Genomic DNA, 119,735 nt, shown 5'->3' on the forward strand with positions numbered 1-119,735 from the left:
AGACATGTTTTGCATTGCCTTTTTGTTGTTAAGTCCTTCAATTGTGGTGCTGCATAGATGGAGTTCTTTGCTGAAGTGGATTATGTTTGGCTTGGAGTTTGACCATTTCTTCTTGCAAATGTGGTATTTTCCCAGGATGAGTGGAAGTTGGTTGACGAAGATCAAGTATTTATCCACGTCCTTATCATCAAAGTATAGAATAATGTATTTTTCTGTGAGTTGAATCGTTCGTCCAGTTTTCAGTCTTATAAGTTGTTGTACATGTGACCAAAATGTTATTGAGTACATTGATAGAATAAATGAGAAATTGTCTCTAGTTCACATCATGTACAAGAACAGTCTATGTCAAGTTTAATATTTTCAGTGTTTTTTTAGCAGGATATATATGAAAAATGTTATATGTAACTTCTTTAATTTTATTTATTATGCAAAATGTATGGACTATCTTATCTTTATCTCTCATAATCCAAACTTGTTTCAAATTAATTTTACCCAAATATAGAAGACCATAAATTTAAATAATCCTCTGTAGACATGTTCTCATGAGTTTGTTTGAACATGTCTTTTTAGTGACCTCCACTTGACCTAGCATTATGGGCCTTCTAATTTGGACTCTAATTGAAATATTATGTTTTGTTCCTCTAAAGAGCTGCCTCATAGTGTTCGGTATGGCATCAAAAACTATAGCAAATTATTTAGGCATTGCAGGTGTGTTATATCTATTTAAAGAAATTCTGTATATGTAATGCAGTATCGATTACCATGTAAGAGTTGTCAGACAAGAACAATTCCATTATCCATAAAGTGACTTATTCTTATACAGAATATTCCCATTGTTCCAAATGTAATACGTAGTTGGAGACAAGTTGTGCTTGTAAGCAAGTTTCCAAGCCAGGAAAGGTTGTTGGTGAAATCTGCATAATTTAACAGGTAACCTTTCTATGTTATAATCACATTTTAATTTAATTAAAAGAATTGGAGTCCACCCATCTGATTAAAAATATCGTTGGGGAAAGTATTCCAAACAGAATAATTTCCTTTTAATAAGTTCATTAACCATTCAATTTTTGACAATTACTTATCATTTCAAAACTTAAGACACCAAATGTTTTGTTATTACAGAGAATATCTCCTTTTAAGTAATGACATTTATTATGTTTCCATATAAAGTCAAATAGAATTAAATCATATTCAATTTTTTGCAAACCTTTGGCATTTCTAACGATAAGGAAGTATATACAGCCCTGGAGATTCCCTCAGCTTTTGACAGTAATATCCTTCCGTTTAATGACAGCTCTCTCATCAGCCACATGTCACATTTTGTTGTTATTTGTTCTATAATGGGGTCAAAGTTTGAAATGCTACCTACATTTTGTTTTTGTTTTTCTCAGTAACCACCCCTAAGTATGTCATTTTCTCTTTTAACAGGAATACCATTAACCTCAGTCAGTGTGGAATTTTTTAGTAGGAACAGAACAGATTTATTAAGATTCATTTTTAAACCTGACACAGAAGAAAATTCTTGGATACAATCAATTGCATTACTCACCTCACGTACATTAGAAATAAATATTGCAGACAGGATCAACAGCTAACTGTGATTGAAGTGTCTATCTAAAGTTAGGACACCCTGAAATACAGACATAATCTGTGTAAACAGAAGAAATAAGAATGGACTCAAGGGGCAACCTTGACTAACTCCACAATATGTATACATATATATATATATATATATATATATATATATATATATATATATATATATATATATATATATATATATATATATATATACACATACAAACACACACACAATGTGCATTCATACTGTCAACTACAGTGATGATAGGCTTTATTATGTAGTGCTCCATCAATCTTCCCGAGGTAATTTGACATGTCTGCAATTATAAATAAAAATACAACTGAATATCTGAGTACATTTGAGAGCTGTGCAACCACACATGTAACTTAGATTAAGAAAAACGTGTTGTGACGATTTAAAGGGATGATGAGATGGGAGAATAAAACCAAAGCAACAAAGAGGAGACAAAGGGGACACCGTAAACGCTATTTGAGTATTGATGTGCTGATCAGCAACTCTGAGCAACTCAGTGATTAACTGCAAATAAGTTTACATAAAGGCTTTTAATGAGGCAATGTTTTCTAGCTACATTCCTTTTTAATGTGCTGGACCTGAAAGACTGCAATGCTTACAAAGTTTCCCACACAAAAGCACTCTGAATGACCCGGACCATCTCTGCAAAGATTATGCTCAATTACTCAGATGTTGCTCATTTGTGTTTTTGAGCACATTTGCCGAAGCAGAAACTCAACAGTAATGTACTTCTCTGTGGAATTTGGGCTTTTTGACAGTTTAAAATCTCGAGGAGATTGTAATCCTGTATGGACGTGGTTTCATAGTAAGACCAAACTCAGTGCTGAGGTCCAGTTCCTGCCCTGGAACATTGTCAAGCTGCAGCCCGTGGAGCAGAGTGGTGAGAAAGACGAACATCTCCAAACGTGCAAATCCATCACCAAGACAGCGCCTCTTTCCCATGCCGAAGATGAGAACCTTCTCTGTCAGTTCCTTGTTCAGTACTCCGGATGTACTCAAGAAGCGATCGGGGCGAAAGTTTTCAGGATCACCCCAAAGATCCCTACACACAAAGATTGATGCAAACATGAAATAAAGAAAACCATCTTCATGAACTGCACATTCAATGTTTGACACACCAGTACTCCAGTTCTAATTCCAAATGCATTATCATTGATTATCATTACTCACTTATCATGATTAACTTGATATTGGTTAATGAAGATGCAAGTATCTTTGGGAATCAAATATCCATTCAGGGTGGTGTTGCTCGTAGTGCTGAAGAGGACAAAACAAGTGGAATGTTTTAAAAACATTATATATAATATACAGCACAAATGTACTGGGGAGGGGGGGCAGACTTCTGTCTTACCAGTGAGGTATGGTGAAAGGGACGTAAGAAGCGTGGCGGAACACCTCAAATATAAACGCCTCGGTGAAAGGCATCTCAGGCTTATCAGAAAACCTGGGCAGTCTGGCTGAGCCAATGTGCTCATCTTTAACATAAAAAAGTGCTTCCTTTGAGATTACTGTATGGCAATTGACAATCTTTCTAAACAGAAGGAACTTTTTCTTTTTCAAAACCCAATATTTTTTCTTTGATTGGACATTTAATGCTGTTGTCTGTTCTATTTCCAATCAAATTCTTTTAATGTATTGTTTTAATTAGTATTCAAACCAGGTAAAGTGTCCTCAGAATAATTCCAATGTAAAATAGTGCTCATTCTAATGCATTTGAACCTGGCTTAACTAGTTTGCTAAGAATGTTAAACTGCTTTCAGTGGTTTGCGTGTGACTGCTTTTGTGTAAAATCTCAGCCCCTCTCCTGTTCTGATTCATCCCATCTCCATTTACTCCTCCGCACCTCCCACTGTGAAAATGTGACGTGAGAACAGACAGCACCAGTTCAGTCACCCTGCTTCAAAACTAACTGTGGTGTCAGCAGATTGGACCGATCTTTTGTGAGTGTTTCTGGCGGCCGACAGGATTCTGGCCCTCAGTTTGGTCATTGATGGGTGTATTTAAATTGAATCTGCCTGAAATTTGATTCCGCCTAATATATTTGAATCGTTCTTGATGCATATTTAAATAAAAAACCTTAGTTTTGCTCTTTGTATCTTTTTCATATCTTTAATGTTAACATGTATTGTTTGTGAAGCAACAGCTATATTATGTTTCGACTATTCATTCAAATTTGGGACTATGAATCCTTTGTGGGACTGGTTTCTGGACATGCTCTCGCTTTTTAACATTGTATGAATCCCTTTTCCTTTGAATTATTGATGCAATAATTTATTACAACTAGTTAGTTCGCCAGAGTTAGTTAGCCAGAAGTTCCTTCTGGCTAACTTTCATCCAAAGATTTCATACAGTTCAAAGGAGAAAAAAGAAAAGAACAGAGCAGACTATTTACAACATCCGAGATTAAGACATAATATAATATATAATATATATATAATATAATATAATACCTATCTCGTGGTGTATTCTGTCCTGGATGTCAGGGAACTTAATGAGGTACAAGAGACTCCACTGTAGACCAGCAATGATGGTGTCAAATCCTTCAGAGAAGAAAAAAAAGAGAACTGCAGTGAAAAGGTGGTTCCCATCTCAGCGGAATGATCTGTTCATGTCATTCGCAGCACCACGTATTTCCAGTTTGTTCAACCTGCACCAAAGATGTCTATGACGGTGTGGATGATCTGTCCGTTGGAGAGCAAAGATGTTTCCTGATCTTCCTCTCGGTCTTCACAGAGAGCAATCAGAGCATCTGTGATGTCCCGGATGCAATTCTATAATCATAGACGTGCAACACGATCAGAACTTTTAACATCTATAGATTTTCTTACATAATTGTCATTATTGCTGCTGACAAATTAAGCCTTCTTTATCAACTTCAGGATGATTCTGACGGCGCAGAAAAATACGTTGGAAAGTTAGAAGCATTCATTGTGGAGGAAACTCAGCAATCAGTAATAGCACAACACGTGTCTTCCACTAGGTTGCTAATTCTTAATTAGAGTCTGTGCGAACGCTTTAGCCACTCTGCACGAGAACAAAGGTCCCTCCCGGGGGACTTGTTCGTGTTTTTTTTCCCTTTTGTGGTTAGAGTCACATTCACAGCTGCTACTATATGGGTGCATTGTCAGATTAAATGAAGGGAAATACAATGAGCATTAGTGAGATGGATTTAAAAACAAGGACACCACTAATTATACATCCATTTTGTAGATAAAGCTAAAGACAATTTTAATGACATTGCTCTGTTAATTAATTATTTACTTTCGTGGTTTACTCTTTGTATGACTGTAAAGTTTCTATTTCTGCTGAATATATTGTTTTATACTGAAACTCCTCTAGGCAGGAGTTATGCCTTTACTTGTCTTGTCAGCTGTCAATCACATGTACAACATCAAATTGCAAACTTCTCTAATGTCAGATCAAACAGCTAACGGAGAACAAAACAAACAAGTCAACTTTTCAACATTCTTTCTGTTTCAACTTGTCTATTGTTTTAAAGTGCGTATGCATGGCGTTTTACCTTATCAAAGGTGCTGATGTGCTCCTCAATCCTCCGCTCCATGAATCCATTCATTCTATGAATATACTGGACCATCACTCTCAGAGACGGGCTCGGAAAGTAGCGAAACACGGGAAAAAAATCTGCCAAGTTCCCTGCCGCAAAGAGTTTCAGGACCTCATTGTTGATGTTGACAATAGTGAGAAACTCCTTGTCCTTGTGGTCATACCTTTTCCCAAAACAGAGGGCGCACACAACATTTGCCACAGAGGTTACCAGTGGTGTCACTGGATCTATACCCGTCACATCATGGTTCCTTTCGGTTTCGGTGGCTTCTTCTCGCATCACTGCCACCATCTCAGTGGCCTCGGCACACACTTGCTCCTCCAGGAGGCAGGTGGCCCCAGATTCCCTGGGCTCGGCCTGGGATAAAGTCCTGAGGGCGTTCTTACACAGCTTTTTATGCAGCAGCCATGCAGGCCCATACTTCTCACTGAAGGTCATACTGTTCCCATCAGCTATGGCAGAAAAGGTGAAAAGCTCAGGTCGCCCCGCAAAAGCCTCTCCCTGACGAACCAACGCCTGCCTGACAGTGTTGTACCCACTAAGAATGACAACTGTTAAAGATCCCAGGCGTATCTGCAGAAAAAGAAACAAATGACTGCATATAGAAAACAAATTCATGCTGTTTTCTGTTTAAATCCTTGATACTAACACAAACCTTGAAAACATCCCCGTACTGGAGCCTCATGCCAGTTAAAGAAAGATGCATCTGGTCCCCCATCTGGAGGAGATTACCCACAAACGGCCAAGGAGTTGGGCCAGGAGGAGAGGGGTATTCTGTGTGGTCCAGCTGGAAGTGGAAGGAGGATCTGCGACTCTTCTGGACTCTGATGGCCATCAGGGCGAGGGTGATGAGACACAGAGCAACTGTGACACCAGTCAGGGAAGCACAAGAGCTCTCCTGGATGTGCAGAGTCCCAGACAGAATCAGACCCATGCTGCAAGAGCTGAGACTGAGACAAAACAACACCGGCAAAAATAGCAGAATGTGAAAGTGAAAATATGTCTAAAAAGGAGAGCACCACTACATTTTTTCAAAAGCCCCAACTGTAATAGGTAGCAGACCCAGACCACAGCTAATGTCGCACTTTTGAACAACGGATCAAATTCACAACGAGATTTGAAGTGCATTTGTTTACCCGTGCTCCATATATAGTTTAAATTTACGAAATCCCCCATTATGGTTTTTGCGCAAACAAACACTAAGTAAAAGCACAGAAAACAAAGCCATGGATGAAATACAATAAAGCAAGCAATCAAACAACAGTAACTCACCATGAAGTGTCCTCTTTAGCTTTGGTGTGATGATAATTGACAGCAGGACAGCTGGAGACAACAGACCAAAACTGTCAGCAGGCAGAAAGTTGACGTAAAGACCCTGACAACTTATCCTGAGGTTTTTGCTCGCAGTGAGTGGGCGTCCTGCAAGCTGCAGCTGCGCCCCCTTATATTAGGTCATATTAGGGAAATGCAAGAGACGCTTTAAATCTCATTCTGCAATTTTAATAATGCGCCGCTGGGGGGCAGTATCCATCTGGACTATGTGGTCCATCTTGTGTTTTTCAGACTCCTTTCGTTTCTCAGTCTTGGATCAAACAGAAAACAGTCTTTATTATTAGAATTACTGTATATCTCGGTCAAAAATATAAAAGGTAGGCCTATATTGAACATGCAACAACGTTCCTGGAAACTTTTGTCTTTTCTTAGGCTTTTTCCATTGGTAGGGGTCACCACAGCAAATCATCATGGTGTGGACATTGATTAGTCACATGATTTTTTATTTATATCAGATACACTTGCCAATTAACTACACTACCATATTTGCGATGTACTTTTTCAGGCTGCATAGGTAAATATGTACACTCATTTTTGACATTTGAGACAAACAAATAATTTGAAGCACAGGCATAACAACTGTATTTTTAAATATTAAGAAGATCATCTAATGTAAACTGTATATGTGGGTGGAAATGCGTACAGTTTGTGAGTATCAGTGTGTAGTTGGATGTGAATGTCTATCTGAACGTTAATTAACAACGACAAAATTTAGCATTAACATTTTGCATTATTTTATATGTAGATACAGTATGTTTGTTTGTTTTTTGTTTTTTTTATTTTATTTTTTTAATTCGTAAAAGACTCTGAAAAACAGATGGATATCAGTGTAATTATGGATTATTGGAGAAGGGGTAAAAGTTTTACTTCTTCCTACACCTTTTCAGACATGTTAAACAAGATTTGTGTGTCATGTGTATTGTTATAGGTGTTGATGTATATAATAATAATAATAATAATTTTTCCTTTATTAATCCCAAAGTGGGGAAATTCGTTCTCATTCGTTCGCATTTAACCGATCTCTAGTCAGGCTTGGAGCTGGGCTGCCATTTGCACAGCGCACACATCATGCATGGTACATGTGGGAGCAGTAAGGGTTAAGGGCCTTGCTCAGGGGCTCAAAGTGATTATCCTCGGTTGCAATCCAGGGGCTTGAACCAGACCCCATACCCCCTCTATAATCACTAGGTTACCACTCACCCAAAATTTACGTGCGCCGTCCCGGATCGAACCCGGTTCACAAGAATGGGAATCTTGCATGATACCATACACCAGCGGTGCCTTAGGGAATGGCATGTACACTATATATAAATAGGTGTCTGTACATTGGCTATAGTTATTTTTATAGTTTTACTTCTTTTGTGTACGTCAGATTAATTTATTTAAATACATTTATTTACAAGGGATTCTGTATGCATGTGTGTATATGTATATCTGTATATAGATGCATAGATTCATACTAGAGTTAACGTTGTTATCATGGGCGCAATTTCCACTGGGGACAGAGGGGACATGTCCCCCCCACTTTTCAAAATCATGTTTTTGTCCCCCCCCCCCCCCCCCCCCCCCACTTTTTACAGTTTCAAAACTAACGGTAGGCTCAGCCTGTAATTGCAAATCATCAAGACACCCTGTGCGAAGACGATGCGAAAACGGCCCGGCAGCCCCGCTCCCCCTCCTCCCTCCGCCACTCCCCTGTCCCCTCAGTGCTGCTCAAGGCTGATTTATGGTTCCGCGTTAAATCGACGCAGAGCATACGGCGTAGGTTACGCGGCGACGCGCACCATACAGTGCGCGTCGCCGCGTAACCTACGACGTAACCCTACGGCGTAGGTTCTGCATCGATTTAACCAAAGATCCTCTATACAGAAGATAGCGCATTACCGTTACTGCCAATGGTATGAAATAGTATACACTTCCTGTCTCCTAAGTGGGCGTGGCTGCCCCTCTCCCCACAAGGTTTTGGAACATACAACACTAGATACAGTACAACTTTCTTCCAAAAAGACTTAAAGGAGCATGAGGCAGGATTGAGGCAGGATTTATGAAAAAAATTTGTATACGTTTTAAGTTTTCTAGTAATAATGTCAGATGAAGCGTTCCAAACCAAAAAGAATGGCCCTCTAGTGTATCTCTCCTTTGCCTTGAACAGGCTGTGTGCTGCAAAATGTGCTGCAATTCGGGGCCCGAATTTCCCGCGCTGTCCTGCGGATGTGACGTCACATGACGCTGCATGCACGTTCTCCCCGTTCTCCCGTGCCGGCTTCGCTGTTGGCTGCAGTACCCCCGACGGCCGTCGTGGTGAAGGGTGGCGCTAGAGAGTCTCATTTCTTAAAAGGAGCCTGCTCCTTTAAATAATAAAAATAACAGTATTATTAAGCAAAGAAGCAAGTTTTATTTTAGTTTTAAACTTCATTTTATCCGATGGGAAAACGATGAGAGCCAAATCTGGCAAGAGTGTGTTGCTCAGACAGAGACAGGTCTCAAACAAAGTTAATTTTCTCCTAATCTGTTTTGGTGTCAGAATGTTCAGAAAGTTTGTAGCTTTTGAAAAATGGGTCCCATATTTACTTAGGTTACTATGGGGCGAAGGAATTGGTAATAATCTGTGCTCACGTTCACTTTTCCCATAGGACTCAATAGACTCAGGACCTACTCCTAAAGGGGCGTGGCAGTCACGTGACACAGATACAGGAAACCGAACCGTAGTGGGCTGTCTCATTTATTGAACGTCTCTGATTTAACGCAGAACCATAATTCCTCCTAAGACCCGGCAATTAACTTTTGTCCTCTGTGGGGGACATGGCACTGAGGCCTCTATTTTAAATACCATGCATGTAGCCTATTTGAGTCCTCATGTACTGTGAAGAGTACATCCTGGGCTTTCCAGTGATGTCACACAAAAGGGGGTGTGGCCAACAGATCCCATTGTCATTCTTTGAAAAATGGCAGGAATCACAGCAAACACCTTCTATGGTCCTAAGGGAGGTAAGTGATCAAATTTATACAAATATCACATTTGTATTGTTGAAAATGATTTTGTTTTTTATGTATGAAAGCCTTAACTATATTATTACTAAGATTTCAGAGGTGTATGTCAACTTTACAGTAAGCCTTTTAAAATATACTTTTTAGTCCATGTCCTTTGTAGGGGACAGTGGGACTTGCTTACACTAATTTTCAGCCATTTTGCATTTTTAAGGAAATAGAGCACTGAGTGAGGCAGAAAGGATTCTGATGAGAATTGTTGAGGGAGAGTCAGATATTGAGCTGTCAGAAGATGAGGAAGAAAGTGGCCAGGCAGTAGAGCAGGAAAATGAAAGCTCAGAGGAGGACTCATCAGCTGACGAGGAAGAAGAAAGGGATGTCATCCAACGGCCATTTTGGATCAGAAGTGACAAGTAAGCTAGGGCTCTGATGTTTAGTTAGTTTATTAATACAGGGTCAAGGGAGGGAAAACAGGCTATTTATCTTGTACACACATTCACACACACAGACAGACACGCGCACACATGGACACGCACAAACACAGACACACTCACGTAAACATGCACGTGCACACACACGCGCACACAGACACACGCACAGACACGCGGACACACCCACAACACACACGCACACAGACACGCGGACACACGCACACACACGCACACAGACACGTGGATACATGCACACACACACACACGCACACACCCACAACACACACGCACACAGACACGGGGACACACGGACACACGCACACACACGCACACAGACATGCGGATACATGCACACACACACACACACACAGACACGCGGACACACGCACACAGACACGCGGACACACACACACACACACACACACAGACACGCGGAAACACGCACACTCACACACACGCACACAGACATGCGGACACACACACACACAGACACACATATAATATTACATTTGTTATAGTTAAATTTAATTATACCTCTCCTTTCTCTTCAAATTAAGTTTCAACCCTGTCCTTGATGAGAGGAGGATGGACATCAACACCCTGAACCACGAAGTCTTGAGGCCCTCTGGGTACTTCAAACAGTACATAGATGACCAGGTTTTTGAGGAAGTCTCTAGTTGTACCAACCAGCGGGAAGTGCTGGTCTCTGGGAACACCCTTAAAACCACTCCAGAGGAGGTGAAAACCTTCTTTGGAATGGCAATGTACATGTCATGTCTCAAATACCCGAGGATCCGCATGTATTGGGCAGCAAAGACAAGGGTCCCTATCATCACCAACTCAATGACCAGGGACAGATTCTTCAAAATCCGCCAGTCCATCAAAGTGACAGATGACTTTGCCATCTCAGATGACCACAAAAAAGAGGATGCACTCTGGAAGGTCAGGCCTCTGTTAAACAGAGTGCAACAAGGCTGCCTCAATCAGCCAAGACCATTGAAGGCCTGCATAGATGAACAGATGATTCCTTTCACAGGCCGGTGCCCTGTGCGCCAGTTTGTGCCAGGCAAGCCAAATCCTACTGGTCTGAAGGTTTTTGTGCTTGCCAGTCCCAGTGGCATGGTGCTTGATTTTGAAGTGTACAAGGGGAAAAACACATTCAGAGATAAGCAGGTGGGCATTGGGGGGAATGCTGTCATTCGCATGGCAGAATCACTGCCAAGGGGTTCCCACCTGTACTTTGACAGGTATTTCACATCGGTCAAAGTCCTGGATCGACTGAAGGCAAATGGTCTCCTGGCAACGGGGACCATTATGAAGAATCGAATCCCTGCCATCTGTAAGGCCAAGATGTCCAATGACACCATGCGTCGGCAACAAGAGAGAGGTGCCTCCGAAATGGTTGTAAGGAAACCAGGAACAGAGATTGCTGTGACTAAGTGGTTCGACAACAAAGAAGTCCTCATGGCATCTACTATCCATGGGATAGAGCCCCAGGATAGCTGCACAAGGTGGTCAAAAAAAGAGAAGCGCCATGTCACTGTGCCTAGACCTGCTGTTGTGGCGGAGTATAACAACAACATGGGTGGGGTTGATCTGTGTGACCGCATGATCAGCTATTATCCCATGTCAAGCCGCACAAAGAAGTGGACCGTCCGCACCATGCTGCATTTCTTTGATCTGGCTGCCACAAACAGCTGGATCCAGTACAGGTCAGACCACCAGGCCTCTGGGAGACCAGCAAAAGAGAGGATGCAGTACTTTGATTTCAAGCTGCTACTGGCGGAGGAAATGCTGTCCCAGGCACAGGGTGGTGCAGACAGTCAAGATGAAGAGGTGTCCAGTGGTGAGGAAGATGAGGTGAGCACCTGGGGGGATGAAGAGAACATTCCCAAAAAGAAAAGGAGGTCTGTTAAGCCACAGCCCAACAAAGAAGTGAAGAAGTATGGAGCACTACATTTGCCAAAAATGGTGGAGACAGCGAATTCTTCAAGGTGCAGGAGAGAAGGATGCAAAGGGAAGACATTTGTGAAGTGTGTGAAGTGCAACATGTTTCTTTGTGTCTCAAAGGCCAAGAATTGCTTCCTGATGTACCATGCATGATGTGTTCATGATATTGTATGTGTATTGACACATCCCCGGTTCAGTTTTTAAAGTTTTTAAAAGGTAGTATTTTTTTGTAGTAAAAAAATGTTTCTTAAAGTTACAATATGAATGTTCAGTGATGAAATGTGTTTTATATTGGTTTTATATTGTTTTTTATGAGAAAAAATGTAAAATCAAATGATATCTCGCAAATACCAAACTGATGGTTTTCAATGTATTTTTACTTCAAAGTAGACCCGATGTCCCCTACAAGGGACATGTGATAAAAAGTAAATAAATAATATTTTTGAGAAAAAAAAAATTTGTGACATGTTTCTTATGTCTCAGTTACTTGAATTATGTAAAAGAAATCAAAATATAAAAACCTTTTTTCTTCTGGGTCTCAGGAGGATAAATCAGCCTTCACAGACAGAGAGCCAGTACGCGGCAGCAGCAAAAATGAAGAGGAGCCGGCAGCTCAATTTAAAATCAATTTTTGCAGCGGGACAAAAAAGCAGCAGCACTGCTGTGTTGCAGGTAGGCTGTGCAGAGATGAGTAGCAAAATATTACTCAACTGTGGGAGTTTGTTTGGGAACAAAAGAGCTGAAAAATGCTTTTTGTGGAAGAAGGAAAAACCTGAGTTGTTTACAACTGCCCGTAACCAATGGTAACAGAACACTAACTGAAAACTCATCGTCATCAGTAATAAAGGCTAGATTCTTGTGAATTCTAACCTACTGAAACCAAACAGTGTCCTGCTAGTGAGTGGCCACTACTCAACGTTACTTTATACGCTATTGTCGCTAGCTAGCTAAGATGGTAAATATAAAAATAGTGAGTGAGTGAGAGAGAGACAGCCAGGAAAAGGCTATTAGTATTGTTACTTTAGAACAGGGGTGCACACACTTTTTCAACCTGAGAACAGTACTGGAGTTGAGGGGGTATGAGGGGGGATGGCATCCCCCCCTGAAATAAAAACGGTCCAAATCATCCCCCCCTTGAAATAAGTAGAAAAATCTGCCAGTGGGACAAGATTTATCTTCTATTACAAGCAAAAAAATCTTGTTGCACTGGCAGATTTTTCTACTTATTTCAAGTGAAAATCTACTTGAAACAGGTGAAAACTGTTGTTTTTTCCAGGGATGAGTCTTTTTTTAAGTGTAATGAGATTTTTTTACTAAAATGAGACATTTTAACTAGAAATAAGACAAATATTCTTGTTAAGATTTTGAGTTTTTGCAGTAATCCATTTTACTTGTCCTGTGAAGGACAGAGGTATATTGATAAGTTCAGAAAACTGTTTTTTATTTTTGTGTTTTGATGTATTTGATGTAAGCCCAGTGGATATTTAAAGCTTACAGAAGGCTGCATTTAACTGCTGCTATGTCATTCCTGCTGTATTTCTGCAGGTGTTTTGGTCAGTGCTATTATTTGTAATATATTATATTATTTGTAATCAGCACCAATTATCTGTCCCCATATGATAAAATCCACCATCCCCCCTGATTTTTTTTTTACAACTCGAGTACTGCCTGAGAGCTACTTATGACATGACCGAGTCAAAATGATCTATGATGAGCACATTTTCCCTCTGCTGTTAGTTCAATAACTGTAATGTCGAACTTACACCACAGGCTCAAACTCAGAGAGAGGCAGGTGAAAGCAGCAGCAGCAGCAGCAGCAGCAGCAGCAGCAGCAGCAGCAGCAGCAGCAGTAGTAGTAGTAGTGGCAGTAGCAGTAGCACTGTAGTGCAGATAGGTTAATATGTTGTAAATGGTTAGGTGATTTTGGTTTGTTTATAAGGAAAGGAAGGAATGAACATGATCTATTTTCATATTTCATAGGAGAAACATGTGGAGACAGGCGCAAGTGGAGAAGTGCAGGCAGGCAGGCAGGAACCCAACCATGTTAGCCCAAAAGTGATCATAGAACAGCATCTCAGTAACAAAACCTTACGTTTTCAAGAAAAGTGGTACTGTGAATTTCCTTGGCTCCATTATAAACAAGGAGTCAATGGAATCCTATGTTTTTTCTGTGCCCAAGCTTTTAATAATGAAAAATCAAGCCTGGCCAAGAATGCAGATCCAGCATTTTCCCAAAATGGTTTCCAAAACTGGAAAAAGGCAACCCAAAAATTTACTGAACACGCCCAAAGCAATGCACACAGAGTTGCTGTCACTACCCACTGCCACCAAACGAAACCAGTAGATGTGCAGTTATCTTCGGTCAAAGCTGCCCAGCAGCAGGAAGCAAGACGGTGTCTTGTGAAAATTGTGGACTCTACAGTTCTTAGCTCGCCAGGGAGCTGCTCTTAGGGGCCATGAAGCTGATGAGGGAAAATGGGTTATATTTTGGCCTAGCAAAATGGCTATCAACAAGAAAACATGACTTCACGTCATCCGAAATCCAGAATGAAATTTTACATCTATTGGCAAATGTGACGCACACAAAATGTATGGTCACATTTTTTGTTGTTTATTTTCATTTTATTGTGAAAGATTATATTTTCTGTAAAAAGAGTTAAATTTCTGCTTGAAGCAACATGCACAATTATTACTTTCAAGCTCTCTCAAAAACACTGAACAGTGGGACAATCCTAGTGTGCCACCACTAGGGGGCAGTAAGACGATTCACAGCTCTCTCAAGAGACCACCTGCTGGACGGACTGAGTACTTCCTCATTCTACTAAGGAAGGCTGACTGGAAGAAACACGTGTGATCGTCTCTGTCTTTTACTCCTGTTTTAACAGGTTTGTACATAACCAAAGTGTCTTAAACTGCCTACAGTTGTTGCTAAAGTTATTGTTTCCCTGTGAGATCGATTTTTGTGAAGCTAATGTGTTGATTTGAGTGACTGTGTGACCAGGTCCAGTCCGTTTATTTTCTGTTTAGTTTGCTGCTGCCTAAAATGGTGGTTCCCCACCTCTGTCTGTGCAAGGGCAGACCTTGTTTTTGGGTTCCAGAACATTCTTTGAATTAATTGAAGAAGTGTTAAAAACGATTTTTGATGACAGTATTTTGAATGTAAAATGTGTTTCTTTATTTTAATGCACTTTAAGCAGTTCAGATAAAAACGTTTTTCCAGAGCCATACATTGAACTTAGTCATGCACAAACATACTAGCCAAGTATGTTTGTATGTTACAGGCCTATGATAAGATATTTATAGCATTATGCGAGTTTGACACTTACACAATGTGTGCACTACTGTCTATATGACAGACACTTAAAGGGACACTCCCAGTATTTTTTATGTTTTGGTGAACAGATGCCAATTGAATTTAACAGTTAACTAAGATGTGAATGTGACTGAAAGGTGGTTATGATGACAAAATGTGAATTGTGAGATGATGTAATGAAAAGAAAAGAAGAATTGTGACTATGTTATTTTTGATTTATTGAAAAAAAAGAAAAGAACAAGCAAGAGATAAAAAGACAATAATAATTCAGGCTGAAATAAATATGCCTCATTCTACTAAGGAAGGCTGACTGGATAAACACGTGTGATCGTCTCTGTCTTTTACTCCTGTTTTAATAGGCCTTTCCGGTAGCATTACCTTATCTGTCTATGGGTCTTCGACCTGGACCTGTAACACAAACAGCATAATTAGGGATATCGTTGGCAAAATTCATAAGCTGCCTCTCCTCCAGTACTCCATTATGATCGATGGAACACAGGACATAGAAGGCACTGAACAGGAAGCCATATGTGTTCGATATGTACAGTAGATCATGATTTGGTCCCTCATGAGGTCTTTTTGGGGTTTTATGAAGTCACAAATACAACAGGAGAAAACCTGGTCAAGGTCGCCACAGATGTGTTGCTGCGCTTGGGTCTGCCGCTGTCTGGTCTGCGTGGACAGACATATGATGAGGCAGCAAATATGTCCGGCAACAGCAAAGGAGCACAGGCCAGGATAAAAGAGATGCAGCCACTGGCATTGTATGTACACTGTGGCCCCCACTGTGTAAATCTAGTAGCCCAAGCTGCTTGTACAGCCTCATCATTGGCAACTAATGCTCTGGAATGGCTCCACAAACTGGGCTGTCTTTACAAATTATCGGGCAAGTACAAAACTAAATTTGTGAACATTGCATCTACTGCATCAGGTGCAGTTAGCAACCTCCAGGCTCTGTGCCAAACAAGATGGGCGACCAGGACTCGAGCAATCCGATCTGTGCTACATCAGTACGAATCTGTGCTACTCAGCTTAGAGGACATGGCCCAAACAGACTTATCTGGTGTTTTGGAGACTCTGGCGTGAAGCACGTATTGTTCTGCAGTTACTGTCCTCAACGTGAGCCCCTCCCCCGTCCCAAAGCACTTACAGGCGATCAGTCTCACGTTACCCCTTTTACACCAAGCTGGTTCCAGGGCTGGTTCTGGGCTAGAGCCAGACTGGGCCAGCTCAAAGAACCAGTTACGTCGGGGGCTGGGCGCAGGGCTGGGGACGGTGTTACTGAACAACCAAAGCAGAATAAACACGGAAGCGCGCCATTTTTAAACAACGGAGCGTTGGAGACGGTGGTTAAGTTAGCAGACTCTTTTATTATTACATCCATTTATTTAATAATGGATGTAAAACAGAAGCAGCAGTGGTCTACGGTACAATCCATCAACAGTAACGTCTGCGGGCTCCGTGCCCGCCGATGCAGCGGCGCAGCCTCGCGTCCGAGCCCGCGGGGGAGCGTTCCAGCCCCGGGACGCTTGGACGGGAGGCTGCCGCTGCATCGCCGGGCTCCGTGCCCGCCGATGGAGCACAGCTCCATCCATTTATTTAATAAAAATTCCCAGCCCGCGGTTTCTGGTTCCGCGTTACACCAACGCAGAGCCTATGGCGTATGTTACGGAGGAGAGGAGAGGAAAGGAGAGGAGCTGCTGTCCCCGGGGGCTGCTGGCTCTCGAGTCAAATTTCTTAACCCTAGGCGTTATTTGGATAAACTGAGCCCAGGTTGGAGATCTTAAAGGGTTACTTTACCTGAAAAAAATATTAAAACTTAATAAAGTGCCATATTAACAGCGCTACAGCAGGAATTAAAACAGCTTTTAACTCTCGGCTTCCTCATATGGTGTGACGATCGACGCAGAGCCTACGGCGTAGGTTACGCGGCGACAGGCGCCGTACGCCGTACCCTACGCCGTAGGCTCTGCGTCGATTTAACGCGGAACCATAAATCAGCTCCGGAGCCGGCAGGCAGGCAGAAATCCCGAAATTTTCAGAGCAAATTTCTTAACAGGCGTTATTTGGATACACTGAGCCCAGGTTGGGGATCTGAAAGGTTACTTTACCTTTTTAAAATATTAAAACTTAATAAAGTGGCATATTAACAGCGCTACAGCTGAAATTAAAGCAGCTTTTGGCTCTCAGCTTCCTGGTCAGGGTGGGGATGAAAATGAGGGGGAGTGGTGACGTGATGACGTGGCTCTCTGGCCAGCTGCAGGCTAGCACCAGCTGTGTAAAAGCAAACGGTTCTTACTTAGAACCAACCGCGAACCGGCTCTAGCACCAGCACTAGCACCAGCCCTGGAACCAGCTTGGTGTAAAAGGGGTAACAGTAGCCTCGCGCAGCAGTCCCAGCTGCAGGCAGAGCAGAGAGGAGACCCTCACCACTCCGCGTTCAGACTGCAAATGAAATGCGCTTGCGCAAAGCCGCCGCTGGCTTGCAGAGCGGGATGTAAATGTAAACGTTTCTTCGCTGTCACACAAATAAATCACTGCATTTGACTCACACAACTTCAGTCACTTATTCACCTCGTCCACTGTGTGTGTAGCCTACCTCTCTGTGACATAAGATCTTGCTAGCTAGCTCAGCATGGCTCAGTTTAAACTCTTCAGTCAGAAGTACAGAAATCGAGGCCGGTTCTAGGGGGGGGCAGGGGTGGGCTGTGCCCACCCAAACCTGCATCCTGCCCACCCAATCAAAGTTATGGGGATCCTTTTATTTTTTTTATAATTAAATTTTTTTACAAATATAAAAAAATATCACAGAATATCTGTACTGTTTCTGATTGGGTGGGCACTGCGCATCATTTTTAGACATAACAATGAATGCATACCGCAAAAGTTGTGTCTCGGCGGAGGGACCCGGCGTCAGCACTCAGAGCACACACTGAAGGCTGATTTATGGTTCCGCGTTACACCAACGCAGAATGGTACGCCTCGCCGCGTACACTACGCCGTACCCTACGGCGTAGCCGTGGCTCCAGAGCCTGCGCACAGCACCGCAGCACCACCACCCGCACCGGCGCTCTCCGCCCTCGCCGGGAGTCTCCATCCTGGCGGCGGCGAGGGCGGAGAGCGCCAGTGCGGGTGGTGGTGCTGCGGTGCTGCGTGCAGGCTCTGGAGCCACCAGCCTGCCGCGGGACCTTTTAAATCAACGCAGAGCCTACGCCGTAGACTATGATTGATTGATAAAAAAAAAAAAAAGCAAAAAACATAAAATAAATGCACAAAAGCCAGTGTCCTATTTGTGCCGGTGTTCTGCCATTTTTTGCTGCTTTGCCAAAAATGCTACCTAATGGTTTTCTACCTTTTGCAATTTTTGTGTTTTGTTTTTTTCTGTTTTACTCCCTAGCCCACTTCCTTTTCCCCCAAGTGGTCCTAGTCTCTTGACAGGCTGTTGTTGTAAATAAGATCTTGTTCTTAATTACCTGCCTGGTTAAATAAAGGCCAATGACTGAATGAATATCAAATAAAGATAGAATTGTTTTTTTTTCTCTTTATCGTATAATGTTTACAATGTCTAATACAATTCATGTCATGGGTAGTGTATTTTGATGGATCAAGTACTCAACATCCCATATTATCCATTTTACATCGGGCAAGAAATGATGTGCAACCAAACTTTGAAAATCGACTGTGCGCATGCGCAGAACCACAAAGTAGCATTTCTCGGCAGGGAGCAAGGATTGGCAGAACACCGGTCCCAAGCCCGGGTAAATGCAGAGGGTAGTGTCAGGAAGGGCAATTGGGTTAGCATACTGTGGAGAAGATAGATGAACTGATATGATGATAGCATATCATTTTCTATGCATTTCGGGGGTTTGACCCCCCAAAAAATTTTTCGCCCGTGCCACGTTGCAGCACGGGCATCATTGCCCACCCTACATTTCAGTCTGCCCACCTTAGTGGGCCTCGCTAAATCCGGCCCTGACAGAAATGAGTGGGAATCAAACCTGAATTTAAAGGCTGGTTGAAGCCGTTTATTGGTGGCAATACACGGGCATACTGCATGTACTATAAGGTGGATTTCTATGCCAAACTTTGCGATATTAAAAAACACATGGCAACACAAAAACACACTCAAAAGGCAAAGCCTTATAACAGCTCCACCCAGAGCAAGCTGCCATTAAAGGAGCTTGAGGCTCCTTTTAAGAAATGAGACTCTCTAGCGCCACCCTTCACCACGACGGCCGTTGGGGGTACTGCAGCCAACAGTGAAGCCGGCACGGGAGAACGGGGAGAACGCACATGCAGCGTCATGTGACGTCACATCCGCAGGACAGCGCGGGAAATTCGGGACCGAATTGCAGCACATTTTGCAGCACACAGCCTGTTCAAGGCAACAGAGAGATACACTAGAGGGCTCATTCTTTTGGGTTTGGAGCGCTTGTTCTGACATTATTACTAGAAAACTTAAAATGTATACGGATTTTTTTCATAAATCTTGCCACAATCCGGCCTCAAGCTCCTTTAATTAGTAAAAAACCAGACTATGCAAAAAAGGCTGAAGCCACCATGGCATTAGCTATTGCTGAACTCTGTTCCATGCTGGCATGTGACCATATTGGGGAAGCATGTAAAACTGCTTTTTTAGACTCCACTGCTGCGACTCACTTCAAAATGCACAGGACAAAGTACTTCAAAGATCTTTTTTCCTCAAACAAAACTTTGCAGTGACAAATTGGATTGGATGTATGTTAGGGTTAGTACCTCTGACCAAGGCACTGGCAAAGAACTGGAGTTTGTCCACTGCTCCTAGTGTGTGTAGGATGGGTCAAATGCAGGGGATCAATTTCCTCATGGGAGAAATTCTTCATAATTCTTCTTCACTGCAGGCGATAGGATACTTCCTGGCCAAAGGTACTCTCTCTTCAGAAAAGACAGCAGAAATACTGTCAGAGGCTGTGAGGCGCCTAGGCCAGATTGGTTTCACAGTAAGTCTGAATAAAATCCAATTAGAGGAGCACAACATAATGGAGGTTGTGTTAACATGTGCACGATGTGTCTCTTACAACAGGTAATTTCTGTGGTCTGTGACCAATCGTCTTCTAACATAAAGACACTAAAGCTGTTGGGAGCCAGCCTGGACATTGCAGACGGCACAGATGTGGCACACTGTATATCAGTGGATGGGAAGAAAATTCCACTGATATTCGATGTGCCTCATCTTGAAAAATCTGTGCGTAACAACTTTAAAAAACATGGTCTGAAGGTTAGTTTCATTATTATTATCAGTGTTCCATGGGTCTGACGGGCCAGACTACATCTGGTCCAATCTTGTAAACCACACGAATAGCATCAAGCCATATGTATCACATCAGCTTCTTTTCTCTTGTGTTACAGATAGGAGCGAAATAAGCCCAGTGGAAACACTTTGAAATGTTTTATGATATTGACAGACAGACCTCTATCCGCATGGCTCCAAAAATAACTAGGAAGCATGTATCACTGCCGCCTTTCACGAACATGCGAGTTCGACTTGCAACTCAAGTCTTCAGTCACACTGTGGCAGCCGGTAGGCAACTCATTTTTATTTTACTATAGCGAGCCTGATGGAACTTTTAAAATGTACGGAAATTTACTGAATCAACATGAACAACATTTTTATGATGCATCTGTGTTACATTAATACAGCAATCAGAATTCAATCTGATTTTTGTTGGATCAAATCGTTATGCCTGTGTATTCTTACATTTTAAATGATATCTCTTCACCCTTATTACAATATCTGATGTAATAATCGTACAATCATATAGGGATGAAGACCATGATTGACCTAAAAAGGGTACCAAGTGAGGCACATGCTACAGCGGAGTTCTTCGAGGATATGAACAGGCTGTTTGATATACTGAATTCAAGGTATTAATTATGACTATTTGAAATGCCTACTGATCATCACAGATTAATTTTCCAATTTTTGGCAATGATTATTAGAGTCAATGTAGATGAAACTTCCTTCACAGAAGCTACTCCGATGCAAATCCATGGCGCCGACCTCTTGGACCAAGAAGTGATCAACAGATGAGCCTCCTCATGGACAGCCTTCACTGGATCTCATCTTGGACCTTCAGGTTTGCTACAAAACATTACATATGGTGTGGTCAGAAAAAGGCAAAGGACAAATGACATTTTCCAAATTCTTGTCTTCAACAAACTGAGCAAACTGTACCTGTTGTTCCATACAGGTGTGTTGTAAAATTATGACTATAAATCAATTTCCAATAGAGAAGGACTTGCTGATGGAAAGCAGAGAGTTTAAAAGGTGATTAGCTACAATCAAAGTCAGCGTGTAGAAGAAAGTCTATTCCACCCATTTTTTGGAAAATCATATTAGGAACAATAAACCAGATGGAATGTCTATTTGTCAGGAAAGATTTTAACCATTTCAGTTTCAAGACACCATTCATAATATTGAAATCGATCACATTCAACATCATCATAGTTTTTTACCATGTCTTTCATTCACATAAGATTCATTGTGTGCTATGAGTGAGTGAAAAGTTGCAGGTCAGAATGTTTCCATGCAGCAGTCCTCAGTAGAGTGCTGAAAACTCTTTAATATGTTAATACAGACCTGGATTCACTCCCCCTTGCCAGCGCGGCTTCATCCTCACAATCTGCAGTGTCATCTTGATTGTCCAGTAGCTGGGGAAAGAATTGGGAGAACTGAAATTCCTCTGTACAGCCAAGCTGAATCAGGACTGCCTTGAGGTAATTAATTAATTAAATAATTGAATAGTAGAAATAGTGGGCACCACAGAAGTAATATTATGTCCTCTAATAAGCCATCTTATATGTTATCTCCCCTCCCCCAAAGAATCTGTTCTCTGTGATCCGTGGCAAGGGTGGACATAGGTTCAACCCAACAAGCAGGGAGTTTGCCTCAGCCCTCAAAAGTGCCTCCATTGCAAAACTTACAAACAACATGGGGAGCAACTGCCTGTCTGATAATGGCACCCTTTTGCTCAGCACTGTACAGAGCGATACAACATTTCCTGACCTCAGACTTCACTTGAATCCCCTGACATCGTCTACCTCACAGGTATGTATCAACAAAAGTCACTTGTGTATGGCTGCCTGTCACCTGCCCATTGACAATAAATGTGCACATTTGCTCACCCCTTTACAAAACTGTACTTTCTCAATTTCATTTAGACTAGGAACCTTTATATTTGGTCAAACTTTCAATTATACATACTATAAATTCCTTATTGACACTTGCACCATGTATATGCATGTACATTCTAATAATTAGGGCCCGAGCACTTACAGTGCGAAGGCCCTATTGTATCTGTAGGAATTTTTTATTTATTTTTTTTATTTTTCTTCTGACGAAAGGAGGGCCTTTTTGCCCCCCTAAACGTGCCCAAAAAGTCACCAAATTTTGCACGCAAGCCAGGCCTGGCGAAAAATTTTAAGGGTTTGCATTAATGGGTGTGGCAAAATGGCTCAACAGCGCCCCCCGGAAAACTTTGTGCATCAAGCCCCACAATACGGTTTGACGTACATGAACGAAAATCGGTATACACCTGTATCATGTCGCAACTTAAAGAAAAGTCTCTTGGCGCCATGGCCAAAACCGAACAGGAAGTCGGCCATTTTGAACATTCTGAATTAATCGCGTAATTTTGGAGCAATTTGTGCCATTCCTTTGACAGTTAATACGGCCCGAACCGTAACGTGCACCCAGGTGTGTTATACATCAAAATATGCGTCTCCATCCTGTGACTACTCACATTACTTTTTCTCTTTCAAAATTGTTACCGTGGCGACGCTAGACGCCAAAACACGCGCCCCCCCTTCATCTGATTGGTCCATATTTGATTGTTCCCCAAAAGTCACCAAATTTTGCACACAAGCCAGGCTTGGCGATAAATTTGATATTTAATGGTTTGCATTAATGGGCGTGGCAAAATGGCTCAACAGCGCCCCCCTGAAAACGTTGTGCCTCAAGCCCCACAATACGGTTTGAAGTACATGCGCGAAAATCAGTACACACCTGTATCATGTCGCAACTTAAAGAAAAGTCTCTTGGCGCCATGGCCGAAACCGAACAGGAAGTCAGCCATTTTGAATTAATTGTGTAATTTTGGCGCAATTTATGCCATTCCTTCGGCAATTAATACGGCCCGAACCGTAACGTGCACCCAGGTGTGTTATACCTCAAAATGTGCGTCTCCAAGCCGATACTATTTCTGTAACCATTCTGGCGAGGTTCTTTGCGGGCTGAGCCGGGAATATTTCCGACGTCACCACCCTCCACGCCTCTGATTGGTCGGGGGGCGGGGCCGTCAAATGTTTGAATCAGGAAGCGGGAGTCAGCGCAAGGCGACTCGCGGCGATTTTATTATACAGCACAAACGTCTGTTTGGTGATCCAACTCTGAGGTGCAGATGTTCATAAACCTGGTGGCTGTCGAGAAAATTAAAAAAGGGATGTAGACGGGCTGTTTTTTTCTCAGCCGCTCCCGGCTCCAGCTGATTTCTCATCTGCGCCGACACAAACAAAGGTGCTGCGCAATCGAGTACGTCACAGTAGCTTCAGCCCAACCCCCCCACTTCTCCCCTGGCTGTGGAAAAACACAGGGGTGGAGCCGCGTCGAGCCGGGCTGAAGCAAGACTAGTGGAAAAGTGCCATATGGAGATCACGGCTTTCTCCACTACGTACGGTTTGTACCAATTTCGCACACTTCCGTTCGGCTTGTTCGGGGCACCTGCCACCTTTCAGTGTCTCATGGACAGAGTGTTGCACCTGCATGCTGCGTATGCGGCCGCTTACTTGGATGACGTCATCATCTACAGTGACAGCTGGGCGGAGCATGTGCGGCCGGTGGGTGCGGTGCTCAGTTCACTGAGACAGGCAGGGCTCACGGCCAACCCGAAGAAGTGTATGGTTGGAGGGAGGTACAGTATCTGGCATACCACTTGGGGGGCGGGCAGGTGCGTCCCCAGGTAGATAAGACAGCTGCGATTGCGACCTGCCCAAGACGCAACAATAAAAAGGAGGTCAGGCAGTTTTTGGGGCTGGCGGGGTATTATCGGCGGTTCATTCCTGATTTTGCCGGCCTGACCAGCCCCCTGACTGACCTGACCCGAAAGGGTGCCTCAGAACCGGTCCAGTGGACGGAGCAGTGCCAGCAGGTGTTTGAGAGGGTGAAACAGGCCCTCTGTGGGGAGCCGCTCCTTTACACTACTCACTTCTCTCTCCCTTTTGTTCTGCAGACTGATGCCTCGAACAGAGGGCTGGGGGCCGTTTTGTCCCAGCAGGTGGAGGGGACGGACCGCCCCGTGCTATACATCAGCCGCAAGTTGTCGGAGAGGGAGGGACGGTATAGCACGGTGAAGGAGTGCCTCGCCATTCGGTGGGCGGTCGGGTCCCTGCGCTACTACCTGCTGGGGCGCCCATTCACCCTCTGGTCGGATCATGCTCCCCTCCAGTGGCTCCATCGCATGAAAGATACTGTAAATGACCTTTAATATGATTATTTCTGTAAATGTGTTTTTGTGTTTGTTTTGCTTATTGGCGTTGTTTGGAGCCAAGCTTTTATTTTTGTTATATATTAAGACGAATATTTAGTGCTTTTATTTTGAAGGCGTCTCGCTGAGAACTTCAGCGCTCCGGTATTTAACGGTAAAGTTTAACGGCTTTCTAAACATTTTCTGCAAGACTGGTATTAGTGTCGGTAGTGCTAAAGTGTGCCTAACCGACACAAAAAGCACCTGGCTGATAAGGGGCACAAGGTTTGTTTTCTTTGTAAATTTTATACAGTATTTATGTATATATTAAGTTTGGTTGTCTGTCATTTATTGTGATTAACGGTTTTGCCGACCCAGCGAGCTGCTGTGTCGGCCTGTATTTGAGTTGGATGAAACTTGTATGTATATAGTGAGAGTAACTTTGTTTTATTTTATTCCTTCATAGCTCTTACGGTGTGTTTGCAGTGCTTTTAGATTGAAGGAATAAAAACATCTGTGAACCATCAGTTAAATTGTCAACCGTCATCAGTCGGGGATGCTACAGATACCAATGGACGGATCACACGTTGGTATCTGGCCTAACAGCCCTTTAATTTCAGAGTGGTTCACAGGCCGGGGGCTCATATGGCGGTCCCTGACTTCCTCTCCCGCTCGGGGGGGGGGGGGGGGTTGGCTAGGCCGGATGGTCCCCGGCCTGAGTCGGGCGATGGGGGTATGTGGCAGGATGCAGGATTGGGGCGTGGTCTGACAGGAGAGCTGCTGAAGGTGCTGAGTGCCGATCTGTGCCTGGCTGAAATAAAATTTTAGTATTTCTGCACTAAACCCTGTGTCTGCTGTCCTGTCTGGTGAAGCAAGATTGCTACAAGGAATATAACAAGGCTAAAACTGCAGAGCTGGATGAAATTAAATCAGAAAAGAGTTCTTTGAAAGACCAGCTGAAGGTGATGAAGACACTCTGGATGAAACGATGAAAAGATGAAAGACTACTGACTACAAACTACTATAGCTTGAAAAGGAGCAAATCCAACTAAAGGAAAATTTGTCAGAGAGAGTCAGAAAAAAACTGCTCAACAATGAGCTACAGCACTGTAGAGAGCTTGTAGTGCAACATGAAAAACATGTGAAGCTCCTTGAAAGTGAAAAAAGCATGCTGGATGGGAAGATAAGAGAAGAAGGACAGGAAAAAGATGATCTCAAACAGCTGGTTGAGAAATATCATAAAAAGGCAGCTATGGAACAATGCCAAAAAGAAACCAAATCAATCCAGGTAAATATTACAGAGCTACAGTTTGATGAAAAAGAAGACTTAAACTCTCCTAAAAAAAAAAAAGGAATATAACCATCTAAGCTGTTGGAAGCGTTTGGCAGAAATACAAAGCGAGCAGATTAAGGAACAAGAAAAATAAATCCAGAAACTGAAGCTTAAGCATCAATTTGAGATGCAAACTAAAGATTGCCAAAATTTTAAGTTTAAGTTGGATAATCAGAAGATAAATCAACAACTCAAGTGTAAGACATTTACCATTTACCATTCCCCCGCTTTCCAAAAACGTCAAATCTGACTCTGGCAGTGGCAGCTGGCCAATGGAGGCCATCCCACCACTTCAAATATGGAAATATAATTTTTTTTAGATGATGATAAATAGTTTATAGTTAGTGAATAAAGCTTTTTATCCTTATCTTTGTTGTCGTTACTGATCGGTCACGTTTTTCCTCCCCTGGGCCTAACCCTGCGTTCACACTGAAAGCGTCAAAAATCTCCGGACGCCAGCATCTTGCCGCTTGGGGCGTTCACACTGAAAGCGTCAGTGCCCTGCGGGGCAGGGGTGGGCGGGTTGTGGGCGGGGTTTCAAGCTGCGCTGCAGAATTGGAGGGAAACAGGTGCATAGAGCTTATATATGTATTGTTCACCTCTTCGGTTTCCTCTTTCACCATTGATCACACTGTAGGAAGGCTTCTTTATATTTCAGCAGGCCCTTCACTGAGTAAACGCAGGGCCCGGCGCCGTCGGTCCTTCTTGGTCCACAAAGTGCTGCAAACCCGTGAACTCCACAGAGAATTTCATTGTCTGATTTCGGAGCTACGTTTTGACAATGCTTGGTTTCAGCGTTATTTCTGACTAAACAAGAGTGAGTTTGATGCTCTCCTTAACAAGGTTGGTCCGCGGACCAACCGGATGGACACCACTTATCGGCGAGCCATCGGTCCCGCTGAACGGCTGGCAGTCTGCCTGCGGTGAGCACAGCTGACGCACACACCACACACTGGGTAGTAGCCAATTTGGTCATATTATTTAAACTGTGTTTTCTGATTAATAAGCACGGTGTTTCAAATGAACAGGTAAAAATGGCAGTGAAATCTGCAAAAATGTCCCGTTTGCTGGATATTCATTCCTGAAAAAAAAACTTTAGTGCACAGCTACAGTATGCTCGTGTATGCATGTGAATGAGTTTGTTGACATTAGTATAATTAATGCATGGATGATGAATCTAATCTGTAGATTACAGACCAGACAGTATGTATGGGATTGAAAATAAAAGATAATAATAGTAATAATAAAAATAAAGTAATAATAAAATAAAAATATTAATAAATAATATAATAATAAAAGTCTGCCTGAGTATGGCATGTTACATAATCAATATATTCTCATTCAACAGATACCTTGCAACTGGGGATTCGTTTCACACAATAGCATGCAGCTACCATGTGGGGCTTTCCACAGTGTGCAGTATTGTGGCAGAAGTATTCAGGGCAATATGGGATTGCCTGGTGGAAGACTACATGCCTGTTCCATCCACCGAAGATTGGAGGGCCATTTCAGCTGACTTCTTCCAACGCTGGAACTTTCCAAACTGTCTGGGGTCGATAGACGGAAAGCATGTAGTGATCCAGGCTCCAAATAACCCTGGATCACTCTTCTACAACTACAAGGGGACATTCTCTATTGTCCTCTTGGCAGTTGTGGATGCAAAATACTGCTTCCGTGTGATCGATGTCAGTGGTTATGGGAGGATCAGCGATGGAGGGACCCTGGCAAACTCCACCTTTGGTCAGGCACTGATAGATAGAAGGCTTCAAATCCCTGAAGACGCCCTGCTTCCAGGAGCTGAGCACTTGGGACCACAACCCCATGTTTTTGTTGCAGATGAAGCCTTTCCCCTCCGCAGGGACCTGATGATTATCCAGTCATTACCAAAGGATGATGCGAGGCCCCACATCCTACTTTTGGATGGGCATGGCAGCCATGTGTACAACCTGGACTTCATTAATTTGATGAAGAGAAACAACGTCCACATCCTGTGTTACCCTCCCCACACCACTCACGCCCTTCACCAGCAGACAAGTCCCTGTTCCAAAGTCTAAAGCACCACTGGGATCAAGAAGGAAGAAAGTGGACCAGGCTGATGGCAGGGCAGAAGCTGCCAAAGTCTGAGTTTTTTTCTGTATTCAGTCAGGCATGGAAGAAGGCTGCCACTGTGGCAAATGCACAGGCAGGGTTTAGAGGAACAGGGATGTTCCCCATGAACAAACAAAGTATCCCAGACAGTGCTTTTGCACCTAGCAAAACAACTGACAGACCCCTGCCACCCACTTTCCCATCCCCTCCCAGAGGACCCGAGACATCATCAGCCCAACCCAACCCCCAGATCCCAGACCCCATCAGCTCCTGCCAAAAAGACCACAGACATCATCAGCCCAACCCATCCCTCTGCCATGATACCTGAGGCACCTCCTCTCCTCCTTTTACAGGATGATGAGGTTGTCTATGAAGAACTTGTGGGCAACACTGACTCAGTTCTAGAGGAAGAGGAGGGCCTCTTTAACTTCACACCACAGAAAGAACAGCCTTCAACCTACAGTTCTGTCACATTCAGTGATCTGTGTCCCCGGCCAAAACGGGAGAGGACCATGAGGAAAAGGTCAAAGCCACCATCATTTGTTCTTACAAGTCAGGAACACCTGGAATACATTTCCACAAAAGGGAAAGCTAAAAAGAAAGAAAAGGCATACAAAGCAAGAAGAAATGTTCTAAGAAAGAAGGAGGAAAATGTACCCTGCAGAGCATGTCAGGCTCTCTATGGTGACCCCACTGACGCAAAGGCCACTGAGGAGTGGGTCAGCAGCGTGACCTGCAGGGCCTGGTTCCACGACAGCTGTGGAGAAGACAATGGCATCTGCGCTGATGATGGCTTCATCTGTAAGGACTGCCTGTAAAAAAACTTAGTAATATGGCCTGTAGTGTTTTTGTTTGTTTGGTTCCTCAGCTCTTAAGGAGAGGCTCATGTTTTTAAAGTTTTTACACACACCGAAATCACCAAAATAAATGTGTTCACCAACATAAAACGTATTAAATAGACATTAACTTTGTAATACAATAAAAGCAAACAGTCAACTTAATGGCTGTTGGACTTCCTGTAAATTATATTCCTTAAATGAAAGAGTTTCACCGTATTTTTTTAGGTTGGTGCTTTTATTTCGATGGACTCTCTCTCGCCCTGGATCTGTTTCCTACCAAAACAGCGAGTCAACGGCCTCAGACTATTCAGCAGTCACTTCACATGCGGTTGTGTTTGTGTGTTTGGCAGCGTGGAGGCATGGAGTGCAATTTTATGAAGCCAGGGGAAGACACCAAAGTTGTCGAGAAAGATATTAAAAACAAATGGCGTTGGTCTTGGATTGAGGAGGTAGGCAGAGACGGAAAGCCCTTTGGGAGCTGGTGCCAGAAACTTCACCAACCAGGAGCATGTTTCTGCACTTTGTGCGCAAAGAAAATATTATATGGAACTAGTGGGAAAAAAGTGCTGCCACGGCACGAGTTAGACGCTAGTCACCAAGCAGCTTCACGAGCAATTAAACACACCTCACGTTTGCCGGGGGCATCAGCCACAGCAGATATCCAACCCTCAATGACAGATCGCATTGCTGATTTAAACATTCGGCTGTGCTCCTTTATTGCCGAGAATGATCTGTCGTTTACGATCACTCGTCCACTCGTCACGCTGTGCAAGAAATTAGCGGAGGATAAACTCGCCCTTACACATCTGTCTGTCTCGAGGCAGCATGCAGGTAATAAGCATCTTATTACACACGGCATCTCACCAGAATTTAAAAGAAACCTGTCTGACAAGCTTAAATATAACATGTTTTCACTCAACATTGATGAGGCCACGGACAAAAACATGGATAAAATTCTAAATGTACTTGTCCGATTTTATGACGAGGATGCAGGCAGAAAACCATAGAAAACAGAATGAGACAATCGAACAACATAGGCAAAGTTATGGGTCTGCTTTAAGCAGCCTGTACATAACTTGGCCTATGTTGTCCCAAATTGTCTCATTATTTTTTGTGTGTGGGCTGCATGTGGTGAGCTTATACAACAGAACCATACTACACCAGACTTACACTTTAAGAGGACAATAAATAGTGGGTATGGGTCAATTTATACTGAATTTACAGTTTAATAGCAACTTATTTTGAATGAACAAATGTTGAGTGTTGTGTAAGGTTTTGTGTAGTAAACAGTATTTGCTTATTTTTTATTTTTTCATTTTATTTTATTTATTTCTCATTGTTCTCATTGCACTTTAAATGCTTGTGACTTATTGTTCTCTTAATTTCACTTGTTTGTTGCACTGTAGCTGTTTCAAAAAATATTTAGAATAAATGGTGCATATTTTTCAGAAAATTGAATGTCTCCTTGCTCATGCCCTTTTGTCAATGGTTTGGCTCCTAATCAATACTGTAAACAAATCCAATATTCATTGATTCATTCAATTTCTAGTTTACTTTTGAGTATTATAATTGTCACCCATTGACCTTTTTTAGTATGGGTGTAGTATCCGTAGCATCAGTGTGCTATACAAGCAATATGCAAGCAGGTAAGTGACTAGTTAAAAGCAGGGATGGATTACTGAACAGGCCTACCAGGCCCAGGGTCCCAAGAGCTCTGATGCTCTCCACAATTAAGATGCTACTGTAATATAGGCTTGTATTGGGTTTGTTCATCTCATGTCTGGAAAATCTACAAAAGTCATCAGAATATTCAATTTAATGAACTATTTATCAAAATGTTGTCCCAGGGAATCACACCCCTGGCCTATGTTGTTCAATTGTCTCATTCTGTTTTCTATGGGCTGTATGTGGTGAGCTTGAACAACAGGACCATGGGTCAATTTACACCAGACTTACACTTTAAGAGGACAAAAAATGACAATTGTGTTGATCGGGGCATATATCGAGGGCTTGGAGCCAGAGGGGCGTAAGTGGCATTTTGGGCGAATATGAGTTCTATATATCAAATTAAAGGTCTCGATGAGCTCTATCCAATGGTGCCAAAAAGACCTATCTGAGGTCAAACTGTATTGAATAAAGCAACAAAACAATAAAGACCTAACACAAAAGTGTGAATAATGTTTGGAGCTCGAAGGGCGTAAGTCCACTTACGCCCTTCTGGCTCTGAAAATTACATGTAGGACCATGTAGGACCACATGTTTGTTCAGAGCCAGAAGGGCGTAAGTGTAGTTGGTGCCCTTAAACAGCATTCAGGAGTCTGGTCACAGCCAGATGGAGTGTGACAGTGTGCATGCTGCAGTGGAAACTGCGAGAAGAAAGGTTCCAATCTACTCCCCTGATGGCTACTACACCCTTGTGAGAGTGGCAAGAAAGAACAAGCCATACACCGTACATGAACTTGGTCACAAGGAATTCCTGGACTTCAAATCTTTCTCCAATCACATACTCAAAAACAAAACCAAAGATGAGGAAGGACAAGCAGTGCATTGGCAGAAGATTAAATGGTTTCGCTACACAAAAGAAGAACCCAGAACAATCTTCTTCAAGAATGATTTCACCGACCCAACCTTCCGTGAACTGAAGGTGGCAAAGCAGGCAACCAGGGGCACCAGGAGCACCCATTCCGTGTCCAAACCAAGCTCAATGTATGAAAGTCCTCCTGGGATCAGTACATTGAAGAAGAAATATCTACTCACCCTGTGCAGCAATGGGAGTATTCCTCACACATACACAGAGTTCTACAATGCTCTGACAGTGAACAGTGAGTAGAACTAAACAGACTAGTGAACAGAAAAGCAAATACGATGCGACATGATTCTTTGGATGTGGTCAGTGAATAGACTCACAGAGTACCGGTAATTGAAATGGTTGAACAAAAAAGAAAGGTGAAATGAGTAAAAAGAACATGAGAACTGTCTATTGTATACAGTATTTGAAAAAAATACTGAATGAAATGAAAAAATGAATGAATGCCATGAAATAAATTGTCTATTGTAAACAGTATTTGAAAAAAATACTGAATGAAATGAAAAAATGAATGAATGCAATGAAATAAATTGAATAACTCATGAATTGCCAATCAGAAGTGTGTTTAGCAAGTTCTTTTACTTTTATTACTGTCTGTACTGTTCAGCAGATGCCCAGAATGGGTTTAATGTTAATTATTCAATCAATTCCCCTTTTGTTGCCCAATTTATTCCCCAATTATTGTCTGCATTGTTCAGCAGATACGCCCAATATGTCCATAGGAGACTTAGAATGTTTGGTGCCAAAAAGGCGTATCTGATGTTTTTGCCATATTTTTTTGATTTTAAAATGTTTTAGAACATGTTCATTATGTTAATATGTCATAGGTTTATTACTTAAATACTCATTCATATATGTATGTCTGTGGTTGCAATGTTGTGGTTTAAGATTAATAAATACAGTTGATTGAAGTGTGGTCAAAATTTTGTTTTGTCTCTCCTGTAAAGTTTGTCAAAAGCCACTTACGCCCCTCTGGCTCCAAGCCCTCGATATCTTGGCTTAGGGGCTCGCTTACCTCCCAGGGAAAAAAAGTTCAGGCTCAGGATTTTTTTTTACTATCACCCCTGCATGACTTTTATTTATGGTAAAAGATTTCAAACAAAGCCTACTTTTAGTAAATTAGTTTTTAAATTGGCTTTTTTTTATTTGAATTTGCTTGATTTTTTTATATTGGCTTTTTCATGTTAAGATCGGAGTATTGGATCGGTTTCGGTATCAGCATCGGATCGGTACTAGGGCTGTGGTATCGGTATCGGGTCGCAAGTGAAAAAGTTGGATCGCAGCATCCCTACTTATACCATATAATGTTTTTTGTGTTTATTTTATACATATTTGTCACAGGTGCTGGTTGCAAAGGTCTGTGCTCAGACTCCTTCCTTCACTGTTATTCTGTATTCCGGGCAACAGGCTGGCACGTAGGGAATAACAGCTACTTTGAGACCAATTTTGCTGTTTAGTTATTATTTCCTGATAAGTCAGGGGGTGCCCCATTTTAATTGATTCATTTTGATAAGTCATCGTCTTTATTAGTTATTAATAACTATCGTAAGACAATTATTAATAACTTTCTAATAACTGAACCAGCACTGACACCAGCCCCGGTCCTTGGTGTCCACATGCAGTACAGTAGCTCTCAAGGACCAGTGAAGTGAGATGGCTCTCAAGAGGACTGGTCCTCAAGCATTTGTTTGAACTGAGGAATGAGGTCTTCTCATTTCTCACTGAGAAAAAAATCTCCTCTTGCACATCACTATGCCAACAAAGTTCACAGCAAAACTTGTGTACCTCTGTGACATTCTTTCACTATTGAACCAGCTGAACATCTCACTTCAAGGAAGAACCAGCAACATATTTGTTGTTGCAGACAAAGTTCAAGCTTTCAAGAGGAAACTTGCTTTGTGGACCAAGAGGGCCCAGGAAAAAAGAGAATGATTCATCTTTCCACTTTTGTCTGACATTTTGGAAAACTCCCCCCAGGTGAATATCAGTGACTCAGTCTCTCAGGCCACGTTTCCACATAGGGTATTTACAAAAACTGATATTTCCCCCTCTACGTTTTGAAAAATACCATCATTTACACGAACCCGCATAAATACGCTGTTAAGGTGCTATGAGCAGCCAAACCTACAGGGGGCAGTGTAACGAGAAGCATAAAGTCATGCTAGCCAATCAGAATCCTGGAAAAAAACGTCAACAAATGACACGAGTAACTTCCAGTTACTTCCAAGATGGAACAAGTCTTTCGTTTGGAGTGACAGAGAAGTGGAGTTACTTTTAAAGGAGCTTGAGGCAGAATTTATGAAAAAAAATTGTATACGTAAGTTTTCTAGTAATAATGTCAGATGAAGCGTTCCAAACCAAAAAGAATGAGCCCTCTAGTGTATCTCTCCGTTGCCTTGAACAGGCTGTGTGCTGCAAAATGTGCTGCAATTCCGGGCCGGAATTTCCCGCGCTGTCCTGCGGATGTGACGTCACATGACGCTGCATGCACGTTCTCCCCGTTCTCCCGTGCCGGCTTCGCTGTTGGCTGCAGTACCCCCAACGGCCGTCGTGGTGAAGGGTGGCGCTAGAGTCTCATTTCTTAAAAGGAGCCTCATGCTCCTTTAAATGTGAATTTAGAATATAAAACTGGTAAAATACAAGAAAATATTGACGGTCGCCAAACAAATTGTATACACAGATCGCACTCATGACGCTGGTAACGTTTCTGTCGCATAATGTGACGTTCTGAAGCCTAAATGTCCGCTTCCCTCTGTTTACAAGCAAATGTGAAGACGGAGTTTTTGCAAATCTCCACTTTGGCCAGAGTTTTCAGAAATGATCGTTTTTGGTGACTTTGAGCTTCGTTTTCGTGGAAACGAACGGCCAAAACGCATGAAAACACCACTGTTTTTGCTGCGTGTAAACGGGGCCTTATCCTTGCTGGAAGCTTGCTATTAAGCAAAATTTAACCACATATACTGTTTACATTTCTTGTAATATGGATTAAGTAAACATCTGTTGAGTATTTTAACATAAAAGTATTTGATTGTGAGGCATTAAAAACCACAACATGCAATGGGTCCACCAGACCCACAAACACTGACTGAGTAACAACAATATGAACACCACAAAAGGGTTACATAATAAATGTTCAAATTAAATCACCAATGAATAAAATATAAATATAACAAAAAGTGCTTTCCAAAAAGAAGGAAAGAAATAGTCTATTTGAGGTTTAGAAAAAAATCTAATTATTTTCATAAAAAAATAAAAGGAATTTTAAACTAATTTTAATGAAAAATAAATAAAAATATTTTTTTATGAAATAAAATAAACAAAAAAGTCTTTTAAAATAGAAAACAACTAAGGAAAGTGTGCCAATGAAAAGGTTTGGACCGTCTCTGGGTCTTCCTCAGGCTTGAAACAGTAAAACTGTGAACAAGTTGCTGGGGAGAGAGATGTTGTCGCTCCGAATGCCAGAAGCAGAATGAACCGCCTGGTGGCTCCGCCTTTTATACCCTGTTTTTAACCCATCTTTACCGGCTGTTTTACCAGGAACTTTACACATAAATGATTTAGTGTCTTAACCCCTTCAATGCTGAATGAAATATAATAGTTATTTTATTATTTTAAGCTTTCTAACCTTGTTTTTAGGCAAGGTAAGTTTATTTATATAGCACAATTCAACACAAGTTAATTCAAAGTGCTTTACATCAACATTAAAAGCGGCAAGACACAATTAAACAGTAACAAATAAAATGAAATAAAATTATGAGAAAAGAAGGTAAAATAATAAAAAGCACAAGTTGCTGAAAACTAAAGTATGTGAGACTAGATTTTATTGCTTTTTCAAAGTGGGAGGATGACACTCTTATCTCGTGCCTGGTACAGAAATGCTCCTTTCATCGAGAAGCTCAGCACATACACACATTCAATTAATCAGCACATGCAGTTTACATATTCAGTGTGGTTATGAATTATTTTATTCAACAGTTCACATCTCATTCGCGGTTTTCAGAAAGTATTTAATTATTATATACATTATTAAATAAATGAAATAAAATGATAAGAAAAGAGGTAAAATAATAAAAAGCACAAGTTGTTAAAAATAAGGGCAGTAGAGTACAGCAGACTATAAAACTAACTCTTGTTTTTAGGCCTGATTTAAAGGAGCTAACAATTGGAGTAGACCTTAAATTTATGTAATGTTTATTTTAATTATTTCGAAATAAAGAACTTTGAACCTTGTTTTTTTTTTTAAAGACTAATTTAAAAAAAATAATGCCATGCCTATTTTAAGATTAAAATCTTTTTAACCCTGTTTTTAAATTAAATAAATCTAAGACTTGAATTTTAAACGAATGGGATTAAGGTTAGGGTTAGGAAAAGGAACCCGTCCCCCATAGACAGGAGGTGTACGGTCTGTCCGGGTAGCTCCGAATGATGGTTGTTCAGTCATTCATCACCATTAGGATTTTTTTATATAATGAAAAAATAATTAGGAAAATTAAAAAAGTGATTAATAATCAATAAAACAAATGTGTGCCAACTCAAATAAATGTGTGCCTCGATGCAACGTTTCAACTCTTTAAGAGTCTTCTTCAGGCAAAGGAACAAAGAAACACTGGCTCAGAGCTGTGAAGCACATCTGCACTGTCCGAGGAGCAAGAGCAGAATGAATATAATATATATTAATATAATAATATATTAACGTAAGCTCCTCCTGCTCTATTTATACCCTCCTGCTGCTCCGTCACCAGATCTTGGGTTACTGAAAATTGGTTTTAAATATTAAAGTCAAGTAAAATAAAATAAAAAATTAAATTTGAAGGTTTTCTAAAAGGTGATTTTGTAATGTCTAGGAATTTAAAAGAAAAAAAATACTGAGTTTCAATGTAAATTTTTTTTTTATTAAATGAAATAAAACGACATTAGATTTTACAAAAAACAATGAACAACAAAGCTATCAGGCTTGAGCAGCTTTTGACATCCTTCACCGTCTCTGACTTGAGCACAAATGAAGGAGAGAGGGTCGCCTCTCCTTATATAACCTCTGGTCCTATTTTATATTTTTAACTTCCAAAACCTTATTGCATCTCCAAATTTTATCCTAAAAGCTTGGGATTTTCATTTTTAATGTATAATATTTAGGAATTTAAAAAAAGATATGAGTAAATTTATGTTTTATTAATAGAAATAGAACAGAAATAGAAATGGGATCCTACAGGTGGCTCAGCTGATTGAAAAAGATGGACAACTACTCAGCTACATGAATTCCACTCACTATATAATTTTCCAGTTAGTCCTCAGGAATACTCAATGGTGGCTGATGATATACCCTCAGGCCCCTTAATGTTGTTTAAAAGCACTAATTATTCTCTTCCTACTCCAGTTACTCTCCCTGATCCAGCTGAATCATTGATGGGGAAAATCTGCTTTTCACACGAACACGGTAACAGCAATGAGGGAATAGTAAGTAAGTAAGTGAGTAAGTAAATTGTATTTATATAGCACCTCTCACAGAGAGAAACTCACAAAGTGCTTTACATACAGAAAAAACAGTAAAAACATGAGGTAATTAAAAAGCTGCACAATGTGTCTCTAAGGAAAATAACAAACAGAAAAGAAAGAAAGAAAAAGACAAAAAGAAAAGAAACAAAAATCATAATACATCAATAAATGCCTGCTCAAAAAATAGCGTTTTTAATTTGTTTTTAAAAATGTCCACAGATGTTGCATCTCTCAGGGCTTGTGGGAGCATGTTCCAAAGATGTGGAGCAACTGCTTGGAAAGCCTGTCACCTTTGGTTTTTAGATTTGTTTTTGGCGTTGTTATAAGGCCCTGATCAGCCGACCTTAAGGTTCTTTGTGGCTCATAGCATGGGAGATCTATAAGGTACTGAGGAGCCTGACCATGCAGTGCTCTGTAGGTTATAACTAAAATTTTAAAATGGACCCTGAACTTGACAGGGAGCCAGTGCAAGGAGGCCAGGATGGGAGTGATATGGCACCTCCTGCTGGATCTGATGAGTAATCTGGCTGCTGCATTTTGGATAAGCTGAAGACGTCCCTTGTCGGTTTTGTTGAGGCAGGTGAAGAGTGAATTACAGTAGTCCAAACGTGATGATATAAATGCGTGAATGATCATTTCTAGCTCTGGGTATGAGACAACGGATCTGAGCTTGGCAATATTTCTGAGATGGAAAAAGCAGGTGCGGGTTATTGAGCTGATGTGAGTGTTGAGTTGCATGGTCTGGTCGAATATGCAGTCTATTCCAAGAAATGATTGTTTTCTTGCCCGTTTATAACCTATTGTTGAAGCCGTTATGTCCCAGATATCAACTGGAAGATTGTCTGGCTGATCCCTCATAAATAATTAATTCAAAATAAGGTGAAGGAAGTGTCTTTTAAAATTCTTCATAAAATTTGTTTTAAAGGCTTCTGGAAAATATTCCTTATTGAAAGCCTAGTGGTTTGAGATGGTGGCTTGGTGGTTAGCACTGTTGCCTCACAGCAAGACCCAGGTTCGACTCCCAGGCCCGGCAGGGGCCTTTCTGTGTGGAGTTTGCATGTTCTCCCTGTGCTTGCTTGGGTTCCCTCCGGGTACTCCGGCTTCCTCCAACAATCCAAAAACATGCATAGTAGGTTAATTGATGATTCTAAATTGCCCATAGGTGTGAGTGTGTCTGGTTGTTTGTGTGTATGTGGCCCTGCGATGGACTGGCGAGCTGTCCAGGGTGAACCCCTGCCTCTCGCCTGCAATTACCGTAAGTAACATCAGCTGTGCTCAAGTTGCACACGACCTTTCAAAGTAAAAGCATATAGCTGCAACCGAAATAGACTGAAACTATAAGACTGACTGGACTAATTATGCAAAACAAAAACACAATAAACATACATTAAATAAATGTTGAACATACAACATAGCAAAGTACTGAACAGCAAAAAACACAAAATACTGAATAGCTCCCATATTATTAAAGGTCCATTAATGGTGTTGTTAACAAGCAGCGCAGCTTTCTCAAGTGTGAGAACATAACTCTGATGAGGCCGTCAGATCTGAACTAGCAACACATGAAGTTATTAATTATAAAAAAGGAAATATTTTATTCGATGAGGTTGGACTGTAAAGAAACTGAATTAAACTTGGGAACCTTAGAAAACAAAAGATAGTTTTTAACAAGTATTTCCAAAATGCCTACATACACAAAGTTTACCTTCAAGTCAACTTAATTGTTACCAAGTGAGTATCCCTAAAAAGGGGAGAAGTCTCTTCAAAGAGCCACTGTAGAGACTTAAATGATTACTGCAACAGTTAATTTCTCTTTGGGTATAAATAAATAATATTTAAATAGAATTGGAATTGAACTAAATGTTTCTTGACTAAAACAATAAGAATCAAAGCTGCTTTGAGTTCAACTGGAATATGTGTCAGCACTTTGTATGATTGGTTTTTTGTGTCACTAGTGGCCTTTATTTGGGCCGGGACTCAAACCTGCGCTTCCTCCTAAAGGGCAGTAGCCTCTGTAAATGGCTCCCGCTCAACCCACTGAGCTATCAAGGACCCCATGACGTGTATTTTCTGTTTGCACACACTTATGATGAGATGCCATAAAAAGGACGGCGATGCCTGTACAAATAGCACATAAAAAAACATTAATGTCAATTTATTTAGGGTTCTTGGCTTATTATTTCCTGTTTGATCATGTTATATATCACACTTTCTACAATTTTGCTTCCTATATTTACTATTAGCAACCAGTTCCTAACTACTGGTGTTCATTTAAAAGGCAAAAATTGCAGAACTGAGGCTGTTGAAAACGAGAAATATGATTACAATCCAACTCTAAAAAAGCATTTACTTATGTCAATGCTTATTTAGAGTTGGGTTTACGCACCGCTGTGTGAAAACAATCCTGGTGATTGATGGTTAATAGTATTTCATTAAACAAAGCCCTTGAACAGTAAAGGGTCCTTAAACTGCATTAAAGCAAATGCTTCAATACATTTACACAGCTAAGCTGCAAAGTTACTTTATACACTTTTTGTCTACATATTCCCTTTTTATTTATTTTCCAGCGACTAAAATCTATAAGGATAGTTCACTTTCTGAGCTGTTTGTGTATAAAACAAAGAGAAATAAATCCCACAGAGAGCCCATGTTTTACTGTGCAGTATCTTCAAGAACACGCTTGAGTGTTTTCATACATCTGTGATTATGACCAACATTGTTCAGGTGTTAATTCTTCCACTGTGAATTTGAAAAATCATCTTTGGACTCCTGTCAACACAAACCAGGATAGTTAAACTGTTGGATAAATGTTGCACTCCATGTACAATACGTGTCACAGTAGTGTTGTTTGTTCAGAACAAGTCACTGTGATGTCACAGGGAATCATTCTAGAATCGTTCTTTGTTTCGTACAACTTCACATCGGCAGCATTCTGAAACTGGTCGAGAAACAGGAGAGGGATAAGCAAAACCTTTTAATAACTCGAAGACGAAAGATGAGTGAAATAATTTCGGTGTATAATAAGCTCCGTCTGGAGCAGCAGCTCTGTGACGCCGTGATCAGAGTGGACAACGTTGAATTCCTGGTGCACAAGGTCTTCCTGTGCAACTGCAGCTCGTACTTCAGGTCAGTTGTAGGATCCTAGTCAATTTATACTTTAAAATGAGATACAGCTGGTGGTTTTCATTAATATTGACTAATAAAGGAAACAAGTTAACTAATACTGAGGAATGAATGTTAATTCATGCTGAAGACACAATGTAGATTGAAAATATGGACCAGCAATATGAACAAAGAGCATGAACAGAGAGCTAACATTTATAAGCAATCGATTAATTAATAGAAATCAGTGCAAACTAATGTGAAATCACTATTTTTGTAACTTAATTGTTAAAAAACAGCAACTTGAAAGTCTTATGAAGATATAACCCTTATTATAAACTGAAAAGGGAGCTGTTTTTGTAGACTCTCAATTTATTGGATGCAGATTTATTGCAGTTTTGCAGTTGTTTAAAATTATTTCCGTTCTACATTTTATTACACTTTGCCTTGACAAGGTATGTATAGATGAATCCTTTGCTTTATTCTTGCTTCACAGGACTCTCTTTACCCACTGGTCATCCCCAGACTGTCAGATCTTTGACATTCCTGATGTGTCACCTGAAACGATGGAGCTCTTTATTGAATTCTCCTACACTGGCGTTGTTCCTGTGACAATTGACAATGTGCAAGTTATTTTTATAGCAGCTGATCGCTTCAATGTAACGGGCATTTTACAAGCCTGCAGCGAGTTCTTGGAGAAGAAACTGACCCCACAGAACTGCATCGGGATCTGGTTGTTCTTAGACATCTACTACTACCCTGAACTGAGAAACAAATCCTTCCATTTCATGCTGAGTCATTTTGAGGAGGTGTTCGCCACCTCCGATGAGTTTCTCTTCCTTTCTGTGGAACAGCTTGTCAAACTTATTGAGAGTGATCAGCTCATTGTGAAGCAGGAGGAGAGTGTGTACATGGCCATCCTTGTCTGGATTGGCGTTGCACCTGAGGAGAACAGAGAATATGCCCCACAGCTTTTGTCCAAGGTAAGTAACTGGAATGCATTTACTTTTCACATTTTGATGAGATTGTTTTCACAAGGTTAATCTTGGCCGAAGTCACATGTCCTTATGCAAAGCGTGCTGGCGACAGCTGCTGCAGGAGGTGTTGTGTAATTGAGTCTGTTCATCACGTTCTTGTTAATGCCCTATCTCTGGAACACCTGGACTAAATTTCCTAAAATTTGTGATAGATAAATGCATTGATTTAAAAGTAAAGGTGATCAGATGAAAAGTATCACATGATTGAACCATGGCTTAATAATCCTTAAATTCGGAATTTATAAACAAATGATAACATTTCATAATCCTCTGATGAGATAACATTCTGAAAAGATTATCTTTATCATATGAAAGGTGAAATGTAGCAAAGAGTGAAGAGTGAAGACCTTTATGACAGTATTGACATGAATGAAAAACACAACCACCAACATCATCGAGGCATACGATGCCCGCACCGACCGCTGGGCCAATGTAGCCTGTACACAGAGAACTCCCCGGGCCTACCACGGCGCTGTCTTCCTTGATGGATCAGTTTATTGTGTTGGAGGCTTTGACAGTGTCATGCGCTTCAGCTCTGTTCATAGGTTTGATTTGAGCACACAGACGTGGCAGGAGGTGTCCCCAATGCACTCCAGCCGCTGCTTTGTCAGCGTAACTGTTTTGGATGGGCAGATATATGCCTTGGGCGGGTTCAATGGAGACATGCGACTGGATACTGCTGAGTGCTATGAGCCTTCAACAAACCAGTGGACTGCAATTGAATCCATGAATGACCAGAGGAGTGATGCCAGTTGCGCGACCTTCCTTGGAAGGGTGGGTGGCAGGGATTTGACTTTTTAAGTATTTTAAACATTGACCCCACCTGAGTTTCTTGTTTATATTTTCATAAAGAGCTTTCCTTTTAATTTTTAGGCAAAGTCAATGAAGCATCATACACATTCACATTATTTCCTTATTTTTTGCCAACTGTAGTTGATTAGATTGATTATTTCTCGCAGTAAGATGACATTGAACATTTGTCTTCACTTTAATTTCCTCTAGGTGTACATTTGCGGCGGCTTCAATGGGAGGGCTTGTCTGTCAACTGCTGAGTTTTACGACCCAGTCACCGACCAATGGACCCTGATTGCCTCCATGAACAGCAGGCGCAGTGGAATCGGGGTCATCGTCTATGAAAACAAAATATTTGCAGTACGTATCATTAGTGTTGCTGATATTCACAAGGCACAAAACGAAAATCTCACCTTTTCTACAATGACAATTTTATCTTAATGTGAATAACCACACTTGCATTAGACTCAACACTAGTTTAGTAAAAAAAAAAAAAAAAAAAAGTTTATTTCTAATACTTTATTCATTATTTATTTCTAATATAGTGATTTTTCATCATATTTTCTCACGTAGGTTGGTGGTTTCAATGGAGTTCAGCGTCTCCAAACCGCTGAGGCCTATGATCCCCTCACCAACACCTGGGAGAGCGTGCCCTCCATGCTGATGCCCCGCAGCAACTTCGGCATCTCCGTGATCGATGACCGCCTTTTTGTTGTGGGAGGTTATTGCGGCATTGGAACCGTGGATGACGTGGAGTTCTACAATGTTGAAACTGGCGTCTGGTCCATAGCCTGTGACATGAAAATGTCCCGCAGTGCACTGAGCTGCTGCACGGTGTATGGACTCAGCAACATGGATTATTTTGCTGCCATCTTTGACCCTCTGCAGTTCCGACAATTACGCTCTGATTATGAAGATGAGCTGGAGGAATGAAATCCATCTAATTGTATCTTATTGTATTTCATGAAACATTAAAGTCACTTCTTAAAATTTCACATGTGCCAGTTTCATGCTAATTATTGTAAAAGTTTTCAGTTTGTGTTACATTTCTATGCAGTCCAGCGTTGTGAATCTCGAAATTTGTTTAAATGTGAATAATGATGAATATATGGGCTCAAAATGGTGGTTAAAATTCTTGAGCATTGCAGAGGGTCAGGTTTACTATCAAGAGACATTATTGTAAAGAAAACTAAAGTCTAGTTGCTGAGCAAGCTTTGCTTTGAGAGAACACAGAAGGGTTAGGTTACTGGGAAATAATGAGTTCATGATGACACTATGGGGTAAATATTGGTCAGCAAGCAACCATCATCCAACATGTAGTCCATGTTACCTTAGTATAATTAGACATCAAACCAACTTTAGGTTTTTAGTGCAAAGCCAATTTTCAAAATCTATATCATAATCCAATTAAAATGGTTGAATACAATGACTGTGTTTACATGCACTCAATAACCCTTTTAAAACCCGAATATTGGCAATAACCCGAATTTACACGGCCATGTAAACACCAATAACCCCTTTGAATAACTAATTTGCTCATATTCCGGTTTTTAAAAACCCGAATATGATCCCTGGGTTACTCCTTTTAAAACCAGAATATTCGGTCATATAAACGCCAAACGGAATATCTCGATCAAACGGAACATGAATTTGTTTTCTGCGCATGCTCTGTTTGCAAGGAATCCTGGTCTTTTGAGTCTAGGATGTACTAAACATGGAGAAACGCAAGACCACGCCACACTTTTGGAGTGAGGAGGAGACTAATCACTTCATAAATGTAATGAAGGATATGAACATTTTGGCATTTGTAGACGGTAGAAAGTACGGGGATAGCGAGATTTACAAGAAGGTGGGCGAAAAGTTGCGCGAAGCAGCGTTTGTTTTGTATTTGGATACAGGAAGAAGAAGCGGAAATGGCGCTAATTGCCTCCTCACGTTCTCCGCGCGTCGCTGGTTTGATCGGGATATCCCGAATGATTAATTACCATGTATACAGGGATAACCCTGTTTGCTCACGCATGTAAACGGAATATTCCGAATGTTTCAGTAACCGGAATATTAGCAATAAATTTGACTGCATGTAAACGTAGTCACTTTTTATTTGTGGATTTGTGGAGTAGGAATGCTTTAAAATGTGAGTGTATTTTTTATGTATATGTATTTATTTATTTTTTTAAATAACATTAACCATACTCTCTAGCTGTTCTCCTGGTCTCAGCGCGATCGGGCTGCGGATGAAGCCCGGCGGGCTGAGTCCTGACATCCTCCCGGAATAACAGCAAGCGCAGCGTTCATTTGTTTCACTTCTTTTTTCACATCGGCTGTGAGATGGGCACGCATAGTCACAGATCAACAGCGATGGTGATGCGTGGAAAAAACCACCTGGTCGTTCTCATGGAGGCCTCAACTTTGTCCGCCTTACAAAAACAACACACATTGGGTGCACTGCGCCATTGGGCGTGCCGCACATTTTGAAAAAAATATAAGACGTTTATATGCGCTTTATGGTCGTGAAAATACGGTATGTTTTATCGTGCGCCTTATAACCCGGTGCACCTTATGTATGAAAACAGACCCATTCGTTGATATTGCGCCTTATAATGATCTGCATAAATATTAGACTTATATTAAAAAAAAGAGACAAAATAATTTCAACACTGTGTAAACTTTGCTTAATGTACATAATGTGTAAACACGCAATTTCACAGTGATAATACCAATATTGTGTTTTTCTGTGGTCACAATTAAGATTCTTTGTGTTTAGTAATTGCACTGGCTATTTTGTCAGTAACCACTAATTCAAGTGTGGCACTGTGAGGCATCAGGTAAACGTTTCTTGTGCAGATCAGACAGAAACCACAGGATGGAATGAGGTGATTGTCTAGACAGGCAGCAACGTTCTGTGGCATTTATTAAACCTCTTCCAGAACAATACAGCATGATGTCGAAATGCTTGCTCTGATTCTGTCCTGAAGCGGACACTGAAGCTGGTAAAAACCACACATCTTCCTCGGTGCCCACTAACTTCTGACTCTGCTCTAATCAAATTACCGGTAGCTGGGATAGGCTCCAGCAAACCCCCGTGACCCTGCAAAGGATAAAAGCGGGTATAGATAATGGATGGATGGATGGTTTGAGATGTGACCGAACCTGTGATGTGAGTGGGAAGGATTATACTGTTACTGTTTTATAACATCTCGAGCTAGCTCATAATTGCTACGAACAGACCATTGCATTGATACCTTGAATATTGTAATTTGATAAACGAATAGGTGTTAGGGTAAACATTATAAGTTAATGGAACTCTAGATTTTCAACATCATTTGTGATTCTTTTAATTTCAGATAGATATGTTCTCCAAAACTTCACAGGGATTAAGGCAGTAAATAATCTGAAACAAAAAGAATGGCTTGATTTATGTTTTTTTTCTTTTTTTTTTCATTTTTTAAATCTTGCAGCCAATAAAACCAGCATGTTCTTTTCATCAGTATCTCATGTGTGTTTAAAGAGTGCACTTCTTCTGAGGTAGTGCTTAAATAGTACATCACACAAAATGTATTCTTTTAATTGGTTTAATAAAAATAGATGATTTACAAAAGATTTAAATAGATTTCCAAATGAAATCAGTAAATGTTGATCTATACTGATAGCCTATAAACTGTACATTGAATTAAATGCCATAAAGATCACATCGCTCAATATACTTAAAGGTTGTTATAATGATCCTACCATGAATATGTATGTAAAATATTTGGGTTTTATTTAAAGGAGCATGAGGCTCGGGGGTACTGCAGCCAACAGCGAAGCCGGCACGGGAGAACGGGGAGAACGTGCATGCAGTGTCATGTGACGTCACATCCGCTGCCCAGCGCGGGAAATTCGGAGTCCGAATTGCAGCACATTTTGCAGCACACAGCCTGTTCAAGGCAACGGAGAGATACGGTAGAGGGCTCATTCTTTTTGGTTTGGAACGCTTCATCTGACATTATTACTATAAAAACTTAAAACGTATACGCATTTTTTTTTCATAAATCCTGCCTAAATCCTGCCTCATGCTCCTTTAAATGCATTTTGTAATCAAGGACTAGACTAAAAACAGATAGGAAAATGTCTCACTAAAATAATTACAGACCTTTTCTTGCTTAAACATCAGTAACTTAATATGCATATTTAAAATGCTGTATTGTATACTTTTCAATTAGTGAAAGAAAAGAAAAGCATAAATATTACTGATTCATGCCTACTACATATATTTATGTATTAATTATATTAATTATTCCAGTGACACATTCATCCTGACTGTGACATTTATGTTGCTGACAGAGACCCCTGTGTGGGGTGAACTGTTCCAGTTGTTCTCTCATCTCCTAGAAGGTGTTCCTCGACCTCTGCTTCTACCTGGCCTGGGCTGAGGATCTCTCACGTGTCCTGGAGGCCCACCTCTCGGTTTAGGGGCATGAGTCACTGGCCTTCTGGGGTTTGCTGTTGCCAGTGAAACCTCCTTTTGCAGAGCAACACTTTTCCCTGCTGTACCTGGCTTCATTTTAGTTGGCTTGCCGTTCTTTTCCATGATATCTGAGAAAATAGAGGGAAAGGAAAGGAAATTGGTGCAAATCATCATCATCATTATATTATCATTTAGTTGTCCATCCATTGTCTTATCTATTATCCGCTGGAGCCCCTCCCAGCTCTCTTGTGTGGTGGGACAAATGAAAATTCAAATTTTTGGAAAACATGGACACCACACCCTTCAGATTTCAGAGGAGATGGTTCATCTGGTTTGTTATGAGTGTTTAGTTCAAAAGCCTGCATCTCTGATGGTATGAGTTAGTACCTGACTTGAAATATTCCAGGACTCGACTCAAGCCCTATTTTGAAAGACATGTGACTTGACTCAGACTTGAACACTAATAACTAGGACTTGGACTCTGCTTTGAGCATTAACTGCACTTGGACTCGTAAATCAGAGCCAAATCTTCAAATTTTATTTCTTTTTCCATAATAATTTGGCATAATAGCTGTGGGTGTAGCTGTAGCCTTTCAGTTAAAATGGGGGAATCGGTGCAGCTGGCCTTTACTGTTTATTGGTAAGTTATATAAACTTGATTGATTCCACTGTAAATAACTTTGGATAAGAGGTTGCTATTCAACAAGGACACATGCATAGAAATGTTTTAATTGTACTTTGAAATGTGTTTGCACTTGGCAGCTGTGACATTTGGAATGAACTAGTCTCGATTTTTGATTTTTTAATGACTTAGACTTGACTTGGATTCGAACAGTGAGGTCTTGAGGTTGGACTTCGATTCAAGGCTTGGTAACTGGACTAAAACACAGATTATTGCCTCTAGAAAGGGTGAATTGTACAGCAAGAAAGGAAACATCTATACTGAGAGTAAATAAAAAAGCAGAACATTTATTTTTTTTTGCATTTTCCAGCACGACGTGACTAAACCGCAGTGCAAAAGCAACCAAGTGTTGAACTGATCTGTCTCCAATTCTGACTCTTCACAAACCAAACACTATTGATGCATCATGACAAATATGACAAAGGACTCAGCATTTTTGTGTAGTAGAAGATCTATATCAGACTAGAGCAGATCGTTTGGTTACTTTGTAACCTTGGTTCTCTGAGTGAGAGACTATCTCTCCACTCCGTTACATATGGAATATGTAACGGAGTGGAGAGATAGTCTCGATACGATAGAGAACAACACTCCTCTCCTGAAGCTCCTACTGCTAGTCTCCTCAGCTCTCAGATGTATTGGATTTGTACTGTTTTTAAAAGAAAAAGGATGCTACACAGTCTTAAACATTGCCATCTCCAAGCTTTTTTGAGAAGTGTTGCTTCGATCAAATTCAAAATGAGCTCTCACAAAATGTCTTTTAGCAACTGATGCTTTCTATGATCTGTTGTGAAATATTGATCGGATTGGCAAATTGTTTCATTATGTTTTTAACTACATTCATCCAAGTGACATAAGTCTTCTGGAGTTGAGATTGTTTGTGTTTATTTTTATATCAGCTAATGATGAATAATGGTTCCTGATGAATTAACGTAAAGCCGGGTATACACTCTGCGTTTCACTCGTGCGACTATTTTTTGGATCGGGACAGATTTTGACCCAATCGTTGGTCGTGCCTCGTGCAGTATATGTGGGGTAACGACAAGAGATTAACACCTCACAACGAGCTCCCGATCCCAAGTCGTGTGCTCGAATATCAAACGTGTTTGATACGTGTAACGCAGAACCATAAATCCGCCTTTAGCAATTTGTGCCATTCTGTGTGGCGATAAATGAAAAAAGATTACAAGGAATTGGCTGGGCAAACGTGGGAAACACAGTCTTTTTTTCTGCTATTAAAACATGATTTGTAATGTGAATTTGCAACACTTTAAACTACAAATGATAGTTTTTGACGTGACATCAGAGATTGCGCATGCTCTCTGCGAAAGGATGAGGCAAATCGGATTGTAGCACTCCTTCAACTGTGCGATACCTTCACGAGGAGCGACCAGGATTTCAAACACGTTTGATTTTCTTGCGAGCACACTAATTGTGATCGGGAGCTCGTCGTGAGGTGTTACTCTCTCGTCGTTACCCCACGTATACTGCACGAGGCACGACCAACGATTGGGTCAAAATCCCGCCTGATCCAAAAAATAGTCGCACGAGTGGAAAATCGGTTCAAAACGAGCCGTCAATCGCACAGTGTATGCCCGGCTTTAAGAAATCCGGCATCAATGCACTAAAATGGTTACAAATTCCTTTAATTATTTGGTGATACTATAGATTGTAGAACAAGGAATATGCAAATCCCATCAACGTTTCTTTGAGGAACATTAGTCTGATTTCTCCAAATCTTGACCTTTTATGGATATTGCTCTTGTAGCGAGTCATGATTATAATAATCTTTTCCATAGCTTCTAAGCTGTTTAGAATTTGGAGTTGGATACAAGCGTGAGTGTACCAGTGACTGGCTCCTCCTCAGCAGTAGTTGAATCAAGAGACTTGTCTGGCAGCAGATCCTCCAGGTCTTTCATCACTTGATTATGGCTCTCTTTGTTGTTCCTGCGGTTCTTCTCCTCTTCTCGAGCCTGAGGGGGAAAACCAGTTAAACAGACAGACATTTTGTCGATTGAAAAAAAACATCTTGGGGAAAAAGGGAAGATACAGTACAACACTCTTACTGACCACTTGCATCTTTCTTTTCAGATCAGTGTTTGCTTGCTGATATCCCTTTGACACTGTGTTCAGGTAGTAGATGGCCAACCTGTGGCAGAGTATTAACTACAGGTTTTGAACTATGAAGTAAAAATCTTTACATTTTAAGACAAATAGACAACAGATTAACTTTGCTATTTAATCTCACACTTTACGATATGTTTGCTTGCTATGCTATGCCATGCTAACATGCTAAAATGGGCCGTTATGCAAGATTAGAAACTTCTGAGCAGGTTACGAAAAGGTTAAAAGAAACAAGACATTTTAATGAGAGTTATTTTCAGCACACAGAATGCACTAGTAAATCTGTACATTTTTGGATTTGTTCATTTTTTCTTACACCATAAGGAGGATGGCAGGCATGATGAGTCCGGGATTGCTGGCATATGTAAAAATGTTTCCTATGAAGGCAGGTAGATCCTGGTCTATCGTCTCTACAACCACATCATACATCTGCTCCTGTCCACTGAAAGAAAACATTAATTAACCATCGTAAATGTTGTACCCAATCGGTGAAACAAGTATAATTGCAGATGTGTTTGAGAGCTCCCATGAGGTACTGCAAGTAAATGTCTCTTGAGAAAAAAAAAATGTAGCTCTATATTTTTACTCAGTTCATCAAGTCTGTTAGTTAGGTGCAGGTTTGCATGATTTATTGTTTCAATTTTAGCTCCTTTTGAATTTAGCCACTGGGGCAAACCGAGCAAAGTATTTTGTCTGTTCAGAAGAACTTCAAGCCAACTTAGTACAAAACGCTGTGTACTTGAAAGAAGCTGGAAGCCTCAATTTCAAGCTGGGATAGCCCTCAGCACCCCGGTGCCCCTGAGGAGGATCATATGAGTTTAAAATATAGTAATTGGTATCCTCAGTCTTGTTGCTTTGTGTAAGTTTCACTGGTATCTTCACTCACAGAATACCAGAACTCCATTTCTCACCTCACACAGTGGTGCTCTGACAACCATCTGCACCTCAATGTGTCCAAAACCAAAGAACTGGTCATCACCTCCCCAAGCACAAGCAAGTCAACCCCCCTCCCCACCCACAACCCCATCAGCATCAACGGAGAAGCCGTAGAGGTGATAGATACCTTCAGATACTTGGGATTCATTATAGACAATAAACTCACCTTTGAATCACACATCCACGACATCCATAAACGCAGCCAACAAAGACTTTCTGCCATCAGAAAACTGAGAGCCCTCTCAGTGGCCCCCCACCTCCTACTGTTACTGTACAAGAGCATAATTCAGCCCATCCTCCTCTACTGCTCCTCCTGTTTCTTCAACATGTTGTCATCCCCCAACACAAAAAGACTGACACAAATCACTCACAGAGCTGCCAAAATCATTGGCCTCCCCACCCCCATCCTCTCTGACCTCAACACCATAGCCATAACACGCAGAGCACTCACCATCACCCAGGACCCCAGTCACCCCCTAAACCCGTACTTTGTGCTGCTTCCATCTGGCCGCCGGTACAGGTCCCTGACCTGGAAGAGGGTCAAGTTCAGCCGAAGCTTCGTCCCCTCTGCTATAACAGAACTAAATAGATTGCGTCGCTAAATGTGTTCCTGTTTAATGTGTTGTTCCTGTTTAATGTGTATGGGTGGGTGATGTAATGTATGTATTTATGTATCTTGAGGTTGTGTGTGGCGTACGGGGGTGAAAACAAGTTTCCTTGCAAAGGACAAATAAAGCTGAATCTGAATCTGTATCTATATTTATTTTTTACACTCTATAAGATACAAATAGAAAACAAAGGAACCTCTAAAACATAAACAGAATTTAATCTTAATATCATGGGTACATCCAAAAGTTAAATCTGTGCCAGGGTCTGAGGGAGATCACACTAAATTCTTACTTTGGTTTGTGTAGTTTTATTTTGTGTACATATTTTCTAGAGGTGGACCAATACTGAATTATCTATGGCTGATGCCTTTTATTAAGAAATGGCTAATAACTGGCCAACCAATTAATCGGCCAAACCAAAGAATCAGCCTACCATTAATTTGATATACTTTTGTTTTGTTTGTATTTCTATAAAACCACAGAAAAATAAATATTGATTGTAATTCAAACTTTAAACTGAAACAACTATGAGTGCCTAAACTGTACTTCACATTTTTCCCGTATCAGTTGTGCTGACCTGAATGGACCACAGTCGAAGGATGGGGGCAGGGTCATTATGGTGTAGACCACAGGAAGCAGACTTAGGAATAGCACAAGTAGCAGCATGCCCATGTAGAAGTTGTTGGACCGTGAGGCCTTGAAGACTCGTTCATGAGGAACATTACAGGCCATCACAGCCCAGGACTGGTAATACATAGAAGTCAGGAGACGCAGCACATTCAGACCTACCAGACCTGGTGCATAAAATGCTCCCATCCTGAAGACAACAGTAAGAGTAGTAGCTTTAGACAAAAGTTGTCAATTGTTGGTCATTTATGGATTACTTTATGAAAATATATGGAATGTTTCTAATTATTTGCTCATTTGGGCTACATTATCTTTCTATCTATCTATCAAAAAGATTTAAGGCAGCCACTCCACAACTACTGCTAAGTTCAGTGGAAGTCTACTGCAGACAGCAGAGTTACAAGAGCTGCCATTCAGCTTCACACCCAGTCATTCAACTCATCTCAGTGTAAGGAACAGAAAAGAAGGCCCTGTTGTGTCAAAATTCACCAAATCATTCCTTGGTTGAAGACAAGCCCCAGCACATTTCCACTGATGTCAAATTCTCCATATGATGGCTGGAATAAACACGAAAGAATTACTGAGATGTTCACCTGAATTAATAAACAGTACGTAAATACACTTTGCCTTTGCCACTTCATGCGTGTCTCTGTAATTAAAGCTCTCATTGCAGTCTCTCTTCTCAAAGTTTGGGATCATCTGTCTCGCGAGATGTCATTATATGGTATCGGGTGGACTTGGATCTGTTGCATACTGTGTTGTACTTACACAGTGTTGTATAGCTAAATAGACCGGTGGCCATATAACACTCACGACACTCAGTAACATGTATGCAGGTACAAGTGGCTCAAACCTCAGCCTCAAATGTTTATAACAAAACTCACCACTATACAAAAAATATTTTTACATGGAAAAATTAAACATGAATTCTACGTTTAGCAAAATAATGTAGAACGTCCATAGACCAAAACCCCAAAAAGTGATCATACTCACAAATCCAGCCTCCAGGTCCCAGCACCAGCAGTAGTTAAGGAAACGGACAATGAGAGCTCGTACAAAGTCACCAATCAGAATAGTCAAATATGTCACCTGCACATCTGACACAATTAGCTTCACAAATTCCTAGAGGGAAGAAAAGAAAAAGACAAGCAGGGACAAATTCAAAACTATAGCTAACAAGTGGCCCAGGCGTTTGCTTATCTTTTGGTTTGATGTAAAGTATAACCAAAGTATAATGTCATCACTGACTATTCCAACTGTAGTTTCCCAGCAGGGCCCTCTGATGGCATCAGCTGGGTGTATGTTCATAGGAGGCACATCTGTCGTGTTATAGTAGGAGCTGTAGTTGGCATAGTACTCCTTCCAAGCCCATTCAGTGGCATTCTTAATTGTCTTCTCCATCTCTAACTGAAGAACGCAAAGACAAATCAATGTAAAGCATAACAAACCTTATTTGTCTGTTTTTGCAGCAAAAATCCTTAAAAATATTCCCTATAAAGTGTTGTTGCAATCCAATAAAGCAATATTTGCATGGGAGCAAGATATTGTCAAGGTTTGTATACTAGAACCTAACCTCGGTATTATAGTGGCTTCCCAGTCCATTATGGTGACAAAGATGCATGCTCACTATCACATCTGGGATCCATCTAAAGTCCCCAGTTAACCTTCTTCGCATGGTGAGTGTAAGCTAGGGTACAAGGCCCCAGCCAAGACCTGAACCACAGGGTGACAATGTTAACTGTCAAACCACCATGCTTCTGCTTTTTATCAGTATAAATGTGGGTCTCGATTAGGCTTGTAGTTTGTGATGCTTCAACCAGGGCTGTGTTGTAATATCAGAAGTCTGGAAAGGTGCAGCCATGATTTTCCCGTTGTCCACATTGGAATAGTGTGCATCAAGATTGGAATACAATTCACCGTAATCTACACATAGTATTTTCCAAATTTCGTTAATATTGAGTTGATTTTTCGTTAAATTTAAATTATAATATAAACGAAATTCTCTAAAATTCTGTTTTTCTTTTCATCATCATGGAGTTTACACAGATTAATTAGTTATCACATTTCAACACAATATGCTAACATAATAATCATTTTGAAAGTACTTTATACATTTATCAGGCATACCTTGGCTGTAACATCATCAAAGAGGGCAAAGAGGAAGGTGTAAAGATTTCCCAGGAAGAGAGCAAAGATTCGTCCCAGCTGCCACTTAAGTGCAATACGAGGATGATAATCTTCCAACTCTGCAATCATTTCAAATAGAGAAGGACACACCAGTCCAAGCAGAGACATCACAAACTCCACCTGGTACAATGGGCAACAGAGGATAATTACTCATATCATTTGTCATCCTCATTTCTTTAACTTTATTGTGTCCATTATAATATAAAAGTCTGCAAATTCATATGTCAAATCAATGTTGAAGGAAACATCTAAATGTTCCATGTTCAACCTGCCTCGTTCTTTTCAAACCACGAGAGAGCTTTTGGATCCATATTAGCAAATTCCTGAGACCGTTTCACCACATAGTAGATGAGATAGCCACTGCCACCAAGGCAGCAGAGGATCAGGAAGTTTGCAAGCACCCTGAGGAAACGTTGGAGGTGGATATTCTCATCTTTCTGATTCTCCTGTTCATCCACGATAGATTCCTACAGGAAAAAGTCAAGGTCAATTAAAAGTGCACTCAACATCTTGTTAAGATTTGATCAAATGGCTTAAATGTTATTGTGAAGATTCTACATTCCAACTACATGAGTGGTTATTCCCAAGGTAAGGCCCACTCCTGTTTTTCTCAAGTCCCGGCTGTTTTAGACTTTTAAGGTGCTGGATCCTTATGTTTAAGTTAAGCAGTGAACAGAAACAGATAAGTCAAACCTGCGACAGGTTTAGGTATCTTTCCCAGCTTTTGGCTTCATCAGATAAGGCTAGGGACCCACATCTTTTTAGATATAAAGAAGAATGTAGAAATAGCCCTCTTTGTCCATTTTCTAGTATGCCTCTGGTGTCAGACAAGTATTTGACCAAAAAATGTGATGCATGATATTAATAAAGTTTGAATTGACATTTAATTCGGTTCTCTGATTTTCTCCTTTGGTGTAGCAGATAAAAGAACACGAAATTCTAACAATCATTACATCATCAATCATTTACATCAGCTGAAAGCTCCAGTGTATGGATGTCTTTTCTCTCTGTGTTCACTGTTCAAAGTTCCCCCTTAGAGCCACTTTGGAAGAAGGGGAGCATATTGTATCTAAGAGCTGTATAATATGCAGTCAGTTTGGCGCAATTAGAACCAATCCACTATAGTGACTGAATGGGACAGAGCAAGTTTTTACTTTCAGGACGGATCCACACTTGCCAAGTTGTACCATGTCATCCTCAGGCATGATTGACCATCCCTCCCAATTTCCTCACTGGTACACACACTCACATTAGTCCAGTCTCAATTGCTCTAGATCACCATTGTTGCTTTTACATTCATCATCACATTGTTACAGAGTGCTCATGTATTTACTCAAAGTAGATGATCAGTGTAGAAGAGCACAGGAAATACGATAGCAGTTCTACTGACTACCCTGTCACGTTTTCATATTTTACGATTATGCCTCTGTGTTGTTAAGTGATTTTCACAAGGAACTCATGAACATGTTACAAGTCCTGCTCTACGTGCATGTGCAACCCTAAGGCATCCAAGCACAGTACATTTTTCCCAACAGTGACTGGTCTTTCAGCAGAGAACAGGATTTGTGCCGTGGCTGAGCACCAAACGGAGCACTTACACTAGTCAAATAAACCAAACTTCAAGAATCAATCATTTCTATGCATGGTACACACCCTCAATCTTCTATATGAGTGAAAAAAGACACCGTAAAATTTATGGCAGAAAGTTAGAAACACAAGTGGCATCATGCCTGAAATTTGCTTCATCATGTTTTGTAAATCAAATACAACAAATAATCACAGTTTGTGTGAGAAAAGGACAGTAAGAGGACAGATCTGTGACCTAGTAGGCCATATGATAACTCATGTATGGTGTGTTTCCTATGGTCAGTGAGGATTTATGGACTAGAGACTGAGGTTCTCATCCAGTATTTAGTGCTATGTTTCTCCATTCCATATCTTCATACCTCTCATAGCAAACCTTGTAAGGAAAAGAGGAATTAGAAGAAACTGCAGAAGAAAATTATCAGGAAAAAAACTGATTTAGGATATTTTGTCATACTCCAGATAGTCATACACAAACCTGCTAACCTTAAAGCTGGTTGTAATGGAGGCGTACTTATTGTCTGCAGTCTCAGGGTTTCCAATCAAGTAGTCCCAGCTGGTGAACATCTTCCAGCTGAAGGTGAATTCCCCTTCTGCTCCACCATCTCCTCCTTCATTTGAGTTACGGGCCATCCTGAGAAGACATAACTCATCACACATCCCCATCTGCACTACAAAGATCTGACTGCATTTGCACGTCTTGCATACGTTCTAATGACAACCATCAAGCTGTATCCAAATATTCCAACCCCCGTTAGCAAGTAGGACAGTGGGAGTCTGAACTGCAGAAACCCGACTGTTCGCTCGTCATTGTAGTAGCCGTAGAACAAAAAGGAATACTTGCAGTAACCCTGTGGTGATACAAAAGGAATATTAGGAACACATATCGTATTTTTCCCACACAAAAGTTTGAAAAACAAAATGTGTCAATATTTTGTTGGGTGCCAAGGAGATAAACAAGTTTGACTTGGTTATCAGCGTGACAAGTTATGCCACGGGAAGAAGTTTAAGATGTTACATGTACTTGTTGAGCTTATGAAGGTAAAATCCTCACACCAAAGTCAAAGAGCACCGAGAAGTCCATGGCCGTGTCCTGTTCATCTCTGGGCACCGTCTTCCTCGGAACAGAGCCATAGGGAAGCCCCAAAAGAACCTAGATACAGGGGAGGGGAATGGAGGAAAAAAAAACAAGATTAGTGAAATGATTTACATCGGCTCCCACATCAGGCTGTTAACATGGACTTAAAGAGGAGCCATACCTCAGGAAGCACCACCAAGCCAAACATGAACCCGAACAGGACCAGATTTAGACCATACATCCACCTCAGAAAAAGGAAGTAAGATGCCACAGATGATCCAAAGTGACCTATTATGACACAGCAAATGAGATCTAAGAGGTGAAGATCTTTGAACAAATGTTTATGTTGTAGCTCACTGATGACTTAGACAAATGTTTTGTCAGTGTGGCACCAACTTTCTACTTCCTTAATCTTCCTCTCCCAGGGTATACAGGCTGTTTTGAAGTTCTCAAAGTCTCGATTAAACTTGATAAGTTTCTGACGTGGGAGAAAGTTTGAAGATGCTCATTTCATCAATGTCACCTACATCGTTAATCAAATAAGTGTTTTAAAAAATGCAGAGAAAACACTTTACCTTAGTCATCATGACTTTGAATGCATACAGCTTCCTGCCTTTTCCTTTCCCAAGGGCCCCTTCAAACTTCTCAATAAACTCCCGGGCCTCCCTGTTTAGCCATTCGCAGAAAACAAAGGCATCCAAAAGAGAAATAAAATCCAATCCATCATCAAGCTGAAAACCTTGACCTAGCCACTTAATGTAATAGTTAATATGAACAGAAGGGACAAACAGCAGGTTTGAGATGATTTATGATGTTTCCATCTGATTTGCATCTGTCAAGACCTGGCAAGCAGACGTGCCTCAACAACATGCATTAAAAAGAATCCAGCACAGTTTAGGTTCATCTACCTTGTTCCTTTTGCAGGAACTCGTCAATACTGACATGTATGCAGACAGAGAAACATGCATAATACATTGAAATGAAGCTGTTTATTGGGCTGAACTGCAGCCAGCTTTACATATAACATAATGTTTTCCAGAGATTTATGGAATTGTTATTGAAAACGTCTTTTAATCAGCTTCACGATTTTAAAGGCTGTGGGTGTTAAATACCTTTATCTTACTGACAAGACAATAAACATGCAAGGACCTGTCTGTAAAGCATCAGTTTTTTCTGTTTTGTTTTGTTTTTATTTGTCTTGTTTAAATCTACTTTTTCCAAATTAGTGATTGTTGACAACAGCACAGAGAAAGAGAAGTAAAAAGCAGCTACAGTCACAATGATTAAGCTTTAATAATGAATGAGCCACATCACATGTATGTGACATGCGATGGAAAGCATAAAGGAAAATACTCAGTAAAATATCCGAATAAAAGATGCATTACTTGAACAAAATAAGTCTCTTCTTCATGCGCCAGGGTTTGTTCCTCAATGTGGTGATTAGTTTCTTCTTCTCCTCTACCTGTTCCTTTAAGGCTGCAAGCTCTCCTTCAGACAGCGAATCTTCCTCAGACTCAGAGGAAGAGGAAGAAGAGCTGATGAAGGGAAATATATGTCACTTGCTTTGATTTAGTCATCAACAGGAAGAGTCAAATTAAAGGGAAAGAAATTAGGCAGCCGCAGCACATGAGAATAAAATCACCAATTAACCTGACATGCATGTTTTTGGACAGTGTAGGGAGTACCCCGAAAGAAAACCAACCCAAACTCCACAAATAAAAACTCAGATTTTAACCCATTTAACCCTGTGAGGCAACAGTCCTAACAACCAAGCCACCATGCTGCCCTATTTTTTCTCTCTCTGCAGCCCTTTCCCCCAAAAAGTGGAGATCATGTGTAGAATATTGATAACTAAATAGACCTTTTTTTTTTTTTTTAATTAATCTGGTATTTATTTCAAATCAAGATATTGATGTAGCTGCACTCTCTGACAAACTATGTGAACTCACAACATTGCTGTACATTTGAATCATATGTGGAAAACTAAAGATTGCATGCGTGCACAAGTCATCAAACTCCAAGCCATTTGAAGTAGTGTCAATTATTCCTGAAGTTGTAATAAGAGAGGGTTGCACCTTATACATCCACATGTAAAGTTATATAAAGGTAAACATTTTTGTGTGCATGTTTTTTGTTGTTATTGCTGTTGTTGCTTTTTGCATGATTAGGGGGGGTAGTCTCTGGATTGACGGCTGACTATGGTTAATGCCTAGCGTATCATCAAATAAACATAACCCAATTTGCACTTAGCACAACCCTGAGTTGACTACTGAGCTGTGAATAAAAGCCTTACAAATCATAGCACATACATTTGTGTTTTAAAGATAAAATGATTTGTTGTATTGTTAATTGTACAGGCTATGGTGAAGTTGCAATTGTAAATTTAAAAAATCAGTTGTGATGGCCTGGAAGGGTCATAAGACGGGGCTTAGCTACAGCAAGCAGCAGCTACCTTTGTCTACAGATGAAGGCAGCTACATGGCTAACACAATCCTCCTTTCAACTCTGGTTGTTCTTATTTCAAATATCACTTTGATAGTAACAATACAAATGAGGCTGGATGGACAAATTTGTTCAGAATTAATTTTAAATAGTGCTATTAGTATGTTAGGGCAATGATCGCCCTCCATGAACCCAAAGGTTGCATCTCTCAGTCGCTTATTGAGATCCAGTGGTGTTCGATCGGCACTCCACCAGTCCTCGTTTCAGCTGTGGCAGTGAGTGCACATTTTAAATGTTGTTTCAGAAGCAACAATAAATATATGGACAGATTTGATCAGAATGCATGTAAAATAACATTAGTTAGCATAATAATTTAGCATGAGCTAAGTACCTAAATTAAAATACATAATTTGTGTTAACTGAGCTTAGTTGCAGGCATGCTTGTTTTTACTGGGGTTGGTTCCTGCCAACGTGCCATTGTGCAGAGAACAAAAAAGAGTTTTCAAATCTTCAAAATAGTGATGTCACAGATGGTTTCTCAGTTCTTCTCATACAGTCTATATTTTCAAAGAGACAAAGAAATGGGTACGACTGACAGTCTCCCACACCCTTCATGAGACTGTCAGAGCCCTGGAGAGCTCCATCAGTGACCGGCTTCGTCACCCACGATGCACCACCGAGAGGCATCGCAGGTCCTTCCTCCCCGCTGCCATCAGACTATATAACCACGCCTGCTCTCAGTAGCCAACAGACAATAATATGACAATAATATGTGCAATAACATAAGATGTGCAATATCTGCCAATCTACCTCACAACACTCCACCTGCTTTTCTGCACTGTTTAACTGTATATACTGTTCATATCCTGTTTATACATATTTTATACGTATCTTTTGTATTTTTTATATATTTTTTATTTCTGACTTTTCAGTCTTTTTACCCCTCCCCTATATGTGTGTACTGCTGACAACTAATAAGTTTCCCCACTGAGGGAGAAAATAAAGGATATTCTATTCTATTCTATTCTATTCATAAAAAAATATAAAGGGCTTTTGAATGCTGTTTTTTAATCTTTAATTACTGAATGTTTGACAATTTTTATCTATTCAATGATACGACTCAGAAACAAGAGTATTGATTATGGCCCCAGGTGATACTGCAATAAAAATAGACAGGGAGGTGGAAATGACTTCATGAGCTCAAAAACACCACTACAAGTTCAAACCCTACCATGCCATCGCAAAAATCCAATTCATAGAGTTTTTTCTGTCTTCACCAAAGCTGAGATCTATTAGAATCAACACCAGAAAGTTTAAAACTGTGATATCATCCGATGAATCAGAAATTCTTTTTAAAATTGGGTTTTCGGAGATGCAATCTCAATGCTGAACTGAAGCCAAACTGCATATTGAGTGCTGAGTAAAGATAAGGTGGAGCACCTTGTTGTTCCTGTGGGCAGAAAGAAATAATTGATGAGGAAATTAATGATGAATTGATGAGGAAGTGAGGTTGTACCTTCCATCACAACCAGCAAACACTTGTATCACTTGTTGAAACTCTAGCTTGCCTGTTTTCTTGTTACTATTCATGAAAGACACTTTCCATCAAAATAAATGTATGCAATGTATTAATCAAGTTATAATGTGTTGCAAAGAGTATGATGTAGTTTGATTTAAATTTGATCTGGTTTTTAATTGTCCCGAATGCATGATTTTATTTAAATGATATATTAAAGCGCTCTATAAATAAAATTGATTATTATTATTATTGTTATTATTATCTTTGGGAGTCTGGATGGGGCTGTATGGCGATACGAGTGCATGGATCATACAGGTAGGTGAAACATGGGTCTCAGAGAATACTGCACCTGCTCTGCTTCCCAATATTCTTCTTCTTCTCCTTCTTTTTCCCTTCTTTCTTTGTAACATTTCCCTTCTTGTCCTGATTCTGCTCTTCTTTCTCCTTTTCCGAAACTGCTCTCCCTGTTTTTTTCTTTGTTTCCCTGTCTTCCTCACCATCATCATCGCTCTCCTCTTTAGCAGCTTTTTTCCTGGAGGCTTCACTGTCTCTGGCTTTGGTCCTCTTCTTTCGTTCTGGTTTCCTTGGTGCTTTGTCCTCTTCCTCTGTATCCTCCTCATCATCACTGACCTGCTTGGCTTTAGGTTTTGGTTTAGTTCTCCTATTTCTACTTCTTCTTCTGGCTTCATCTGAACCACACAATGAATATAAGACAAAGATATGAACTTTAAGCCCATCAAAGTTAAACCATAGTAGGGCTATCATAAAGAAAAGACGCTTAAAAGCAAAAGAATAAAAACTGAAAAACCAGTGATATCTTACCATATTTTCAATAACATATTTAACACTTTATTGCTGTCTAGACAGATACCACCTTGCTTATTTAAGTAAAACAAATCTCTAGAAAAACTCACCTTCACTTCCACTGTCAGACTCTGCATCCACGTCCATACCAACTAAATTGATTTAAAAAAAAGTCTCATCTTCCATTGACAATAAATTAAATAAACCTTTTTTGAGTTATCTACACATTTTAGAACAGAAATATTAATTTTCAGTATATCAACATTAGAACTTTTTCTCACCATCTTCAATCCTAATTATAGTGCTGTTTTTCCTTTTTGGAGGCATTTTCCTGAAACCGTTTTCTTTTAGTAGTGTCTTCGTTTTCTCCAGTCAGTCGTTCTCACGTCAATAATCTATGTCCATGAGTCAGTCAGAGACAGAGGATGATTCACTGCGAGTGTACGGTGTCAAAAAAGCTAGTTTTAAAAGAACATGCACACTTGTGTACACGCACAGGAACAGCTGTGCTTGCAGTTTGGGCTGTTCAAAGAGTGGGCTCCTTGGCAACCGTCACAGACACCTGCTTCATTAGACGATCAGCAAGAGCCTCAGGAAGGATTAGAATCTATTACACAATGGGCCTGTCAATCAAAATGGTAACGGACACCATGCCTAGAAGAAAGATGCATTTTCTTCAGTCATCCTCAAGTCTTTTTCAAATCAGAAATTTGAAACTTTCTTTTAACTCTGAGATGCTGTATATGGGAATAATACAAGTTTCAAGCACAAGAAACTAGAGACTTCAAGACTTATGTTGCGCTAGTAGCAGTCTGTTGCAGTGGCTCTTGATTATATTCTGACTGAAGTTCTTGAGATGTTTTAGTAGATCTTCTTTTTTTTTTTTCATCAAAACTTTTTTTTTTTGTGCTGGTTTGTATTCTTGAGCTACTGACAAGTAATCATCATAATGGAAAGTTTGTTGCATTTCAAAATTTCAAGAACCTTAACACAGTTCAGGACTCCCAGATGAGCCCGTCTGTAAATGAAGAGTCTGTATTTTATAAATATTCACAGCAACTCTAGCCTCTGAGTTTGCTCTGCAGCCACAGTGTCAGGCTGATAATATTAGAAGCTGTGCAGGAAGTGTGGGTGTGGTTGCCTGAACAATCTGAAAACAAACTCTTTCACAGTCATGGCCTGTCAGATAGTTAATGGAACCTCAAACGTCCTGGAACGAATTTTTCCAATGACGTGAGAGGCCCTGTAAAGTTCATCTTGTAACCAGAAACATTATAGACAAACAACCACATACAATCACCTCTATGTGCAATGTAGAACTAACAATTAACCTGACATTCATGTTTTTGAAATATAGGAGGAAGCTACCTGGACAAAACCCACACAAGCATAGGGAGAACATGCAAATTCCACAAAATCAAGTTTATTCTCTTTTATTTGTTTTGTTTTTTTATTTGTTTTCTATTCCTAATTTATTTATTGTAAGTCTTTTAAGTAATCTACAATATATGTGAAGATTAATACCTTATTATTTTGTCAGGTCAATTGAAAAGGAAACTGTTTGGACACCACAAGTTGAATGTAGCCCACTAAAAGGAGTCACCTGAGCAAATGTGGCAATATAGGTAAGCATACATTAAAGTTGGATGCAAGACGACGCAACACTGAAAGAGAGGCGAAAGAGGTCACTGTATTTAAATGTTGTACACTGAGTCTTGTTAGAGTACACTCACATTGTTGTCTGAGTTAATCAGTCTTATCAATCATTCAGTTAATGTTATGCACTCACTTTTTAAAAATCTACATTAAAAATAATAAAATGAGCCAATTTGGCCATTTGCAAGGCATCTGTTTACTCTGCATACCAATTTTGGAATTTCCAAGCTATCGGTTCAAAAGCTGATTGATCTACTGTAACAACTTTCTTCATCATTATTTCAACCAGCTAAAAGCAGTTACAGCATCAAGAAACTAAGTAATGATTTGTATTATTTATTTATTATCCGGACCTCAAGACGTGCTTAAACGACAAAGGAAATGTCATCAAAAACTTTAAAATGACCTTTTTCCAAACAGTTGCTTCACTTCATTCATACTGCTCAAGATTTAGCTGAACATTTTTCTTTAGCTTTGAGGGTGGACATGCATGTGAGGACTGAGGTATAGCAGTGTAGTGTGAGGACTTGTCAACATAATGTACTTTAACCACTGAGGTTTAGCCACTATCAGTATGGTTAATTGTTGAATGTCACATCTGACCTTATGAAAAATGCAAGAGGAAACAGGAGATGCTGAGCTGCTAACACTGGGTTGAAGGGTGGTTCCTGGAAGATAAGCTGAGCCTTCAGGGTGGGGTCTTTTTACATGTCCTCATCATCCAGCCCTGTATTGTCGCTGTTTCCTCATTTCCTGCAGCTTTTCAGTACTGCACCCCCAGAGTCTTCATTCATCCTTCTCTTTGTAATTAGGCTTAGTGATGTATTTAGTCTTGATATACTTAAACTAAAAAAGGTTTAAGTTTCTGTAAATTGGTACTGAGGCTCATCAGTGCTATCTGAGCAGGTGAATGAGTGCTCATCGAACCACAGTGTCTTCATTACTTTCAGTGAATAACAGATGCCTGTTACAGCACAGGAGAGATCAAGCTATCTGGTGGGGGGGCGGCACACTTCCACTCAGAGGGTTATAGTTGGTATCCAGGGCCAGATGTACCAGGATAAATACAGTTTTATATAAGAACAGTCTACAGTACACAGAAATATGATTTTAAAGCTTATCAAGGTCTCCTCAGTCTTCATTGTGATTGACAGTGATTGATTGTTCTTCCTTGTAAGAGAAAGGGCTTACTTCATTGTCTGGTTCTCAAATAACTGAGGAATTAATACTTAATGCCAATGTCATGGTTTAATCATGGGAATACCTGGAAGTGAGTTTTATCAATAGTGTAATTTAATGTCAGGATCATGACCTTGTTGACTGATTCGAGATGACGTAATGACAAAACTCTTTCACTGCAGATCTTAATAAAAACTGCGCAGAACAGGAATATATATATATATATATATATATATATATATATTTATACAATGTTTTGCATTGTATATATCATTAATACTGAATATTTATTCTTATTAAATTAGAGATTTAATTGTCTATTAGGGTTAACAAGCTAAGTAAATGTATTGTTAGAACATAAGGTGGAATTAATATAACTTTAAATACCAAGAAGATGTAACCAATTCACTGATTAAATGTTTAGTTGAACATGTTATAGTTCCTTTGGGTGAATAGTTTCAATATGAAAACAGTAGACATATTAGAGCGAATATCTCTATATGTCTCTATAATGAATATCTCTATATATCTCTTTATAATTAACGTCTCTATATGTCTATGGCAGCTCATTGGTTGCTAGCCAACACTTAAAGGCACTTGCTTTCCTTATTTTACATATTATTAAGAAAGTACATATTTCCTTAATCAAGTGTGTAATTCTTTTTGAAGTTACAGCTCATTTAAATAGAAGATGTAATGATAAAAAGGTTTAAACAACAGTGTATGAAAATTTTAAAGCAATGTTTCAAAAAAATGATTCTTTCATACTAACTTTAATGATTTTTGATAAACAAAAACGTTACAGGTAACATGAAGAGCTTTGTTTCATCATGTCAACACACAAACTAGTGTCTCTGCAAGCTCGGCACCCTACATATCCTGGGCTCACTTTGCTGGGAGAAACCAGGCAGGTATCCATGGGTCTCGTGGTTGCCATGGTGATAGTTCCTCGAGACTCTGGCTGTAACTTGGTGTTGTCTGTCTTCACCAGAGAAAGTAGGGTTACGTCCGTTCTTACTGTGACACAACCTCTGACTTTTGGCATAATTCTCTTCATATTCTGCTGAGGGAAAAGGTGGAAATAGAAGAGATGTTTCATTTGAAAAGTCAGACAGCATGTTCTCATCTGCATATAGAGCAGAATCTTTCCTTGCATACATACTGTACCCATTAAAAAGTTTTCATATTTAATAATCAATATTACGCTTATGGTAAAGGCTAAAATTTCTTCCAGTACATGCAACATGAGTTGATGTGTAAAGTATTTCGTTTTTCAGGAGATTAAACTGGAAACAAAATAAGGGTACAGCATGGTTGACCATTTGAAGCTACTTAAAAAACAACCTTAGATTTATATGCAGGTGCAAAGCTTTTTGCATTCATCCGTAATGCCCAATACAAAAATATGAATCACCCACTTTGTTGTTCAAGGCTTTTTATTCTTTTCACATTAGTGTTTTTGAGTTCCTACACCAAGTGAAGTAGATAAAGGATAATAATCTAACGCTTCATATGTCTCCCAATTCAGTTTTCAGCATTGAGGGACCGCAGGCTTGTTTTAGACACATTTTGTTGCTTTCAGGCCACCGTAATCTGAGACCAAATTCTTATTTCCTAATGGTGATAACGTTCAAAGTGCAAACATTCTTTTCTTATTTAAACTCGCAGTGTTGTTACTTTTCTTTTGCATGTTCTTCCTCATATTAATTAATTTTAAGAAATCCCACCTTCCTGACTTCTTAGTGAAGCATTGTTGTTCTTTTGACGCTCTGCAGCCTGTGATGTTGTTTTTCTGGCTTCCTCCAGATCCGTTTGTGCCTTCAGTGCTGCTCGTTTGTTCTTCTTCTTGTTTTCTTCGTTTTGCTTGTAAGATAAGGATAAAACACCTTCATTTCACCTACAGCATGAACTCCTTCTCTGCTGCTTTCTGCTGGAGTAACCAAGTCTACTCAGTTCAGACTTATGTCATGGTGGCCTCTTGTGGCCTTTTTGTGCATTTACACAGTGTTTGAAGTATTCACTGATGCTGAAACAAGTTTGAAAAGTTAAACATTTTACAACATTGCAACATCGTGCGTGCCTCATCTTTGTTGAACAAAACTGTGACTCTCTGAATTTACTCAACTATACTAAGTCAGTTTTTTTTAAGTCTTGTTAAATTACTAGAAGCAGATGACAAGAAAAACAGTTTGTTTTCTGGATTTACCAGTTGTAGTTTTTTCTTCAGTTCCACATTAGCTTCTTTGTAGCTTTTGGATGTGGAATGCAAGTAATAAATAGCCAGTCTAAAAGACAAAATGACAAATTAATACCAAGAAATAGACTTAGCACTTACTTCTTACTGGAAATTGTGGCAATATATTCAAATATCTGCATCAAAAAGTATTTCAAATTGGCATGGTCTGCTGTTGACTCACACCATTAGCAGTATAAAGGGTAACACCAGCCCAGGGTTCGATGCATAACTGAACACTTTACTAAACCAGGCAGGGAAGTCAGACTCCAACGTCTCATGGATCACATCAAACATGCGGTTCTTGCCACTGTGGAGAAACATCCGTAATGGTGACTGAAAAGCTGGTGTTACATTTTACATACTAGATATCTATCCTTTATATCAATACCTAAATGGTCCACAGTCAAAGGAAGGTGGGATGGTGACGATGGTGTAGATGGCAGGCAGAGTGGACAGAAAGAGGATGACCAGTAACATAGCCATGTAGAAGTTATTGGAGCCCGAAGCTTTGAAGACCCTTTCCTGCGGCACGTTACAGCACATCACAGCCCAGCACTGCAGGTACATGGACACGTGGAGCCGCAGGACATTCAAGGCAGGCAGGCAGGGGGCATAAAAAGCACCCATCCTGGAGGAAAAGATTTGTCAGAGCATGGTGTCATCATTATATGTGAGAGTAATTGTCACATATTCAGATTTTCATTCATAAGTTGTGCTATCTGTAAACAAAACACAAGCAATGACATTATTGATTTAAATGCAAAACATGCAGTATTCTTGCCATATCATTCCTTGATTGAAGATAAGGCCCAGGACATTCCCACTGACATCAAACTCAGAGTAGGATGGCTTTTAGATGTATCCAAACAAAAGAAAAAAAAACCTGATGCAACATTTTAAATGGGTAACATTTGAGTAGACCTTCAGAATGAGGGTTTCAATGTTTATCAGACTGAAAAGATGACTCACAAATCCAGCCTCAAGGTCCCAGCACCAGCAGTGGTTAAGGAATCGGACGAGCACAGCTCTCAGGAAATCCCCAATCAGCAGCGTGATGTAAGTTGTCATTGTATCAGATATTATCAGCCTGACAAACTCCTAAGTACAGAAAGACATACTGCTACTACTACTACAACTACTACTACTACTGCCAGTACTCGAGTTGTAAAAGAAAATCAGGGGGATGGTGGATTTTATCATATGGGGACAGATAATTTGTGCTGATTACAAATAGTATAAAATATTACAAGTAATAGCACTGACCAAAACACAGAACAGAAATACTGCAGGAATGACATAGCAGCAGTTAAATGCAGCCTTCTGTAAGCTTTAAATATCCACTGGGCTTACATCAAATACATCAAAACACAAAAATAAAAAACAGTTTTCTGAACTTATCAATATGACTCTGTCCTTCACAGGATAAGTAAAATGGATCACTGCAAAAACTCAAAATCTTAACAAGAATATTTGTCTTATTTCTAGTTAAAATGTCTCATTTTAGTAAAATAAATCTCATTAAAACATGACTCATCACTGGAAAAAACATCAATTTTCACCTGTTTCAAGTAGATTTTCACTTAAAATAAGTACAAAAATCTGCCAGTGGAACAAGATTGTTTTGCTTGTAATGAGAAGATAAATCAGATTTTTCTACTTATTTCAATTGAAAATTTACTTGAAACATGTGAAAATTGTCAAATCAGTTATATTTTTGGTGTTATTTTTCTCGTGATGACTCTAAATGTTGAAATAGCAGTAATATCACATTCATTGATGAAATGACATAAGGGATGGAAAGGGGGGATGGCAGTTTTACAGGGGGGATGATTTGGACTGTTTTTATTTCAGGGGGGATGCCATCCCCCCTCATCCCCCCTCAACTCGAGTAGTGACTACTATTACTACTACTACTACTACTGTCATTTAGGAGATGCTTTTATTCAAGCGACTTACACCAGCAGAAAAATCACATAAGAGGGTCCAAGATGGATAAGTTCTGGTCAGACTGCTGTGAGTTCAGTTGAGCACAGGTGCTGTCCTAAATTTTTTATATTTTTTAAATTTTTCATTATTTTTTTTGTACCCTTCCCACCCAACATTTATCTATACCAACATGGGACTCATTTGTATACTTTTTTTTGTTTTGTTTTTTCAGCTTTTCTTTTTTTTTTTCGCATGACTAAACCACAATATGCACAGCTGCTTCATACCCTGCTATTGATCAGCACAGACCATACCAAGAAACAGGCAGTATGAGGCATGGCTTTTTTCTTTCTTTTCTTTACACTAAACTATGTAATCCTCTTTTAGTAGTTGCCCAAAGTGCAATTATGAACTGATAAACAAGCATGGTTTAACAGCAATATGATTAAACGATTACAACTTGCATTTAAATGCTGTGTCAAGGAGCTTATAAAAATCAACTAGCTCACTAAAAAAACTTTAAAAAAAACTAAGAAAAACATTTTCTGCTGAAATTTAAAATAAACTTAATTTTGGGTATCTGTTTTAGTTAATATCAAAAGAAGGGGCAAGCTTTAATATGCAAGTACAAAAAATGAATTTTCTCTTCAGATAAAACCTCTGTTTTCATTATTTTGGATATGACTACATCCTACATTTGTATATAAGCCAGTTTTTGGGTCCATGGCCTGTAACGGAACTTAAATCACACAGTTATATAATGGTTTAGGCACCCACGTGTGCACTGACCTGCCCCACCATGGTCTCCCAGCAGGGCCCTCTGGGAACATCAGCAGGGTGGATAGTGATGAGTGGAGTGGTGGAGTTTTCTGATGCTGTGCCGTTGTAAAGACTGGCTTCCCACATGGTTATGTTAAACTTAATTATCTTTTCCTCTTCTCTCTGCGATGGACACGTCATTAAACATAGTAATGATACATTCTCACACAAGTTCATGCATGCATTCTCACTTTCAGGTTAATCTCATCCATGAGAGCAATGATGAAGGTGTAGAGGTTTCCCAAAAAGAGGGCAAAAATGCGACCCAGCTGCCACTGCAGGGCAACACGAGGGTGGTAGTTCTCCAGGGTGCTGATGACGTCAAACAGCATGGGGCAGAACATGCCCAGCAGTGACATGACCATGTTCACCTGAGGAAAGCACACACTCACACTCAGGAAAAAAAAATCACAGTTCCATTGAAGAACAGAATTATTTCAATGTATGGCATAATTTACTCTGATCATATCCCAGTCTGGCTATACATTTATCTCTACCTCAACGTACAGGCCAGTACTGCAGGATTCATGTAAACTTGTTTTAGACACCTAAACAAAGAAAAAGGAAATGTGTTGAACCTTCTAAACTGGTGGAGGACCTAACCTGACAGAAACTATCAATGGGGTAAAAATATGACTACGGTATTTATCTAATAATCAGCTGTGACACATTTCAAGTTTTTTTTATTTTATATTTTTATTAAGATTGTCCTGGGTTAAGGGTTTTTTATTGTCCATTTCAAATGCATTTTACCACAGTAAAAATTGTTATATTACAGTACATTAGCTGTGTTACAAACCAGGTTTGGGACACATGTACAATATATGCTGAAAATTAGGTCAGAAAAAAAAATTCTGACTTTACTTTAAGAAACTTTAGAAGAGTGAAATAGCATATTCAAATTAATGTTGAGCCATATATAAGACTCCCCCTGGGCCATTTAGGCTGTTGTTCACAGATCTCCTAATGCTGGGCTCATGAACGTTACCATCAGTCAATGTGATGGAGACATTTTCACCTCTTAGACCCTGGGATTTCTATGTTGGTTGTTACACCAGAGGATGGCAAAAACGGTCTTGATTTTTTTTTCAAATTATACAAAACCTGCACAACTTGGAAACTGTGGATTGGAGTTCAGCATCTTTGAACAATTAGTTTTATACCCCTTTCTGGCTTTATGAGCATCAATGACCAATTGTGATGCGCTTCTGCAGATATGCATGATTATCAAACTTTAACGCATCCAGATTTCCTATATGTGTAATATGATGCCCTAAGAAACATAATTGTTATCTCTCTCACAAAAGTCATTATATTTTGATTTCATATTCAAATGACCATCTAGATGTTTCCACTATTTAGCCACTCACAGATTTGTTATATTAAAGTATTTCCCTCAGAAAATAAATTAACCTGTATAATGTTTCACTGTTTTATCAGCATTACTGCTTACCCTGTCTTTTCTTTAGTTTTACCTCATTTCTTTCCCACCAGGTGTGATTTTCCAGACCATCCAGGGCAAACTTCTGAGAGCGCCGCACCACAAAATAAATGAGATATCCACTTCCTGCTAGACAGCACAAGACCAGGAAGTTTGCCAACACCCGTAGGAAACGAGTCAAATGGATGTTGTCATCCTTCTGGTTCTCTTGCTCCTCTAGGATTGCCTCCTGGAGATGAAACAGAAAGGATTTGTTTGAAGACAACTGTGATCAACTTTTTCATTAGTTAATCATGAAAAGAATTTACATATATCCACTTATCAGAAGAACTGACCTTGAAGCTAGTGGTGATAGACGCAAACTTATTGTCTGCCGTTTCAGCATTTCCTATCAGGTAATCCCAGCTAGTGAACATCTTCCAACAAAAGTTGAAGCTGTTGTCATCTCCAACCCCTGACTCATTTGCATTACGGGCCATCCTTTATTCAGAAAGAAATACACTCTCAGTATAATATTTGGTCAGAAAAAGAGGGATTAATTGCATTAAAAAAAATATGGGTATAAAAATTACGTTCTTATGACAACCATATAGCTATAGGCCACGGTTCCCACACCAACTAGGAAATATGACAGAGGCATGCGGAACTTGAGCCAGCCGATGGCATGCTGGTTGTTGTAGTATCCATAAAAGAGGACAGAATACCGAGCATAACCCTGTGGATATACATTTTAGTGAAAGTGATCTTTTCAAAACACAGAGCTATATGCAAACAAGTTAACTGAAATGCGATTTAAAGTTTAGGTATGTATACGTTGCACATGTATAACGGACCCCAAAATCCCACAGGACAGCAAAGTCCATGGCACCGGCCTCCTCGGCTCTGGGAACTGTCTTTCTGGGGATGCTGCCATAGGGTCGCCCCATTAATGCCTAAGAGCAAACACCCTATTTTATAATACAAAACGATTAGTCTAACTAATAAGTAAGTAAATAAAAAATCAAATTGAGAAAAAAGTCAAATAAAAAACTGGAGGTGGAATGTGCGAGAGGGCTGCATACCTCTGGCACCATAACCAGGCCAAAGGTCAGACCAAATAAGATCATATTGATGCCATACATCCACCTCAGGAAGATGAAGTACGAGGCTACCGAGGAGCCAAAATGACCTGAGTGACAAAAGTCATAAATATGAGAATGGGCATTAGTCAGAGGAACTAAATGTAAAGTCCGAACAATATATGAACTATATGTGCATCAATAAAAGAACCACTACTAATGTAGTCGCTAAGAATGCTGTTTTAGTCTCAGAGGAGGGAATGACACTACACATGCAATCTAAGGTTATGATGAAAAAGCGTGCTTGAGTTAAAATCATACGTAAGCCTACTTTCAATCTCCTTTATTTTCATCTCCCAGGGAATGCAGGCGGTTTTGAAATTTTCAAAGTCTCGTTGGAACTTCATCCACCTCTAATGACATGATTTCAAAAAATGAATCTGATGTTTTCTGTGTTATTTTGAAATCACTCTAGGAATCAGATAAAGTCATACTCCACTTGCCTTCGTCATCATGACCTTGTACGCATAGAGCTTCCTGCCTTTCCCTTTCCCCAAAGCTCCCTCATATTTCTCCACAAACTCCTGAGACTCTCTGCAAGAAGGCACATCTATGATTAAAATATTGCCTCCTGATTATTTAAATTGACTGGTTATAATTTGGATATTATTTTTTTCATTTCTGTTTTAAGTACCGTAAAGTGACAAGTTTCTTTTTCATTGGCCAGGGTTTTCCCCTAAGACTCTGGACCAGTTTCTTCCTCTCATCCACTGCCTCCTTCAGCTTCTCCAACTCCTCCGGTGACAAACACTCTGGCCTCAACTGCTCGTCCTCGTTGACCTCCTCTTTGCTGTCTTCTTCTTCACTTGTCTCTTGTTCTGAGCTGAAGCATTGGAGAGAGCTGTATTGGTGCAGGATGAAATATTTTATTGAGGAAACTCCTGGATGTCAGAGATTACTTTACCTTGTTTCAACAACTTTCTTCCGCTTTTTCTTCTTTGCTGCTTGTACTTTTTTCACCATGTCTTTGTGTGCCAACTCTTTCTTCTGCCCTGTTTTGACACAGTCAGGTTTTCTTTTCCCCTTTTCATTTCTTCCTTCAGTTTCTCTCTCTTCTTTGTCTCCAATCCTTTTTGTTTTTAGATTTTTTATTGTTTTTGTATGATTGCCACTTGTTCCTTGAGTCTGCTCCTGCTCCTTTGTCTCTCTTTCATTAGTGTTTCCATCACTATTTGCTCTTTTTCTCCTTCCATTTTCACTCTTCTCAAGCCTGACCTGGAATTCCTCTTCACCTTCTGCTGATCTGGATGTTTTTCTTCCTTTTGCCTTCTTCTTCTTCACTTCATTAGCACCTCTTCTTTTCCCCTGGTGTGTCTCCTGCTCATGTCCTGGATGAAAATGTTAATAATCTGTAGTAAAAGCTTAGATTTTATACATTCAATATTAAAAATAATAATTGACAAAAAATATTATCTACACTGATATCAGTGCAATGAGAGGTCATTTTATCTCTTTTTCATATAAAAGTCTTTGTACAAAATCACTAAGCTGTCTCACAGTTTATTACAGTATTATGTCTCTGTTCTAAATGTAACAATTATTTGTACCTTATATTCTAACATAGAAGATGAAAGGAGGTACTGGGAGTAAAAACGTGCAATGCATACTGTACGAGATTTATATATATATGCACACTTACCTGAAAAATCCAGTCCAATGTCAACTGTGGAAAGAAGATCATTTCACAGTAAGGATGACAGTTGAAAAATGTTATCAGTTTACAATCATGTGAAAAAGAAAGTACTTGGCCGTTTAATTCTCAGGTTTGATGTATCAGGACATTAGAATCTACTTTGTAGTTTCCATGATTCAGTAGCTTGTAGAACCAAGGAAGGAATTTTTGTCTTCTCTTCTTTACAACATTTCTTTGGTTAATTTAGTTTTGCAGGCATTTATTTAGTCACAGCTCTTTCAACATCCCCCAGAATTTTGATTGGGTTACTCTGTGGATTTCAGATCATTGCAACGTGCTGATTTCTTACTGTTTCAGTCATTCTGTTGTGGATTCGCTGGTGTGCTTCCGATCTTTGTCCTGTTGTATTATCCTGTTTCATCCAAACTTTAGGTGTTTGAAAGATGACTTTTCACTCAAGGGTATTTTTGTGTAAAGATAAATGAATTGCCAACTCTTGTAAGTACAAGCTGCCCATGTCTGTTCCAGCAAATCAAGCCTAATCATCAACCCCCCACCACCATACGCAACAATTATGAGGTATTTATGTTTGGTAGTCACCTTAACAGGAGCGCTACATTATCAACTAGTACTTGGGTCAGATTTGTTCCAGACATCTTGTGATTTGTTCAGATGGGTCAAAACTGTGCATTTCACGTTCTTTTTAGAGACACAAGACCTGCAAACATTTCAAACAGCCATATTATACTTGAAGTTTCCCACTCGTAACAAATCTTTCTCACTGTACAAATGACAGACTTGAAATAGTTTGGGAGTAGCCATATAACTCTTCCCAATTCAGTGGGCAGTAACTGCTTCTCTAAAATCATTCGTAATGTCTTTCCTCATTGGCTTGTTGTTAATACATACCTATGACTGGAAAACTTCCCTAACATCTGCTTTTATTTCTTACTTGTTGATAATCAAGTGCATTTGGTAAGAAGCACTTTCATGGCCACTTTTTATCTGTTTTGATATGTGAAACCATAAAACTGAAAGAGTGTAGTTGCTTTTTAACATTATCACTTTTTCACATTATCTTAATCTTGGAGCACTTTCTCTTATTTAAAATATGACATTATAATTTTCTGCCTGAGGAAAAGATGGGCCACTCATTATCATTATTAAAGACAGACCATTAACATTTAAAGGCTGCAGTGATCGTGTGATGAGAAGTCTTTTATGAAGTGGTTAAGTGTTACAACCATCCTTTATTTTTTTTACTGGGGCTAAAAAGTTGGAATTTTTAAAATGCAATTCATTTAATATTGTTGTTTTTTGTTTTTTAGGAAAGTGGTTTCAAAATTAGGCCAGCATTGGCCCAAACATCTTCCCGTGAATAGTGCAAATAATAAAAGATAACATGTTAAAGATTACACAAGACTTACATCTTTTAACCAGAATATGTCCCCTTCTTTGTTTTATTCTGTTTTTGGGGGTTTCAGCGTATTAACAACAACAAGACAATCCTGGTCAGACTTTCTCAGCTCATGTCTGAGGACTATTAGCCTCTCATTCAAAAAAGAAAGTTCAAGGTTTTGCATACACTGTTCTTTTCTTCTTCAGCTTTCATCACACCAGACTGCACTGACTACTCAGACTATTTACAGTCTAAATGCTGTATATTTATAGTGAAACCCCTTTTTAAATTGAATTATCTCTCAGTGACAAACTATGTATCTAATAGGCCTTTTAAAGTTTAAGTTCTTCTGAATTGATCATTTATTCTATATAAGGGTTTGATTTCAACTTTATTCTTTTGAAATTAAGCTTTATGAATTCAATCCTCTGTGTTTTTTAATCTCCACCCTCACCTTGAGCCCTTTCACTAGCTGAGCCAAACCTACCTTTTTGTGGAGCCGCCACCATTATATGGCAGTAAAGGGGGATAAAGAGGAAAACAAAGGGGACCACTGACAGATTGAGCAGATATTTATGTAGTCGCCCTTTTGATGTGTGTCCTTAGTGTAACCGGAGTGGGCAGCACATGGGTCATTACGGCCGTATGCAGCAGAGGGGGACAAAAGAGACAAACAATGGCCTAATGAAGGGAGACAGGTTGGCCAAGCACCACCAGGACAGGAGAGACAGCTGAGGTCCAGGGGCCAGCTCCCAAAAATATGGGTGAGTGGGGGGCAAGAATAAAATGTGTCTGGTTTGATTTGATTATTTTATAATACCATGGATGTACTATGAATAATTGCACTATTTACTCATTTTCATATTACTAAAGATGAGGCTCAGTGAAGAAGGATCTTTGTATAAAAACAGATTTGAGACACGACAACAATTCAGAGACATTGCTTTAGTATCTAGCATATCAATATACCGATGTAGACTAAACAAAGGAAGGTAAAGTACAACAACTCAACACTTCTATCACCACAAACCTAAACAATGAATCTTCTCTTTTAACAGCATTCTTGTGTCATATAATATGACATGAAAAGGAGAGCCATACTTTTGTCACAAAAACATGAAGACGGTCAGATGGTCACAGTCTTACTGTCATTCTCAGAGGTGATCAGACTGTCTCGTGGCATCATCCTCTCATGGTCCTGTATCTCCTAGAAAAGTGGTTTCAGCGCCTGTGAGCTGGACATTGAAGCTGGAAGGTTGCACTGCTCTCACTCATTCTTCATCTTCTGCATCTCAGCAAAGGATGGACTTATCCAAGTCACTGCACTGCCATGAGAGCCAAGAGTGTGTGTGCACAGGTGTATGTGTAGGTGTTTTGAAGGGCTGGTACATGATGGGTAACTTGCATTAGATGTTAACTTTTTCTTAACTATGCATCGACCCGAAACAGGGACAATGATAGCCTGGAAACCCTAGAGCCAAGCAATTTCACTCACAATCAATTATTCAAAACAGTTATGAGTGCCTTTATACAGCTGTGTGGGTATTTGAGAATGATTAAGGGTGTGTGTATGTGTGTGTGTGTGTGTGTGTGTGTGTGTGTGTGTGTGTGTGTGTGTGTGTGTGTGTGTGTGTGTGTGTGTGTGTGTGTGTGTGTGTGTGTGTGTGTGTGTGTGTGTGTGTGTGTGTGTGTGTGTGTGTGTGTGAAAGAGTGGAAGGACAAAAACATGATTATGAGGGCAGCAGGCCAAAAGTAAGGATCAGAGTTCTTTGTGTGATTGTTCTCATTGTACATGATAGATGGTTCAGCTGCCGGGGTTCATCGAGAAGTGACGATGAAATAAAATCACATTCACCTCATGTGCGTATAATTGAATGCTCTTATGTTATCACAGTTATATATATAATCCTAAAAGCTGTTTGTTTGTGTTTTCACTTTCTAAGAAATACGTTTATCATTTGTGGATACACCCCAGACGCCAAATATTACACAGAACTGTGGAAATGTTTCCTCTTTTTTTATAAAAAGGTAGGGACATAGTTTTTTTGTTTTTTGTTAAAAAAAAACACGACAAAGTGATGTGATAATAATTTATGAACTTTCTTAAATGAAAAATGGTACAAAAATGACATATCAAATGTTTGCTCATTTTGAATTTAATCCGAGAAACAAATTTACAAATAAAGAAAAATAAAAAAAAGACAATTACACAAAAACAAGAAAAAGACTAAGGCATACTTATTGGAACATCAGTGAATTAGTATGTAAAAGAAGCTGGTCGGTGATATTATTGAGCATCCTGCAGGAGTCGAGTTTTGGAATAACTTCAGATACTCATATTTTTTCTCTGCACAGACGGGACAAGAGCAAAAACCAGTGTTGCACTGTTTTTATCTTAGGGTCCTGAAAGCTGAAACTAAATTAAAATGTAAAAACCTTTTTGAGGATCTTTATTCTGAAATACTAAATATTAAATCTGGGATGTTATGAAACCAAAAAGTAGGAAAAAGCAGAGGACAGACTATAAATAATCCAAAATCCTGTTTAAAACCCACATTGGGAAAAGATTTTATTTCAAAACTGCCCTAGTGTTTGATCTCCCAAGTTTTAGCATCAATGCTGTTGTCAAAGAAAGAAAGAAAAAAATCCCATGCGTGTTTTTCCATCTTTTTTTTAATGGTTTTTCTTCTCATCAAACATACACTTTACATAAATTCATGAAAGTTTAACTACATCCCTGGTTCAACTTTTCATCTGTTGTCTGTTGTAAACAGAGTTTAAATCTCATCACTGCAATGCTCTGTTCCAGTCTTTTGATTAATAAAACCCTTGTTTGTTTTTATAAATAACATGTTGATTTAAAGGGACTGAAACCCGCGGTTCTTTTAAATCCACTTTGACTGAATTATTTCAACCAGTCTGAATTTAAAATTAAACAATGTTATTTTCAGTATTTCACTGTAACTCTGTAAGTATACCTTTTCTTTATCATGCCTTTGCACTGTAACTCATAATTGTTTTTTTTTCTTTTTTTCTTTCTTTTTCTTTTTTTATTCTTTCATATTTTTATTATGTAAAGCACCTTGAATTACTTTGAAATGTATTATACGCTGTCCCACCCTCAGTTTCCCACTGGATAAGGGATGTGCTGTCAAATCTGAAACTGGAGAAAATCAGGTATACACTACGGGGCTCTGAAAAGAAGTTTTTTAGAGTATGGAGATCTTTTTTGACCTTTTTTGATAAACCCTCCACACAAGTGCAGTAATTAATCTTAGTCAGATACCGGTATGGGGTTGCTGGCGTCTCAGGCCTTGTCATGCTGCTTCTACAATATGTTTTAGTCTTTAATTATACTGTGTTTCACTAAGCGCCTTGTATTAATGGGTTACTCAGTCTTGAGAAGTCTTTGTTATACAAACATATGTTGTAAAATCTCACTAAGTAGAGTTAGCTTAACATCATTGAGTGACAGTAGGGGTAAGGGAAGTTCGTTGTGGGGAGGGAATGTTTAATGTTTTGTTTATGTGCAAGTAAAAATCAATAAAAAGAACTATGAAAGAAAGAAATGTATTATACGAATGAACATGCCATGCCTAGCCTCATCTCCACTATGCACAGGCGATGCAAGGCTATGATCAATATCAGAGGTAGTAACACTGTTTGTTTTGTCATCTATGACTTGTTTGATGCATTTGTTAAACCATACAATTCATGTGTTTTACGGGCTCCTATTTTCATCTGAAGTGAAATATGCAACATCATCTTGTTTTGTTGAACTGAAAAATTCTTCTTTCCTGCTTTGGGTCCTGCTTCAAGGTCTGATTTAAACACAAAGTGACATATCCAGTGCATCACCATTGTGACCATTGTCTTTGACCTTTGACTATCAACAGTACTGAGACATGACATTTCACTGATGAAGGCATAACTTAATAAAAGACTCACATGTATACATGAATTCTTAACAATACCCGTTTTATAAATGTGTGTGTGTGCATGTGTGCACGCGCTTCCAGCAGCACAATAGGTATGTTACATACACGACTACTTTGCATAAAATCTTACTTTGCACAAAGATGCAGTTTGTAGCAGTGTTGAATATGAACCAGTAACGTTCTTATGAACCTGTAGGGGGCGGTGTTGCTCCACTGTCGCCATGCAGAGGAAGAAACGCCTTCGATTTTGTGAAACATTTTGCCAACTGTATGACTAGATATGCAACTGTTTAAAATCATGTATGCGTGAGAAACCACCAACATTTTCAGACATTTAAGTTTTATTTTTGCTGTTGTTGTTGTTTTTTATATTTCCAACAAGGTGATCATGTGATGGTGAGGAAAGCAGTGTAGGAAAGATATCAGCTTGCCAAAGCTAAAGTTAGTTCCAGCCATGAGGGAGTTACTGAAATGGGAGGTGAAGGAGGCCATAGGAGCCACTTGAGCAGACTGGCATCAAAACAAATTGCGACATTGATCGTACTGTAAATGGAAACATTGCTGCAGTACAGCTTAGATCACGAGACTTGACTCCATCGGCAGACTTGCAAAACATACGAGGAAACAACAGAAAATATGAACTGTTTTCAGTGTTTTGTGTTTATGTTAAATAGGTCATTCATTTAGATGCGGAATAATAAGAGTGACATGTTTTAACTCTATCATTCAAAGTGCTTTATTGCGTAAAACAACCTTGAATTGCCATGTTTCGGAAATGTGCTATACAAATAAACTTGCCTTTCCTTTCTGTTTCGAAATTTTAGTTAATCTTAACAAATTGTGACAGAAACCCACAAGTCAGGATACAGATATCTCCCAGTGGCCTCTTAACCCCACAAAAAGGTATTTTTTATTCACTAATGTACTCGTTTTTCTTTCTTTTAAAAATATGTTATATATATGTTATATAGCCTATGTATAAAAATGAACTAGGGCTAACTTTTGTGTTGGCAGCCTTTAGGCATCTGGATTTTCAAGCCTTTCCGGTAAACTAGGTGAACAATAAATGACGATGTGATGTTATAAGGTAGTTGGATCTGTTTATGGATCTGTCTGTAGGTTGTAACCAATGAACCGCTGCCTGTGGTCATACTCCTGACAATGATGTGATGTGAATGTTGGGGTCAGGATGGAAAAATTGTGAAAGCTTGTCTGTGTCTACAGACAGCACAGCCTGTGAAACCCTGTATTAATTTGTGGCTATCAGTGTCCATGTATGAGACAATGACAGGCAGGAAGAACAGAGCAGACTGAGAGGAAGCAAGTCTAATATAGGTCTAAAGGCACCAGACTGTACCCTGCTAAAAATAAATATATGGTGTTGTCTATCAGAAGGTTATTGTGAATAACGATCAGTGGCATCAAGGGGGAAAGACTATTACCTTCATGTTTTATCTCCGTTTCCATACTCTGCTCATAAGGTAAATGCAAAAGCGCTGCCTGGATGTTTAAACCCTGCTTCTCTTTCAAGCCCAAAACAAACACCCGTGAACTTTGTTAACATTAACGGCTCCTAACTAAGACAGCTGTTGACACTGAATGAAAAACACCAGGGAGTTTTGACCCTGAGGGTGAAACCTGGTTTGTTTTTGTCAGAAAGGTTGGAGCTGAGGGGCAGGGGTAGGTTAATCCAGGTGTGATTCAGACTGTAAACACATTTTTGCCAGAGGGACTGAGATAACACAATCACTGCGTACAGTTTCTTGTCACAAAAGCACGGTTGTTTTTTTGGCAGCTGTTAAACAAACTATACCATTTAAAAGACTATGGAAAACAGTTTCGCCTACATTAACATAAACATGTTTTTGATTCAAAATGTGGCCCTCAAACAACTGGATCTCAACCTCCCTTGTATTGCTCGTCACTAAAGTCCTTATTAAAGAAAAGAACTTTCAGGAAGGAAAAGCTAAACTTAAAAATAAAAAAGCAGTGACAGAAAATGAGACAAAGAGATGGGAAACACACACATGATGTAAAAAGGAAGTGTGTTGCTCAATTCTATGCGTCATGGTTGATACACAGCCACAGTAAGCACTTCGTGTGCGTGAGCGTGAGTAAAAACAGCGTCATCGAGCAGAGAGGCAGACCCTGTCAGACTAAGGGTGCAGCTGAGGGCAGGACTTGGCAGCTGCAATTGACAGATTAGAGCAGAGGAGGCGTGCCTTGTTCCTGCAGTCAGAAAGCACGTGGCTATGCCCGTCTGCACGAGGGAGCAGCAACAAAGAGCAGCTAGTCTGGAGAGCAGAACAGAGGAGAGCACAGGGCATCTGCTGCACACACATGTACACCATTTCACTCTCACACCCACATGCAGGAGTTAGCATTCAATCACCACGTCCAGACCCGCAGTCGTTTAAAGTGTCATGTATCAGCTAGAGCAGGAGGAACCCCCACTCAGTGGCTAGTCAATGGAAATGGCAACTAATTTCTTCACAGCACATTGCACATATTGTTGTTTCCACATGCTACATGCTCCACCTTTCTGCTGCTGCCCCCACCTTTACCCCTACCCCCACCCGAAAAAGAAACCGTTTTACAAGGAACACATTTGCCTACATACATAAATACGCAATGTAAACCCAGAAGCTATCCTGATACACATGCCCGGTGAGACTGCTGGGTAAATAAACAAGCAGAACGGGTTCATATCCAGCCACGATTGGACCCCTCCTCCCTGGCCGAAACAGGGGAGTTATGTAGCAGCACGAATGAGAGACTGAATGGTCAGGTATTGGTTAGATCAGGTTATTTTGATCTGCTTTCTGTTGTACTCCTTTTTTTCCCACTCTTTATACTTTGCTTTTGAACTGCTTTCTACCGCTTGTGTTTCACTTTTTTAGACAACAGTTTCAGCAGCTAAGCAGGTAATGATGTTGTTGTCTTTGCTCTATCGCACGCTCACACACGTTGCTGCTCACTTTACAGGAGCGACTGTGACAGTGCAGCAAGGGGAGCAGGTTTTAAAGCAATGGTTTGTGTCAACTTCAGTGTAAAGCTTATCAAGCCCCGCACCCAGCTTCTGTTAATGGATAAGCTGCCATCTCCCCGGTAGCCCCTTCCTTTATCAACACTGTTTCACAACACAGACACCAGACACAAGCAAGCTGTGCCTGTGTGTGTGTGTGTGTGTGTGTGTGTGTGTGTGTGTGTGTGTGTGTGTGTGTGTGTGTGTGTGTGTGTGTGTGTGTGTGTGTGTGTGTGTGTGTGTGTGTGTGTGTTTGTCTGGTGGGCCAATATCTGCCTAGTAACTGCATACAGGCTGCTCCACATTCACATAAGTAATCCTTGTAGTCTCTTACACACATACACCAACTGGAGCACACCCCCACACAAAAAGATGGCTGTTAACTGTGCTATCTGTAGTCATGGCAACATTGTCACTTTCAGTCTCTCACGTGTATCCATCATGGTCGGGGAAAAAGAAGTGGATAAACACCCACATCCAACAAACACACGCAAAATAGCTATGACTGCGAGGGGGATGGGACATGATACTCAACACCTCCCACTCTCTCCTCAGCTGCCTCCTCCTCTCACTGAAACCCTTGAACCTTCACATACTAAACACACACATGCTTCTTCTTCTCTACTCCATACAGGCCTGTGTTAACACAACACACACAAAGAGTGCAGTGTAAAACACAGTCAACATTTCTTCATCTTCCCCCACCCTCCCGTGTTTTAGTTAGCCGTATATGAAAAGCTCGAAGCCTGTTTCTGTTCAGGAATGATACCACTGTTCTTTAACTCATATGCACATGACAATTTATATTAAAAAATCAACAATGATTAGTTTTTCAAGCAACAGTCTGTTGTTGTTTAAATTTTTCACCAATCTGGCATGATTTGATTAGTGGTGTTGTAATCAGAGAATGATGTTGCTCCACTGACAAACTAAATTGTATGCAAATGTCATTCAAGCGTCTCTGTTAAATCTAGTTAGAAAAACCAATAAGGAATTGCAATAAAGTAATACAATTACCTTCTAAAATAATGGTAATGCTATTAATTGATGATCAAACGATCATTTACCAGCTCTTTTCAATAATGTTAAACTAGTGATCATTTGTGACAAAGTGTTCAAGGTATACTTGAAAAATCTGCCAACAAAGAATCATGTGAATAATCCAGAGCACTTTATCAATGTTAGTCAAAGAAACAAACAGAAACAAAGAACAACAGTGTAATACAACTTTGGTTTCATGAAGTACAAACATCTTTGAGTCGTCCATGACTGTTTGTGTACATGCTAAACCATGTGTATACTGTAGGTCTGTTGTTTTTGTAAGCAAACCACTGGGTTTATATCTGCACGTGTGTGAGAGAAAGAGGGATTGAATTATCCTTGAAACTTTTAGGAGGAAAGGTTATAGGTGAAGATCCACACCACTAACGGGGAAAACTACAGTTAGCCTGCCCTTCCACATTTCCACGAATCTGCTCACTGACAAATGACAGCATGTTCCCTCTGATTCACATTACACCACGAGCGTTTGTTTGCTGCTCAGTGCTGCCTGCAGTACCGGGAGACATCTGTATGACGTTATGCTGAAAAAAGTGCTGGGAACATGTTAAGACCTGTGGCATATTAAGAAACTGTACAACACATCACACTGCAAGTGAGGTGAGCACATGTTTTCATATTTCACCAAAATGAGGAGAAAGGATCACATGCTTTTTAACATGTACACATGTGTGCACATGTTAAAAAAAATGAAGTTAAGGTGGGATTTCCCTAAAGACATATGTGTGTAACGATTAGGCTTTCATTACAAAGGAGTGAACACTACGTCTGTGGCCAGAAGTCCAAAGTCCTAAAGTTAATCACTTTTAGGTTACTCTACTGTCTGCTAAAGAGACAGCAAAATATATTACATGTTTCTGCACCTAAGATGTAGATTGTGTTCAATTTTATTTACTTTATCAAATCCTTCCCCTCAAAGTGACAGCACGACTTTAGCTCATGTTGCATAAAAGAATGTCAATTAAGACTTTGCTTTTTGTAAATTGTTTATACCTAAGTCTGTAATTTCAAAGCATTTCAATTCAGTTCAATTCAAAATACTTTATTTATCGCCACAGGGAAATTGATTTTCCAGTACAGCCCATCCAAGAGAGAACAAAACAAAACAAAACAAACAAACAACATAGGACATAGACAGGTGCCTTTTTTCTCAGTATGTTTAAGGTAACTTTCAAACTGGGGCTTTGAGGACTAATCTTTTGTGCTGTCTCTCTCTCAGTGATGGCTACAAGCCTGTTTACCGACAGAGAATGATTTCATAATCGTTTACTAACAGCTCAGACATAACGATCCCTTGGTGCTTCTCAGAACTCATCTTTTGTCACTTATTACAAGACATGTTTACACTCCTAACATCATGCAAATGTATTTGCACCTGTGTCTACTTGTATGTTAGCATTTGCACATCTATCTTTGTCTGACCTAAATTCACTTGTAGACTTTGGGATATAATTATTTTTCCAGATTGAAAAATAAATGAAATATCCCAATAACAGTTTGAGCCTTAATATCCTTAAGTTGGATTTGGGTTTGCATAATGTTTAAGTTAGCTTATTGACATGTTTAAATTTTGGTTACTCTACTCCAACCTCCAACCTCTAGTGGAAAGGTCACAGCTGGGAATGTAGTTGTTATGTTTAAGGACAGGGTGACAGGCCTCAGGGGTCTTGGTCAAACTCCAACATTTTTAAAATGTATTTACAAAAAAAAAAAGTGTTAATTGCCATTTGTGCATTTGTGGTATTGACTTATTTGTTTTGCCTCCTGGAAAACATGTTTACATACAGTATGTGCTTCTGCTCGACCGGGTGGACCAGCGCTGACCCAGAGCTCTCCCTTAACAAACAAGCTTCATATTTGACAGTTTTGTACATCTGAACTTGTGTTGCTCCTCTAATAATAAAAACAATCACATGATGTGGCAGGAGGCTGAGACTCTTAAAGTAGACACAGAATATTGTGCAGGGAGGCATTCCCAGTTGATTATTTGTTTTTAAATCCAGCATCCCTGCCCATTCATTCTTTCATTTAGACACATTACTCAGTAAATGGATTCGTGTCCTTGTAGGTGGATGATGACGAATAGATGTGTAATAACGCCAGCCTAACAGTGCGCATGCGCCCGCGTCGAGCGCTCGGGGGCTCCGCAGGCAGCCAATGGTGACACGTTGATTTACTCGTGACATCATCCACCACTCCTCTTACTAAAGAAGGAAACAAACATCTATCCAGAAGGGACGGGAGACGGAGAGAGAGGAAGGTGGGAAGGCAGGAGGCCGAGGAGGAGACAATTAAACCTGTCTGACAGAGAAGACGTCGACACCTAATCTCTAAAGCGAGACAAAAGGACCTGAAACCGTCGACTTTTGCCGTCTCTGCCCAGACAAGCGCTCACGTTTTCTGTCTTCTCGCGAGAACACCCGTCGACTTTTTCTTGGCAGGTGATGATCTCGGATTGTTGCTTTTTCTTTTTTTTCTTCTTCCTTTCTTAACATCGAGGATTAAATATTGTAGTGGGTTCGTCTTATGAAGGTAAATAGTCGAAACGTGGGTGTCTTACCCGAGAGGATGGTCTGTGGTGGCGACCTTTAAGTCTGGACTGAAAGGTCAGGCGGTGTCTGCGTGATGGCTTTTGTGTGGTAAACAGGATTTTTGGCTTTGCTCCTTTTAATTGTCCAGCAGCGCGGTGTCCTCAACCTGCCTTGAAATAGCACATGCCTTTGAACGTGATTGTCTGTCTGATTCTGGTGTAAAAATAGATGGATTCATTTAGAAAAACAAGGGGAGCTAGTGCTGGTCGCTTTCTGTTTTTCTGCTTGCCCCGAGCTGGGGGATGGGGGACCAAAGCCTGTTAATTCCTGTCTAGAAATAGAAAATTCATAAGCCGAATAGATAAGTGCAGTGAAAAAGTTGGATTGAAATTGTTACAGTCTATTTGAATTTACCAGAAAAACTATTTTTGTTTTAATTGCTACACCCAGTATCCGTATCTGCAGTAGTTTCAGATTTTAGTTTAGACGAGCTTCGCTCGATGTAGGAGACTTTGTGGTCCCATCGAGGCGTTTTAAGTGCTCAAGTGTGGTTATATAACCGTGGTTGTTAACATTGTTTCGTTGGGAGCACGCAGAAAAATGGGTATTAGTGCAAATGCAGAGATATGTGCGAGGTTTTAAGCGATGTTTAAACAGGAAGCAGAGAGATGGCAGACAAAGGAGGAAAGCAGAAACAAAGGGATCATAGACCACACTGTCTACAGTGTTTGATATTTCACCAAACATAAGCGGGGTTTCTTTGCTGTCGGCTTCCGGTGGCTGCTTCAGATATAGCGAAAATTAAGATACTAATGTGCTGCTTGTTTAAATTAAATAAAAGGAACAGTGTGCTTTTTCTGTACTGCCCTTCAGTGTGACTCATGAGTTTTCAGCCCAGCTCGGCCTGAAATATGAGCTAAGCTTGCTCTTCCCCTTTTGTTTGCTAGAGATAGTTACACTTGTCTTCCTAAAAGTTGCTTCATCTTGCACCCAAACCATCTGACACAGTTTTTTTTTTAGTTTTTTTTTTTTAGAAAAAAGTCAAGTTAGCACTTTTTTATTTATTTTTTATTTTACTGAGAGGGTTTGGGATTTTTGTTATGGAAAACTGCTGAATGGGTGACTGGTAATCATCCTTGTGCTGGAAAGCCCCTGACTTGCCCTGGCAAGATATGCTTTACAATAAAGTACCTAATTTTTAAAGCCTTTTCTGCATACAGTATAGTCAAATTGAAAGCAGCATGGGTTACTTCAGGGATTTCACTTTTTTTTTAATCTTATATATGTTCTTTATAGGACTTTGTTAATATTTAGGGAACATGTCTGTGCCCTGACTTGCCCTGGCAAGATATGCTTTACAATAAAGTACCTAATTTTTAAAGCCTTTTCTGCATACAGTATAGTCAAATTGAAAGCAGCATGGGTTACTTCAGGGATTTCACTTTTTTTTAAAAATCTTATATATGTTCTTTATAGGACTTTGTTAATATTTAGGGAACATGTCTGCTGTTTGCCTGACAGCTGGTTCAAACATGACAGCTGATCTTCACTGTTCATTGTCCTTTTTATGTAAGAAAGTCAACAGACATCATCACATTCTTTGTTGTTTTATGTTTGCTGCTTTTGTTCTTGGATGAGCTATTTTTATATAGCGCTGAAACAACATTATGTTTTTGTTTACATTCATGTACAACTTAAATCATACAGCCAACGTGCAATTATCTACAAAGGAAAATGTCCCTTGAGCTACACAATACTTAACCATTGTCTAGCTCAGTCCTGCTGTCTGTTTTTTTTCCCCCTTTTTTTCCCAGCCCTCAGCAGTTGAACATGTGACTCGACTGGCAAAGTTCTTTGTGGGCTTTTCCAAGGAAACCCTGTGTTAGCACAGTGATAACATGTAGGGATGAAAATATAGAGAAGAGAGCAGAGATTTAGGAGCTAGCTCAGGATTTCATAGCACTTGTCAGGATAACCTCTTGTGTTTCAAAACACCTGCTGGCCTCCGCTGGAACATGAAGCTCGCCGGCCCTGTTTGTGTCCGTGACCGGAATATAGATGAGCTTCACACAAACACAAGCAAGCAGTTGCTGTGTTGCAACAAAACACGGCCAAAGGTTTATTACAAAGCAAAATGTGATGGTGTTTCCATGCAGGTTTATAGCTCTCACGTGTGATTTGGTGAATTGTAACAGCAACAAAAAATGTTTCGGGCAGGGCTGGCAGGTGGGGTGCTTCTTACCCTACTAATCTAGGTCTTCTTGTCTGTTTGTTGTTAATCTAGGTGTTTTTGATCTGTTGCCTCAATGTCGGTGTCTCCCATTACGCAACATCCTGTTGTATTGCACTGGAGCACAAGCAGCCAACAATGTCATAGTACTACATGTCCTGCCAAATAACGCACATGTAGGCTTGTATTTAGACATCTGTGGTGGGGGATGACACCGGACTTTGCAATAGCCTATGTGACAAGTGGCCAAGGGTAAGGGGAATACTTTGTGAAACTGCTGACCTACTTTATTCTTTCTCATTTATTATCTTGAGTCATGTGGCAGAAACAGGACATTATTCTACCTGATGAGAAACGTTTGTTCTGTTGTGATGAAGTTACTGCCTGTGAGTCAGATTAGATTCCTGTTTAGATGAAGGAAGTGAGTACCCTGATAAGGGAGCATTTAGTATTTGTGAATAATCAAAGCATTCCTCTGAATACTGTACCTGTTGAAAATGTGGTTAACATTTTAGAAATGCCAATTTAAGTTGTGTCTGAGCTGACAAAAGGGTTGAAGGAAGAAATGAGGGACGCAGTGAACAAAGCTGTGGGACAGAAGGGAGTTTGAATCTGCCAAAGGTGCCGAACAGAACAGTGTGTGGTGTTTATTCTCTGGACTTCCTGTGGAGAAGCACTCATTCCTGTATTCAAGCTAACGGGCGAGTCAAAACACAGACGTGGTGTTCTTGCATTTTCATAACATGGCTCCTCTGCCATCAGTCAACCTTGCTCTGGAACCAGATTGACAGGGAAACATGTCCAGGAAAACCTTTTGTGCTTTCATGTCTGTTTCACATCGAGGTGTTGGTGCAGAAAACAACTGCTCTCTCTGTGTGTCAGTCTAATAAGCATTCTCACTCTGTCTCTCATTCTGTTAGCAATGGCTCAAGAGACGAACCAGAGCCCGGTCCCCATGCTTTGTGCCACAGGCTGTGGTTTCTATGGCAACCCAAGAACAAATGGCATGTGCTCTGTATGCTATAAAGAACACCTGACGCGGCAGCAGAGCAGCGACCGCATGAGCCCCCTCAGCCCAATGGGTAAGGCAGCACATAAAAATATGAATGTAATCAGTGATGCCTCAAAGGTCAAACATTGACATTGTCACTATCTAGCACTTGAAGGCTGTTCAAAATGTGTTGTCTAAAGAACGAAAATATGTCACTAACAGGTTTACTTTTTCAATTGGAAGATTCACATATTTTCTTTGAGTCATTTGGGTTGGATTCAATTATTTTTGTGACATTGTAATTCAAAAATCACAATGAATGAATGAATTGTTTATTTCGGTTACATTACATTATTTGCAATTCAAACTGTGTGTGTGTAAATGACAAAACACTTTCATACAAGTTTACACTCATCAGTTTCACACAAAAAATAATAATAAACTCTGTAACCGAAAAAGGAATAGGCTGAAGCCAAAGCTTATATTTGCCTACCCTGTACTTTCCAACAGAAAACCCAGATTATCTGCAATATGAAAAGAAACAAAAAGAGAAATTTCCCTTTTAAATTGTTCTGCTTAACCAAATTATACTCCAATCATTTAGCATTGTAATCCTTAATTATTTTACTTTTCAATATTTTTTTAAAATTCAACAGATTTACACAGTTTCACTTCATCACTAAGTTGATTCCATAATTTGACTCCCAAAAATGAAACACATCTATATTTAACATTAGTCCTCACACGACATCTTTCAAAGACCCACAGCCTTCTTAAATTATAGTTTGTTTCTCTTAATTTAAAGAAATGCTGAAAACAAGCAGGAAGGCTATTATTCTTAACTCGAAACAAAATTTCTAATGTTTTTAAATGCAATGCATGGAAAATATAATCTGGTGTTCCTACTTGAACTTTTTATTTGTATATTTGATGTCATTGTTTTTAATTGAACCCATTCTGTTCATTAAGGCTCCACTGCTAGTCCTACCTCAGAGGTCTCGGCTATCCAGAGACTAGAAGCCAGTTTGGCTAAGGTTGATGCCTCCCCTGCCTCTTCTCCAGACATGTCTAGGTCAGTATTGGCTACAATTTATTGTTCGGGCTATGTTTTATAAATCTCAGTTTGTATAAATAGCTGACTGACTGGTCTCACTCCTCAATTTAAATCTGCAGAACTGTTCAAGGATCTCTCCCTGTGACTCAACAAATGACAGAGATGAGCATCTCGAGAGAGGATAAACCTGACCCTCTAGAGCCTGGTAAAACACAACTAACATTTTACAGAACGAAACACAGACACAGTTGAAAGATCACTGAGATTTTAAGACAAACTTTGCTTTTGTAGGATCCACTGCAGCCTTAGTTTATTGGAGATGCTTTGTTGCATACCTTAAACTCAGCTTAAAAGCAGCTGGTTTTACTTACAGCCTCCAAGAAAGAAAGGTTGCCTAAAAATAAACGTGTTTAAAAATAACCACACCAATGGAGAGACTGATTTGATCCTGTCTTCTAGTCTTTCTCAGAGTAGCGTGCCGTTTTCTTCCAAGAACACAGACAATTTAGAGATCAGGAACGTGCCATAGCGCTGTCATTTGAGACGCTTATTTTAAAAGTTAAGTTAGGTACATGATAAAAAAGTTAAGCTATCCTGACTAATTTATTACTTTCTTTCTGTTGTGTTTTTTATGTGTAGTTGTAAGTCAGCCTGCTGCTTCTAGCCCAACTCCTGTAGCTTCTACCAGTGTTGAAGAAGGCAAGGGAGACCCCTCCAAACCCAAGAAGAACAGATGTTTCATGTGCCGTAAAAGGGTGGGACTTACAGGTGAGCAGACGAAGGGGATGGTTATTGTGATGCCCGTGTTGCTGATAGTGATCAGAGTATATATTAGGGGTGTAACGATACACTAATCTCACGATACGGTACGATACACGATATTGAGGTCACGATAACGATACGATACGATATTATAGCAGTATTTTTTTAACAACTTTGCATGAGGAACATGTGACTGGAAAAAATTGTATTTTATTTGAAAGACACAAAATACAAAACAATGCTGTGCATTTGCCTTATTGTTACAGTTTGTAATGCTTTATAACAGTTTAAGTTTTAAAGAGAAAGCCAGGCCAACCATTTTCCACAAACTGAACTAAAAGTAAATGTCAGGTTTGCATCATGCATCTTCTTCAGTTTCTCTCATGTATGATTTGACTTTTTTTTTTTCCAGAAATGTAACAACTAAAATTAAATAAATAAATAAAAGTAAATAATTACATACAATTTTACATCATAAAAAAAGATTGATTCATGCTCATCTTATAAGTGTAAGAGGAGATTTATTTTTGTTAAGAAGGTTATTTTGGTAATTCAGGGTTCATTATTTTATAAATATATTCTTTATATTCGGATGTAAATCAGGGACTATAATGACACCAGTCAGTTTATCTGTCTGTTTTAGATTGGGCGGAGTGATACGCCACAGTACGGCACTAGGTGCTGTGTTGATGTTCTAAAATCCTACACTGTTGAGCGGACATTAAAGTACACTCCAACTCGGAAGAAGTTTTCCCGTGTTTATCCTACTCACGACCCGAAAAAGGTTTAATTTAATAAGGTAAGGCTTAACTCTACACCAGACTTAAAAGTTCAGAGCTCAAAACCCTGCTAGAGTCCCGTGATCGGGACCGCAAAAAGGTACTACTTTCTTTTGAGCGTAGTAGGATTTTGGTCCGCGGGTCGAGGTGCGGTCGGCACGCGCGGTCAGCTGCGCGTTACTAGTCACCACAATGAATTAATATTAATATCCCAATATCGCGATACACTTTGTCACCTCCACGACACGTTTCGTGGCGTTTTTGTATCGCGAAATTTCGTGGCTCGATATATTGTTACACCCCTAGTATATATATTTTTTTTTTACTCTTTTGTGCAGTCTTTATCTCTGCAGATGGGGCTTTAACCTGTGACATTTGTGCTTCCAGGGTTTGACTGTCGCTGTGGGAACCTGTTCTGTGGCATCCACCGATACTCTGACAAGCACAACTGTCCCTACGATTACAAGGCCGAAGCTGCCGCCAAGATCCGCAAGGAGAACCCTGTGGTTGTGGCTGACAAGATACAGAGAATATAGATTTGATATAACAGCAACGCCAGCAATGATGAAACACCTTGACAAGGACTGGAGTATGAGTGTGAACCCTTTGAAATGAGCACCAACGCAAGTGGTGACTTGAGGATTGAAAAGACTTGATTTTAAAAAAAAATTACAACCTCAAAATATCGAAAAAAGAAAAAAGATCCTTACTGAGGGAGATGCATGAATGATCACTTTCCTTTTTCCTCTTTTGATTGATTCATTAGTTTGTTTTATTCTGTTTTCTGTGGTGTGACTTTTCCGTTGTTGAGTCCATTCTTTTTCTAAGAAAATGTATTGTCTTATTTAGAGCAGCGCAGGCTCAATGTCCAGGATGTGCTGTGCTCCTCTCACCCATGCTAGGCGCCAGTTTGTGCCAAACAGTCATTTTACTCTAACCCTGCAGTGTGTTAGACACAGGCAGGTTTCTCAAAGCAGTCAGACAGTCCGTACGAGTCATGTCCCTCAACCATAACAGCTTCTTGTTCTGTGCTCTGTTGACACTGGAGTTATTCAACTCTCCATGTAACTCTATATTTTCTAGCTTTACCTACCTCACGGCTGCTGTGTTAAGCTATGTAGTCTTCCCTTTTACTTCATCTGCTTTGACCCCGGCACAACAGTGGATCATCATGACAGTCAGCCCCTGTCTCCCTCCAGTCTGCTTGGCCATGTGGACATCATCTGTCTGTGATGAGACCGTTTCATTATACCTAAAGGCGTCATGCTAGACGTGGTACCCCACATTTCACTGAATCCGAACATTTGCAATGAGAATGATGATAAAAATGGGATCGCCCCAACTGGTTTGAGTTCACATTGTAATATGACGCCTGGTGCAGGGCTGCGTTCACCAACGTGTGGCCTGAGAGGAAGGACTGCATCTTTCCTGGTGGGCCTGATGGGTGAATCTAGGCTACAATGTTGTAGGGACATAAATGAATGGACTAAATGCATGAGTTACACTTCATTTGCATTAGTGTTTCAATATCACTCGTCTAAGGGTTTGGGACATTTTATTTGCTGAAAGACAATTATCTGATGTTTTGAATTTTTTTTTTTCTTCTTCCATTGTTTTGATGTTTGCGCATGGATTCTGTGCAGTTGTGGAATTATTGTTTTTTTTTTTTAAAGGCGCTAACACAATATTCATGTGAGCACAGTATGTGTGTGTTGGTGTATGAGTGTGTTGTCCCCCTTTTAGTTGTGAAGCTACCCTGTTTATCAGCACATGTTTACAGAAGTACAGGAGCATGCCAGAGCTAGATTTATGAAAAATAATAGAAACCAAGATTAGATGTAACTTGTCATCTAACGGCTATTGGTCTGTGTGTCTGCTGTAGAGCACCGTAGAGATGTGTGTGTGTGTGTGTGTGTGTGTGTGTGTGTGTGTGTGTGTGTGTGTGTGGGTGGGTGTGCATGTGCACAAACCTGAGCAAAAGTGTTCTCATGGCTGCCTGAGACACGTATGTTTGTGTCTTCTATTACTTTCCCCCTGCGAGGATGTTTTTCATTTAAATGACAACTGTATGTATCCGTTTTTTTTCTTTCTTTTTCTGACTCTTAGTTATATGCAAATTTGTACAAAAAAAGAAAAAACAACAAACTGTGTTGATATTTATGTATTACATATAATCTTGCTATCCAGCATTACAACAGAATAGTATCATGTAAATAAAACTGTACAGAGAGACATAACCAAGCCTCACTGTGTTCACTTTCACAGCTCACCAGTTCTCCTTATAGTTCATGTTTTAGTGAGTTTTGCTTTTCATAAGAAATATGTCTTTAACTTTTGTTAATGCTGAATGGAGTAAAGTGCAGGTCATATAGCACAATAACGGAAGACAGGTTATGTGTGAACAAGGGTTTAATTTTAGTCACAACAAGAATAGTGTTGGTGCCCAAGCTTTACCATGTGATGGTTACCTTGCCTAACCTGACCTCAGACTAACAACCTCATTCCAGAGACTTTCAAACCGTGTCTGGTCACACAGGAAGTATTAATCCCTAGTCCCTGGAAGAAAGCGATTCTGTTCAGCTTTATCTGGGCTTAAGCCGTACATGCACAGTTCCCCTTGTGTCCGCGTTTCGGAGACATGGTGCTTTCTCACACTCCTGGCAGGGGATCCAGGCCAGAGGGTGCTCACAGATGGCATCATGGCAACAGCTGGCCAGACAGCTGAGGTGAACTCATGTGGTGGTTTGTGTGACAGAAAGCAACAACGATCACATTGTTCGGACGCACGACTTGAGCACGTCTGAGGATTTCCATAACGAGGCATTCTCTGAGATATCAATATGTTAAACAATCTTCGTGGCACAGACATCATCCACGCCAAACATGTGTATGCCCTTTCAACTAGAGGTGACAGAAGTACACACCTCTTAAGTGTAGTGGTGATGGATGAGAAGATGGTTGAAACCTTTTAAAACTGGAGCAACTGTAGGCATCACTTGTTTCTAATATCTGAGTGTATGTGGGGCCCATGTTTAAAAACCCCACAGATAATTTGTTTTCCTGATGTGTGCGGCTCTTTTATCTGGGTCACGGTCTGTCACTGCGTTGTGCCCAAGCTTAAAGATTTGGCTCAATAGATGTGGAAAGGGCCTCAAAGTTTCATGTCTGGGCCAGAACAACAAGCTCTCAACACACCAACTGCTTCCTTCTCAGCTTTTTTGTGCACAGTTTTCACTTCCAAAACATTGTCAACTTAGAGCCCCATTTCACATATTAATACAGATTGACTAATGCACATTGAGGCATGTGTGAAGATCTTTCATATCCATCCTTAAGGAGCTAGATGAGGTGCAGTAAAGACCATGGTCTGACAATTGATTCATTAGTTCACCAATCAAAGATGATGTTGACAATGACCTTGTGTTAGTGTGGTTAAGGGGTGCAAAATTTGCAATGAAAAAAAAAAGGACCACCTGATAATAAAGAACTGTAGAGGCGAGGTAAGGCATGAAAAATCAGTACCAGGGAATGTAGAGACCTAACAGCGTGTTAAATCTGTGAGTAAGACACTGCCAATGCTGCCACCTGGGTGTGAATGAGGCAGAAGTGCAACACATCTGAGACCAATTTCCAAAATGCTCAACCATATAAAACATGCCTTGTATTTAATGCTATAACATTTGTGTGCACATGTACAGTCTCTCACAGGTGTTGGTGCGGTGTCTTGTGCTGACCAATCAGGACGGAGGACTTTCTGGTCCTGTTTTTGTTCTTCCATTGGGGGTTGCTGGCTGAGGGGTTGGTGTGGGGACTTGACTTGTATGGTTGTAGGTGTATATATGTATGTGGAAATACATGTGTCTATACATATATGGACAGTAACAAGTATATGTGTATATGTATGCTTTAATGAAATATCTATGAGTAAGAATGTAATGAAGAAGATTGTAAACAGGTGAATATAAATTAACATCAAGTAATGTATGCACTTATCTATAGATGAATACAGGGACTCAGGGTAAATAGTGTTCATATACAGTGACATATAATTGTACATGACAATAATCACTCAGGTATCTACTAATTTACACTCAGGTTTACCACAATAAATATGTATACTGTTATAAATCCTACTAATAATTTGTGTAACTTCTAAATATGTCAAGATTTTTCATATCTAATAACGATCTGAAAGAATCTTATTGAATCCAAGGGGTAGGAGTTCATACATTTTTTTACTTCTTTCTACTCCTTTTCGAACATGTCAAGACTGCTGTTGGTGCCAAAAAATACTGTCTCTCTTGCATTCGTTGTTTAAATGTTCAAGCATGTCTGCTACTTACACTAACATGTTCAAAATAAAAACTTTTGGATTGAATTAAATTGAATTAGTTGGTTTTTTTAGTATATATATAAATATATATATATATATATATATATATATATATATATATATATATATATATATATATATATATATATATATATATATATATATATATATATATATATATAAATATTGTGTTTGAGTTGTCAGAGTGAACTGTTGTCTGTTAGTGTGAATCTATACTATACAATATATAATTGAAATATTGATTTCAAATGGTGCTGGGACAACCAATTCTATTTTGAAATCTAGTTGTAATGAGTTTTGGGGATGAAGAGTGTTAGATATGAAAATGTTATTAAGCCCATTTTTTTTCTACGCTAAAACCAATGTATTTGTTCATAAATCTGCTGCTGGTCTTGTGCAGGCTACGTTTTCCCACTTGACATTTGTCAATGTTGATTGAATACAGGGGCACTCAAATCGTTTTGAACTTGTCCAGCAATTTGGACAAGTTTATAAAATATGAGTTCAAAGTGAACTGACATGTAGGAACTTCCATTCTTATTATAATAGACACTGGAAATGTCTTACTTGTCACCACGTACCCAAACCATTTCAGTATTACTTGCCTGTTCTGTTGAAATGTTGTCACCCGCTCTATTCTCATCGCTCTGGTGCAGCTGAAGAGGGTGCACGCCCACGCTGGGACGGGTTTAAGGGGGAGAATCTAGCGTTGTGTCGTGTCTTCTTTTCTTTAGATCTATTTCTTTGACAGAGTGATGAAATCTTTTGAAAAACTGGTGAGGCTGAATTTGAAATCATAAGGAAAACATAGAATGACTTGGATCCCTTCAGTTTGCTCACAGACCACTTTGTGGAGTCGAGAATGCCACTGTCACATTAACAAATCTGCTTTTTAAACACCTTGAAGGAAAGGGAACACATGCTAGACTTCTATTTGTTGATTTTTTATCCACTTTTAATACCATTCAAGCCCACATTTAAATAAAGGGTTTTAGAACACTTTAATGTCTCAACCTTGTGGGCTGGATTTGAGATTTTTTATCACCTGGAACACAGAGAGTGAGAGTGAATAACACTCTGTCTGACCCTCGACTGGATCTCCACAGGGATTTGTTTTGTCACCTCTGCTGTTCATCCTTTACACAAATATGTGTCGCAGTAGAAGGGAGGATAGATTTATTTTAAAATATGCAGATGGAGGACAATGAAACCTGTCACTGTCAAATCATACCTGACTTTGTCCAGCAGTGTGATGAATCCTTCCTGCAGATGAATATTTCTAAAACTAAAGAACTGACAACTATAAAACATCAGATTGTGGAATGTGTTGATACGTACAAATATCTTGGTACGGCTATTGACAATAAACTGACATTTGAGGAAAACTGTGAGGCTGTTCATAAAAAAGGTCATCAATGTCTTTTTTGCCTGAAAAAACTGTCTTTTCATATCGACGAATCACTGTTGACCCTTTTCTTATCGAGCTTTTATTAAATCGGTTTTATCCTTTTGTATGGTGTCTTGGTTTGGAAATTTTAAAAATAATTATTGTCTGGACCAAATAGTGAAGTGGTCCAGTAAGATAACGAGAGAGCAGCAGATGAATCCTTACAAGCTGTTGCCCAGACAGCTTGTAATTTCAAATAACAAATAAATCCAGACAGCAAAGGCTGTCTGGATTTATTTTAAAAGACACCTCTCATCCACGACACGACCAGTTCCAGCTACTTCAGTCAGGACACAGATCTACTGAGTACCACAGAGTGCCACAATGCAAAACCAAAACATTTAAAAAACTGTTTTATACCTACTGCCATAATCCTCCTAAACAAATAGATATGGTTTTTAGCCTTTTGTGTAGTGATTATGGTTTATGTTTATGTTGTATGTATTGTGTGTATGTATTAATTTTGTCATATAGATGACTCACCCTACTGCAAAGCAAATTTACTTTTGGGGAAAAATACAGTTGAACTGAACTGATGAGATTATGTAGTTATTTGATGTAGTTGACTGTTTCTGTATTTTTATTTGCAGCAGTTACAGTACATTACTATCCAGAACTAAGTTCAAATAATTATGAAATAAGAAAAAAGTTCCTTTTTTACCTTTTTATTCTTTTCTTTCTTTCTTTCTTTCTTTCTTTCTTTCTTTCTTTCTTTCTTTCTTTCTTTCTTTCTTTCTTTCTTTCTTTCTTTCTTTCTTTCTTTCTTTCTTTCTTTCTTTCTCCTTTTACTGTGGTCACAATGATTTGTCATATATTCTTAACTGAAAATGAAATTTGGTTTGCAAAATGTAAAATTATATTTATTAAAATAGTTTAATTTATTCATTGTTGTGGATAAAACATCTTCTTCCACCACAGTGCACACATAAATTACATATCATGGTTTATAAAATGGTTATATTAAATACACTGCTGAACATCATAGATGTATCTCTTGTAGTATGTACCAATCCATGCATTTGCTGCACACAACCTTCACACCCAGGACACAGTGTGTTTGAACTCCTCCCCTCTGGACGGCGCTACAGAGCTCTGTAGCCAAAACCTCCAGACACAGAGACAGTTTCTTCCCCCAAACTGTTGCTCTGATGAACTCTCACAACTCATAGAGTCTCAGAGTAATCAACCACTGTGCTATAATAATAATAATAATAATAATAATAATAATAATAATAATAATAATAATAATAATAATAATAATAATAATAATAATAATAATAATAATAATAATAATAATAATCACAATCATATGCTGTAACAATGCACCTTTCAATAACCATGTCTACCTCATACTGCTGCACCTTTCGCTTAAAAAAAATTGTATATATGTTAATAAGAGCTGTCATTTGTCTATTTACTGTACAGTGAGCGAAAATAACCGAGTCAAATTCCCTGTCTTGTCTCTGATGAACTCTCACAATTAATAGAGTCTCAGAGAAACCAATCACTGTGCAATAATAACACTAAGTAATCATATATAATAAGTAATATAATATAATATAATAATAATAAGTAATTATAATAACACTATCACATGCTGTAACAATGCACCTTCCAGCAATAATCATGTCTACCTCATACTGCTGCACCTTTCAGTTTTTTAATTGCATATATGTTAATAAGTGCCACATTTGTTTATTTACTGTTTGTTATTTTTAAATCTGGGTACAGCGAGCGAAATAACCGGAGTCAAATTCCTTGTTGGACAATGTTCAAACTTGGCCAATAAAGATGATTCTGATTCTCACAGGTGTCAAGTAACGAAGTACAAATACTTCGTTACCTTACTTAAGTAGAAATTTTGGTTATCTATACTTCACTGGAGTTATTATTTTTCAGACGACTTTTTACTTTTACTCCTTACATTTTCACGCAATTATCTGTACTTTTTACTCTTTACATTTTAAATACAGCCCCGTTACTCTATTTCATTTCGCCCTTTAAAAAAAAACTATCCAGTTAAATTGCTCCATCCGGATAGAGTGAATTTGGTTGTGGTTGTGGCACAGATGTTCTTGTCTAGTTTTGTTCTTACATTCCAATAAAGGTTAAGATAAATGATAACATGCCTCTGAAGTTTGACTTTTTGCTCCATTACAATACTTATAGGCAACTAGTCATCATATCTTCTACTCTCTGAAACACATGTTAATGCTCAATAGTACACATATATGGTTCTTTAATGTATTTGCATTATACTAAGATGCATTCATTTTCAATGGCTTTTTTCCTTAATGGCTTTTTTCTCCCTTACATTACTTTTACTTTTAACCTTTAATTGTTTTGAAACCAGTACTTTTATACTTTTACTTGAGTAAAAAACTTGAGTTGATACTTCAACTTCTACAGGAGTATTTTTAAACTCTAGTATCTATACTTCTACCTGAGTAATGAATGTGAATATTTTTGACACCTCTGCTGATTCTTCTGATTCTGATTCTGATTCTGATTTTAATACACAGTACAGTGTGGTACCACCAGGGGGCGCTGTGTAAACGTCTCCTTGGTTTTGCTGTGCTGCTTGACACAGGAAGAGGAAGACGGCAGCAACCTCCTCTCGTGTTCTCGTGTTGGTATTGTTACGTACGTGAAACGCATATTTATTTGTAACTTTTTGGAGATCTCGAGAGCAGGTTCACGTTTAAAAATCTAAACCGTAAACCAATGCTCACGGTGGCCAAATAAAGAGGCAGAGTGAACTGAACTCTGAACATTTAGCGTCGGCAGGTCGAGGCTGAGAGCAGCGGCACCATGGCGGACGTTACCGCTCGGAGCCTGCAGTACGAGTACAAAGCGGTGAGTGCGGTCTAATCGGTCTAGTCAGGGAATACTAACATATTAAAGGTTATAGGGACCAGGGATTAGTAGCACTAACCAATAAAGACCACCTGAGTGTGTTTATTGATCTGTTCTGCTAACATAGCCCCTCATCGCTAGGTAGCTATGGGTTAGGACTTCTCTAATGACACGCTTAGTTGCTAAAATATCTATTTTTACGTGCTTAATTTCATTTTTCATCATAAATATATGTTATGTATTTATTAGGTATGTAGCATATATATATTTATAGGGATAATGATGTAGTTTATATAGTGTATATTTACAGGACTGTCTCAGAAAATTAGAATATTGTGATAAAGTTCTTTATTTTCTGTAATGCAATTAAAAAAAAAAAACCGAAAATGTCATACATTCTGGATTCATTACAAATCAACTGAAATATTACAAGCCTTTTATTATTTTAATATTTCTGATTATGGCTTACAGTTTAAGATTAAAATTCCCAGAATATTCTAATTTCTTGAGATAGGATATTTGAGTTTTCTTAAGCTGTAAGCCATGATCAGCAATATTAAAATAATAAAAGGCTTGCAATATTTCAGTTGATTTGTAATGAATCCAGAATGTATGACGTTTTTGTAATTGGATTACAGAAAATCACAATATTCTAATTTTCTGAGACAGTCCTGTATATAGATTTATATAATATTTGTATTTTCTATATATTGATGTAATATTTATATTTTCTATATACTTATATGGATAATTATGTAGTAATAGGCATGTTTACGTAGTATTTACATAGACTATATTTATATGGTTTACATATTGTGTAGATATAATAACAATAATGTAAATTCATAGAGTTATAAAGTGTGAATATGAAGATGTTACTGTTCATTGTTTTTATTTTAATTTTTCAATATAAAAAACATTCATTCATTCATCACAGAACTCCAACTTGGTGTTGCAAGCTGATCGCTCACTGATCGACCGCACGCGGAGAGATGAGCCGACCGGAGAGGTGTTGTCCCTGGTGGGGAAGCTGGAGGGGACCAAGATGGGAGACAAGGCTCAGAGGACCAAACCACAGAAACTGGAAGAGAGACGAGACAAGTCAGTAAACACCACACGTTTTAGTTTTGTCAACTTAAACACGCTTTGTTTTTCAGCTTTCTGTCTGTTTACTTTACAGACTAGTTTATTCTTCTAATATTTTTATCCCAGTTTTTTCCCCCATTTTATCACCCAGTGCTCCTACCTAAGTAACAGACTAGTTTATTGATTAGTTAGGTTTTCTATCACTTTCAGGTCATTGTTTAGGTAGATATGATGTTCTGGCGCTTATTGGATGACAATAACTTTAATCTTTCTCGTTCTTTCTTGTGCTGTCTACACAGGAGACGAAAAAGAGATGAAGACAGACACGATATCAATAAAATGAAGGGGTTTACCCTTCTGTCTGAAGGTATCGATGAAATGGTGGGCATTGTGTATAAACCCAAAACCAAAGAAACCAGAGAGACGTATGAAGTCTTGCTGAGCTTCATCCACGCCGCTTTAGGAGATCAGGTTGGTAAATGTTACAGCTATTATCAGTCATTTAGCTTGTATTTTGGATAAAGGAACAGTAGCTTATGTGTTGCTTCACCCTGTTAACATTTGCAGCCACGTGATATTCTCTGTGGAGCAGCTGATGAAGTATTAGCTGTGCTGAAGAATGACAAAATGAGGGATAAAGAAAGACGCCGCGAAGTTGAGCAGCTTCTTGGACCCTCTGATGACACACGCTATCATGTGTTGGTCAATCTGGGCAAGAAGATCTCAGACTATGGAGGAGACAAAGACCTGCAGAACATGGGTAAACGACTAAGGCTGAAGATCATTAATAGGAGTACTAGGATAGACAGCGTTGTGTCAATTTTTTTTATGTGTGTGTTCAATTTTATAATTTATCCACAGATGACAACATTGATGAAACATATGGTGTAAATGTGCAGTTTGAATCTGATGAAGAGGTGAGTTTATTTTTACCCTTGAATATACAGCTGACTGTGCAGCAAATTGACCCTCCAAAATGAAAACTTTTTAATTTTAATAAAGGTTTGGGCTTCACTGTTTATTCGTATTTATCCTATAGGAAGGGGATGAAGACCAGTTTGGGGAAGTACGAGATGAACACTCAGATGAAGACAGTGAAGGAGAGGAAGCTGTTGGGACCACTACACTTTCAGCTAATGTAAGCGCAGCAGCTGCATCATTATCCTTTGTTCGCTCTTTAGTTTTCCATTTCAGAGAAAGTCAGAATTGGTTGGTTCAGAATCTAAAATCTTGTAAATTACTCTTCATTTAGCTTGGGGAAACAGGTGATGTGATGACTGTGAAGAAAAAAGATTTACATCCTCGAGACATTGATGCCTTTTGGCTTCAGCGTCAACTCAGCCGTTTCTATGACGATGCCATCGTCTCGCAAAAGAAAGCAGATGAGGTCTTGGAAATCCTCAAGGTATATTTTTCACCTTGCCTCCGTACATTTACAGTGGATACAGCTATATTTCTCAAACCCATTGACAACCCTCATTCCTCTGTTTCATAGACTGCCAGTGACGACAGAGAGTGTGAGAATCAGCTGGTGCTGCTGTTGGGCTTCAACACCTTTGATTTCATTAAAGTTCTCCGTCAGCACCGTCGCATGAGTAAGCCCATCTAGTCAAATTAAACCAAATCAAATCTTTTCAGCTGCCTATTTTTTGTTTAAAGCTGAAATTATTTTTCCTGTCTGCTCCGCCTCCGGCACACAGTCCAGTATTGCACCATGCTGGCAAGCGCTCAGAGTGAAGCAGAAAAAGAACGAATCATCGGAAAGATGGAGTCTGACCAGGAGCTGTCAAAGATCCTCTACCAGCTGCAGGAGACAGAGAAGGAGGACATTATTCGAGTAAGAGCTCTTGCTTGTGAAATGATCTGAGCACTTTGCATGAATTGGTTTTCTTGTGTTGACGATAATGTCTTTGATTTTTGTTGCTTTATAGGAAGAGCGATCTCGCAGGGAGAGGTTGAGGAAGTCTCGTGTTGATGACATGGAAGCCATGGACATTGACCATGGAGAGGTAAGTAAATGAACTGCTTTATTGTACATTCACTACCTTTGACTTTTGTTGTTAGAAACGCTGCATCTTGTAGAAATATCAAATCAAACTTTATTTATAAAGCACCTTTCATACATAAAATGCAACACAAAGTGCTTTACATAAAACAAATAAACATAAAACGTATTAATGCCCTGCCCCCCTCCCCGCACACACACGGACACACATGCAGACACACGGTGTAGACATGGCATGAAATGTATGTAAATACTCAGCCTGGCATTTATAGTTTATTCTTCTTCTTTTTCCTCTTATCCCTCAGTCATTGGCCCCTCGACAGCTTTTGGACCTGGATGACATAACCTTCACTCAAGGGAGCCATTTCATGGCTAACAAACGTTGTCAGCTTCCAGACGGCTCTTTTCGCAAACAGCGCAAAGGTTATGAGGAAGTGCATGTGCCTGCTCTAAAACCCAAACCTTTTGGTGATGATGAGGTTTGTCTGACCCCCCCAAATCTGTTATTACAAATCTGTAGTGGAAACATTTCCACACAAAAAAAAACTAAAAATATGTTCAGTGTCCTGTAGTCAGTGTATTTCTCTGTCAACAGGTACTCGTCTCCATTGACAAGTTGCCCAAGTATGCACAGGCCGGATTTGAAGGCTTCAAAACTCTAAATCGCATCCAGAGTAAACTGTACAAGACCACTCTGGAGACAGATGAAAACCTGCTTGTGTGCGCCCCTACGGTGAGCAAACTTTGTAAAAGCCAAAAGAATTGCAACATTTGTCCAAAAGTCTGTCGTGACCTTTAATGTTGGTTTCTGTCGCGCACACAGGGAGCTGGTAAGACCAATGTTGCCTTAATGGCAATGCTGAGGGAAATTGGGAAGCACATAAACATGGACGGTACCATCAATGTGGATGACTTCAAAATCATCTACATTGCACCCATGCGCTCACTTGTACAAGAGATGGTGGGAAGTTTTAGCAAGGTGATTCTTCTCTCTCCGCTTCAGAGCATTAGAAACATTTACAAGCAAGTGAGAGACGTATCTACAAATAACTTATTTCCTTTTCAAATCTCAGAGACTGGCAAGTTATGGCATCACCGTGTCTGAGCTAACGGGAGACCATCAGCTCTGTAAAGAGGAGATCAACGCCACCCAGATTATCGTCTGCACCCCAGAGAAATGGGACATCATCACTCGGAAGGGCGGAGAGCGTACTTACACCCAGCTAGTGCGCCTCATCATCATCGTAAGTTTTTGTTACAAAGCAAATGTCAGAATGAAACTCAACATGACCGTCAGAGTAACTAAGTCAGTGTTATTTAGGATGAAATCCACTTGCTGCACGATGACCGTGGACCTGTGCTGGAGTCTCTGGTCGCAAGAACCATCCGTAACGTGGAGCTGACCCAGGAGGACGTGCGTCTGTTGGGGCTCAGCGCCACACTGCCCAACTATGAAGATGTAGCTACCTGCCTGCGTGTTGATCCTGCAAAGGGACTCTTCTACTTTGACAACAGGTGTGTTCAGAGAGGGATTCAAAAAAAAAGTTAACTTTTAGAAGATCGTCTCAAAAAATATTTCTCTTTCCTTTTAAAAATAATACGTTTCATTGTTTGATTTTTGTCTACAGTTTCCGTCCCGTACCGCTGGAGCAAACTTATGTTGGCATCACAGAGAAGAAAGCTATCAAAAGATTTCAGATCATGAATGAGATTGTCTATGAAAAGATAATGGAGCATGCTGGGAAGAACCAGGTGAGTCCTGTCTGGCTTTTGAACCATAAACCTGTGAAGAACACGTTCTGCAGTGACTAAAAATCCTGTTATTGTGAGTGAAGTCTCACAGTAGTATGAAAACAGATATGAAAAACTGACACCCACTTGCCCTCTTTAGGTGCTGGTGTTTGTCCACTCCAGGAAGGAGACAGGAAAGACGGCCAGGGCCATAAGGGACATGTGCTTGGAGAAGGATACTCTAGGCCTTTTCCTCAGAGAGGGTTCTGCATCCACTGAAGTGTTGAGAACTGAGGCGGAGCAGTGCAAAGTAAGATGACGTCATGAATCTGAAATGTTAAAGTGCTTTCTTTGATGAACCTCATGATCATTGTGATGGATCCACCCGTCTCTTCTAGAACCTCGAGCTGAAGGATTTGCTTCCTTATGGATTTGCAATCCACCACGCCGGTATGACCAGGGTGGACCGTACACTGGTGGAGGATTTGTTTGCTGATAGGCACATTCAGGTCCTGGTGTCGACAGCCACTCTGGCTTGGGGTGTCAACTTGCCAGCACACACTGTCATCATCAAAGGAACCCAGGTTTACAGCCCAGAGAAAGGCAGGTGGACAGAGCTGGGAGCCCTGGACATTTTACAGGTCAGCGTGTGCCTGGTGCTAAGTGCTAAGTTTGCTGTTGTGTGAAACCTGTTGCAGCAGAAGCTCAAAAGAGGAATGTTTGGTTTCAGATGCTTGGTCGCGCCGGCCGTCCCCAGTACGACACCAAAGGAGAGGGAATCCTGATCACGTCTCATGGAGAGCTGCAGTATTACCTGTCCTTGCTCAACCAGCAGCTGCCCATAGAGAGTCAGATGGTGGGCAAGCTACCTGACATGCTCAACGCAGAGATAGTACTGGGCAATGTACAGAATGTGAAGGTTAGTGACTGGGATTTACATGGAAACGGAAAAAGAATAATGTTGAATTCCTTGGTGTGTAATCTCTCATATTTTGTGTTGCAGGATGCTGTGAACTGGCTAGGCTACACATACTTGTATGTCCGCATGCTCCGAAATCCCACCCTGTACGGCATTTCTGTGGATGACCGGACTACAGATCCCCTTCTGGAGAGGCGCAGGATGGATCTGGTGCACACAGCAGCAAACGTCCTGGACAAGAACAACCTTGTCAAATACGACAAGAGGACAGGCAGCTTCCAGGTATGTACTACTCAGCTGACCACATCTTTTAAGTATACTTAAAAGTAGGAATTAGTTGGACTTGATCATTTCAGGGGTGTTTTTGCTTCTTTTCCCAAAGGTTACAGATCTGGGTCGGATTGCCAGTCACTTTTACATCACACACGACTCGATTCAGACCTACAATCAGCTGCTGAAGCCCACTCTCAGTGAGATTGAACTGTTCAGAGTGTTCTCACTCTCCTCAGAGTTCAGGAACATCAACGTCAGAGAGGTAAGATGACTCCCGACAGAAAAAGATGGTTGAAATAGGACTCTTTTAATTCTTAATGATTGTTTATAACTTCACCTTTTAGGAGGAGAAACTGGAACTTCAGAAGCTGCTGGAAAGAGTTCCTATTCCTGTGAAGGAAAGCATTGAGGAGCCCAGCGCAAAGGTAACATGCACAACCACGTTTCTCTTCTTAATAGAAGGACTTGAGAGCATAAATTTCTTTTATGATTACAGATACGGTTTCATGTTTGCAGATTTAAGACTCTTTCCTGATGTTTTTAAGTATGCTGGGTAATTTTAGTTTAACAAACTGCAGTGAGCTAAGATGTTTGTTCTGTCATTTCAGATTAATGTGCTGCTCCAGGCATTTATCTCGCAGCTCAAACTTGAAGGCTTTGCTCTCATGGCAGACATGGTGTACGTTACTCAGGTATCGTAACTCTTACTTTTGTTTGTCAGACTTTTCATGTTCCCTTCACTCTTTTATTTGTTGTTTTATGAGTAAAATATGTAATTTCACAATGTGATGAGCCCATTGTGACATTAGTATGTCTGATACAAGATGTATGAATATAATTTTGTCATGTTATACTGGTTTTCTGGTGTCATGAGATTTATTTTCTTTTGTTTGTTCCCACAGAGTGCTGGACGGTTAATGCGGGCCATATTTGAAATCGTGCTGAACCGGGGCTGGGCTCAGCTCACAGATAAGACCATGAATCTGTGCAAGATGATTGACAAGAGAATGTAAATGTGTTTTAGCTCCTAAGTTGTCATGTTTGCTGTGTTGAAGCTTTTCTGCTCACGGTCTGTATTCCCGTTCTCCACAGGTGGCAGTCGATGTCTCCTCTGCGGCAGTTCAAGAAGCTGCCGGAGGAAGTGATCAAGAAGATTGAGAAGAAGAACTTCCCCTTTGAGCGGCTCTATGATCTTAACCACAATGAGATTGGTGAGTTTCCTCCCTCTGTGATGTGTTGACTAAACTCTTCCTTCTGTGTGCAGAGTAGTGAGAAGTCGTGTTTGTTTCATTGTTCAGGTGAGCTGATACGAATGCCAAAGATGGGGAAGACCATCCACAAATATGTCCACCAGTTCCCCAGACTGGACCTGGCTGTCCACTTGCAACCCATCACTCGCTCCACGCTGAAAGTGGAACTCACCATCACACCTGATTTCCAGTGGGATGACAAGGTGAGCAGTTTGAAACTAGGCCTGTGTTGAAAAAAATCGATTTTCCGATTCTAAATTGATTCTCATATTCCTAAAAATCGATTCTTATGTCCAAAGATCGTTTTTTTTTTTTTTTCTTCTTCTCTCTCCTCCCCCAATCATTTTCGCCAGGTGAACTTTAATCCCAGTAGTCGGACACAGAGTTTGTCATGACACTTCCGAAAAATGCCAGGTGCTTCATGGCAATATGTGTGCGTGGTGACAGAATAAATTAGATAAGCTAAAATGATTAGTTTACTGCATGAACTGTGACTTTTTTGCACTTTAAATGGATATTGAAAGGCCTGTTTGAGTTATTTATTTCTTAGTTATTTATCAATAATTATTGTGAAATTATTATTTCTCTAGTTATTTTACAGTCATATAATTCAGGCAACAGCTCAAAAAACATTTTAAATTGTTATTTAAGCCAAATATATATATTTTATAATATCTAAGCCAAATCAATATCAAATCGAATCATGATAATCGATTCTGAATATTAAGAATCGGAATCGAATCGATTCTTGACATTTGAATCGATACCCAGCCCTATTTGAAACATGATGTGCTGCTCCTGAAGTGTCTTGACATTTCTCTGCCTCTTTAAACACTTTGATCTCCCCCTTGTAGATTCATGCGTCTTCTGAAGCTTTCTGGATCCTGGTTGAGGACGTGGACAGTGAGGTCATCCTGCATCATGAGTATTTCCTCCTCAAAGCCAAGTACGCCCAGGACGAGCACCTCGTGACTTTCTTCGTCCCCGTGTTCGAGCCTCTGCCTCCGCAGTACTTCATCCGTGTGGTCTCAGACCGATGGCTGTGTAAGCAGTTTGATTGAAACCGGTTACAGAGTTCTCATGCTCTAATGAAGTACTTCGGCTCAGTGATGTTTTTTTCCCCCCCTCTCCGTGTCCCAGCCTGTGAGACTCAGCTCCCAGTATCGTTCCGTCATCTCATCCTCCCAGAGAAGTACCCTCCGCCAACCGAGCTGCTGGACTTGCAGCCGCTGCCTGTCACAGCTCTCAGGAACTCTGCCTTTGAGGCTCTCTACCAGAACAAGTTCCCCTTCTTCAACCCCATTCAGACACAAGGTACAGAATGTGAAACAAACCTCATGTAACACCGTTATCATTTAAACTCTCCCAAGTAGCTTTCCAATCTTAGATTCTTCAAGCCAAACAATAATCAGCTTACATCTCACTATGTTTCCCCAGTCTTCAATGCTGTGTACAACAGTGATGATAATGTGTTTGTGGGAGCTCCCACCGGCAGTGGAAAGACCATTTGTGCAGAGTTCGCCATCCTAAGAATGCTGCTACATAACGCAGAAGGTCGCTGCGTCTACATCACTCCTATGGAAGCTCTGGCTGAGCAGGTATGAAGTTAAGGGATGGCTTTCCAAAACCGTCGTCGCAGTTAGATTATTTTCCCAAATCGTTCATCCCTAATTAGCAGTGTTTTCCCCAACATTATCATACTGACGAGTACATTGTGTTTTCCGTTCAGGTGTTTGTCGACTGGCATCAGAAGTTCCAGGACCTGCTGAACAAGAAGGTGGTGCTGCTGACCGGGGAGACCAGCACAGATCTGAAGCTCTTGGGAAAAGGCGACATCATTGTCAGCACCCCCGACAAATGGGACATCTTGTCACGTCGCTGGAAACAGAGGAAGAACGTCCAGAACGTCAGCCTTTTCATTGTGGATGAGACACACCTCATTGGAGGAGAAAATGGAGTAAGACCCCGGCACTGCCGTTGTTTGTGATTTTCATGCAGAAAAACAACCAGGTCTGCACTGCAGCTGACTTTGGTTAGCGCTTTAATTGATGTCGCTTCTGTGTTGTCGTTAGCCTGTGTTGGAGGTCATCTGCTCCAGGATGAGATACATCTCCTCTCAGATTGAGCGCCCCATTCGTATCGTGGCCCTCAGCTCATCTTTGTCCAACGCCAAAGATGTGGCCCACTGGCTGGGCTGCAACACCACAGCCACGTTTAACTTCCACCCCAACGTCAGACCCGTACCGCTAGAGCTGCACATCCAGGTCTGTAAACCCAGTACCAGTCAACAAAGATTTGTACGCGTCTACTGACGGCCAAGAATGCATCAATACCAATCCACCCACTGATTAGCTGTCAACTTGTTTTGTGGCTGCAGGGTTTCAACGTAAGTCACACTCAGACTCGCCTGCTGTCCATGGCTAAGCCCGTGTATCACGCCATCATGAAGCACTCGCCTTCCAAACCGGTGGTCGTGTTCGTCCCATCCCGCAGACAGACCCGCCTCACTGCCATCGACATCCTCACTTTCTGCGCTGCTGACGTGGTTCCTCAAAGGTCAGTCAATGGTGTGACATCTGTCTGCCGACGGCCTGTGCTGCAGCAGTGACTTTAGAACGAGATCTTAATGCGATAATGAGAAAGATGTTGTCTCTGCAGGTTCTTGCATTGCAATGAGAAAGATCTGGTTCCGTTCCTGGAGAAAATAAATGATCCAACTCTGAAAGAGACTGTGGCCAACGGTGTGGGATACCTGCATGAAGGCCTGTCTGCAACCGAACGCAGAATTGTGGAACAGCTCTTCAATTCAGGTATGAATCCCTCCTGCTTCTTAGTCCTGCTGCAGCAGTAGAGTCCAGGAGGTAAAAAGACAAATGTTTCCTGGAAGTTTGACTTTCATCTGCTTGTACAGGTGCTGTTCAGGTGGTTGTATCTTCACGCTCACTCTGCTGGGGCATCAACATCTCTGCACATCTTGTCATTGTCATGGACACTCAGTACTACAATGGAAAAATCCACGCGTAAGGAATCTCTTTAGCTTCAAAAGATTTTTATTGTAATTATGTATATTGTGTTGGAGACATTGTTCCTTTTTCCCCCCTCAGATATGTGGATTATCCCATATACGATGTCCTCCAGATGGTGGGCAAAGCAAACAGACCCATGCTAGATGACGAGGGCCGCTGCGTCATCATGTGTCAGGGCTCAAAGAAGGTAGACATTTTGAAAACTGTCAAAAGACATAATAGTGTCTATAAAATGCTACAGAGGATACCTGACTTTTAATCCAGGGTGGCCACGGGTCCTTAAAAAGTCTTAAATACCATTTTTGCTAAAATAAGGCCTTTTAAATGTCATAATCTGTGTTAAATCTCAATCCAGGGGTTTTAATTTTAGAGGGAATGTATCGATCCATCTATAAAAAGTTTATTTCCTCGTTTTGGGGAGAATCTCCCGTGGAGGTTCAAAATCTGTGTTGCCAGCTTGGGAAAATTTCGGCCCAATTGGGCTGAAAAATATGTATTTGGGCTGCTTTTCCTGGTTTTTAGTAAATATTTAGGATAATTTATTAACAAAAAAATTGCCATTATGGCAGAGAAAAGTAGAAACGTTCACAATAAACTCTGATATTTTATTTGCGTTAATCTACTCAATTTAATTGTAGTCTTTGTTTGGAGCCTGAACTTTTTTTGGGCTATTTAGTGGTGTTGTGAAGCTCGAAATGTATTATGCATTTAATAATTGACGGTTTTGATATAGAGAATCTATGATTCGGGCTGGTTTTTCATTATGTCGGCGGGTTTTAAATCGCGTCTTGGCTGGAACCTGTCAGCCAGATCTGGCAACCTCGACCTCAGCGCTGGATTTCTTAATGACTTGTCTTTTTGGTCTTAAATTTAGTTTAAAAATGGTTTTAAAAAGTCTTGAATTTACCTTGGTCAAACCTGTAATCTGTCTGTAACACCCTGTAATCTGTCTGTTCTCTGAAGGATTTCTTCAAGAAGTTTCTGTACGAGCCACTGCCAGTGGAGTCTCACTTGGACCACTGTCTCCACGACCACTTCAACGCTGAGATCGTTACCAAGACAGTGGAGAACAAGCAAGATGCTGTGGATTACCTGACATGGACCTTCCTCTACCGGCGTATGACCCAGAACCCCAACTACTACAACCTGCAAGGTAAACAAAATTTTCCCTGCACTTGGGCAAGATGGTTGACTCGCTTGTGAAATGAGAGATTTAGAGTTTTCTGTGCTGTGGGCTCCATCATCCTGTCAGGCATGTCCCATCGCCACCTGTCCGACCACCTGTCAGAGCTGGTGGAAAACACGTTACACGACCTGGAGCAATCCAAATGCATCAGCATCGAAGATGAAATGGATGTGGCGCCGCTCAATTTGGGCATGATCGCTGCCTACTACTACATCAACTACACCACCATTGGTTTGTATTCACACTTTTCCTGACTGACAAGCTTGTGAATTAACCAGATTTTTTTTTTGTTTGTTTTTAAATGTCATACTTCACTGTGTTGCTTTGTTCTTGTGTTGAACAGAGTTGTTCAGCATGTCCCTGAATGCCAAAACCAAGATACGTGGACTAATTGAAATCATCTCCAATGCTGCTGAGTATAAGAACATTCCCATCAGGCACCATGAGGATGCTCTTCTGCGACAGGTAATTAAACCAAACTGAAAGGAGTTGCAGTTAACTTAACATGTTGATATGTCTCGACCATGGGCCGGATTCACAAAACATTCTTAAGAAAAAAAATCTTCTTAAGGGTCATTTTTTTCTTAAGTTCAGTCTTAAGAAGAAAAAAGAGAAGTCATATTTTCTAAAAAAGTTCTTAAGTATTTTCTCAACTTTCTTCTTAAGTTTCTTCTTAAGAATAAATGGTATTCTTGAAATAAAAGTTCTCAAATTTGTTCTTGACTTGACTGAAAAGGTAAGCCTCTAATATCACCTTTTTCAACACATTTTAGACAAGTTTAGACTAGTAGGTCATATTTTGAGGATTTACTTTGTAATTAATTACACAAAGAGCCTGTTAACTGTTTGTTAGCATGTTATTTAGCGTGGTAGGTAATTATTATTAATTTTCCCCAATAGTAATTTTTTTCGCACATTAATCTCATCCACCATAACCTTGAAAGGTTCCTGCATCTCTTTTTCTCCTTCTCCATGTTTAGTGAGTGACTGACGGTTAAGACGCAAACTACCTGTATAAATGTTGTTTGTTGGCGCGTGCAATGCAATTACATATTTTAAGAAGTTCTTAAGTAGGAAAAATAAGAAATGACAGTTCTTAAGACGGTTCTTAAGAAAATATTGAGGAATTGCACTTAAGAACTTTCTTATGAACTTCTTAATTTTAGATCTTAAGACATTTAAGATCGTTCTTAAGAACATATTGGTGAATCCGGCCCCAGGTCTGTAAGATTTTTTTTTTTTTTTTTTAAATAACTCTTGTTGACTACATGTTGCATTTCAGCTGGCACAGCGAGTCCCACACAAACTAAACAACCCCAAGTTCAACGATCCTCATGTGAAGACGAACCTGCTGCTGCAAGCTCATCTCTCCAGGATGCAGCTGAGTGCTGAGCTCCAGTCAGACACCGAAGAGATCCTGAGCAAGGTTTGTATTTCTAACCGTTTTCCCCCCCGTGTACCTAACAGAGCGGCATCTCTGTATCTGATCCCCGTATTGATTTATTTAATGAGTGCTTGTGCTGCTTGTAGGCGATCCGGCTGATTCAGGCCTGCGTGGACGTGTTGTCCAGTAATGGCTGGCTCAGTCCTGCGCTGGCTGCTATGGAGCTGGCTCAGATGGTCACGCAGGCCATGTGGTCCAAGGACTCGTACCTGAAACAGCTTCCCTTCTTCACCTCAGAACACATCAAGCGCTGCACAGATAAGGCAAGTGTGGGTCATAATGTCTTACTTCAGTTAGAATTAAATGAACGGAATCTGACCATGTTATCTCTCTTGTTTTCATCAGGGTGTGGAGAGCATCTTTGACATTATGGAAATGGAGGATGAAGACAGAAGCGGTCTGCTACAGCTGTCGGATGTCCAGATGGCTGATGTGGCTCGCTTCTGCAACCGCTACCCAAATATTGAGCTGTCATATGAAGTGGCAGAGAAGGAGAACATTAAGAGGTCTGTGTGTATTCTGTCAGTAGCATGAATGAGGGATTAAAAGTTTATTTTAAAAACAGTTGTAAACCATTTCCGCGTTTGTTCACAGTGGCAGTCCAGTCCTTGTCCAGGTCCAGTTGGAGCGAGAGGAGGAAGTGACTGGTCCAGTCATTGCACCCTTATTCCCTCAGGTTAGCTCCATCATTTTCTCCATCTCCAACAATCTGTTTCTTCCACTCGCATGAAACAGCTGCTGACTCTTGTGGGACTATTTTCCAGAAACGTGAGGAGGGCTGGTGGGTGGTGATCGGGGACCCCAAGTCCAATAGCCTCATCTCTATCAAGAGGCTTACTCTTCAGCAAAAAGCAAAGGTAAGCAAGTCGCCCACTGTAACTATCACAAGACCAGACATGCTCTTCAGTCCGCCTGAGGCTTCACTTTTGTTACATCCATCCTCTGCAGGTTAAGCTGGACTTCGTTGCACCGGCGATGGGCGTTCACAACTACACCCTGTACTTCATGAGTGATGCATACATGGGCTGTGACCAGGAGTACAAGTTCAGCGCGGATGTAAAGGAGGCTGACAGCGATGGAGACAGTGACTCAGACTAAGCAAGCACTTCATCACTGACAACTTTATCCTTTTTATTTTATACATAGAGGGGATCCGCAATTTTTTTTTTGTTTTTTGACTTGTAGATATTGAACCCGATTTACGTTTCTTGTCTTTGACTCTCACAATCATCTCTATTCATATGAAAGTCCATTGTCAGTTTATTTTGTTGAGTTGTTTTAGTTTATATCACCCAAATGATCAACTCTGCTCCAGAATTATAATGTACAGGATGTTTGACATTAATATAACACACATGCAGGAGTCTGAGGCTACTAAAGCCACCATCTTTAGTTTTGAGTGTGTGAAACTGTCAATTTGTACTTCTGTGCCTGAAATTTGAGAATTGTGGCATAAAAGTAAACATTTCTTAAGTCTGTTTGAATGCAAAGCTTGGGCAGTCTCATTCCACATTTGAACGCAGCAGAGGGACTGGAGTGTTATATTCTGGGGTTAAAAATTTTATGATGAATTTCCTGGATTGGTTTAAATGTTTTTAATGTCTACCTTTTTCCAATAAAAAGAAAAATACACAATTTTATATTGTTTTCATATTTATTCATATAAAACAAATGTTATATTCTGAATTAAAGCTGCTTATTCACTTGAGCAGCCACAAAATGCAAAGCAGCAATATTTCGTAGAAACTGACGTGCTCATAATAAACATAACGCATTGTTAAGCTGAATCAGACCAAGCTGTGACTTTAAAATATAAACATGGTGACAAACCAAGTTCCCAGTGTAGCTCAATGACAAAACTGACCAGGGACCAGAAACACAAACAGTGAACACAGCATGCGCGTTCTTCTGTGACGACGTGTGCAAGCTGTTCTCAGATTACAACTACACATGTTCTTATAAGAAATGGAAAAAGGTGCAGAATTTCAAAATACTGAACAGATTTAGTAAAAAAGGTTAAAAACCTTATCAGTTTGGTAAATGTTAATACTCCAGTTGGTGGTGTAAGAAAATACAACTGGAAACAAAGATGGCTCATCTGGTCTCATTGGAAGATCAAATCTAAGACGTTTGTACATGTCACCATCATTGTTGCACAAGCTGATGATTGGATTTTGCCTCTTTATGCTTCAAAGGATTTCAAAAATAGTACCATGATCAAACTGTGTCTCCCTCCTCCTCATCTTCACACTCAGATGTGATTAAACAGTTTAAGCATTGATCCATTGCAGATGAAGCAGAAGTCACCAGTGTCCTGCAGCTCTCCTCGCATAGGCTGATAATTTCTTTTTAGCCTCTTGTTCGTACTATAACCATTTCTATTTCACCTCTAGGTATTTTGTTTTGAATTTTGAGAGCTTATGTTATAAATCATATCATATATTAAAGACTGTATGTAACAATTCTGTGTTCAGGATGAACTACAAAGTTTTATGCATCTGGCCCCTGGTACTTTAAGCACAGACTCAATCGTCTTCGTGGAATCTCCAAATGGAGATCTCTCCGCTATCACTGCAGGAGGCCAGGAGTCCCGCCTCCTTCGGGTTCCAGGCGACACAGTTAACATCCTGAGTGTGAGCTTTGGTCACTTGAGCGGCCAGTGAAAATGTCGGTTCATCAGGATTGGATGTTAAATCCTCCTTGAACACTCGTACTGCATCATCTCCACAGGCGGTCGCCAGGCCACCTGTCAGTCGACACCTGGACAAAGAAGCTCATCAGATCAGTCTGATCACAGATGAGAAAACTAATGGAAAATAGCATCTATTTAGGCAGATTATCCATACACCTGAAAATAGGCTTCGTGTTTTGTTATTTTAAATTGCATGTGGATGAAAAGTTGAAATGATAGAAATGCCACAAAAAAAGGACAATAATGAGAAACAAACGTGGTGAAGTACACAGCCAAATCCTATGTGTCCTAAATTAGAGGTGATAACAAATTCTACGACCAATCCCATTGTGTGACTCAAACCGGGAGCTACGGTAAGCTGATTAAGACCAACTGTGTAGATGCAATATCAATGACAATTCAAGTACTGATATGTCACATCTCAAATTAATTCATACATTTTTTGGGATGGTTAACAGTGAAATAAGTGTCAAAGTTTAATAAATTAAGCCTGAAAACTGATAATTAATTTCATGGAAAATTAATATCATGTTCCTTGATTTTGTTTTAAGTGTTACATTTAATTATCTATGCCTTTCATGAACCACACATGCCAACAAAAATAGTACAGTTGTATATGAAAATAATTTCACTCTTACCAGTCGATATCATACACTGTTCGTCCATGATACCCCGACAGAGTGCAAACACATCTCCATGACAAGTCACCTTTTAACAAGCAGAGCAGAAAAAGCAGCTTTTGATTGGAAAGTGTCTTTTTTTTCCCGTCTTAATGTATGACAAAAATGCAAAAACACTGCTGTCAAACACTAACAACTTACTCTGACCACTATCACTCGGATACTCTTTCCAAATCTTCACCGTGCGGTCATCGCTGCAGGAAGCTATCCTCTGTCCTGTCGCATCAAAACACAAACTCCAGACTGTGGACGTATGTCCTTGCAAGGTGGCCCGGCACTCCCAGTCATCATCCTCCTCCTTGTAAATACAAATGTTGTTGTCGTAGCTGGCTGAAGCCAGGAGCTGTGACACATACACACAAAAAAGTGAGTATATTATTAGAAAATGATGGTGCATGAGACTGAATTCATTCATGGGTACAGGGTGTGGCCTACCTCCTGGGTGGGGTGCCACACAACATGCTTAACGTCTTGTGTGTGAGAGTTCACAACTGTAACACACTCGTAATCATCTTCTTCATCCACTGTGGAAACATGAATACATCCCGTTTAATATCTGACACTTGTAGGTCGTTTCATGACACGCGAGAATAAAACTGATTCATTAACACAAACCTTCCCAAACCCAGACACTCTTGTCCCGGCTACATGTGGCCAGCAGATTCCCTGAGGGAGCCCATGTCACACATTTGACTTCATTCTCATGTCCTTCCAACACAGTCAAACTCTAGAACAACAAGTGGAAAACCTGGTGGGTTACACCTCGCAATGTAAAGCATTTTTAAAAGGGTTTTGATCAAAGATTTAAAAAATGTAAACTGAAACCTCAAACTCATTGTTCTTCTTTTTCCAGATACACGTGGTTGCATCAAAGCTGGCAGAGGCCAGATAGTTCCCACAGGGAGACCAGGACACTTTCCTCACAGTGCGCTGATGTCCATCTGGAAGCACACTCTTACATATCCACGAGTCACCTAAGAAAAACAGAGGTAAGCTGCAAAATCTGCATATTTATACAGAAATGATAATAATTTCACAATATTAAGATTATTATAAAGAATCTGATGTTTCTATAATATTCTTAATTAAAAAAAAACGTCTTGAATACAGGCAACTACACAACCGGAAAATGCTGGATATATCTAAAATGTATCCGTAGTTTTTATGAGCTGCCTGCAGTTGCATGCGAGGGAGCTCAAACCCCAATGTGTAGATTGGGGTAAGTAGTGCCACTTTTTACTTTAAGTGCCTTTAAAGCAAGGGGATTACAGCAAAGCCTCCAACTAAAATAGGTACATATAGTTTAGGATGTTGTGCATCTCTGGGAACAATCACTTTGAATTTAAAGTAAACTGTATGAGAAATATAGCTTTTGAAAGATTTTAAAAGGGGACCTTTTAAGCATTCATTCAAGCTAAGATGTGATACATTTCGTGAATCTTTATGGTCCTGTGAGTGTTCCAATTTTTGTATTTTGTGTCTCTATTGTTCCTAGATGACACAGGGCTAAAAGATAGTATATAATTTAGGCGAAAATTGTGTAAAAATGTGTGTTGTTTATAGTTTAAAGAGCTGCAGTGACTTCTATGCTGGTCAGAAAGATTCACATCTTAGCTTGAATGAATGCTTATATAAAATGATACCAAAGACAATATTGTGAAACATTGACAGATATCCTGTACATGAGTCTAAACCAGGATATGCACCAGCATCTAAAATGTAATTTTCTGAACTTCATGAGCTGATAACTATGATACAGCTAGCGTTGCCACCCGTCCCTTGAAATACGGAATTGTTCCGTAATTGGGAATTAAAAGTTGCGTTCCGTATTGAACCAAAACTGACATATATTATGCTCCTATTTATTGATGTCATAATATACAGGTGAAGGTCGGAAAATTTGAATATATTGCAAAACTTCATTCGTAGTAAATTCAACTTAAGTTGAAACAAATGCATTATTTCCCACTACATTCAAAGTGAGATATTTCAAGCCTTTATTTGTTATAATTTTGGTGATAATGACTCACAGTTTATGAAAACCCCAAATAAAAAAATCTCAAAGAATTAGAATATATTACGAAATCAATAAACAATTCAATCATCAGAATTATAACAAATAAAGGCTTAACATATCTTTCTTTGCCTGTAATGAGACTATGTACATGTATTATTTTCACCTTTTAAGTTGAATTATTGAAATAAATTAACTTTTACACCATATTCTACATCTTGGCTGATGTGGACATACAGGACTGTCTCAGAAAATTAGAATATTGTGATCAAGTTCTTTATTTTCTGTAATGCAATTACAAAAAAAAAAATGTCATACATTCTGGATTAATTACAAATCAACTGAAATATTGCAAGCCTTTTATGATTTTAATATTGCTGATTATGGTTTACCGCTTAAGATTAAGATTCCCAGAATATTCAAATTTTTTGAGATAGGATATTTGAGTTTTCTTAAGCTGTAAGCCATGATTGTTTTTGTAATTGCAGTACAGAAAATCACAATATTCAAATTTTCTGAGACAGTCCTGTACATAGCATTTCAGTTGCTAGTATGGTTGGCTGTCTGTACAGTCATGCAAGTTAAATGCTAGTAAAGCAATTTAAACTTTAAATCAAAGCATTTTGTTTTTTTTTCATATAAAATAAATACATTTCTATGCAGTTTAGAAGTGTTGGGGATGTCCCTTTTTTTGGCACCTGCGCTGCTGAAATCGGGGCGTCCCTTATTTCTATTTCTGAAAGGTGGCAACCCTAGATACAGCTGCCACTCAGGAAGGGTTATCATACCAAAATATCATCTACAGACATGGATATTTTCAAAAATCATAATCAAGTATTGTCACCTTGAGTGGTGCTGATATCCGGTCTGGCCCATGCACTATATTTGTTAAGTTAAAAGGTTAAGTCACATTTTAATAGCCTAAATAAATCAGGTTTCATGTTGTTGAGGGCTCACCTTCGCGTCCCCAGATGCGGACGGCCCTGTCGCCGCCACACGAGGCGAGCAGCGTCCCGCTGGGGCTCCAGCTGACCGACCAGCAGCGCGAGTCCGGGTGCGCGTCCAGCCGCTGCAGCTCGCTGAGAGCCGCCTTCATGCTGAAATACCCTCTCTGTAGCAACTCTCACCGACCACAGACCGAGCTGGCGGAAAGGGTGGTCGTATATCAGCACGAAGTGGCTAAAGGGGGAGAACAGATGACTAAGGAGGATGATTTAGCTGCACTAAAGAGCAAAGTACGAAAGTTCACAGATGCATCAATGTAGGAAATGCCGCCATCTTTGCTTATCGGAAGCTGCGCGCACTGCATTGTGGGTGGGCTTCACCCTGCATTCAGAATCATGTTTATTTGAACAAGTCAGGTCAAACAAGAAGGTTATTTCGCTCACTGTACAGTAAATAGACACATGACAGCTCTTATTAAAATATATACAATTAAAAAAAAAAAAAGTGAAAGGTGCAGCAGTATCAGGTAGTCAGACACGGTTATTTAAAGATGCATTGTTGCAGCATATGATTGTGGTTATTATTATTATTATTATTATTATTATTATTATTGCACAGTGGTTGATTACTCTGGGACTCTATGAGTGATGAACTCTCATCACTCATAGAGTCTCAGAGTAATCAATCAGAATCAGAATAAGGTTTATTTGGCCAAGTCAGGTCAAACAAGACAGGGAATTTGACTCCGGTTATTTCGCTCACTGGCGACTTTTCCAGGGTGTAACCCCTGCCTCTCACCTGAAATGAGCTGAGATAAGCTCCAGCAGACCCCCGTGACCCTGGAAAGGATAAAGCGGGCATAGATAATGGATGGATGGATGGATGGATGGATGGATGGATGGATGGATGGATGGATGGATGGATGGATGGATGGATGGATGGATGTATTCACATTCATTACTCAGGTAGAAGTATAGATACTAGAGTTTAAAAATACTCCTGTAGAAGTTGAAGTATCAACTCAAGTTTTTTACTCAAGTAAAAGTATAAA

At 39.9% G+C, this 119,735-nt stretch overlaps 7 protein-coding genes and 1 long non-coding RNA gene across 9 annotated transcripts; 4 read left to right on the forward strand and 4 right to left on the reverse strand.

The window, feature by feature from the left end:
• Positions 1-1,868: 1,868 nt before the first annotated feature.
• Positions 1,869-6,542, reverse strand: LOC133451619 (cytochrome P450 1A1). Its single transcript, XM_061730843.1, has 8 exons — positions 6,453-6,542; positions 5,836-6,130; positions 5,136-5,753; positions 4,263-4,386; positions 4,066-4,155; positions 2,967-3,090; positions 2,786-2,872; positions 1,869-2,657 (listed from the first exon to the last, which is right to left on the reverse strand). The coding sequence occupies exons 2-8, from the start codon at positions 6,112-6,114 to the stop codon at positions 2,375-2,377; spliced, it is 1,605 nt and encodes a 534-aa protein (XP_061586827.1). The 5' UTR covers positions 6,115-6,130; positions 6,453-6,542; the 3' UTR covers positions 1,869-2,374.
• A 3,974-nt stretch (positions 6,543-10,516) lies between these two features.
• Positions 10,517-12,034, forward strand: LOC133451251 (piggyBac transposable element-derived protein 3-like). The gene has a single exon (XM_061730222.1). It carries the CDS (start codon positions 10,517-10,519, stop codon positions 12,032-12,034), a length of 1,518 nt encoding a protein of 505 aa, XP_061586206.1.
• Positions 12,035-20,051: 8,017 nt separating this feature from the next.
• Positions 20,052-21,081, forward strand: LOC133451003 (uncharacterized). Its single transcript, XR_009783140.1, has 4 exons — positions 20,052-20,173; positions 20,257-20,451; positions 20,583-20,754; positions 20,996-21,081. It is a non-coding gene; the product is annotated as an uncharacterized LOC133451003 (long non-coding RNA).
• Positions 21,082-46,325: 25,244 nt separating this feature from the next.
• tmc2b (transmembrane channel-like 2b) lies at positions 46,326-61,327 on the reverse strand. The gene is made up of 20 exons (XM_061730223.1): positions 61,282-61,327; positions 61,111-61,152; positions 60,546-60,885; positions 57,621-57,770; positions 56,811-56,901; positions 56,632-56,713; positions 56,417-56,523; positions 56,212-56,310; positions 55,866-56,008; positions 55,644-55,791; positions 53,846-54,040; positions 53,514-53,693; positions 52,635-52,793; positions 52,380-52,508; positions 51,876-51,943; positions 51,337-51,576; positions 49,532-49,657; positions 49,162-49,240; positions 48,938-49,064; positions 46,326-46,540 (listed from the first exon to the last, which is right to left on the reverse strand). The coding sequence occupies exons 1-20, from the start codon at positions 61,325-61,327 to the stop codon at positions 46,326-46,328; spliced, it is 2,766 nt and encodes a 921-aa protein (XP_061586207.1).
• A 3,353-nt stretch (positions 61,328-64,680) lies between these two features.
• tmc1 (transmembrane channel-like 1) lies at positions 64,681-72,353 on the reverse strand. The gene is made up of 18 exons (XM_061729925.1): positions 72,280-72,353; positions 72,010-72,198; positions 71,819-71,909; positions 71,647-71,728; positions 71,319-71,425; positions 71,091-71,189; positions 70,830-70,972; positions 70,593-70,737; positions 70,292-70,486; positions 69,008-69,187; positions 68,787-68,939; positions 67,041-67,169; positions 66,853-66,920; positions 66,460-66,699; positions 66,253-66,378; positions 66,042-66,120; positions 65,563-65,698; positions 64,681-64,895 (listed from the first exon to the last, which is right to left on the reverse strand). The coding sequence occupies exons 1-18, from the start codon at positions 72,336-72,338 to the stop codon at positions 64,681-64,683; spliced, it is 2,436 nt and encodes an 811-aa protein (XP_061585909.1). The 5' UTR covers positions 72,339-72,353.
• A 12,271-nt stretch (positions 72,354-84,624) lies between these two features.
• zfand5a (zinc finger, AN1-type domain 5a) lies at positions 84,625-93,013 on the forward strand. 2 transcript variants are annotated; one of them, XM_061730846.1, is made up of 6 exons: positions 84,625-84,961; positions 88,111-88,272; positions 89,151-89,253; positions 89,355-89,440; positions 89,875-90,003; positions 91,164-93,013. In XM_061730846.1, the coding sequence occupies exons 2-6, from the start codon at positions 88,113-88,115 to the stop codon at positions 91,310-91,312; spliced, it is 627 nt and encodes a 208-aa protein (XP_061586830.1). In that variant the 5' UTR covers positions 84,625-84,961; positions 88,111-88,112; the 3' UTR covers positions 91,313-93,013. The 2 variants fall into 2 exon arrangements, with proteins under 2 accessions (XP_061586830.1, XP_061586829.1); XM_061730845.1 differs by having other exon boundaries at positions 84,627-84,870.
• Positions 93,014-99,178: 6,165 nt separating this feature from the next.
• snrnp200 (small nuclear ribonucleoprotein 200 (U5)) lies at positions 99,179-113,993 on the forward strand. Its single transcript, XM_061730847.1, has 44 exons — positions 99,179-99,433; positions 100,371-100,534; positions 100,819-100,990; positions 101,087-101,279; positions 101,381-101,436; positions 101,559-101,657; positions 101,772-101,924; positions 102,015-102,114; positions 102,220-102,356; positions 102,451-102,528; positions 102,830-103,003; positions 103,120-103,257; positions 103,348-103,503; positions 103,598-103,768; positions 103,846-104,039; positions 104,153-104,276; positions 104,416-104,565; positions 104,654-104,896; positions 104,986-105,174; positions 105,259-105,456; positions 105,557-105,709; positions 105,792-105,872; positions 106,056-106,139; positions 106,350-106,456; positions 106,540-106,658; positions 106,746-106,900; positions 107,552-107,741; positions 107,838-108,011; positions 108,135-108,295; positions 108,427-108,654; positions 108,770-108,961; positions 109,075-109,253; positions 109,356-109,507; positions 109,609-109,717; positions 109,802-109,910; positions 110,687-110,876; positions 110,976-111,140; positions 111,253-111,374; positions 112,192-112,335; positions 112,440-112,616; positions 112,699-112,859; positions 112,948-113,029; positions 113,118-113,210; positions 113,302-113,993. The coding sequence occupies exons 1-44, from the start codon at positions 99,389-99,391 to the stop codon at positions 113,449-113,451; spliced, it is 6,411 nt and encodes a 2,136-aa protein (XP_061586831.1). The 5' UTR covers positions 99,179-99,388; the 3' UTR covers positions 113,452-113,993.
• ciao1 (cytosolic iron-sulfur assembly component 1) lies at positions 113,989-119,032 on the reverse strand. The gene is made up of 7 exons (XM_061730848.1): positions 118,697-119,032; positions 116,551-116,699; positions 116,341-116,452; positions 116,161-116,249; positions 115,867-116,068; positions 115,684-115,753; positions 113,989-115,113 (listed from the first exon to the last, which is right to left on the reverse strand). Exons 1-7 carry the CDS (start codon positions 118,833-118,835, stop codon positions 114,879-114,881), a joined length of 996 nt encoding a protein of 331 aa, XP_061586832.1. The 5' UTR covers positions 118,836-119,032; the 3' UTR covers positions 113,989-114,878.
• Between the last annotated feature and the right edge of the window lie 703 nt (positions 119,033-119,735).

The sequence above is a fragment of the Cololabis saira genome, chromosome 9 (genome assembly GCF_033807715.1).
Source record: "Cololabis saira isolate AMF1-May2022 chromosome 9, fColSai1.1, whole genome shotgun sequence".
Classification (NCBI taxonomy): domain Eukaryota; kingdom Metazoa; phylum Chordata; class Actinopteri; order Beloniformes; family Belonidae; genus Cololabis; species Cololabis saira.

Excerpts from the sequence above, each read along its gene's own strand:
- tmc2b (XM_061730223.1), bottom strand. The coding sequence starts at position 61,327 with ATGCCTCCAAAAAGGAAAAACAGCACTATAATTAGGATTGAAGATG. Across the intron at positions 60,886-61,110 it reads GTCTGACAGTGGAAGTGAAG|ATGAAGCCAGAAGAAGAAGT; the intron begins GTGAGTTTTTCT and ends TGTGTGGTTCAG. Across the intron at positions 56,714-56,810 it reads TCAAAGTCATGATGACTAAG|AAACTTATCAAGTTTAATCG; the intron begins GTAAAGTGTTTT and ends CTCCCACGTCAG.
- zfand5a (XM_061730846.1), top strand. The coding sequence starts at position 88,113 with ATGGCTCAAGAGACGAACCAGAGCCCGGTCCCCATGCTTTGTGCCACA. Across the intron at positions 89,441-89,874 it reads ACCTGACCCTCTAGAGCCTG|TTGTAAGTCAGCCTGCTGCT; the intron begins GTAAAACACAAC and ends TTTTATGTGTAG. Across the intron at positions 90,004-91,163 it reads TAAAAGGGTGGGACTTACAG|GGTTTGACTGTCGCTGTGGG; the intron begins GTGAGCAGACGA and ends TTGTGCTTCCAG.
- LOC133451619 (XM_061730843.1), bottom strand. The coding sequence starts at position 6,114 with ATGGGTCTGATTCTGTCTGGGACTCTGCACATCCAGGAGAGCTCTTGT. Across the intron at positions 3,091-4,065 it reads CAGAATACACCACGAGATAG|ATGAGCACATTGGCTCAGCC; the intron begins GTATTATATTAT and ends TTTATGTTAAAG. Across the intron at positions 2,658-2,785 it reads TATCAAGTTAATCATGATAA|GGATCTTTGGGGTGATCCTG; the intron begins GTGAGTAATGAT and ends CTTTGTGTGTAG.
- snrnp200 (XM_061730847.1), top strand. The coding sequence starts at position 99,389 with ATGGCGGACGTTACCGCTCGGAGCCTGCAGTACGAGTACAAAGCG. Across the intron at positions 105,457-105,556 it reads AGAGGACAGGCAGCTTCCAG|GTTACAGATCTGGGTCGGAT; the intron begins GTATGTACTACT and ends CTTTTCCCAAAG. Across the intron at positions 112,860-112,947 it reads GAGAAGGAGAACATTAAGAG|TGGCAGTCCAGTCCTTGTCC; the intron begins GTCTGTGTGTAT and ends GTTTGTTCACAG.
- LOC133451251 (XM_061730222.1), top strand. The coding sequence starts at position 10,517 with ATGGACATCAACACCCTGAACCACGAAGTCTTGAGGCCCTCTGGGTAC.
- tmc1 (XM_061729925.1), bottom strand. The coding sequence starts at position 72,338 with ATGGTGAAAAAAGTACAAGCAGCAAAGAAGAAAAAGCGGAAGAAAGTT. Across the intron at positions 71,910-72,009 it reads AAGAAACTTGTCACTTTACG|AGAGTCTCAGGAGTTTGTGG; the intron begins GTACTTAAAACA and ends GCCTTCTTGCAG. Across the intron at positions 65,699-66,041 it reads TGAAGAAAAAACTACAACTG|CAAAACGAAGAAAACAAGAA; the intron begins GTAAATCCAGAA and ends TTATCTTACAAG.
- ciao1 (XM_061730848.1), bottom strand. The coding sequence starts at position 118,835 with ATGAAGGCGGCTCTCAGCGAGCTGCAGCGGCTGGACGCGCACCCGGAC. Across the intron at positions 115,754-115,866 it reads TCCGAGTGATAGTGGTCAGA|GTGACTTGTCATGGAGATGT; the intron begins GTAAGTTGTTAG and ends GCTTGTTAAAAG. Across the intron at positions 115,114-115,683 it reads ACAGTGTATGATATCGACTG|GTGTCGACTGACAGGTGGCC; the intron begins GTAAGAGTGAAA and ends TTCTTTGTCCAG.